Source organism: Agelaius phoeniceus, chromosome 13, assembly GCF_051311805.1.
Source record: "Agelaius phoeniceus isolate bAgePho1 chromosome 13, bAgePho1.hap1, whole genome shotgun sequence".
NCBI lineage: Eukaryota > Metazoa > Chordata > Aves > Passeriformes > Icteridae > Agelaius > Agelaius phoeniceus.
In genome coordinates this window covers 17,581,298-17,705,369 of record NC_135277.1, presented here as the reverse complement: position 1 = coordinate 17,705,369, position 124,072 = coordinate 17,581,298, and the positions used below count along the sequence as shown (strand labels likewise).

General features: G+C 53.1%; 1 protein-coding gene across 1 annotated transcript; it reads right to left on the bottom strand.

Moving 5' to 3' along the window:
- Positions 1–7,077: 7,077 nt before the first annotated feature.
- HCN4 (hyperpolarization activated cyclic nucleotide gated potassium channel 4) lies at positions 7,078–117,295 on the bottom strand. The gene is made up of 8 exons (XM_054642008.2): positions 115,702–117,295; positions 86,020–86,443; positions 51,680–51,841; positions 41,899–42,117; positions 26,738–26,884; positions 25,361–25,601; positions 23,600–23,764; positions 7,078–11,235 (listed from the first exon to the last, which is right to left on the bottom strand). The coding sequence occupies exons 1-8, from the start codon at positions 116,403–116,405 to the stop codon at positions 9,692–9,694; spliced, it is 3,606 nt and encodes a 1,201-aa protein (XP_054497983.2). The 5' UTR covers positions 116,406–117,295; the 3' UTR covers positions 7,078–9,691.
- Between the last annotated feature and the right edge of the window lie 6,777 nt (positions 117,296–124,072).

The window sequence follows — 124,072 nt, the reverse complement described above, 5'->3', positions numbered from 1 at the left end:
CCCTGTCACTCAGATCCTTCTGGTCACTCCTTCCTTCCCCCTCCCGGCGGGCAGGGAGCCTGGAATTCCCCCGGAGGGATGGCCAGGGGCAGCTGAGCTTTGCCAGCCCTGCCCAGGCTGGGACTGGCATCACTGAGCTGGGAAAAGCTCCCAGATCACTGAGCCCACCCTGTGCCCAAACCCCACCTTGTCCCCAGCCCAGAGCACTGAGTGCCACCTCCAGGCATTCCTTGGACACCGCCAGGGATGGGGACTCCAAACCCCCCTGGGCAGCCCCTTCCAATGTCTGACAACCTTTCCATGGAGAAATTCCTCCTGTGTCCAACCCTTCCTTGGGAAGGAACAATCCCCTCCCAATCTCCCATCCATCCCTGCCCTCTGGCAGTGGCAGCCATTCCCTATGTCCTGTCCCTCCATCCCTTGTCCCCAGTCCCTCTCCAGCTCTCCTGGAGCCCCTTCAAGCCTGGCAGAGGCTCTGAGAGGTTCTCTGGTCCAGGTGAGCAGCCCCAGCTCCCCCAGGCAGTTTCTGTCAGAGCAGGGGAGGTTTCCAGCAGGTCACACATCTGCCCCATGAGCCTCCCTGGCCCAGCCTGGGGCCGTTCCCTCTGCTCCTGTCCCTGTCCCCTGGGAGCACAGCCCGACCCCCCGGCTGTCCCCTCCTGGCAGGAGTTGTGCAGAGCCACAAGGTCCCCCCTGAGCCTCCTTTGCTCCAGCTGAGCCGGCCCAGCCCCACGCCCCAGGTTCCCTGGGCAGCCCCGGCTGTGTGGCTGTGCCCGGGGCGGTGCCAGGGCGGTGCCAGGGCAGCCCTGCAGGCCCAGGGTGCCAGCAGATGGCAGCGGTGCCTCGCTGCTGAGCTCGCACGGCCCGAGCCCAGCTCCGGGAGGGAGCAGGGACCCCAGGGCTGCTGCTGCTGCTGCTGCTCAGGGGGAATCACGCTGGAAATCCCAGATTTTCCAAGGGAGCTTTGGCTTCCGACCCACCAGAGGGGTTGCCTCAAAGAGCTGCACTAAATTGGGCAACACTTGCAGGTTTTACCCAGTGAGGGCAGCCACCCATCTCCTCCTGAATGGGTTTGATCCAAAAGCCTCTGCAGTAAAAGCATTTCTGCAGCAGCTCAGGGCCAGTCAACTCCACAGCTTTCACCAAAACCACTGAAGCAGTCAGTGCAGCTTTTCTTAGGATGCCAGAATGGTTTGGATGGAAGGGACCTCAAAGCCCAACTCCAATCCCACCCCTGCCATGGGCAGGGACCCCTTCCACTGTCCCAGGCTGCTCCAAGCCCTGTCCAGCCTGGCCTTGGGCACTGCCAGGGATCCAGGGACAGCCCCAGCTCTGCCAGGTCCTCCTCACCCTCACAGGGAAGAATTTCTCCCCAATATCCCATCCATCCCTGCCCTCTGGCAGTGGCAGCCATTCCCTGTGTCCTGTCCCTCCATCCCTTGTCCCCAGTCCCTCTCCAGTCCCCAGAGCCCCTGGCAGGGGCTCTGAGCTCTCCCTGGAGCCTCCTCTTGTCCAGGTGAGCACCCCCAGGCTGTTTCTGTGAGACCAGGGGAGGTTTCCAGCACACCTGCCCCAGGAAACTCTTAAAAGCCAAACTTGGAGCTGCCCTGTGGCCCTCCAGAACCTTCCAGAACCTGATCAAATCCCTGCCCCCAGAGCAGCTGTGCCAGCTCTGCAGGGTGGTGGCACCCTGGAAGTGCAGGGGACAGCAGGACTGACAGGGCACAGCAAGTTTGGAAAGGGAAAAGCCAACACTTGGCAGCCACAGGATCATGAGCACAAAGGTGGAAGAGTGGAGAACACCCCCACCCCCAGCCTGCACACCTGCCTGGGGAAGGGACAGGGACAAACAAATCCAGTGAGGACCCCACAGCACCCCCAAAAGGTGGGGTTCAGGTGGAGAATCACCCCCAAACCCCCCCACTCCTACCTAGGCAGGCACAGGAGAAGCTGCTGGTCCTTCCTTCTGTTTGCTGTAAGGGAACTGGACTGGGAGAGACCAAACTGGAACCTGCTTGTGCCCCACACTCCCCAGGTGCTTCCAATCCCATCACCTCCATCCCAGGTGTTTCCAATCCCATCACCTCCATCCCAGGTGTTTCCAATCCCATCACCTCCATCCCAGGTGCTTCCCATCACCTCAATCCCAGGTCTTTGTGTCCCATCTCCAGCTCAGGTGTTTCCCATCTCCAGCCTCAGCTCCAGGACATTTCCCGGAGTCCCAGCCCAGCTGCTCCAGGCTGGGGCTGTCTCTGCCCACCCAGCTGGGCCTGGAGAGGGGGCAGGGAGCAGGGGGGTGTCAATGGGATGGCAGTGGAGTGGGGACAGCCCTTCCCTGCTCTGTGAGAACCACTGGGATCTAATAAAACCCATCAAGCAAAGAACAGCATCAGGATAAATTAGAAATGGATGCTAAGTCCCCACAGTGCTGTGACTCAGGGCTCCCAGAGGATATTCCAGAGTGCCCAAGGCTGGTGTCTGCCTGGTTTTGTACCACTTGATCCAAACCCTGTGATTTAGGAGACCACTTTGCTGGAGACAGGGAAGAAAAAAAGGTGTGGGATGTGTCACGAGTGCCTCCAGGGTGGCTCTGTGGGGTGGAGCTTTCATGGCAGCGCTGATTAAAGCCACACCTTCGGCATCCTTGTAGGGCTGAGTGTGCCTGTCCCCATTGCCACAGGCTGCCCAGGAGCACCGGGACATGAGACACGAGCTGTGCTGGCGCTCCAATCTGTCACTAGAGGGGTGTGAGGCAGCAGGGGGAGGTGAACAATCCCTCGGGACTCGTTCCTGCCTGGCACTGCAGCGCTGGGCAGATGTGTTCGGGCAGCAATGTGCCCTCAGCCCCGTGCCCTCCTTCCCTCCTGTGCTCCAGGGAATCCACCACGGCTGCCCTGAGGGAAGCAGGGATGCTGGCAGAGGGGCAGCATCCTTCCTCCCCAGAGGGAGAAACCACCCAGCCCTGGGCCCTGCTGGGTTTGCTCCAGCAGCGCTGGGATGCGCTGTGTGACACCCACGGAGCTCCCCAGCTCCAGGGGCTGCTCCAGGGATGCAGCGGCTGCTGGGGCCACGGCAGCTCCGGCCCGGAGAGCCTCCGGCCACGGCAGCTCCGGCCCCGGGAGCCCCCGGCCACGGCAGCTCCGGCCCGGAGAGCCTCCGGCCACGGCAGCTCCGGCCCTGGGAGCCCCCGGCCACGGCAGCTCCGACCACGGCAGCTCCGGCCCTGGGAGCCTCCGGCCCCGGGAGCCTCCGGCCACGGCAGCCACGGCCCCGGGAGCCTCCGGCCACGGCAGATCCCGGGGGTTGGGAACCTCCAGCCACGGCAGCTCTGCCCTGGGGCTGGGGTGGCCTTGCAGAGGGGCTGAAGGGATGGGCAAGGTCCTGGCCGGAGCTGACCACATCCTGCGGACATGGGAGCCCTGGGGGGAGGCACCTGGCCCCGGGACAGGCCGGGGGGGGACAGGCAGCACGCGGCTCCTGCGCTGGCACGGCGTGAGCGCCGCTGGCCGCCCGGCAGCGCGGCCGTGTAAAAGCAGCGGGAGGGAGAAGGGCGGCAGGAGGTGACCGGGCAGAGCTCTGGGATTTGCAGCCAGGCCGGGAGCGGCTCCCGGGGAGGGAAGGCGATCACACACGTGGCACCGGGACAGGCTGTGAACGCCTTCATGCACGGCTCCGCTCCGGGCTCTGCCGGTGCCACCCTGGGCACGGCCGGTCCTGCAGCGCCCGTGCCAGCCGGGCAGTGCCCGCACAGGGCCTGGCATCGGCCGGGCTGTGTCTCCCCATGAGAGCACTCTCGGTCTCCTGAGGGGCTCCAGGCGAGGTCTGTCCCATCAGGAGGGGGAGCAGCGGTGGTTGGGGTCGCTGGTGGGAGCTGCTGCAAGGGGCAGCAATCGCCTCTCCTGCCTCTGCAGATGGCAGAACCAAGGCACGGCTTTGTTCCCTTAATCTGCCTTACTGGCACCACATTCAGCTCCATTAAAATCAGAGCCCAAAGCCGGAGCGGGGCTTAGGCAAAGGGAGCCTGAATTAGTGAGGCAGAATGGCTGGGGGCTCTGCAAGTGATGTGACAGAACCAATGTGCGTGAACCCAGCTAAAATCCAGCCTCTTCCCATCCAGGGGAGAGAGCAGGCAGCGAGGGGATGGCTTTGGAGAGCCCCTGCCCATCCAGGAGCGGTGCCCAGGCACCCCTGGGTGCGGGGACAGGCTGGGGACAGCGGGCACTGCTCCCCCGAGGTCGCTGGGGGGCTGCAGGGAGGGCAGGGTGTCCTTGCAGCCATCACTGCACAGGGAGCACACCTGGAGCTCCAGCACGGAAAGTCTGTGATGGAAAGCAGGGGAAGCTCAGCTCTGAGCCGGGGAGCTTGGGCTGACCCAGCTCCTCCCCTGGGAAAGGCAGTGTCCAGCCAAGGAGCTGATAGTGCTGCTCACAACGTGCCTGAGCAGCCTCATTTCATTCCTGCAGGCTTCTGAGTGTAGATTTGGGCTGAAAACCGGGGCAGAGGGGCCAGAGGCACACACCAAACCTGGGGCCACAGTGGGACCATTTCTCCGTGAGCAGGGAAGTGCAGGATGATGAAAAGCTGCTGTAGGATCACCTCCAAGCCCAGCTGCAGCCTGGCCTGCCCTGCTTCTGCTCCCCCCTGCAGAGGGAGAGACCCCCCCATCTCTCACACAGGTCACCCCAGCCTGGGCTGGGGCTGGGCATGGCCTGCAAGGGGCACAGGGCACAGGGAGGGAGTGTCTGGCATCCAGCAAAGAGGGACAGCTGGTGTGTGTGTGTGCCACTTCTGGGGCTCATCCCTGCAGCTCCAGCTCCCCTGGGGCTGGCACAGGGCTCCTGGCATCCTGGCACGGGCTGGCCTCTGCCCTGCCCTCCCCACAGTGCCCATGTCTGACCCCTCTGGGCTTGGGCTGGGCAGGGGAATCCCTGCCAAGGGAGGGTCCTGCCTCAGCAGGTGCCAGCTCTGTCTCCAGCTCCTGGCCAGCCTTTATTCCAGTGTGACCCCAGCACTCCCTGCCAGGCTGCTGAGAAGCCAACCCTGGGCCCTGCTGTCCCTCCCTGACCCCAGGGTGTTCCCCTCTATGTGCCTGTGCCAGGGCAGGGCTGGCAGGGAGGGGATGTGCCCTCAGTGCCTCTCCAGTCCCACCCTGCTCTGGGGCCCTCAGTGCCAGCAGAGCAGCCCCAGTTTGTGCCCCACTCCAGCTCTGGCATTCCAAGGAGCTGGAAGTGTCCCCTGCCACCTCGCAGGGGTGTGAGCAGTGAGGTGTCCCCTCTGCCCAGGGTGTGGAGCCTTGGAGGAGCTGCCCCATCTGCTGTTTGCTCTCTGTGCTTTGGCCATTTGCTCTCATTGCTTTGTGCCCATCTCCCCTTCCCAAAGGGATCCTGTCCCACAGAGGAGCAGGGCTCAGAGTGTGGCTCACGGCTCCTGTCACTGTCACAGCAGTGCCAGGGGGACAGGGATGAGCTCAGCCCTGAGGCTGGGGCTGAAAGCTGCCTGCTGTTCCTTATTTTAGGGAAAATACACACTCTGCTCTAGTGATGGCTTTCAAGGGTCATTCCCAACTTACTCATGCCTCTCCTAGCAGGGAGGGAAAAGATGCAACTCCCTTTTCCTTCTGGGCATCCCCAGAGCACCTTGCAGGGTACCTGAGCTTGCTGGTCCCGTGCTGGGAGATCCCTGGAACTGCAGAGGAGATGAAACAGGACTCAGTCAGGGCATGCCCAACCTCAGCCCCAGCCTGGGGCTCCCTGGGGACACCCCAGAGGGGTGGCAGGGTGTCCCTGATGGTGGCTGTGACTGGGGGGGCTCTGGCACCACTTTCCTTCTGCCCAGGGCTGGCTGGTGCAGATCCCAGTGCCAATCCCAGTGCCCTGGGAAAGCACTGCTGGGAATTGCTGGGTCCTGTGGGCTCCCACACCCCAAAATCTCCCCCAGGGTGCAAGAGCCATGAGTGTGGGAGCTGCTGCCCCTCCCAGTGCCAGACACTGCTGGGTGGGCAGCCAGGCCAGGCTGAAATTCCCATGAATTCCTGCCCAGACTGGGGCTGGGCAAAGGGAGAGACCAGCAGAGCTGCTGCTGCTGCTTTGCCCACCCTGGGGAGGGCTCCTGAGGCTCTGTGGGGCAGGCAGTGGTGATGAGGGGCTGACCCACCACACTGAGGGCAGTGACCTGGCTCTGGGATGGTTTCCCCACAGCTGGATCATCCCTGAAGTCCTTGCAGTGAGGCAAGGAGGCAGCACCATGTGCTGAACCAGCCAGGCCTTCCAAGTGTGCTTTGAGAGCTCTAAACTTGGATTCTGTTCCAATCCAACCTTGCAAATTTACAAATCTTCTGAGAAATCTCAATTTTAAAAGAAATGTTGGCTTGGGCAGGACTGTTCCCTCTCTTACAGGAATGGCACGGAAAACAGCCTGGCCTAAAAACCCATTCCAAAAGGCAACCCCAACATTTCAGTGCCTCAACTTCCTTGTGGGAACTCCAGGACAAGGTGACCCACCAGGAGTCACCCACAGACCTGAGGGGGCCTTGCAGGAGCAATGGAAGCTCAGAGCTCAGGCCAGTTTTACCTTCCTACAACTCTTCAGCTCCTGGCCTTGGCATCCTCCCTGTGTGGCTCCTGTCCTGCTGCCAGGGGCTGTGTCCTGTGCAGGGTTCCTCCTCCAGGGATCCCACAGGCAGCCACAGCTTCCATGTCTGCATTAAAGTGAAGGATTTTCCTGCAAAACATCTGCAAAACAACTGCCAGATTTCTCCCTTGGCCTGGTGAAAATTCAGGTGTAGGTGGAAGTTTTAAACTTTTTGTCAGCAGCTCAATACAGAGAACGTGTGAGGTGGTGAACACCCTGCCAAAGCTCCAGAGGCTGCAGGAAAACAGAGACAGGACAAAGCAAAGGGCTGAAATGGGATTTTTCTCTTTTAAAGCTCATCTCGTGTTGCCTGGAGCTCACCACGTGAAGCACACAGCAAGTCAGAGGGGTGGGTTTTTCACATTTTTATTTACTAAGGTTTTTATTGTGTGTTTTATATTGCAAACCCCACCCCTAGAACTCTTCCCCTCCCTTCCCCCCCCAAAGAAACCAAATAATAATAATAATAATAATAATAATAATAATAATAATAATAATAATAATAATAATAGTAGTAGTAATAAATATAGTTCCACCTACTGAGACAAGCCTAGTGTTGACTGGGGTCCAGTCAGAATAACTCAAAGTTGGCTACTGCAGTGCTGAGAGCTGGAAACCCAAAGAGATCCCCGAGGGAAGCAAAGCCAAGGAGGATGTCCTGCAGTGAGGAGGGGGCATGGCCGGGCAGTGCCAGCCCTGGCTGTGCCCTGAGGGTCCCCAGGGTGCCCAGGACTCAGGAGCAGTGCAGCAGCCTCAGGACAGGAGCCCAGGAGGGCTGGAGCCCCTTCCCCCCTGCCTGCCCAGCCCACCCCAAACCCTCCAGGTGCTCGGCCAGGAGCCCTCTGGCACACAGGGGAAAGGTTGGCTAAAAACCCAAAAAACTGCAAAGGATATTGTGAGTCTTCCTTCTACCTCTGAAAACATGAGAGGGTCTGTGAGTCTGCTTCAACTCCTGTTTCAAGATGAACCTGTACATATTTGGAAAAGCAGGATCTAGAGGTTATAATTGTCACCTGCCAATCAGCCCTGCAGGAGGGTCAGAACTGACACGTATTTTAATTTAAAACTAGGATATACATATATATATATAAATATGTGTGTGTGTGTGTGCTGACACATGTGCATAAATAGACTACAGATGTGTGTGACTACCCTACAGATAGAAAAGCAGGTGTGTAGATATAGATACATCTATAAAATCTATACAAACACACACACACACACACACACACACACACACACTCACCCTTCCACCACACTCACACAGACAGAGCTGTATGGAGCCAGTAGAAAAAGCATTTCCAGAGTTCCCCTGACCCTTTTTAAGGAAGACCAAAGCTGATCACATCTGAATTCAGAGCCACCAAAGCAGGGTGAAGCAGGAGTGCCCAGGAATGCAACATTCAAGGTGCAGGCACGTGGCAGAGAGTTCTGCAGACGAGTCGGTATAAAAACAACCATCAGCCAGGGCTGGGGCAGGGCACAGGGAGCTCCAGGGGCTGGGCACTGGGGGGAGGGAAGTTTTTGGCACTGCTGCATGGAGTCTCTGTCCCCTTGAGGGCTGGGGACAGAGGGAGGCTGGATGTGTCTCTAAGGAGTGGTAGAAAAGTTGAGCACCTGACTCGGACAGTGAGGTGGCCACAGACACCCCTCGGCCTAAGAAAACCCCAAACAGAGAGAGAGGAAGGACGAAGTGACACAAAAGGAGATGTCTGCCCTGGAGGTAAAGGCTGTGGCTTCTCAGTGCTGCTGGCCCCGCTCTGTCCCCGCCCCACTGGGAGTGTCCCCAAGCGGGGACCCAAAGCCCAGCCCCAGGTGCCCCAGGTGTGCCCGGGGCTGCTGCAGGGTGGCAGGGGAAGCCCACCAGGTGCAGGCTCTTATTGCTGGTGAAATCAAACAAAGGATTTCGGTTCCCCCAGCAGGGGACAAGCACAGACAGTGGCTGGCCAAATTTCTGGGCTGATCTGGTTTTAATGGTAAAAACAGAATTGTAAATCTTGGAACTGTCCTGGTGCCTCCCACTGCCCTGGGCTAAGGAGGAGGAGGAGGAGGGCTTGGGACTGCACTCCACTGCTCAGTCCTTTCTAGTTCTCCTCAGAGCAGTCACCCAGGGACACTGAGACACTGAAGTGACAGAGGGGACATTAAAGCACTGCCTCTTCCTTCATCCCTCCTGTGTTTGCATACACCATGGAGAGGCTGAAACTTGGGGCCGTCTGCCTGCTCTGCTCCCACTGCCCACATGCCAAAGTACAGAGGGATCATCCCTGCCCTCCCTGTGCCTTACAGGGGATTGCTCCTTGTTCCCACTGCAGCATCAGTGGAGTGAGAAAGGGACAATCTGCAGCGAGGCCCGTCCATCTCCTGGTCACCTTCATCTTCCTCAGCTGGAGTCCAACCCAAACCTCAGCCCATGGGAAATCCCTCGAGGGCTCTGCAAGAGTGAACTCACCCCTTCCCAGCTCCTCTGTGACCTGCTGAGGGCAGGGAGGGAGGGACACCTGGCAGGGAGAGAGGGACGCTTGTGGTATGTGCTGGGCCACCCACATCCCCAGCCCCAGGGTCACAGCTGGGGCAAAGCTGAGGCCACCAGGGCTGCTCTACAAACACCAGCTCCAGGCCTGACCCCACAGCCCCTTCTGTGGCCCACATCAACCTCGGGTCTTTGTCTCAAAAGGAAAACCTTTTTGGTGGCTTCTATGGCTGCTCATTCACGTGTTCCAGCTCAGGCACATGCCCCGGCTGTGCGTTACCTCGTTGGATTAAATTTGCTCGTATCCTTTTTTTTTCCTGTGTATTAAAATATTCTATAAAATCAAGTGACCAAAAATCTATAGCTCTAAGAATACCTGGTTATCTTCTTTTTTTTTTTCCCGTTGTTTTTCATGTGGGTTTTTTTTCTTTGTTTCTAAGCACAGTTAAACCTAAACAAAAGAAATGGAGGAAAAAAAGAAAAACAAAGCAGGAGTGGCGCAGAAGGGGAAGGAAAGGAAAAAATCGCTCGGTGAACTCATCAGGAACTGAAGGGCAGAGCTGGCACGAGCAGCTCCTGCAGGAGTCCTCACAAATTGGAGGGCAGTTTGGACCTGACGGGCTCCAGATCCCCCGTGAGCACTATGGACTCTTTGCGCCCGCCGGCGGCCAAGGCCAGCGGGCGTGGCAGAGAACCTGAGGACATCTGGCGTGGCAGCGTCACCCGCCCGGGGACCGAGCTGCAAGGCTTGCCCAGGAGTCCGCTCCCGCCACCGCCGGGGAAAGGGGAGAAGCTGGAAACAGATTCTCTAGAGGAATGAGGAGAGCTGTGGCGGCCCAGCGTCTGAGCCAGCTCCTGGGGCAGAGAGGGCTGGGATGCCGAGATCAGCTTGATGTCCTGGTTGAGGCGCGGCGGCAGCGCCTGGGCCGGGGGGCTGGCGGGCTGCGGCAGCAGCAGGGAGCCGTGCGAGCCCGAGGGCCCCGCGGCGCCGCTCTGGAAAGTTCTGGTGGCCACCGGGCTCTGGCTGGGAGGACTAAGGCCAGAAGGGGTGTAACAGGGAGAGGCGATGCCGGGCTGCTGGAGCGGGGCCGCGGGGGCGAAGGGAGGCCGCTCCTGGTGGAGCTGGGCTATCGTTCCAGTCAGAGATCCTAAAGCACTTGGATGTGTTTGGCACAGGCCCGCGGACGGCCCGCCCGAGGCCTGCGCCAGCTGGCTTAGGCTGGAGGATGGAGAGTTGGAAGAAGGAGGGGCTGGGAAGTGGTTCAATCCCCCCAGGGTCCCACTGCCCGAGAGCTGCTGCTGCTGCTGCTGCTGCGGCTGCTGCGACTGTCCCCCCTGCAGTGGTCTCGTGGTGGGCTGGAACTGGTTCAGGAGACTGGGGGGGGAGTTTGATGAGAGCTGGGTGAGCGATGTCGATGGGGAGCTGGCTGTGGCTTGCTGGAAGTGCCCAAATCCACTGCTGGACAGGGCCGGCTGCTGCTGCTGCTGCTGCTGCTGTTGCTGCTGCTGCGGGGGCTGAGCCGCGCCTAAGGGTGACCCAGAGGGTGCACTCTGGAACTGGCTCAGCCCCACCGAGGAGGCGCTGCTGAGCCCCGGCTGGCCGGAGCCCCCGGGAGGGGACCCCACCTGGAACTGGCCCAGGCCAGCGGCGGCCGAGAAGCCGGCGAGCTGCTGGATGTGGAAGGAGGAGGACGAGGGCGTCTCCGCGCCCGGCGTGTGCAGCTGGGACGGGGTGCTGGACGGGGAGCCCACGGCCGAGGGGCCGGCGGACGGGACGAGCGACTGGAATCTCTTGAGCTGCCTGGGCGTCTGGTTGGGCTGCTGGCCCAGCGAGCCCAGCACGGACACGGGCGGGCGGAAGATGGCCGTGGGCAGGCGCGGGTGGTGCGTCAGGGCGATGGCCACCGAGGTGGTGGCGGCGGCCGCCTGCAGCGGGGCCTGGATCAGCGGCGTCCAGATCACCGGCGTGGGCGTGGAGGCGGCGGCCGCGGCCGCCTGCACGTTGTGGGCACAGTGAGCCATCTCCCGGTCGTGCTGCACGATCTGCTGGATGATCTCGTTCTCCTGGTAGTTGAACACCCCCGAGTTGAGGTCGTGCTGCACTTTGTGCAGAAGGATGGAGTTCTTCTTGCCTGTGGAGGAAGGGAGGAGAGAAAGGGTTGTGGTGGTGTTCACAGGGGTCCCAGCAAGAGGGAAGAGACGAGGATCCGACTCATGTTTCAGAAGGCTGCTTTATTATTTTATGATACATATTATATTAAAACTATACTAAAAGAATAGAAGAAATATAAAATATATATATAATATATAATATATAATAATATTAGAAATATTATATTATATTTACTATATTATTTACTATATCATATTATTTAAATAATATATAATATACATTATTATGTATAATATATAAATATATATTATACATATTATATATTAAATATACAATATAATATATTGTATGTATTATATAGTATTATATATTATATTTAATATATATTATAATTATTATATATATTATATATATAATATATTTATTATATTAAAACTATACTAAAAGAACAGAAGAAAGGATTTCATCAGAAGGCTAGCAAGCAAGAAAAAAGAAAGGAATTATAACAAAATCCTGTGGCTGACCATCGAGTCTGAAACAGTCGGACTGTGATTGGTCGTTAATTAGAAACAACCACACGAGACCAATCAAAGATGCACCTGTTGCATTCCACAGCAGCAGATAACCATTGGTTACATTTTTTCTCCTGAGAAGCCGAGAGGCCTCAGGAACAAAATCCTAAGGAAAGGATTTTTCATACAACACGTCTGTGACAAAGGGTCCCTGTGGGTGGCAGGGCACAGGTGGAGCTTCCTGCTCCACTTCCCTGAATGCCTCCCCTTGGTGCCCTGCACGGCCCTCGGGGTCTGTGCCCAGCCTCTGGCCCAGCAGTGAGATGGCAAACACCACATCTGCTCCTTCTGTGCAGCCTCAGGTCCCTCAGAGCTGGGAGCTGGAGCACAGAGCTGCATGTCCAACAGGACTCACATCCTTGGGCAGTAACAGCACTGCTGGGAAACGTGGCAGACTGGCAGCAAAAAGCTGATGGATTTGGAAGATTCCTATTTTGCACCTGAGCCTCCATTAGAAAAAGAGAATAAAACCTCAAAAATATAAAATCAGTGAAGTCTTCAGCCAGTCTCCTTCCTTCACCTTTTCCTCACCTGTCTCTGGTGCCTTGGTCACTCTGGAGTCAAATATAGAGGAGAAGGAGATGTGAAAAAGAGATTTCCCTGTGAGTCAGGACTTGATGGTCGAAATCTTTTCCAACCTGAATGATTCTGTGATTCTATTCATGAGCTGGAAAAGCTCAGCTGGGCCAGGTAGAACCCTCAGGCATCCTGCAGCTCCTGTGCCCTTGCAGCCCCAGCTTTAGGGAATGTTCCAGCTGGATTCCCAGCCTGCAGCCAGAGTTTAACTCAGCTCTTTGCCCTTGCAATGGGCTGGAAAATGCCTTGGAATGATTTGTCCAGCCTGGGAGTGCAGCTGGCACTGCAGGGATGACTCCTGGGCTGAGGGACAGAGCCAGCCAGAGCTGGCACCAGAGGCATTTCCTTTTGATCCCACCCAGCCAGCTCTCAGATCTTTATGATCTGAGGCACATCTAGATGACATCCAGATGGTTGGTTGGTTTTTTTACTTCATGACGTAGCTTTTTAAGTGTGCAGCAGATAAAAGAGTTAAGAGTTTAAGGACATGCTTCTTACTCCAGCCAAATGGAAAATCAAACATCTGGCAGGAGAGAGCTGGAATGGCACTGAAGAGGGAAGGTGGCACCCTGGTCTCCTAAAGAGCCACTCTGCAACAGCAGAGTCGTGGATATAACTCACTGAGCTCCAAATCCAGCACCAGAAAAAGGTGAAACAACTCCTGCACCAATAAAGAGGAAATTGTACAATAGGAGGGAGATCCCAGTCACTCCCACCGTGATGCTGGGAAGGTAAAATGTGTTTAGTTCTTGCTGCAAAGCATGGAGTGTACAGAAACCACCCCCATGAAAAACATCAGGGAGGAAGCACAGCACATTCAGAATAGAGGTGATTTCACAGCTGAGGAGGGAGCTCAGGGACAAAGGAAGCTGTTCCCAAACCTTCCCCTCCCTTGCAGGAGGAACCAGCAGACAGGATTTGAGCCAAGCCCATAAAAAAGGAAGGAGCAATCTGTAATTGCAGATACTGCCAGAACATGCTGAAGGTTTTCTCTTCCCTTTTTCAAATCAAGCCTTTGTCACCCCACAAAGGACAGGGGGTGGCTCTGAGGGCTCTGTGGGTAAAGCTGCACTGAAAGTGGGCTGAGCTGCACTGAAATGCTGCCAGGGTTCTGATCCTGGATGTGCACCCAGGACCTGGTTGCTGTGGGGAGTGGGATGGGATGATAAATGCTCTGCTGTTTCACTGTTTTACCTACTGCCAATCACTCCCTGCAAAAAAAAAAAAAAAAAAAAAGGCAGAAAAGCTTTTGTTTCCCACTCAGCAAAATCCTAGCCCAGGAAGGACATGCTAGAAGTACATGTGTAGGAATTCTCTAATGGCTGGACTGGAACAGCTCGGGATACCCCCAAGAGACAGAGCCCAGTCCTTCCCACAGCCAGGCACAGCAGAGGCAGCACCAGGGCCACCTTTAAATGTGGTCTGCACAGAAAGTCACTGAACACACACACACACAGAGTGATTCCCACCCAGATCTGCTAAAATCACAGCAAATGAGCTCCACAGAGCTGCTTAAACACACTCAGAGACACAGAATGTGCGTGGAGAGAGCAGAACCTGCCTGACTGCAGCTGCAGGTGAGGGAGGAGGTGGCCAGACTGCAGCACTCCAGAGTCACAGAGGCACTGGGACTGCAGCTTTGCAATCCTGCCCTTCCCAGAGCTGAAGGGACAGATCCCAGCATGGGCCATGTGCAGCCCCTGCAGCACTGCAAGGTCAGGCTGTGCCTGGGACACACGCTGAGCTCAAAGCAGCCGGGCACAAAGCTGCTGTCCTGAGATAAAACCAGCCTGAGGGGAAGGGCCAGAGCAGGGGCACAAGGAACAGCTTCCCAAAGCTCCACAGCAGCCACGGCTCCGTGCTGCTGTCACCACACCTCATCCCACTCTGCCACTGCCCTTCCTCATCCCAGTCATCTCCCAGTGCCCTAACCTCATCCCACTCCACTCCCAGTGCCCTAACCCCATCCCACTCCTGTCCCAGTGCTCTAACCCCATCCTACTCTCCCAGTGCCCCATTTCATCCCACTCTTCCACTGCCCTTCCTCATCCCACTCTCCCAGCACCCTAACCCCATCCCACTCCTCTCCCAGCACCCTAACCCCATCCCACTCCTGTCCCAGCACCCTAACCCCATCCCACTCCACTCCCAGCACCCTAACCCCATCCCACTCCACTCCCAATTCCCTAACCCCATCCCACTCCTCTCCCAGTGCTCTAACCCCATCCTGCTCTCCCAGTGCCCCACTTCATCCCACTCTTCCACTGCCCTTCCTCATCCCACTCCTGTCCCAGCACCCTAACCCCATCCCACTCCTCTCCCAGCACCCTAATCCCATCCAACTCCTCTCCCAGCATCCTAACCCCATCCTACTCCTGTCCCAGCACCCTAATCCCATCCCACTCTCGCAGCACCCTAAATCCCATCCCACTCCTGTCCCAGCACCCTAATCCCATCCCACTCCTGTCCCATCACCCTAACCCCATCCCACTCCTCTCCCAGCACCCTAACCCACCCCACTCCTGTCCCAGCACCCTAACCCCACCCCACTCCTGTCCCAGCACCCTAACCCCATCCCACTCCTGTCCCAGCACCCTAACCCACCCCACTCCTGTCCCAGCACCCTAACCCCATCCCACTCCTGTCCCAGTGCCCTGGCTGTGTCCCTCAAGCCCTGCACTGTCTCCCTCCCTCTCAGGCCATCTCAGCTGGCTGGAAAGCCCCACTGAGGTCTGGCCCCTGCAGTCTGGGTGAAGAGTGAAGGATGAAGGCAAGGACTGTGAACCTGGGCTACTGAGGTGGGAGAAACTGCTCCAAGTAATGGGGGGCATGAGATGGGATCCAGCTTTGAGGGTCTCCTGCTCAGTGCCCTAGAGGTCTGTGTTTGCATGTGGATTCATCACTAGGGAGAGAATAATGCTGTGCCTCAAACCTGCCCTTGTAGAACATTTCTGTGGGTGCATTTCTGTGAATCCCAGGGAAATCACCCTGGGTGTCTCCCAGCTGCACTCCAGGGGCTCCACAGCCCAGCTGAACACAGCCCATGCTGATGCTTTCCAAACGTGCCTGATATTTACTGGAAGTGGTTTGATCAAAGCTCCTTAGCTTTGTGTCAAGTTGATGAAGTAATAGCAGTAAAAACCTTGGAATGATTATTTCTGTTGTTTTTAAAACCAGAACACTCCATTTTCCCTTTGAAATCACATTACACTTCACTGTTTTCCTGAGCCCAGCTTGCCTCTATTAGCTGTTCCATTAGATCACATTTTTCTCTTCTGATTTGCCAAGAAAATATCAAATTTCTCCTCCAGAACACTGCAGAAGATAACTGAAAACGTTCTTCCAGCCATGGAAGGGGAGAGGGACTTTTCAAAACCATTTTTTAAAACCGTAACTGGTTGGCAAACTGAGAAATTAATTGACTTCCCCACTCTAATGAATTGCCTCATTTACACAGTGTTTCCACATGCCAATATAAGCCCTGTGGGTTGCTTCTGGAGAAAATCCTGCTTGCCAGCAGCCCCAGAGCAGAGTCTTGCTGGGACAAACATTCCTGAGGTCCTGCATGAGACAGAAACCAGCAGTGGGACAGAAAAGAGGAGTGGGACTGACTTTGCTTGGGCTGAGATTGGTGCTGAGATTATTCCTCCTCCTCATGGGATTGAGGAAATGGTTCCAACCCCTTTTCCTGGCCTGGGTTCCTTGTCCCAGCCACTGGGCAGAAGGAGAGCAGGGCAGTTGGCAGGGAGGGGGATGCAGCTGATGAGTTTGGGGACCCCCCTGAGATGAGGTTCTGTCCCCAGCCCTGCTCAGTGACCCCAGGGAGTCACTCCTGTGCTCCTGCTCAGCCATGGGGAAGCTTCATCAGGAGAAGCCAAAGGGCTCCTGGTCCCCTGCAATCCAACCAGGGAGGATTGCAATTTGTCCTTCTGAGACGTTCATCCCACAGAAATCAAAGTGCTGGGCACAGTGAGGTGCTGAGATAAAAAAATCCACCCCAAAATCACTGCTAAAGGCTGCACACAAACTCACTGAGACACCCCAGAACAGAGGAAGCATCTGCAGCCACCCCAGCCCCAGCCCCAGCTCCAGCTCCCCTCCCTCCCCTCTGGGATCTGAGAACTCCCTGTTTGCCTCACTGCAACAATGGGCTAAATTTAAGAGGAAAAGGAAGATATTCAGAGCCTTGGAGATGTTCAGAGCAAAGCTCCTGGTGCTTTGAAGTGGAGGGGGGTATGTAAAATTATGGAAACGAAGCAAACAGATGTTGCTCCCCTAATTAAGAACTGCAAAGTCAGATTTTCCTCAACTGTAGATAGCACACAAAAGAACAGGGAGAAAGGCTCATGTGATTTCATAAAAGGAGCCAGCACTCAACAATAATTCTTCTATCAAACAATCAAAATTAGCTTTCTGTTGTTAAAATTCTGCCCAGACACAGGGGAAATTAGCTGTGACTTTCTGTTCCTTTCTCCTTTCAGTTCTCTCTGAGCCCACTGGCTGCACTTTAAGAATTCAGGTCATTAAATTGCTTTCTGAATTTGCATGTATTTGAAATAATCTCATTTTATTAGGCTGCCTTCTGCCCTGGCTTGCTGTCAGTGTGGCTGCTCCCACCACAGGGGTTTCTCTCAGGTCTTCACTGATTATTCCTGGCACCAAGGGCTGGCTTTGGAGCCTGGCTGCACCTCCCAGCTCTGCCCTGGAGCTGGCCTTTCCTTGCCAGGGGTTCTCCTGAGCTGTCTCCTGCAGAAGTTCAGCCCCAGAGGGGGTACCCAGCCCACTCTCAGGGCTGGCTTTGCCCTGCCTCAGGAGTTTCCTGGTTGGGAGGAGCTGCTCCAGCTCTGCTGTAGTTTCAGAGTCTGTGTGCACAGGGAAATGAGCTGGAACAGAGAATTCAAAATGATTCTTAACCCCCAGGCTATGGGTTCTTTCCCTGTTGGAAAGATGCAGGTGAAGCCCCACTGAGCTGCACTCGCTCTGTGGGGAGGTTTCTGCTCAGAATTCAGGAGCCCTTGGGGGAGAGCCCAGCAAAGCCAGCTGGATCAGCCCTAAGAGCATCCCCAGAACACTGCTCTGGAAACTGAGTGACTTCCCAAGAGCCTGGCTGTGTAAATCCATGGATGTGTGAGCTCTGACACCTGCCAGGGCAGCTCTCCCTGCATCCTGCCCCTCCCTTTCTCCCTGGCTGGATCCTCTCCACTCTGGGGGTACCTTTGAAATGAACAATTCTCTCTTTTCCCTCCCTGTACAGCTCAGGCCTGCCTCTGATTGCTTCCCCTTTTCCATAAACTCAATTATCCCCCAAAAAATGTGGTGTCCCTGTGCACAGCCAGAGCACAGCCACACTGCTGCAGGTCCAACACACCCTGAATGATGTCACCTGCTGAGTCTCAGCACAGCTACACTCCAGATAAATGAAGCTCTTCCCTCCCACTCTTGACACAGAGCTTGGCAGGATGAAGAAAAAATGGAATATCTAGAGCTGGGTAGGTTGTGACTGTCCAGGGAGGGGTGAGGAGCTGTGGCATTCCCAAGGCTGGGACACCCTCAGGGCTCTCACTCATCACTGCAGACTGGAGCCAAGAGGTGCCTTCTTGAGTGGCACAGTGCCAAGGTGCCTGCACACCCTCCCCAGAGCCCTGCTGGAGGTGGCAGCTGTGACAGGACAGGCTCTGGGACACTCTGGACACGCTGGCACTGTCATTGCTGCTCTCAAGTGTGGGCTGGCTGCAGACAGCTCCTGGAGTGCCTTCAAGGCAGGGAGAGGCCCCCAGGAGGAGAGGTGTCACTGTGAGCAGCTCCTGCTTCATGTGATTAAAAAGAGGGCTGAAAATTATTTATAAAGGTGCTGGAATTGTAAAATGTTCCCTGAGCAGGTGGTTTATCTCCATGCAGACAGCAAAGAGCAAGGGCAAGGTCAGGGATGGGGCTCCTGAGATGGAGCAGGGTGCTGAGGACTTCTCCTGGGGTGCTGGGGCTGTGCTCTCCCCTGAGTCACAGGAGAATGGCACCTCATATTCAGGTGAGCAGGGCTGCCAGGTGCCCTTCACTGAGCTGGAGTGATTTACATTCCCCATGGCTGGTGAGTTACTGACCCCTTTCCTTAGGCTAAACACAAAGTACTCCCAGGCTGGGCCTTGGCTTCCAGAGAAAAGGAAATTCAGATATTCAGTTCCTGCTCAAGTCCAAGCTCCCACCTGTGCTAGGGAGCACTTCCAGGTGTGATTCACCTGAGCCACCTCAGGAGAGACAAAGCACACTCTGAGTGCCTTTTCCTCTGTGCTGAGCACACCCAGATCCCCACAGGGAGACAGAGAAATGCACAATTGCACCTGAACTTTGTTTCCTCATGGACAGTAACATTTGTGGTTATTCAGCTGATGGGAGAGGACACCACACAGGAGCAGCTCTAAGGGCTTGGATAAGAAACCTCAGCTGTGCCAAGGGCTGGGAATTTAAAGGAAGCTTTGTGCCACCCTCTACCACTGCACACCTGGGCCACAGACACTTCTCTCCTTGCACCACTGGGTCCAGATCAGAACTGAGAACCACAGCCTCAAATCAGAGCTGTTTCTGTATCTCCAGCTGTATTTATCTCCTGATGGCCAGAGCATCCTGCTCCTCTCACCTGTGGGGGTTACTCCCCTGCCCATTGAACAAACCTGGGACTTTATTTGGTTAAAGTGAAAGCTGGTGTTGAGCTGGAGTTATCTGCATTCAGTTGGAATCCAAAATGCAGAAAACTCTCAGAACTTTGGGCCTGTAAGCCAAAGCTTGGAATTAAACCCAAGATTTGATCTGAGACTTTGGGAAAGCCTTCCAAACTTAGGTGATAGAAGTGAGAATGTGGATTTATAGTTTAAAGCAGAGACATGTTAAGCTAGGTGAAGTTTAGAGTTTTAGAGTACAGTACTGTAGGTTTGTGTGTCACAACATGATTGGCTAAGAAAGCTCACACTGTAGCATGAGTCCTTAAGATGAAATATTTCAAGGGTTGGGTCAAAAACATAAATATCCTTGTTGGCAGTGTTTTATTGGTTAATAAATCCTTAAAAGGTTTGAAACTAGAGGTCTTGTGACCTTCTGAGCCATGCAGTGAAGATGAGAGCCAAACTCACCCTTTCTGCCTATGCAGAAGGAAAATAAATCACATCATTAAAGCAACTCAGAGGTCCTGTCTCTTAACTCATCCAAAATTCCTTCACAAATCCTCACAAGTGCCAAAGGGAGGAGCCCCAACACATCCCAGCTCCCCCTTTGTGAGCATCCCTGTCCCTGCAGAAGGGATGAGGAGCTGAGGCTGGCAGCAAAGGCAGCACAAGGACAAGCAGGGAATGTGAGGCAGAGCTTGGCACTGCTCCCAGCTGCTCTCCCTGGCTCACCTGGCCCAGGCCAGCCCTGCCTGGAGGCAGCACAGCCCAGGGGATTAGTCAGGACTAGACAAGCAGGGCTGCAGAGCCAACAGCATCTCAGCTGCACAACTGTGGTCACGAGCTGGCAGGCCAAGAGTTTGGGAACAGCTATTTTTGTGGTTTGTTTATAGACAAAGCTTTTAACATTTCTACCACTGTAGTATGTTGTTGACATTCTCATACTGTGATAATATCATAAATTATATTTAGAGGCTGGAATTGTGTTGTCTTGGCTTTTCTTTGGTTTTTTGGCATCTGCAATGCCTGAAGGAAACTCAAGGCATCTTTAATCCTGACTTCACTGGGATCCTTGTATCAAAACATACACAAGTGGCATTCAAAGTATGTGCATTTCAAACCATGTGGCAAAAACTTCCTGGGGAAATGAAAACAAGAACTTCCCCTGGCTCCCAGGAGGCTTTCAGCTCTCCCCAGTGCCCTTGCAGTAGGTGGGAGCATTTCTGGGTGTCCCACAGCACATGGAGCAGGGGCAGAGCACTGTCCCTGCTATTCCCTGGGTTTGACAGCGTTCACCACCCCTGCTGGGCTTCCTCTCAATGAGCATTTAAGTGCTGGTGTTTTACAAGTGCAAATACTTGTGGAAATCTCATTTTAAGCTTCAGTGGTCACTGCAAACCAGTTTCAAAGCAGGCAGGAACAGAAGGGTGTGATTTATGTAATGGGGCACAGCAAACTGGGGCACTTCACCAACACTGCCAGACAGAGAATTACTCACTGCAGAGAGCACAGCATCCCTGCAACACAGACACTACACACAACCTTAGAGCCTGCCCAGGAACAAGGGCACACAGCCTGAGAGGAAGGCCAGGAACAAGGAAGAGGGGCTGATTTCATCAGGAAGAAAATGATTAATCAGTGATTTCTGATTTCAGACCAATTTTTTTTCTGATTTCTGGATTTCAGACCAGCTTCTTTGAGTGTCCAACTTCCAGCCCTGAGTTTCACATGTGTGTGACATTCTGCAGGTAGAGGAGCTCTCAGAGCCTGAAGTTACTCAGACTTAAGCAGTGCCACCAATCTCTGCAGCCTCCCAGCCTCTGTCAAGCCATGGAGATGAATCCCTTCCTGCCCAATCCAGGCAGGACACCAGGATCAGTTCCCAGTAGGAGCAGAGCTTCAAGGCTACACCTCAGCTCTTTGCCCAGGGCTCTGTGTGTCTGCCAGCTCCATGCACAGCCCCTGTTCCTGCAGGAGGCCATGGCAGCACAGGCTGGGGGGCTCTGGCCCCTCTCCTCTGCCCACCCACTGCTTCCAAACTGCTCAGCCCTGCTGTGGGACTGCCTCATCCCACCTCAATCAACCAATCCTGCTCCTCTTGCTGCGTGGGCTGAGCCCCTGCCTGCTCCTTCTGCTACCCACAAAGCTGAGACCATGTCCCAGTTGAGATAGCCACAATATGCAGATTATCCCCACACAATTCCAGAAAGCTTCACCCCAGAGTAACACCAGACCTCATCAGAAGGCTTCAGGTGTCTGCCCATACAGAGTAACACCATACTACTTCAGGAAGCTGCAAACATCTGCTCTTCTTGTTCTTCAGCCCAACCTTTTATACCCCTTGTATTTATGCACTGCCCCTGGGTGCCCTCTGCTCCCTTTGGTGGTTGCTCAGTGCCCCTGGGCACTCCATGGCTCATTGCTGGCAGTGCTGCTCACCTGCTGCTCACAGCTGCCCCATTGGGGATGAGGCTCCACTCCCAATCACCACAAACTCTGTACCTACAAGCCCACCCTTTCCAAACCCCCCCGTGGCCAGAAATCCCATAAACATCTCCCAGCGGGACTGGATGGGCTGAGATTTTCCTCCCTACTCCCTTGATGCACAGGGGCAATAGTGGATGGATCTTATTCTGGTACCTGAACAGTGACAGGGCCCTCTGAATCATCTCCTGTACTCACTGTGGCCTGAGCTTCCCAAGGACATTGTCACCCTGAGCTTCCCAAGGACATTGTCACCTGGGCAGAAGGGAGCCAGTGAATGCACCACTGACTTGGAAAGAGGCTTCCATTTGCTTCCTCCTTGTGCACAGATCCTGAACTGGATGGGACAGGACCAAAACTGCTCCTGCTTCTGTTCATCCCTGCTTTTCAAGAACTGCTTGCTGTTCCTCAACTTCAGTCCTCCAGAATGATTCCTGCACTTCCAGAGAGCCTCAGCAGAATGCAGTAACCTTGAATTCCTTCCAAAGTCACAGGCTGGTACAGAACTACTGCACTGCTCCTTCTGGATGGTGCACATTCCAGAGGAAGGGAAGAAATGCCTTATTTACAAAGCCAGGGAATTCCATGGGATCTGCCAGCTCCAGTGGGGTGCCCAGAGCTTCCCTGGGCTCTGTGGGGCAGTTACAGCTGAGCAGACCTGGGCACCACCAAGGGCTATGGAGGAGCCATTTCACAACAGTTCAGATGTAGAGTTAAGGGAGCAGGCAGCTCTTGAGGGTGAGTGCCAGGGAAAGCAGGGCACAGCAGGACTTTGAGTGGCACAGGGAGCAGCAGGAGGAAGGGGGGGCAGTGGCAGAGCCCTGCAGCAAAGGGCCTGTTGTTCCACTTGCTGTGTGTCACCTTCTGACCTTATGCTGACATTTGCAGCTGTCTGTGGAAGGGGAGCTCTCTCAGGGGAAGAAGCACGTGAGGTTCTTTGTGCTGGGTCAGAATTTTCCACGGATTTCAGTTACGTGTGCAGGGGCACAGAGCACAGGACAGGAAGCACAGGATGTTCTGCCCACCTGATCCCACAGTCCCAGAGAGCACCAGGCTGGAAAGCTGAGCAGCACTGAGCACCCAGACCTGCAGAACTTGAGGTAAAGCCAAGCTGGCCCATCCCTGCATCGATTTTACATTTTCTCTTTCATTTGTACAGCCTCACTGAAATAACCCAAGTGTTGGGCCTACTGCCACTTCCACCAGGGCCTCATTAGCCTGACCTTTGCCAAAGCTGGTGTTCAGCTCAGAGCCTTTTCCTCAGGGGTCCCACAGCAGGTAATGAGATGCAGAGAATCCCATGTCCCTGGCAGGAGAAGCCCCAGAGGCACTGCACCCCTTGCTGGGATGCCAGCTTAGCCCCTATCCCCCTCCCCTCACCACCCTCCTGGCCCTCTGCATTGTGCTCAGAGCTCCACTGAGCTTTCCATGAGGAAAGCACTGGGAATGCAGGCACTGTCACTGTGAGGGGATGGACAAGGAGCTGCAGGAGTTAGACTGGGACTCCAAAATGCTCCTCAGCTCTGCAGCCTTCCTGCATGACCTTGCATGAGTCACTTCATCTCTGTTACACACCTCTGGCTGTGACCAAAGAATGTTATACTGGTCTTTAGCTGGGGAAGAGACACCTGGGAAGGATATTTGCAGCACAGGTTGTGTCTCCCACAGGACAGGGAGCATGCTGGGATGGGTCACTGTGAGTTGTGACCGTCACAGAATCCCGGAATAGTCTGGGTTGGAATGGACCTTAAAGGTGATCTAGTCCAGGCCCCCTGCCATGGCAGGGACACCTTCCACTGTCCCAATGTGCTCCAAGCCCTGTCCAACCCAGCCTTGGACACTTCAGGGATCCAGGAGCAGCCACAGCTGCTCTGGGCACCCTGTGCCAGGGCCTGCCCACCCTCACAGGGAAGGATTTTTCCCTAAAATCCAACCTAAACTTACCCCTAGTAGGTTTAGATTGAAGTCCTTGAGGGAGCTGAAGCTGGACAAGGAGAGCCAGGCTGGGATCTCCATCGCTTCCAGAACTGAGCACCAAGCCTGGAGAAGGGCTGCCAAGGCAGCAGATAAGGAAGGAGACTCTCTCCCCTGTACTCACCAATCCTGTCCAGCCTGTCCAGAGCCACAGTCTCAAAGGCTCTCCTCATCATGGGGTACTCCTCCAGAACCTCGTTGAAGTTGTCCACGGACAGCGAGTACAGGCGGCAGTAGGTGTCGGCGCGCACGCTGGCCGTGCGCCGGCCACGGGTCAGCAGGCAGATCTCTGCAGGCAGAGAGAGGCTCAGACAGGGCATGGGCACCACCACAGCACCCCTGCCACCCTCCCTGCAGTGCCCTCCCAGCCTTCCCTCCCTCAGCAAAGCCAGCCACGGTTCACATTCTGTGTGCACACCGACGTTGCTCGCTTGGGGCAGCTGCCACACACAGCTGCCCTCAGGGGTTCTGCTGGCCCAGTCAGGCACACAAGGTTTGTTCTGGGGGATTATCAAAGGCAGCATTGTGTGTTCACACTGGAGGAGCTGTGTTTCTCCAGCTCCTTGTGGGCACTGGGAGCAGAAGGTCAAGCTGTGCTCTCATTGAAGCCAATTGTCTCTAGATTTGTAGAGAGGCTCTGTGCTGATCTGTGCCTTTGGTGCCTGGCTGTATTTTGATCTCTGTACCTGGAATATTTGTCTTTCCAGAGTTTTCAAGGATTTTCATGTCTATGCCACGAGCACTGTCAGGGCAAGCCACATCAGTGGCACTCCCAGCTCAGGGTGTATTTACACTGCTGTCACACACTCCTCACTGCTCAGCTGGTAACTGAACACAAAGCCCTGCATTCAAGCACAGCTCCTTGAACACCCAACAGAGAGCTCCCAAAGCTCCTGCTTTCCCACTGCTTGCACAGAGCCTGGGCAGCAGAGACAGGCACCTCAGGACAGATGGTGTGGGCTGCAGAGTGACAGCACTGTGCTCCCTGTGGGTGCTGGGTGCCAATCCTCCTGCACCTTTCCTTGGATTCATGTTCAGCCTCCCCAAAGCCCTGCTCCAGCAGCACCACAAGGTTCTGAGTGTCCTCCCAGGCTGCTTTCCCAAGGAAATGATGATTAGGAGACAGTGTGTGAGGAGTTGTGATGGATGTCACAGACAAGTTCAATCCCATCTGGCAGTCAGGGGATCCTGACTCCAACCCTCCAGCTCCAAATGCCAGGCTGCAAAACCCTTGTACCCAAGTGAGGTGCAGACAGGTTGTTCCACATGAACCACGAGTGTGGGAAATGCATAATAGGAATTTTTTAGAGGAAAGGCCTGGCAGGTTTTGCTCTGTCTCCCCATAGCAGATCATCAGAGGTGGTGCACTCAGAGCTTGTCCTGCGACCTGCCTGTCTGCTGCCTGGGATGTGAGCTGCCAGCATCTTCCCATTGTCATAACCATGTAATGAGGCTGATGCTGGAAAATAAAACAGCTCAAAGCACCTTCCTAGCAGTCCCATCCTGTCTGTGATTTGTACAGAGACCCCGGCCAGTGATACCCAACATCAACAAGACAAAGGCAGGTTCTAGAGAAGAACCCAATCTCCATGACTGTGCAGAACTGCCAGGCCAAAACCATGCCTGGGATGTGAGCTGCTGGCATCTTCCCATTGTCATAACCATATAATGAGGCTGATGCTGGAAAATAAAACAGCTCAAGGCATGTTCCTAGCAGTCCTGTCCCATTTGTGATTTGTACACAGCCCCCAGCCAGTGACACATCCCCTGTCTGGGAAGCTGCCCAGAGATGGAGAAGGAGGTGCTGGGCTCAGTCCCACGTGGACCCAGGAATGGCTGAGCACAGCAGCCCTGTGCCTGTGGAGGCTCAGTGAGCAGCACACACCTCCAAAGTAGGAGCCATCAGCCAGCTTGGTCTCCTTGTTGCCCTTGGTGAGCACGCTGACCACGCCGTGCTGGATGAAGTACATCTTCTTGCCGATGGTGCCCTCCCGGATGATGTAGTCCCCGGGCTGGAACACCTCAAATTTCAGCTTGGTCAGCATGGACGTCACAAAGTTGGGGTCTGCGTTGGCAAACAGGGGCATGGAGGCCACCAGCTTGCGGCAGTTGAAGTTGATGATTTCCTGAGCAGGTGGGGTGTAGAGGAGAGAGAGGAAGAGGAGAGGATGCACATATGTTAGTCAACACATAATGACCTGTGAAGATCCCCACCTGACCTGTGCATTTAAAGTGGGATAAAGTGGCCGTGCCTTGGTCTGGCTGGATGGGCTCTGGATGCTCAGAGCAGTGCTGGAGCCAGCACCACACTCACTGCCTTCATCCCTCTGCCTCCCCTGAGAAGGGACAACGCTCAAACTTCCCAAACACACACAGCATTCCTGTTTCTGCAGGAAACCTTGGGCTGTGAGGGAGCACAGCAGCAGTGAAATGCTGTCTGACAAAGCCCAGGGCTCCTCTCTGGGCAGGTGTCATAACTCACCTTGGCAGCCCCTGGTTCTCTGCAGCCCTTGCTTGTCAATGAGCTGTAAAACAGCACAAATGTGCCCAGGAGGAGAATGATCCCAGGCAGATGGGGACAGTGTCAGGAGAGGAGAGAGAGGTGCTCACCAGGCACTGGGCAGAGGCTGGATCACCAACCCTGGCTGCAGAAAGCCCAGCTCAGCTGCTCAGCTGTCACCACAGCCAGGCTGTGCCTCCCCTGGGGCTCTGTCTCACTTGCAGGGGTGACAGCTCAGGAGCTGCTCTGTGCCCCAGCAGCTCCCACTCAGAATGTGGTACTGAGCCCATCACCCAGCACAGCACTCCATGGGAACAGGGATAACTGGAGCGGGAAGAGAGAAAGCTGGGGAAGCATCTGTGTCCCCCCATGGGGGTTTTCAGAGGGGTGTCCTTTGAGACTTGAGCAAAACTAGTTTTAAATCCTGGCTGGCACTTGCTCAGCTCTTCTCTCTCCCATGGAGGGACATTGCTGGGGGACAAAGACAGAAAGCAGGCCCCTTCTAGAGCTGGTGGGTGACACACTGGTGACATGCCAGGGACAATCTGCATTGCCAGGCTTCAGCTGGGAAGGAAAGGGAGCTTCTCTGAAGGCTCCTTCTTCCTGTGACCCCCCGGTTGGGTAGGGCATGGATGGTGCCAGCACTCCATGCCAAGTTTTAATCAAACACAAGAGGTGGGAGCTTCCTGAGCCCCTGGCCCAGGAGCTCCAGAGCTGCCAGAGGTGCTGGGGACGTGCCCTGCCCATTGGCTGCCCTCTTACCTCCCGCAGGGGCTCGCTCAGCTCCCCCAGGATGCTCTCCTCATCGAACATCTTGCCCTGGTAGCGGTGCTCGTAGTAGTCGTGGATGCGCTGCCGCATGTCGGCGGGCAGCTTGTGGAAGGACATGTACTGCTCCACCTGTTTGTACTGAGCAGGGACACACAGTGTCAATGACATGTCACAAACTCGTGGGCAGCCTGGGCTGGCCCTGCTCCCTGCCCCTGCAGCAGTGGAAGGACATGTACTGCTCCTCCTGTTTGTACTGAGCAGGTACACACAGTGTCAATGAGCTGGTACCAGGACATGTCACAAACTCAGGGGCAGCCTGTGCTGGCCCTGCTCCCTTCCTATGTACTGCTCCACCTGTTTGTACTGAGCAGGGACACACAGTGTCAATGACATGTCACAAACTCGTGGGCAGCACATACTGGCCCTGCTCCCTGCCCCTGCAGCAGTGGAAGGACATGTACTGCTCCACCTGTTTGTACTGAGCAGGGACACACAGTGTCAACGAGCTGGTACCAGGACATGTCACAAACTCAGGGGCAGCCTGGGCTGGCCCTGCTCCCTGCCCCTGTAGCAGAGGAAGGACATGTACTGCTCCACCTGTTTGTACTGAGCAGGGACACACAAGGCCACCAGTTACCAGGACATGTCACAAACTCATGGGCAGCCTGTGCTGGCTTCCCCTGCAGCAGAGGAAGGATATGTACTGCTCCATTTGTTTGTACTGAGCAGGGACACACAGTGTCAATGACATGTCACAAACTCATGGGCAGCACATACTGGCTCTGCTCCCTGCCCCTGCAGAAGTGGAAGGACAGGTACTGCTCCATTTGTTTGTACTGAGCAGGGACACACAGTGTCAATGACATGTCACAAACTCATGGGCAGCACATACTGGCTCTGCTCCCTGCCCCTGCAGCAGAGGAAGGACAGGTACTGCTCCTCCTGTTTGTACTGAGCAGGGACACACAAGGCCACCAGTTACCAGGACATGTCACGAACTCATGGGCAGCCTATGCTGGTCCTGCTCCCTTCCTATGTACTGCTCCTCCTGTTAGTACTGAGCAGGGACACACAGTGTCAATGAGCTGGTACCAGGACATGTCACAAACTCAGGGGCAGCCTGGGCTGGCCCTGCTCCCTGCCCCTGCAGCAGTGGAAGGACATGTACTGCTCCTCCTGTTTGTACTGAGCAAGGAGACATGAGGCCACCAGGACATGTCACAAACTCATGGGCAGCCTGTGCTGGCCCTGCCCCCTGCCCCTGCAGCAGCAGGGAGGCCCTGTTCCATCCATGGGGAGTGTTCCCCAAATGGCTGCCCCATGGTTTAACCTTAAACTCATCCTCAGCTGGGTGCCCTGTGCTCACTGCCTGGGTGCTGAGCAGCCTGTGCTCCCCTCCACACAGCCCTGTGGCACCAACTCTCTGGCCAGAGAGAGAAACACATCTTCCCCAGGCACTGTCCTGGGAAAGGCTGTGAGAAGATCAGAGAAAAGTATGAGAAACAATTCTTATCTTCACTTGCTGCACCTCTTGTTGTGAACATGTGGAATATGTTATGGAGATTTGTTTATCAATTGTGGTTTCTTAATTAGCCAATGGTGATGGTGTTTGGACTAGAGGACCAATTAGGTCAACTTGTATCTGTCTATAAAAGAGCAATGAGTGTCTTAATAAAGATTATTATTAATCAGCCTTCTGTAACACATGGAGTCAATGCTAATTATCACCTGGCTGGGGGCTAATTACCATGACACAGCCCCCGTGGGAGCAGGGCTGAGGAAGGAGTGCCTGGCTGGGAGTGCCCTCCCAGCAAACAGGACTGTGCATGGTGGGAGCAGGAGAGCCCAAGTGCCCCCAAGTGTTGGGGTGCAAGGCCCTCAGGGCACAGGCCCAGAAATCCAGGCCCAGGGACTGAACTGAAACCCCAGAGAAACTGAAATATGAAGGTATCTTAATATATGAGATATGAAGATATGAAGAAACTGAGATATATGAAGCCACAAAGTGGAATAGAAATATAGATTTTAGCTTTTAGTAGAAACTTACACTGAGTGCCTTGAGTATCTAAAAAGCTGCAGCAGAGAGCAGAGGCCTTTTTGTCCTTAGGCACAATTCTACCATAGCAGTGGTATTGCCATAAAGTTACCCTACCCAGACCCAATGTAAACTTAACCTGTTGTTCACATTTTTTAGCTATAGTGTTCCCATAAACAACAAAAACTGACAGAAATACATGCATAGTTCTGAGTAATATTCCAGTAATGTTGTGTGAAATCTTAGACCACTAGAATTAGGGCATGATTGGATAAAAAAGCAAAACTAAAACCTTCTATTAAACTCATTAGTTTAGAATCATACCTAACCTATACTATATATGCTGGAGACCCTTCCTGCTCACTTACTACCTTCTTGCCTACTCAAGATCCCACTCAGTAGCTGTTCCACTACTGCTACCACAGCAGAGATAACACTGCATCCCCTTGGAACTCTCACAAGATCTTAGAAGAATCCAGAATAAAAACTGGAGTGTGGCACAGCAGCAGCCTGTTCCTTTTACTCTCACCTAGTGTGAATCACAAACCCACACCCCAGGAAGGTTTTTCCATGGCACATGGCAGGACAGGGGCCAGGGGCTGTGGCAGGGCAAGCACAGGACCTGCCCTGGCTGTGGGCTCACAGCAGAGGAGCACACCTGGATCAACACCCTGGTTTTTGGGCTGGAGCTGCAGTCCCCAGCCTCTGCTTCTCCCCTCTGTGCTCCTGCCCACCCTGCCATGATGGAACCTTTGCTTTCCCATCACTTTCTTCCCCTTTTCTTCACTCCTGTGCCCCAAGGACTTGCCCTAATCCCTCCACATTTTCACATTTCTATGATGCCAGTTCCAGTGGAGTACAGGGCACACTCTGATGGCAGAGCCTTGGGGATGGATGGTGCTTTCTGTGAGTTAAGGACACTCCCCCAAGGGCCAGGGCTGTACCAGGGTCCTGCTGCCCTGCAGGTGCTGCAGGACAAGGTGTGTGCAGGGAATGGTCACGCTCCTCTCAGTACAGGACACACAATACTCAGTGTGTACTGCACTAACTGCTGACAAAAGGACTGTGCTGCTCCTTTCCCAGCCCTATTTCCCTTCTTCTCCCTCATAAATGTGTCCCTGAATGTCCCTTTAGAGCAGGAGAGCCTGATTAGTGAAGTTGTGCTCGTTACAGCCCCAGGCCCTGCTCCAGGGACAGCCTGTGCTGGCACTGCCACCATGCACGAGAGGGCATCTCTCCAAGGAGCCAAGGTGGCAGAGGGGACACTCAAGGCTTCCTGGCATTCCCAAAGCACAGCAACTGCCTGGAAATGCTCCTGATCCCTCCAGCCTGGCCAAAGGCAAAGGAGTCCCCACGTCCCACTGGGCCTTTGTCACCTGTGTGGCTCAGGCTCTGCAGGGATGGCTGTGGCAGGACAGGATGTGCTGGGTGCCCCAAGGAAATGAGGCAGGAAAGGAAGTGGGAAGCAGCAGCAGAGTGGAGGACAGCAGCTCCCTTGTGGGTAACTCACCCAGAGGGAGTTTTGGAGGTTATGGTGCTCCAAGCAGAAGGTTTCAGGGGTTTTGATGTCTCCTGCCACTGGAGAGGCACTGCAGCCTGAGACAGCCATGGGACCTGGCAAACCAGGCACAGGATGTGTGGGACTCTCACCCGGGAAAGGGAAATCATGAGGCATAAGCTTCTGCTGACTCAGGTTTATTAAATTCATCTAAAATCCACCAAGGGCTCTGCTTGCTTTAATGCTGCATTTTTGTTGAATAAATGATTTGCCAAAAATATCCCCTTAGGCTGTCAGCTTCAGTGCAGTGATTGAGCTGGAGCAGTGACCAGTGTCACCAGGAGCCTCTCCTCACCTGCTGCAGCCACCTGCCCCTGTCCCTGTCCTCTGCTCCACTGGCACTTGCTGTCCATCTTAACTGCCCTTTGCTCCTTGGGAAAAACATCCCCACGCTCCAAAAATGCACCAGCACGGGCTGGATGGGGTGACTGGGACTCTGCTTATTCACCACTGAACATGGATTTATGGCTTTGCAACAAAGAGCAATAAATTACTGCTCTGCAGTGTCCCCTGGGCTTGCCAGAGTCCCCTGTCACCGCTGTCCCCAGATAAGGCTCCCAGGGAAACCAGGACAAATTTACTCCCCCACAAATAAAGGTGCTGCTTCCCATTGCAAATGGAAATCAAGGTTATAAAAGCAAGCTGTGAAATAAGGAACCATCATTCTCTGTCATGGTTAAGGAGAGGGAGATCTTGTCTCTCCTGCCTCTGCTGGTGCTCCCTCCTCTCAGCCAGGAGGGTTTTGGGGCCCTCAGCTCTCCCTTGTACAGAGATGGGGTCAGAATTGAAAGCATCAACCCCTTCTTTCCATGCCTGAGAAACTGAGGGTTCATTGGGGTTTTCCCCCTTCCCTTGGAGCTGCTGAAGGCCCCTCTCTTGTGGGGTCAGGCAGGTGATGGCACGCTCAGCTGGCCCTCTCTAGAGCCACTTGGTGTCCCTTTGCTGCCTTCCAGCCATGGCCAGGCCCCCCTGACAGTGCCTTCCCTTCCTCCCTCCTCCTCCTCTCTGCTCAGCCTCCCACTTGTCTCCCTGTCCCCAGCCTGACCTGTGCTCAGAGCTTAGTGGCCTCTCTGAGTTCAACTAAAAACACTCATTTAGGAATTATTTCAATCTCTCTGAAGGCAATCGAGCCCATTTAAATCCCAGCTCATTTTCTTAAGTCTGTTTTTCCTCAAATAGCCCTTGAAGGAGGTATTAATATATCAAAAGGAAACCATTCAGCTGAGGATTTTTGCTCCTCTAGCTGGTCACTTTCCCTCCTTTCTACCAAAGCTCTGACACTCACAGCCCAAAGAGAACTGAGTATTTTTAACTCCTTCCATGCCCTCAATATCCATCAGGGATAAATCACTGAACAGGCTCAACCCTGCCCCAGTTCTGAAGGTGAAAACCACCAAGCACAAGGTGGATTATTGGGGTGTCCTGTGCAGGGCACCATGATCCCTTCCAAGCCTGCCCATTCCATGATTCTGGCACTGCTTGGATCCTTCCAGGATTAGCCTGAGATCACTGTGGCACTGGGTTTAATCCCACTCACAAATATCTCCACATCTGGAGCCCACAGAAGTCACCAGAGCTGCACCTGTGGAAGGAGCAGGAGGCTCCAGAGGAGCATTTCAGCTCAGGGAAGGACCCCTAGGAGCCACCCTGAGCAGTGCTGGGCTCTCCAAGGGGAGCAGTGCTCCACAGGGGGAAGATCAGCTCATGGGATCCCCACATGGAGCCTGCTGACAGCACACAGTGCAATCTTTGGTTTATTTTCCCTGGTCTCTGATTAGGAGTCAAAGAGTGCAGCTCCCCAGCACTCAGGAATCATCAAACCCAAGGAAATGCTGACTTCTGGAGTTTTTTCTCTCTTAAGCCATTCATATCCCTACCCTCAGGATCTATTCTATGCTACAGCTTACTCATGGTGATTCTCATGGAGTCACAGGAGGGGTTTAAGGAACAACAGAAGTTCTGTGACAAAAAACCTGGCAGCTCCCTCCATTCTGCAAGAGCTTTGTGTGATGTCCTGCTTGTGAGCCTTTCCAAAGGCTGCATTCATTGATTCCTGTACCATGGCCCTGGCTCATTGTGCTCATTTTGTCAGATTTCCACCAGAAAATGACTTTTAAGTGTCACCTCCTGGGAAACCTGCAACACTTTCCCTTACTGCACAGTACCTTGGGGAATTATCTCACCCAGGCTCAGGCTCCTGATCTCCTGCTGTGGTACAGACAATTCCTGGAGCTTTTCTCCCACTTCCTGTCCACACTCCTTGCACTGGGGATGGCTGTGAGTTGCCTCCCCTCAGTCCCATCAGCTCCTGTTCGGGCAGGGATTTTGGGCAACCCCATTCCTGGGCTGGGAGATGGCACTGGGCTGAGCAGGACCAAGAATGAGCTCCTGTTCAGGCAGGGATTCTGGAGAATCCCATTCCTGTTCAGGCAGGGATTTTGGACAGTCCCATTCCTGTTCAGGCAGGGATTTTGGACAGTCCCATTCCTGTTCAGACAGGGATTTTGGACAGTCCCATTCCTGTTCAGGCAGGGATTTTGGACAGTCCCATTCCTGGGCAGGCAGGGATTTTGGAGAACCCCATTCCTGTTCAAGCAGGGATTTTGGGCAATCCCATTCCTGTCCAGGCAGGGATTTTGGACAGTCCCATTCCTGTTCAGGCAGAGATTTTGGACAGTCCCATTCCTGTTCAGGCAGGGATTTTGGACAGTCCCATTCCTGTTCAGGCAGAGATTTTGGACAGTCCCATTCCTGTTCAGGCAGGGATTTTGGACAATCCCATTCCTGTTCAGGCAGGGATTTTGGACAGTCCCATTCCTGTTCAGGCAGGGATTTTGGACAATCCCATTCCTGTTCAGGCAGGGATTTTGGAGAACCCCATTCCTGTTCAGGCAGGGATTTTGGAGAACCCCATTCCTCTTCAGGCAGAGATTGTGGACAGTCCCATTCCTCTTCAGGCAGGGATTTTGGACAGTCCCATTCCTCTTCAGGCAGAGATTTTGCAGAACCCCATTCCTGTTCAAGCAGGGATTTTGGACAGTCCCATTCCTGGGCAGGGATTTTGGACAGTCCCATTCCTGGGCAGGGATTTTGGACAGTCCCATTCCTGTTCAGGCAGGGATTTTGGACAGTCCCATTCCTGTTCAGGCAGGGATTTTGGAGAACCCCATTCCTGTTCAGGCAGGGATTTTGGACAGTCCCATTCCTGTTCAGGCAGGGATTTTGGACAGTCCCATTCCTGGGCTGGGAGGTGGCAATGGCTGAGCAGGATCAATAATGAGCCTGAGGAAACCCCTGTTTGCCTCTGACCATCTCTGCTGCTCAGGGCTCTGAGGAAGGCAAATGCAGGAGCTGTGGGACAAATCCCTGTGCAGGAAATGTTGTGGTCTAAGGTCTAATCCTGTGCATGCCAAGGGAATGCAATATGGACAAAGCTCACATCAGGGCTATGGAACAGCCTGGTTTCCCTGGGAATGGCCCTGAAGGGAATGCCTGGCTGGGCTGGAGAGGACACCTCCTGCCAGAGGGCACCAGGCCAGCACAGGGCACTTCTGGCCATGGTCAATTCATCTGTAGAAGTATCCCAGAACATTGTGGAGATGTCAGGTCACTGGAGCCAAACATCCAGAATGGGACAGGGCAAAGGGACCAGCAATACTCTGTGCAGAAGAGCACAAGGGGGGGAATGGAATGAGGTGAGATGTGCCCCCAAAGGCTGGAGATGGGGACAGGGGAGCAGGGGCTGTGTGCAGTGAGGGACCAGCACTGCTGGGAGCAGCAGGACAGATGGCCCTGGGGGAGGCTCTGTGCTGCAGCTTCAGCTCTTCAGTTATTCATTTATTTATCTATCTATTTATCTATTTATTTATGTACAGCTCCAGTGCCAACATTCATTCCCAAACTGATACTGAAGCCTGAAACCCCTCCCTGGGGTGGAAGAGCTGCCAAGGCAGGGATGTTCCCTTGCCATGACAACACAGGCAGGTGCCACATGGTGGTCACAGGGCAGAAGGACCTGTCTGCCTCCCAGGCCCAGGGTGGAGATGTCACAATCTGAGCTGGTACCCCACTGTTTCTGCCATGTTTTACAGCCTCAGAGTGGGCCTGCTCTCAGGAATGGGTCAACCATTAAACTAAGTTGAAGTCCACCAGTTTAAGACATATCCTCCTGCAAGAGCAGGAACTGCTCAACCCTGCTCTGGTTAAGGCACTTTGCACCTCAAGACATTCTGAAACATTTCTGTTTTATAACCAAGCCAGGATTCTTTCAGGGAAAGGATTAAACAAACCTAAACCAACTGACACAATTTCCGAGTTTCTGGCTGACATGAACACCCCATTACCTGTTTCTTGCATTCTTTTGGCTCTGCAAAGCAGGCAGAACCCCCTGACTGCAGAAAAGCCCTGACACAATCACTGGAGCCATCATTTATCAGCCTTGTTATCAGCCCAGGCTGCTTTGATTGACAGTAGTGTGGGACACAGCAGTGCTCAGGCCATCTCTGCACAGAGGGAACAAAAACCCAGTGCTGGCATGACAGGATAAAGGCAGGCTCTCCAAACTTTTTCCAATTAGGAAATTTGATTACATTTTGCATTTGATTAAGTGCTGCAAACACCTTTAATTTCTGGAGTGCTGCACTCCCTGCCCTCTCCTTCACACGCATTACCCAAGGAGTGAATGAGCTCTGCAGCTCCCCTGACCTTCCACCCTGGGTGCTGGCTCAGGAGGAGACTCCTCCAGAATGCCTGTGAGCTCAGGGAATGTGGGGACAATCCCTGGGAACTTCCTGCTGACCAGTCCTCTCAGGAGTGTCCCTTCCAACCCTGCCCAGAGTGGCAGAGCATGTGAAGCTCCCCCTGGCAGCTCAGTGGCAGGGAGCTGTGGCAGTGTGTGCCCACTGCAGGCTCCCAGAGCAGCTGCCAGAGCCACCACAGTGTGTCTGTGCCCACCACAGCTCCAGCAAAGGGTTAATGAGCTCTGGGGGCCGGTGCCAAGCTTGTGGGATTATCCAGGAAGGATCTGTGCCCCCAGTTCCCTGCACAGGGAGGGACTCCAGCTCCTGCCCACTGACAAAGCAGATCTGGGATTCCCATGCCAGGGGCTGGATCTGCATCTGGGCACTCAGCAACACCTGAAAGGTTTTCCTCCAGTCAATTTGTCTAAATATTCTGAGGTTAAAGGGATTCTGGAACTCTGCAGCACCCTGGAGCTGTGAGTTCCACTGTTTCCTCATGGACCATAAAAAAGCCCAAATCACACTTTAAACTTGTTGCTAATAAAACTATTATTTTACTATTAAACTAAAACTCTTCTTTTCCTATTATTAGACTGGTGTCCAAGAAGGAGCAAGGACTGCCTGAGCCCCAGGACAGGTCCCCAGCTCTCAGAGCAGTGGGCAGGCCAAGGGCACTGTCTGGATTTTCCCCCAGCAAATCCTGGTCCAGCATCCCCAATGGGGATAGAACATTCCAGTTGTTTTATTTCATCCTTTGCCATGACTAAACCTTCCCCAGTTTCTCTCTGCTGAGTTCAGGGTGCTGAGAGAAGGGCTGAAATGTTCCAGCTGCACAATGAAGTGCTTGGACAGGCAGAGCAGGGATCAGCTGTGGGCTGTGCAGAGGTGTGAGGAGCTGAGGGGCGCTGGCAGTGCTCTGCAGGGTTTCTGAAGTGATTCCCTCTTCAGTGTCCCCCTGCAATCCTGCTGCAGAGGCACTGCTGGGTAACACTTCTGATCTAAATATGGTAAAGACCTTGGCCGTGCTTGAAAGTTCTGCTTTAAAAACAAAAGGAACCCTTGAACATGAGGATTTCCATAGGAGCATTATTGGGGTGCCACTGTGAAGCTGCCCTGGGCTGGGGGAGCCCAGGCAAAGAGGCTGTGAAGAGCCCAGTGACAAGGGAAAGTGCAAGGCCCTACCCAGAGCCAAGAGGTATTTTAAGAACAAGAGGAACTGCATGGACTGCTCAGGGAGGAGGAGGAGTGGGGAGAGCAGATCCTGAGGGGAGAGGAGGCTCTGGAAGGAGAGACTGGGGCTTCAGTGGGCTCTGCAGTGCTGACAGCAGCAAGCCCTGCCTCTCAGTGATGCCTCAGGCTTTGGGGTTTATATTTTTTAGATCCTGTGCTGCTTTAGTGGGTGGGGCTGGGCTTCCCGTTAGGGGATGGTGAGCTCTGCACAGAGCAGGGAGACAAAACAATTCCTGCTCCAGCTGGGGACCAAGGACAAAGGATCCAAATCTCAGGCCCAAGGGCATAAACAACATGGGCTGGAGAGAGAAAACAAGAAGGATGGGACTGCATGGGCTGGAGCTGTAATTGGACAATTAACTCCAATATGCAAATAGACCAAAACTTATAAAAGTCTGAGACCCTATGACCTGTAGTCCATTTTGTGGCCATTTTGGGTTGTGCTGCCCAAGGTGGATCCATTGAGGATATCCTTTTAATAAATCCCTCCTTTATTCTTTAGCTCAGTCCAGTCTCTGTTCTAGGTCAGCCTGCACAAGGCATCAGCAGCAGTCCCTGCTCTGGGTGTTCTGGGGAGCTGAGCCTCCCTGCACCCACTGGGATGGGAGAGTGACCCTGATTGGGATAGATGAGTGATGCCATGGCTGACTCTCACAATTAAAAGGTAAATATCATGTACACGTGTTAAGAGAAGTTTTACAGATTTATAGTTAAATTTCACTCCCCTTGTGTTGTTATCAGGGGTGGCCTGGGTTGGGACATTTGGGAGGGTCAGCTCCTTACTGTGGCAGCACCTGAGCTCCAATCAAGATGTCAGGAAGGGATCTCCACCACTGGGCAGATGGACAGAACTCTGGGGGAACTAAAGGGTTAAAAGGCAAAACCTCCATTGTGTGGATGAGCACATGGTGGGAAAAATCCTCTGCTCCTGGTACTGTAATATTTTCTCTATTCAGTCTTCTGCTGTATTTTTGATCAGGTTTTAATAAACCTTTTCAATTTTTGGAAGTGAGCATCATTTCTCACAATGGGGGCTGAGCATCCCTGCCCTGCTCCAAGGAGCTGCAGAGAGCAGCACCATCACCCTCCCCACCCTCAAGGTTACAGAGCCCTGGGGAGGAGGAGAGGGTGACTTGACAGAAATACTAATCCAGCTGAGCTGCAGGATTAGGGAAAGAAATTATTAGGAGAACCTGCAAAAAGCATGAAAATAACAGGCATATCTGGCTAGCTTATTCCTCTCCTGGGCAGGGAACAGTCTCCCTCTGATGTGAGTCTGGGGGGGGGGGGGGAATTCTGCAGCCAGTGATGAATAAAGGCTGGAGCTGATCCATGAACAGCTGCAGAGGGTCCTGTACCCCTGCTCCTGTCCTTGACCCCCTTCACCTGCACCTGCACCAGCTCTGGCACTCATGGGCTCAAAAATAATCTCTTTCAACCCACTGATGTGACAGAAAATGAATGTGGGAGAAGAGATGAGGCTCTGGGGAGCCAGGAAGGTGTGCCCAGCTGAGCACAGGGCCAGGGAGCCCTGGGTGAGAACAGGCTCAGCTCTTGGTCAGAGCTGTCACATCCATTCAGGTACAACACCACAGTGCTCAACAGCACCTGGGGACATTGTTCTGGCAGAATCCCTCAGGAAGGAGCTGTGGTGGTGGTGTCTCACGTGCAGGAAACATGCAGGATACTGTGGAGTTAAACTCCAGGTGAGGTTAAGAGGGAAGATCAGCTCCTGACCCTGCTGCTGACTCTGTGACCATGGGAAACTCTGATGGGACAGACAGGTCCCTCCTCCCTTTGCCTCTGGGGCTGGAGGTCAAACAGTCCCTTCAGAGAGCCCCATCCAAAGAGCTGCTCCCATCTGGAGGGCCAGGGCTGGCCCTGCACCATGGCTGTGCCCCCTGCATGGGCTGGGAGGGCTCTGTGCCACAGGGGACAGGTACCCAGGAACCTCAGCACCTCCCTGGCCAATTCCCCATGGATCCACCCAGCCCTGCCTTGCACAACCAGCACAGCATGAAGTGAGAGGTCCAGGAGGAGATTCTGACAGGAGAGGGATTGAATATCCCAGTGTTCAGAGAATCCAAGGCAGAGTGAGACAAGCCTGCTCCTGAAGCCAACAGACAGCACAGCTTGGCTTTTATTCCTCTTTTCCAAAGCCCTGCTTGTCCAAGGGAAGAAGCAGTGGGTTGGCAGAAGTCTGGACAATCTGAAACCTCCCCAAAACCCCACTCCTGAACCTTGTCCTGAGAGTCCTGCACAGCAGAGCCTCCCAGGGCAGTTCCAGCTGTAACCTCCTCTCCTGTTTGTGTTTGTGCTGTTCCCCTCCCTCTCCACGGTGTCCCTTTCCTTGGCCACTCCCAGCACAGCTCCCCAGGCCCCTGCAGGCTGAGCTGTGCTGAGGGACAGGCAGAGCCCACAGGGTTCTCAGCAGAGGTCTCTCAATTGCTGCTGGCTTCTACCAATCAACCTCCAAACTTGTTGAGATTCTCTGTCTAATCTGCTTCAGCAGACACTTTGTCCCAGGAGGACTGAACTAAATTGAGTTGCAGGGCTGCAAATCACACAGCAGCCTCATTTTAATCATGGCTATTCAAGTGCTAAGGAATGCACAAAGTAAATACATATTTGTTTTTAGGCCATCACTTGTCCCATTTGCAAGAGGAAAATGAATGCACTCAATCCCTGAGGCTTTGATCCTCACAGGATAACTTGGGAGATGAACCTGCCACAGGAAATACACCCTTGGTTCAACCCTCTCCCCTTTGTCAGAGCTCCTCTCCTGGGTCTGTTAACCCTCTCACTCACATCCCCACGTTCTAATGAGGCTTTCACACTCCTCACTGTCCCTGCCACCCTCTCTGCAGTCCCTGCTGCCTTCCTGGGCACTGATTTTCCTGAGCTCTGCCTGGGATCCAAGTGCCAGGCTCAAGCTGTGCCCTTGTGTGAGCACAGGCTGGAGGCAGAGCCTGGAGTGCCCAGTGCTGCAGGTGCAGGGCTGGCTGTGCCAGGCTGCCCAGGTGGTTGGCTTTGCAGATCAGTCCTTGACTTCTGTGCTACTTCAAACACATTTGAATAAATACTCTGCATCCTGAGATTTGATCAGCCTGCACTCCCAGTGCTGCAGTGTCCTTCTCTTTGGCGTGCCCTGCTCTCTGTGGGGATCAGCCTGGCTCAGCTGTGACACAGAGCTAAAACTCTGGATGCTCTGGATGCATGCCAGGCCTCCACACTCTTCTCCTGGGCATTCCCCCTCCTTTAGCTCTAGCTCTGGTTTGGGATCTTCCCTATGCTCCAAGCATGAGTCAACCTCTGGTCTCCTTTGCTCTCCCTCTCTGCCCTGCTCTTCCCCCTTTGGAATTCCTGTGTCCCAAACCTGTTCCAAGGTCATCCCACCTCCTCCCTGAACTTAAAATTCACCTGAGCAGGGCCTGCTGGTCACATTTTCCCCATTTGAGTCACAGCTCCCCTCTCACTAAACTGCACCTGGCAGGGTCAGGATAGGAACAATTCCTCTTCCTAATCTCCAGCTCAAAGACCCACAAGACCCTGGCCATAAAACCTCCCCAGCCCCATAACTGAGGGCAGCTGCATTTTTTGGATGCCCTGCCCAGCTCCCAGATTCAGTGACTGTGGCAGTCTGATCAGATGTGACATTTCTGGCTGTGCCCTCCATTCTGCAGTCCAACAATGGTGCCATTAATTCCACAGCTACCTGGGGAACCTGCTCTGAGCTCTGAGCCTTGATCTGGGCTTTGGGGGCTGTTCTGCAGCTTCACTCAGAGCACTGGAGTGAATAATCTGGATACTTTCAAAGAGAGCACTTGCTAAACAAAAGCTGCACATTCTGGAACATTCACTTGGGGTTTGAAACAAGATGTGGGAAAGGAAGAAGTGACTTAAAATTTTAGGTACTGGTGACATTGATAACGTTGGTGTACAATGACAGGCAGAGACAACAACAACCATCTCCCTGCCCTGCTGTAAACTGATCCTGCTGCTGTTTCCTCCTGAGGGGTGTGGGAGTGGATGGATGGGGATGAGGGGGAATGGAACAGCGCCCTGGCCTCTCACACTGACAGTGCTGGCTCCCTCCTCACAGCAAGGAAACCACTCTGGGCTGCCTGTGGATATCACAGAGACCACCCTGGGCAGCACAGAGACCACCCCAGGCTCCCTCTGGGCAGCACAGAGACCATCCCAGGCTCCCTCTGGGCAGCACAGAGACCACCCCGGGCAGCACAGAGATCATCCCAGGCTCCCTCTGGGCAGCACAGAGAACATCCTGGCCTCCTTCCAGATATCACAGAGACCACCCTGGGCTCCCTCTGGCTATCACAGAGACCACCCTGGACTCCCTCTGGATATCACAGAGACCACCCTGGGCTCTCCCCAGACAGCACAGAGACCAGCCCATCCTCCCTCTGGATAGCACAGAGACCACCCTGGGCTCCCTCTGGATAGCACAGAGACCATCCCGGGATCCTCTCAGACAGCACAAAGACCAGCCCAGGCTCCCCCCAAACAGCACAGAGACCACCCTGGGCTCCCCCCAGAGAGCACAGAGACCACCCTGGGCTCCCCCCAGAGAGCACAGAGACCAGCCCAGGCTCCCCCCAGATATCACAGAGACCACCCTGTGCTCCCCCCAGATATCACAGAGACCACCCTGGGCTCCCCCCAGATATCACAGAGACCACCCTGGGCTCCCCCCAGATATAACAGAGACCACCCTGTGCTCCCCCCAGAGAGCACAGAGACCACCCTGGGCTCCCCCCAGAGAGCACAGCGAGCACCCTGGGCTCCCCCCAGACATCACAGAGACCACCCTGGGCTCCCCCCCGAGAGCACAGAGACCACCCTGGGCTCCCCCCAAACAGCACAGAGACCACCCTGGGCTCTCCCCAGACAGCACAGAGACCACCCTGGGCTCCCCCCAGAGAGCACAGAGACCACCCTGGGCTCCCCCCAGAGAGCACAGAGACCACCCTGGGCTCCCCCCAGACATCACAGAGACCACCCTGGGCTCCCCCCAGATATCACAGAGACCACCCTGTGCTCCCCCCAGACATCACAGAGACCACCCTGGGCTCCCCCCAGACATCACAGAGACCACCCTGGGCTCCCCCCAGAGAGCACAGAGACCACCCTGGGCTCCCCCCAGACATCACAGAGACCACCCTGGGCTCCCCCCCGAGAGCACAGCGAGCACCCTGGGCTCTCCCCAGACAGCATAGAGACCACCCTGGGCTCCCCCCAAACAGCACAGAGACCACCCTGGGCTTCCCCCCAGACATCACAGAGACCACCCTGGGCTCCCCCCAAACAGCACAGAGACCACCCTGGGCTCCCCCCAGAGAGCACAGAGAGCACCCTGGGCTCCCCCCAGAGAGCACAGAGACCACCCTGGGCTCCCCCCAGACAGCACAGAGACCACCCTGGGCTCCCCCCAGAGAGCACAGAGACCACCCTGGGCTCCCCCCAGAGAGCACAGAGACCACCCTGGGTTCCCCCCAGACATCACAGAGACCACCCTGTGCTCCCCCCAGAGCGCACAGCGAGCAGCCCACCCCAGCAGGGCTGTCCTTACCTTCTCCTGGTACTGGCGGCGCGAGGAGTCCAGGGACTGGATGAGGGCGGTGGCGTGGCCGATGAACATGGCGTAGCAGGTGGCCCCCACGATCATGCTGAGCATGGTGAGCCACACGTCCGACATCCCCACCGGCGCCTGCTGCCCGTAGCCGATGCACAGCATGTGGCTCATGGCCTTGAACAGGGCGTACGAGTACTGCTTGCCCCAGGAGTCGTTCTGCAGGGACAGGGCACAGCTTCAGCACACTGACAGGGCTAGGGGGCAGGAAAGCACCCCTGGCACTGCACCCCAAAATCCCTGTTGGAGGCACTTGGATGTGTTACACAGGATATATAATTCTTAGGTAGCTTGGAGGGATGGGGGGTCTTTGAAAGCAAGGAGGGATATGGAGTCTCAAGCCCCAAATCTCTCAGGGCCCCCATAACCCCCATATCCCTCACTGAGCCCCTACATCTCAATGCCCCCATAGCCCCATAACTCCCAGATCTCTGAGACCCTACACCTCAATGTCCTCAGAGCCCCCATAACTCCTGTATCCCTCACTGAGCCTCAACATCTCAATGCCCCCATAGCCCCATAACTCCCAGATCTCTGAGACCCTACACCTCAAACCCCTCAATGCCCCCATAACTCCCATATCCCTCACTGAGCCCCTACACCTCAATGCCCTCAGAGCCCCCATAACTCCTCTATCCCTCACTGAGCCCCTACACCTCAATGCCCCCATAACTCCTGTATCCCTCACTGAGCCCCTACACCTCAATGCCCTCAGAGCCCCCATAACTCCTGTATCCCTCACTAATACCCTACACCTCAATGCCCTCAACTGCACCCAAAAATCCCTGTTGGAGGCACCTCAACACAAGAAATTTACTCTTTGTTACACAAGAAATTTAATTTCAGAGCCCTCACGGCCCAACAAGCCCAGCTCAGTCCATTTGGAAAAATAAGCCCAGATCCCAGATCTGAGATCACCACTTTGGCCCTGGTTTTTAGAGACTCCATGTGCTTTTCCCAGCAGGGAAGGCAGCCAGTGTACCCTGCTGGTAACCTGGGATAAACCCAGATGATGCACTGGGAGATTTTCACAATGACCCACAAGTGGGAGAGGGAACTGAAGCAAATCATTTCCACCCCTGGGAAATGGACTTGAACTGAGAACTGAAACAGAGAGCCTGAGCAAGGCTGCCAGCAGCAGGACCAGAGTGAGGAAAATCACTGCCCAGCAATTTAGGAAATGGCCAGGGGCTCTGGTCATTACCTGGAGAGATGAGAAGGGCAGAAAATGAAGTTGGTAATGTCTGGACAGCAAGTTCTTCTCAGTGCAAAACTGGGCTTTTTCAGAGAGCTGAGGAACTACAAATGGTTTCATTTGAGAGCAGCAACATCCTGCCAGGAGAGAGTGCTGAGACACCTTGTGCTCTCCACTGCAGCTCACACAGGCACACCTCAGCATGGCACAGAGAGAAAAACCAGCACAAGTTTCCTGGTGGGACAGCACTCAGGCTTAGCCTGAGCTCATGGAACAGCTCGAGGTGCATTTGCCATCCTGTGGGTATTATCTGCCAGCAAGTTCTTGCTGTGAAACCTCGACAAGTAACTGCTCTGGCATCACACATGGCTCCTACAAGGATGTGAAAATGCCTCTGCTGGGTTGACAGCACTGGGCATTGCTCAGCTGATCCCTGCTCCTGGGAGGGCCAAGGTTATGGATGGAGCTCTGCAGACACATCTGCTGTGGCAGCCTGGAAGGTCACTGCACAGGCCTGCTGCTGCCTTGCCAATAAACAAGGAGTTCTCCTGTGACCTCCATCCAGAGCACCAGTGGCCAGCAGTGCTGGGAGCTCTGGAGCTCACTGGGCACCTCCTGGAGGTGGCTCATCACAGTCATGGGCATGGCTGATGACCTCCCTGCAGGCAGCTCTCAGTGCCACTGATGCCCATGGAAACTTCTCATGGGCCTTACAGGGATCAAACAGTGACAGAGCTGGCTGGGAGCTGGGCACAGGGCTAGAACCTCTGCCCAGGGCTGATGCTGGGTTAGGAGATAAGCACATGGACAAAGGCAGCTGATAGCATTACCTGGCCAGATTCAGTTTCATTATGCAAGCCAGGCCTGATTCCCACTGCAGCAAGAAGGGCAAAGCCACACAAGTGACAGCAGAGCTGACAAGGGAGCAGTGGCACAGCCACAGCCCAGCAGGGACTGCTCCTGCTGCTGGTGCCAGCCTGTCTGGGCTCACCTCCCAACAGAGCAGGAACCTGGAAAAACCACCCTGCAGCCAAGAGAGAGAGGGGCCAGAGACAAAGTGGTGAGTGCTGCTGGCTGTGCCCTAGGCTCGTGTGTGAGGAGCCCAAAGAGCTGCACACAGGACAGGACAGGGCACAGGGAGTTTGTCCCCTGGCCAGGGCACAGGAAGGGTCTGGCCACAGGAGCTGCCAGAGGAGTGAGGCCAAAGGAGTGACCCCTCCTGCTCCTGTGCCTCAAGGCTGGGCTCTGAGCCTGGCCAAGAAGTGCTGGGTGACCCCAGGTTTTGTGGCATTTTTGGTTTCCAATCCCAGCTTTTGTGGCATTTTTGGTTTCCAATCCCAGGTTTTGTGGCATTTTTGGTTTCCACCCCCAGGTTTTGTGGCATTTTTGGTTTCCACCCCCAGGTTTTGTGGCATTTTTGGTTCCACCCCCAGGTTTTGTGGCATTTTTGGTTTCCACCCCCAGGTTTTGTGGCATTTTTGGTTTCCACCCCCAGGTTTTGTGGCAATTTTTAGTTTCCACCCCCAGGTTTTGTGGCATTTTTGGTTTCCAATCCCAGGTTTTGTGGCATTTTTGGTTTCTACCCCCAGGTTTTGTGGCATTTTCCAGAGCCACTTGTGCTCTGTGTGGGCACCAGGCCTTCCACAGAGCTGCCACAGGCATCCTGCCCTTCCAGGAGCCCCCTTCCCTCAGCCCTGCACTCCTGGCACTCTGAGGCCATGGTCCTGCACTCAGGGCATGGCAGCTGCTGTGACTTCCCTGGCTTTAGCCCATCCATTGTCCCTCATGCTGAGGCAGCAGCAGGCAGCTGTCACACTTGGCCACTCTGCTTAAAATGCTGCATCCCTGCAAAGGTGGGAGCTCATTGCCAGTGCTGTGGAGTCTCACAGTCCATGGTGTGGGGCACAGGGACAGTGCAGCTGCCCTGTCCCATCCCTTGCTGAAGGAATTCCTTCCCCATTCCTCTCTGGCTGCTACAGGGATGCTGCTGCCCTCTGAGTTCAGTGTGGCAGTAGTTTAACAGGGCAGCACAGACCTGAGAGCAGGGACAAAGGAAGCTGAGGGAATTCCAGAGGGAATCTGGGCAGACAGAGCAGTAATAGCTGAGCTGGAAAACAGGCTGCCAGGCTCTTTAGTGGCTGTGAACATCTGGGTACCAGGCAGGCTGGAGGTTTAAAAGCCATTCTTCCAGCAACTGAGGAGCGCTGTTTACAAGGAAGCTTGCCAGTGTTTTGTAGGAATTAGTCATCCAAAACTCTGACATCCAGCATGCAGAGCCCCTGCAGCCTGCACAGAACTCCCTGGGAATTGCACAGCTCTGAGCCCCAGCAGCAGCAGGGCTCCTGTGAGGACAGGCTGAGGGTGCCAGACTGAGGGATGGCTGAGGGATGACAGATTTGGGGGGGTGGGAGCTGCAGGAAAACACAGAGCTTTCCAAACAAACCCTGAGCTCTGCTGGGAGAGCACATCAAGGACTGCTCAGAGAGAGGCACTCCTGTGAAGGGGAAGCCTTTCAGAGCAATTATCTTCAGGGTACCAAGTGTGAAGAGCACTGGATGCTCTGTGATGATTCTTCACTTACAGGTCCTGGTACCTCTTTAGCTTTCAGGTTTTTTGTTTTCCCCAGGATGAGCAGACAGGTCAAGCCCTCAGTACTTTAGGCCAGGCTAGAAGAGGTTCCAGATGCAGTGTGGCCACGGGTTTATCAGCACCAGGTGTCTCACACTGCCACAGCTCATTGCTGTAAGAGCCATACCCTATCTAACACCCACCTACACCAGCCCCCACTGCAGCACCACTCCACAGACACTGGAGTGGCTAAAATGGCCCATTAGGGCAGGGAAATGAGGCCTTAAACTGCAGGGGGAAAATGACTCCTCGTTAAGCAAATCCCAAAGCATGCACAAGCACAGCTACAGCTCTGTGCCTGCTCACAGTCAAGAGGGGGTTATCTCAGAGGCACCAAGAGACTCTGCAAAAGGCAGTGAAATGACTTTGAAGCCGTTCCTGACTGGGTTGTTTTTAACATCCACACTGGCAGTGCTGGAAGGGCTTCTCTGGCATTAGAGTCTGGCCTGCTCAGATCCACCTTTGAATACTTGGAGGCACTTCCCTGGAACACTTCAAAGGCACTGCTGGGTTCTGTAGTACCTTACAGAAGCACCTGGAGGCAAACTGTGGTGTCTGACAGAGTATTTTGGTTCTGATGTACATGTGAGTGTGTGTGCTTGAATCCTCCCTGGACAGGAGGAGTGGGATGAGTAAAGACATGGAGAAGTACTGGAAGTTCTTGGGATAGGGGTGTAATCCTATCATGGAGGTGATGAATCTTCTTGCCCTGCAGCATGGAAATGAGGGCTGGTTTTATGGAGTGCCAAGTGGGAAACGCCAGAGCAGAGGAAGAGCAGCACCAGCTTTGTCACAGACAAAGTCCCCAAAGAAAAATGTTATGCCTGACTTACACCATTAACACTTGGAGAACCCAGGAGCTGTCTCAGACCATCCCTGCTCACCTCTGGAACTGCTGGGCTGGGAAAACACCCCTCCAGATCCAGCTGAAAGGGTGGGAGTAGTGGGGAACACATGGAGATGACAGGTTAAACTTCACTTTGGACAGAACCTGCCTGTTCTGGGCTTGTCCCCAAGGGAAGCTCACATGGGCTCCACCTGACAGCAGGGATCTTCTCTGAGTGCCCCAGTCCCAGTGGTCCCAGGCAGCCTTTCCTGGAGCCCTCCCAAGCACCCTGTGCTCCTGGAGATCCAGATCCAGGCACCCACACCTTGCCTGGGCATGGTACCTGTACCCAGGGCTGTGCACAGAGTGCTTCTGCCTCCTTTCCATCCCTGCTGCTGCTCCCAGCTGGCCTCCCTGGGCAGTCCTGGAGTGCCTGGCACCCTGCCTTCCCTGGAAAGGTCAATATTCCCAGTTATGGGCTGCTCTGCCCTGCCCATCCTGCTTTGGACTGGTTCTGGCCCCAGATGAGGAGGGCACTCCCAGTGCCTGTCACCCTGGGCTCCATGTTCCCACCCCATGGAGCAGCCCTGCTCCTGACAGCTCTGCTAGAACATGGAATCTCCTTTAGGTTCCTGTGCCTGTCACCCTCAGCTCCAGGATCCCACCCCATGGAGCAGCCCTGCTCCTGACAGCTGTTCTAGAACATGGAATCTCCCTCAGATTCCTGTGCCTGTCACTCTGGGCTCCATGTTCCCACCCCATGGGAGCAGCCCTGCTCCTGCTGGCCCTGACAGCTGTTCTAGAACATGGAATCTCCTATAGGTTTCTGTACCTGTCACCCTCAGCTCCATGTTCCCACCCCATGGGAGCAGCCCTGCTCCTGACAGCTGTTCTAGAACATGGAATCTCCCTCAGATTCCTGTGCCTGTCACCCTCAGCTCCATGTTCCCACCCCATGGGAGCAGCCCTGCTCCTGCTGGCCCTGACAGCTGTGCTAGAACATGGAATCTCCTATAGGTTCCTGTGCCTGCTGAGGGAGAGCAGGAGGGCTGGGCTGGCCCAGAGGCTCGGGGGGAGCTGGGACTCACAGCAGATCCATGCAGGATTGCTCTCTCCCACACTCTGCAGCCCCTTTCCATCAGCAGCCCCCAGCAGGGAGCAGGGAGGAGCAGAGCCCCACGGGGATGTGTTCTGGTGGAGGGGAGGCTGAGCAGGGCTTGCTGCCCTGCCCTCAGGGATCTCTGCCCTCCCTGCAGGGTGTGTGGGGTCAGCACAGCACCCAGGGGAGGAGGCCACGTGTTCCCAGCAGCTTTCAGGGCTCAGCAGAGTTCAGATCTCTGGGAGAGGAGCTGCCAGGTCAGCTCTGGGGGAGCAGCACGCACTCTGCAGCTGACTCACCAGTGTTTGCAGTTTTTAATAAAATGCACGGCAGGAAAGCTAATGCTGAAGCCCCTGGGACTGGGACTCAGCAATTAATACTGCAAACATCCTGCCCTGCAGCTCCAGGAGCAGCCAGACACCCACTGCTTCCATGGCTGCTGAAATGGAACATGAGGCATGTGGAAAACACCCAGAGGAACCAGACTCGGCGATTTATCGAGGCCCTGAGATGATTTTGGCAACACCAGACCCTTCACAAATCCCCTGGATGAGGATCAAACCTTTAGGAAGCAGATGGGAGGTGATCAATCTTCTTTCCCTGCAGCATGGAAATGAGGGCTGGTTTTACAGAATGCCAAGTGGTGGGAAACCCCAGAGCAGAGGAGGAGCAGCACCAACACACTCACAGACAGAGCCTCCAAAGCATCTGGACCTCACTCCCAGCTCCCCTTGGCTGCAGCAGTTTCAGAAGATTCCCCTTTTCCCCAAATGTCTGGCTCCTGTGTGCAATCAGGGCAGCCATGCTGCACACAAGGATATTTATTTATCTCCTCAGAGCTCCCACCAGGCTGGTACAGAACGTCCCAAAATCCCTGGCACAGAGGCCACCCTGGCCTCTCCCCTCCCAGCTGTGTCCATCACACAGAGCCATGCTGGAACCTTCCATCCACATCCTGCCACCAAAGCCTGAGAAGAGCCCAGAGCTCCAGTTCCTTGTTTCCTGCCTCCTTGGCCTCTCTCAGTACTCCCCTCCAGATTAGATGTAAATTGTTTCACTGATATTGCCATCCACATCCACTGCTGGTCCCAGTGACATGCCTGCAAATCTTCTCAGGAGAATAAAGGACATTACTGGGAGAAAAACACCTTTTTTTTTTCCCAAAGAACTACTGCACTCTTTGTTAAATATTCTAATCCCAGGCTATTTTGGAGTTGGCATATTCCTGAACAGCTTCTGGAAGCCCCCTGAACTCTAGGTGGGGCATCTCTCCAGCTCTTCACCCACTTTCCTGAAGCTCCATTTTCAGAGATAATGATTTTTTTTTTTCACTTCTTTTAAGTGGAACAAAAAAAAAAGAAAAAAAAAAAGGTGATTTAGCTGCAGGGAAGAAGCAGAAAAAAAATCTCCCAAGGCAAGTTTAATTCCCAGCTTCAGAGGCTCTCAAGGCTGGGAAGACAAGGCTGCAGCATGAGGAAAGCTCTGCTCTGGAGAGGAGCTCCCTCCCCTGCCCTCCTGGAGCCTGCTGAGCATTCCTGCCTCTGCAATGCATCCTCCACCCTCTCCCCAGCCTTGCTGCTGGGATTTGCCTCTTTTCTTCCTCTGTCCCATGTCCTGCCACTTTTGCAGAGCCTTCCCTTTGACTACAGCTGGCAGCTTCAAGCCCAGCCTGCACCTCTGCCCTGAGGGATGGATGGGGAGAGCCAGGAGCTGCTGCTGCCATCACAGCCAAACGTTGGGGTGAGGGAATTGTGCTCCAAATCTGCTGCTCTCAAGCCATCCTGCCATGGCCAAGGCACCCCCAGGAGGGGGATGAGGCCACCTGCACCTCTGAGCTCCCTGGCATGAGGAGCTGAGTGTCCTCCTGGCCCCGAGCAGCACAATGGGGCCCCAATCTCTGACTGCTCCTGCCACATAAATAAAGAAAAGGCAGCATGGGGAAGCCCAGGCAGCTGCTGCACAGTTATTGTTCTGCTGGAGATAAGCAGAGGGTTCCAGGCTACAGAAGTGGCAGTCTGGCAGCAGCAGGAAGAGAACCATTATTGCAGAGAGGAGAAATGAATAAATAAACAGCAAACAGATGACTTTTCCATGGATGCTCACTCCTCCAGGCACAGGCAGCCTGTGCCCACAGCCGTGCATGTGGGAGGCACGGCAGGCTGGCACATCTTTGATACATTTTACATTTGTTCTGTTCTTCCCCAGTGCTTGATTATTTCCTTTATTCAAGAAGAAATTGGCTGGGGGAATCTGGAGGTTAAGAACTGTAGTAACAGGCAATTTTTTAAGCTTTGTCAGTTTTTGCTGCTTAATCAACTGGACATTGTCCCTTTGAATAAAAGCTCCTGGATTCTCAGCAAGATGGTTGAAAGGTACCATGAATTCGCCCTGCCTTTGCCATATGGTGTCCAAGTCCCTCCCAGCAACAGCAGGGCACAGCTTGGGATGGCACTGGGCAGCCTGGCTCCTCATCCCGTGACCCTGGCTCACTCCAGGGTGCTGGGTCACACCGACCCTTCCAGGGGGCATGGGGCAAAGGGACCAGCAATGGCAATTATGGATCAGCCCCGGCCCTGTCTCTGGGACTCCACATACTCAGATTCCAGCGGGAAGCAGCTTCCATGCCTGCTCCTTGCTGCTACGTGCCAGGAGAGGGAGCCTGGCTCCTGCCATCTGCGGCTCTGCCGGGGCCGGTCCTGCTCCGAGCCTCGGGACTGTCCCTGCAGGATCTGCCCCCAAACCCGGCACTGTCCCTGCAGGACCTGCCCCCAAACCCGGCACTGTGTCCCTGCAGGACCTGCCCCCAAACCCGGCACTGTCCCTGCAGGACCTGCCCCCAAACCCCGGCACTGTGTCCCTGCAGGACCTGTCCCCAAACCCCGGCACTGTGTCCCTGCAGGACCTGCCTCCCTGTCCCGCACTGTGTCCCTGCAGGACCTGTCCCCAACCCCCGGCACTGTGTCCCTGCAGGACCTGCCTCCCTGTCCCGCACTGTGTCCCTGCAGGACCTGTCCCCAACCCCCGGCACTGTGTCCCTGCAGGACCTGCCTCCCTGTCCGGCACTGTGTCCCTGCAGGACCTGCCTCCATGCCCACAGCCCCGGGAAGCGGCGGGACGGCCCCGGGGGATGAAAGGAGGAACGGGAAGCTGGGGGATGGCAGTGGGTGCTGCAGGGGGGCCACCCAGGGGCTGCGTTTAGGGCTGAGAGGTGCGATGGGGAGCATCCTCCAGAGGGGAGACCCTGCCCACCATCTCTGAGTAGGTTATTTGTATTTAATTCTTTATATATAAATCTATATGTGTATATGTGTATATATATATGTGTATATGTGTGTATATATATGTATATGTGTATATATATGTATATCTATATATATGTATATAACCTATAATATATAATATACAATAGAAATATATATTTTATATATGTTATCTATATATGTATAGATATGTGTAGATATATGTATACATATACATATATACATATACACATATATATAAAATATATAAATAACATATATAAAATATATATTTCTATTGTATATTATATATTATAGGTTATATACTAAATACTAGATATTATATATTAATTATATATTATATACGATGTACTACATACTATATATTATTTATTTATATTTCTATATTATATATTATTTATTATATTCTTATAATATTATATATTATATTTTAATTTTATTATATATTATATTTTATATTATATATAATATGTTGTATATTTAAGATATACTATATTATATATATATATATATTGTATTTTATATATGTTTTGTTATTTATATATATTTATTTTTAATTCTTTATTACGAGCTGATCAAGGGAATGAAATACACAACACCTGGCATCGGCCTCACTCTTTGGGAAGATGAAGAGTGGAAACAGGGGGAAAAGATAAAACAGGGAAGAAAGGAGGAAACACATCAGGTCCAAGAGCTCCCTGACCAGCACTCACCACCATGCGGTTGAGGGACACCCAGCAGTCGTCGGGGAAGTCCTGCAGCATGGGCACCAGGAACTGCAGGCAGCCGTCCCAGTGGCACAGCAGCAGCATCATCCCGATGAGATTGACGATCCTCACCACGGCGCTGGCCAGGTCGTAGGTCATGTGGAAGATCTGCGGGCACAAAGGGCCAGGTGAGACAGCAGCTCCCCCAAACAGTCCCCAGCGTCATTGCACACAGTGTCAGGCTCCAGAACCCTGCTGAAGGGACAGACAACTGCAGCAGCTCAGCTCAGGCACAGTGTGCAAGCAGAACCTGCTGAAAAACAGCTGGAAAACCAAAATACAGAGCTAGGCAAACAGAACCAGCTGAAAAACCAAAATACAAACTCCTCATCAGTCACCCCTCCTATAGGAATGTGCCTCTTGTTGACAGTGACAAAACTATCCCCTGTCCCCTTAAAAAGAAAAGAAGCTCAGAAGTTTCTGTCCTCGATTAGGTGAAAAATGCATCTCATAGGCCTGGGGGACTTCACCTCACACTTAAGGATAGTCAATGGGAAAGGAGCCAAAAAGTCCCACCTAAGCAACTTACTAGAAAAAGAAGAGAATAAAGAAACAAATGGTTTTTGTGAGGTGTTTCACCAGGGGCAAGAACCTCTTGCACCTAGATCAGCTTTTCTCTGTAAAGAGTTTATTATTTTGCCTTTTATTAAACATTTTTGTTTCCAACACTGCAACAGAAGCCATCCTGCTCATTTTATGCCTCCAAAGGTAGCTGAGCTATCTTGGGTGAGAAATAAACCTCTAAGAGCTTATGAGATCTGGCTCATGGAGGCTCCTATTACTCCTGCCCTGCACCTTTGCCTTCTAATTTGCCATTAAAAGCTCCATAACTCCTTCTATAAAACAAGCTGGTTGCAAATATTTCTGGACCATCAGCCACTCCTCAGGAATCAACTCTACAATTCCATTTTTTAGCTGCAATGCCCTTCTTTGCTTTCTGTTCTTGCTGGATACGTGTTCCACAGTGACCCATGGTGGCAGCTGCCTTTGTGCTGGGTGTCAGCTGCAGTCTCTGCATGAATCAAATGCAACAAGGAACGGCCTCCAACTCAGCAGAGGCTTCTGGAAGAGGATCTGATTCATCTTTTTTCTTGTACTCCTTGTGTTCTGCTGCTACACTCCTGCCCAGGTGAGCAAGGAAAAGAGAACCATGGTTTTCCTCATCTGTCAGTTCTTCACGTGGAAAATAAAGCTGCAAACACAACTTTCTTACAGGTCAGAAGTGACACAGCCCCTGATCCAGGGGGGTTCAGGTGGCATCACCCTCCAAGGGGCATGAGTGAGTGTCAGGGTGGTTTGTGACACAGGGGACAGGCTGTGTGATGTGTGCCCAAATCCATACACCTCCTGGCTTCTCCAACAGGAACAATCCTGCTCCTCCCCTCACCATGGCACCGTGTGCCTGCCACCTTTGCCCACACCACACATCAGCCTCTCATCCCACAGGAAGGCAGCTCAACAGCTAAAACAGCAGGAAACCTTTGTTATCAGCAAAGCAATCACACTTTCTCAGCTGGAATTGCTGCTCCAAATGGAGCTGGCTGTCCAGCTGGAATGTCTGGGTCACACGCCCACAGCGATGCCCATGTGCCCAAGCCTTGCCAGGAGGGAGCACAAGGATGCTGGAATCCAGAAGGATGAATGATTTGGATAACTGCTGCTAACTCCATTATTTCCCTGCATCCAGGCTGGAGGCCACACTGCCAGTGTGAGAAAGGCCATTTGAGTGATCTTTCAGGGCTGAAAAGAAGAATATCTCCAAAATCCAGCATGAAAGGCTGTTCTAGGAAATCCAGCTCTCACTGCTGACTCAATAGGTCAGTATGAAAGCTGAGCACATAATTCATACAGAATAATTCCTCCTGGTTTGCTCTGTTTTCCTCCCCCTGCAGAAATGATCATTCTCATTTAGATAACCCAGAGCGAATCCATCCTGTTGGAATGAGAGCCCAGAGCTGTGCTTTTAATGAAGCTGGAGCAGCAGTTTGCAGAAGGATCTTTTGTGCCACCAGGGTTTTTCTGTGCTAATGACTTTTCCTCTCACACCTCCGGGTGTTTTTCAAAGAGCTCCAGCCCTGCTGTAACCCAGGGAGCTCCAGCCAGGGGCAGGGAGAAGCCCTGTCAGACTGACAAAGGATGTGCCTTCCTTCCTTTGATAGATGAAAAGCAGACAGTGAAGAGCCCGAGGGCATGGATGGCTCAGGGACCAGGTGATGGACACGGAGCTTCTGAGAGGAGGGTTGGGATCCATCCTAGTCAGGCTTCATTTGCTGCATGCAGAGAGAGGAGAGGGTGGATTCAGCTCCTATTCTGTACCTTGGGATCTAGACTGGAGCACCAGAGCCACTGGATGGGAACAGATCCCTGAGGGTGACACATCTGGGCTGTGGCACCTGAGAAGGAGCTCAGGGATTCCCAGAAGTAATTATGATTATGAACTGCAAATGTCTGAGCTGCAGGTGAGACAACTCTAATTCCAAATGTCTCAGGAGTTCCCAGCTCCTGCCCACTCCTTGGAATACATTCTCCCATGCAGGAGAAAAGCAGGAGCAGTCCTGCTGCAGGAATAACTGTGAAGGGCTGGGAACAAACTCCTGCCACTGAGAAGCTCCCACTGCAAAGAGGAGCTGGTGTCACAGGGAATTCTGTCCCAGCTGTTGCAGTGCCCTCCAGCACTTCCTTGGCTCACCAGGGAGAGGAGGGCCAGGAACATTCCAGAAGAGCTCGGAGGAACACGAGGTGTGACTGCAACTTCTCTGGTTTCTATCAGGAACACTCAGGACTTTGTGTCCTGCTGTAACACAACCCAGGCTGGGTCCCAGAGCATCACAGCTCTTTCCACCCCAGCACTGCCTGTGCTTCCTGACTTTCTGCTGCTTGCACTGGGAAAAAGGGAGCCAGGAGAAGAGCAGAGCATGGATTCCCATTTAAAGGATATTCCTGGATAGAGAATATCCCTGGTTTTTTGACAGACCAAAACAAGCTCTGGCTTCAGCATCCCTGCTACAAAATCAGCTCTGTCCTTCCAGCCAAAGTTCACCTTGCAATTCTTGTGGAAAGGACAGCTTGGGAAAGTGGGAGGACCAAAACTTCCCTCCAAAAGTTGTTTCTGGTTATGTAAGAGCTCAGTCTCAGAAACTCCACTGGTACAGCACAAGCTATCAGGAGCAGACTGAAATCCTGTCAGCCCCAAGTGCCTGTGCAGCCCTCCTCCATCTGGGCTGCAGCAGCATTCCTCCAAACTCAGCACCTGAGCTGGAAGGAACCAAGGCCACCTTGGAGAAGTGGGGCCTGCCTCTGGCAATGGCTCCAGTCAAGGCTGGGAGGTTAATTAGGCCTGCTGGTCTGTGCTGGCACAAGGCTCAGGTGCTGTCCAAACCACAGCCCCCACCATCCCTCTGCTCCAGCTGGGGCCACCACAGTCCCTCTGCTCCAGCTGGGGCCACCACAGTCCCTTTGCTCCAGCTGGGGCCCTGGGGTTGCCCTGTCCATGGGGACATCCTGGGGCAGTGCTGGGCAGGGCAGCAGCTGCTCCAGGCACACCCTGCCAGGGCCAGCCCTTGGCACAGCTGGGCTGGGATCTGACTGCACATCTGGGCTTGGGTCTGCACATCCGGGCTGGGATCTGACTGCACATCCCTGCTGGGATCTGACTGCACATCTGGGCTTGGGTCTGACTGCACATCCAGGCTGGGATCTGACTGCACATCCCTGCTGGGATCTGACTGCACATCCCTGCTGGGATTTGACTGCACATCCCTGCTGGCTTCTCACCCTCTGGAGATGCTGTGCCTGGAGCCAAGGGGCTTTCCCAGGCCTTTGGGGGCCCTGATGCAGAGGCACCCCAGTGATCCTGGCTGAGGCAGGGTGAGCCAGCAGATCTGAGTGCTGGCTCTGGCTCACTGCCATCCATGGGGCCCCTGAACAGATTCTGCTCCACAGGAAAGCATTGAAACTGCTTGTTGCCCTTCACTACTGCACTGCCAACGTGGCAGGAATTCTGTAGCTCCACATCCTGCCTGGTCCCGAGCCAGTGCTGGTGTCTGTGCCCACACCATGGTTAATATACAACTGTGATAAATCCCCTGGGGATAATCAAGGAGCTGTGACACTGCTCCAGCTTAAAAGAAGCAAAGATTTTACTCTTCATTTATGGCTTAAAAAACCCACAGACCTGAGAAGGAAATACAAATCTCAAAAGAGAATCAAAACAGTCTCATATGCTGTTGTGAGTGCTCCAGGGTCAGAGTTAAGGTTGTTCTGCTGTGAGGAAAACGTGTTTACTCACATTTAAGAAGAGTATTTGTGGGCTGTGGGGAAGAAAGTTGACATGTCTTTCAGTCTGCCTTTCTCTCCTTGGCTTTTGAAGATAACAGAGGTAAAGATCCATTTTCTTCACAGAGGCATTAGCTGCCTTTTCAAACCTCAGTGTTAATCTCCCATAGACTGGGGATAGGTGGGTGCTGCAAAGAGCTTTTCTGAGCCTAAAATCCAGTTTAGCCAGATTACTGAGGGTGGCTGTGCTGAGTGAGGCCCTGCAGCAGCAGCTGCTGTGGCTCTGGATCACCCAAAACCACTCATCCTGTTTAGTCCCAAGACCAGCCTGGACAACGAGCTCATTCCAGCCAATGTGCAAACTGAAGGCAGCTCACTGATAAAACCGTGGGTTGGGGATCAGTGCCAGTGCTTGTGGCAAATGTCACCTTCTGCACAGCCAGGGTGAGCCCTGACTGACACAACTCACTGAGGAGGGGAAGGCTTTGGCAGCCCTCATGAGCAGACCCAAATCCTGGGAAGCTGCAGCGAGGGAGAGACAAAGAACACAGAACTGGCAGGGTGGGCTTCCCCAGGAGGACAAAGAGCCTGGGCACACCCAGGGCACTGAGGCACAGGAGCCCTGGGGAATGCAGCCAGGGCACACAGAGCCAGCTCTGAGTGTGGCCAGGGCACACAGAGCTGCTCTGAGCCTGAGCACAGCCAGGACACACAGAGCCTGGGCACACAGATCAAACCCTGAGCACACCTGGAGCACACAGATCCAACCCTGAGCACAGACTGGGCACACAGAGCTGCCCTGAGCACACCTGGGGCACACAGAGCCTGGGCACACAGAGCAACCCTGAGACACTTGGGGTACACAGAGCCAGGGCACACAGATCCAACCCTGAGACATCTGGGGAACACAGAGCAACCCTGAGAAACCTGGGACACACAGAGCCAGGGCACACAGAGCAACCCTGAGCACACCTGGGGCACACAGATTCAGCCCTGAGCACAACTGGGGCACACAGAGCCAGACATGGGCACACCTGGGGCACACAGATTCAGCCCTGAGCACAACTGGGGCACACAGAGCCAGACCTGGGCACACCTGGGCACACAGAGCAGCCCTGAGGCACTCTGAGCACACACAGCAGTCAGGGCTGGCAGGGAAGGGGCACCTCCCCCAGGAATTGCACTGTGGAATGAACCCACCCTGCTGGCACACACAGGGTTTCAGCAAGGCAAAGCAACATCTCAGCTGCTCCTTTCCCTCTCCTGATGTTGCTGTGGGAAATGCATCATCCCCTGCTCCTTGCTCCTTCCTCACCCTCCCCAGCTTCCTATTTCTTCTCCCAGTGATGTCGTTCTTAAGCTGCATCAAAATATAGTCAAATTTGACTCCAGGAGGTTTCCTGTCCTGAGCAAGTCCTCAGGTTTTGGTCTTTAGGAAGAATGGACACACTTTTACACAGTTTTTTTCTTTGGAAGAGCAGACAAAATGCTGTTCTAGCCACTAAATTATACAAACATAGAAACTCCAAATTTCCAAGGCAATTGTTGCTGCCAACAGGCTGAGCTGGGGAAGAAGAAGAATTCCCTAAAGAAACACAGTTGGGTTTACTGACACCTCAGGAAGCAGGATCCCTTTAGAAGGAGCAGCACTGAGTCAGACATCTTATAGATACACATATAATATTGGCTTTTTGTAAATATTAAAATGAATTTTAGATGTGTGGTGTTCAAGTGACTTTGTTATAAAGATATGGATTTCATTTCTGTTCATGAAGCTCAGTGCAGCAGCTGCTATCAGTGTGCAGTGTTACAGTGGCTGCTGGGATGGGATAACACCCACTGAACACAGGGTGAGCACACCTGGACAGCTGTGACACACAGGGTGAGCACACCTGCACAGCTGTGACACACAGGGTGAGCACACCTGGACACATCTGCCACACAGGGTGAGCACACCTGCACAGCTGTGACACACAGGGTGAGCACACCTGGGCACATCTGCCACACAGAGTGAGCACACCTGGGCACATCTGCCACACAGGGTGAGCACACCTGCACAGATGTGACACACGGGGTGAGCACACCTGGGCACATCTGCCACACAGAGTGAGCACACCTGGACAGCTGTGACACACAGGGTGAGCACACCTGGACACATCTGCCACACAGGGTGAGCACACCTGCACAGATGTGCCACACAGGGTGAGCACACCTGCACAGCTGTGCCAGCCAGCAGCACTCACCCTCTGAGGGCAGTGTGGGCCAGGGCCCAGAACTGGAGGGGATAAGAAGGGACTGAAACCACAATCCAGGAATCCACGTGCTCTAACAAAGCAGATCCAAAGAAGAGATGTGCTAAACAATTCCTGGAACACGTAAACCACTTTGGGGAAAAGTTTACTGTGCACAAGGGTCTGTGAATATGCAAAGGGCTGATGTAATTAAAAGGTATTTAAGGGGTTAGGGTTAAATTTGCCCTAAACCAGGACATATCCCCAAAGATTACAGGGGCCTTTTGGCTGATGCCATAATCACCTTTCCTCTATGGTCCTTGTCTCCTATTGTCCTTTATTAAACTTTTTACACTTTCACAGGAGAGTGAACATGTTTTTTAACAATAACAACCTTTCCTCTATGGTCCTTGTCTCCTACTGTCCTTTATTTAACTTTTTACATTTTCACAGGAGAATGAACGTGTTTTTCTTAGTAATAACCTTTGCTCTATGGTCCTTGTCTCCTACTGTCCTTTATTAAACTTCTTACACTTTCACAGGAGAGTGAACGTGTTTCTCCCAGACAGCTCTGGGCTGTGCCCATCACTGAGTGCCTGGGACAAGGAGGGAGCTGGGATTCAGCTTGTTTGGGCCAGGCTTGGCAGCAGCAGGCAGCAGATGGGCTGAGCAGGGCCGGGCTGTGGAGCACAGCTACATCTGCAGGCTGTGTGCACACTCCAGCACGGGCTGGGGCTGTACTCACCCTCTTTCTGCTGTGCCAGCAGCCAGCCAGCAGCCAGAAGATCAAGTTTTAGATGAAGGCAAGAGTTTGGGGTTGATTCTGTTTTTGTGCTTGCTTTGCAGCGAGTGACACGAGCAATGTCAGCAGAGCTGCTGATGCTGCTGCGGGAGCCCGGCCGTGACTCACCGGGGCAGGGCCGGGCCGGGCTGTGCCGCGGGAGGGGAGCGCTCCCGGGCCCAGGTGCTAGCAGAGATAGCCAAGCACATTTTACACTCCAAATCCAAGAATCCTTTGTGCTGCCCTGGCAGTTTTTCCTCTGCAGGTCTCGGGGGCTGTGCTGACACTCAGCTGCTGTGTTCTCAATCTCCCTGAGCTCGGCTATCCCGGAGGGGCCAGCAGGGCACGGAACAGGGAAAAACCTCCTGCGCTGGAAGCTGAGGGCAGAGTGTTCAGCCCAACCTCGATCTGCTGCTCATGGGCTGTGGGATGGCCCAAGGAGGTGCCTCAGTGTGTGTGGAAGCAGGGCAGCACAGCCAGTGCTCCTGCCCCAGCCCTGGGTGCAAAGCTCTGTAAGGGATCACCAAGCCTCCTCCTCCTCCTCCTCAGATGATTGAACTCTTCCCAGGGAACTTGCTCCTGGCCACTGGAAGTTCTTCCCCAGGTAGGAGTTCAGAGAACAGAGACAGAGAACATCAGAAAGCAAAAGGAAAAAGAGAAAAATGGCATTTTCTTGCCTTCTCCCTCTGAGACTTGTGTCTACTGGAAAATATTTACAGCAGAGAAAGGTGAAATAGCAGGACTAATTAGCACTGAGAAGGCTGGCGTAGCTGGCAGATGTTTATGGATATATATAAACCCCAAAGATCCTGCCACCACCGTGTGTTTTGCCTCTTGCACTCTCAGAGTTGAGGTTGTCATGACAGCAGCCCCCCTTCCTCTCCCCATGCCACCATTCCCAGCCTAGACTTTAATCTTCATCATTTTAAGAACTTTTGTCACCACGGCAACGTGACACAGACTTTTAAAAATATTTTCTAGCACAACTCAAACGACTGTCGTTCCTGCACAGTTCCCTTTCAACCTCCAGGAAAAAAAAACATTTGGGGTTGGGTTGAGTGTGAGACTGCCCTGGGTGTGAGACAGCAGCAGCAGCAGCTCCAGGGAGGAAGGATGGTGACACTGTCACCTCCAGGAACAGCAACACAAGGACTGGGGCCAGGGCTTGTTCCAGCAGCTCTGTGACTTTGGAGGAAGCTCTGCTTTGCTTTTCCATGGGGTTTATGTTCCCACACGCCCCCAGCTCAGGTTTTCCACAGGATCTCTTGGTGCCTTTGGAAAAGGGAAGGAAAACAAGCCCCCAGAGCTGTAAATAGGTTGGGTGTCTGGTTCTCAAGGGGAATTAGATCCCTTACCTGCTGAGGCTGGCTCTAATCTCTCAGGGCTCTTATCTGCATCTTTGGGAATTGTAGTCCCTCTGAGAGGCTTGCAATGAATCACTGCTGGAAATAGGTCATGGGCTTTTTTGGACGTTTAAGAATGACCACAGTCACCAGACAAAAGGTCTGCCTTGCTCAGGAGCTATACATAGATGTGCCCAGGGAAAGGAATATCTGGGATGCTGAGGGGAAAGGAGGCTGAAATCCCTGAGAAAGGCACACAAAATTGGGAAAACAGGAAACTGGGGCCTGCAGGCCTGGAAATGGCTCCAGAGGGGCACTGAGAGGTGCAGGCTGGTGCCAGGGACTCCCCCTGGAATAGCAGCATGGGGGTGATGGATGCCTGAGCCAGGAGCTGCAGGTGAGGCTGCAGCCTCTGCCAGGAGGGCTCATTTGTGCTCTGAGCCAACCTGCCTGGGCTAAGTGGGAAATCAGCCTGGAATGCTCTGAGCTGCCAGGCCCACAGTCTGCAGGCAGCTGGCACGAGCAGCACAGAGCAAACACTGCTGCCAGCCCTGCTCAGCCTGTGCCAGGTCACTGCCAGCCTTGTCCCTGCTCAGCCTGTGCCAGGTCACTGCCAGCCTTGTCCCTGCTCAGGCTGTGGCAGTGCCCAGGGCAGTGCCAGCCTTGTCCCTGCTCAGCCTGTGCCAGGTCACTGCCAGCCTTGTCCCCTGCTCAGGCTGTGCCAGGTCACTGCCAGCCTTGTCCCTGCTCAGCCTGTGCCAGGTCAGTGCCAGCCTTGTCCCCTGCTCAGCCTGTGCCAGGTCACTGCCAGCCTTGTCCCTGCTCAGCCTGTGCCAGGTCACTGCCAGCCTTGTCCCCTGCTCAGCCTGTGCCAGGTCACTGCCAGCCTTGTCCCTGCTCAGCCTGTGCCAGGCCACTGCCAGCCTTGTCCCTGCTCAGGCTGTGGCAGTGCCCAGGGCAGTGCCAGCCTTGTCCCTGCTCAGCCTGTGCCAGGTCACTGCCAGCCTTGTCCCCTGCTCAGCCTGTGCCAGGTCACTGCCAGCCTTGTCCCTGCTCAGCCTGTGCCAGGCCACTGCCAGCCTTGTCCCTGCTCAGCCCGTGCCAGGTCACTGCCAGCCTTGTCCCTGCTCAGCCTGTGCCAGGTCACTGCCAGCCTTGTCCCTGCTCAGCCTGTGCCAGCCTTGTCCCTGCTCAGCCTGTGCCAGGTCAGTGCCAGCCTTGTCCCTGCTCAGCCTGTGCCAGGTCACTGCCAGCCTTGTCCCTGCTCAGCCTGTGCCAGGTCACTGCCAGCCTTGTCCCCTGCTCAGGCTGTGCCAGGCCACTGCCAGCCTTGTCCCTGCTCAGCCAGTGCCAGGTCAGTGCCAGCCTTGTTCCTGCTCAGCCTGTGCCAGGTCACTGCCAGCCTTGTTCCCTGCTCAGCCTGTGCCAGGTCAGTGCCAGCCTTGTCCCCTGCTCAGCCTGTGCCAGGTCACTGCCAGCCTTGTCCCTGCTCAGGCTGTGGCAGTGCCCAGGTCACTGCCAGCCTTGTCCCCTGCTCAGGCTGTGGCAGTGCCCAGGGCAGTGCCAGCCTTGTCCCTGCTCAGGCTGTGGCAGTGCCCAGGGCAGTGCCAGCCTTGCCCCTGGACCTGTTCCCAGAGGACATTGGGAAGCTGTGCTAAGGAAGGGATCCCAAGCCTTTTCCCTCTGTGCCATGGCTCTTTGGAAGCTGTTTGACTTCCACAGGGACAGCTCCAGCACAGCCTGAAGGGCCCTGATCAGGAGCTGGAAGTTAAACACCAGTCAATGAAATCATTTCTTGTTTTAGAGCTGTTTTCCTGGAGCTCAGCTGATGCTCCCTCTGCAGCATCTGAGAGCGGATTCAAGGAGCGTCTGGTGTGCCCCAGGTGCCTCCCTGTCCCCATCCCAGAGCCTGACCTGGCAGCCAGGGACTGTTTGTATCCATAAACACAGCACCAGGACACGGCAGCAACACAGTCACAGCAAGAGAACAGACTCCTCAATGAGGAAGAGAATTGTCTTCTCAAAATTCTGACTGCTTGTAGAACAGCTCTCATTCCCTATTTCATCAAGAAATCACCAGCAACCTTTGTTTTCTTATTCCTTTCAGTCCCACCTGAATTTTTTCTTTAAAATTCAGAACAGATTTTTTTAAATCCAAGCTTGATCCCTAGGGATCCATATGATTAACAGCTGAGATTGAATATGAACTCACTAGGTCCCACCCTGGAACTGCAAACTTGCTGAAGAACCACAGAACTCCTGCAGTTTCCTCTTGATCAATTAACATTATTTCTTTGATGTTACCTGAATTTCAATCAAGACAGCACAGCACACACTTGTTACCCCTCTGCTAACCCAGTTTGGGGGTCTGTAGGAGCACAGGGGAAGAAGAGAGCCAAAAATGCACTCCCCAAAAGGAGCATTTTTGTCTGTGAAAGGCTCTCTGTGCTGGGCACAGCAGGGGCAGCGTGGGCAGGTGAGGCCCTGCCACAGCCCTTGGGTTACATTTGAGTTTTTGCTGTCCTAAGACAGGACCTGGGGCTGCTCCAGCCTGGCCCAGCCCTTGGGTTACATTTGAGTTTTTGCTGTCCCAAAGCAGCACCTGGGGTTGCTCCAGCCTGGCCCAGCCCTTGGGTTACATTTGAGTTTTTGCTGTCCTAAGACAGCACCTGGGGCTGCTCCAGCCTGGCCCAGCCCTTGGGTTACATTTGATTTTTTGCTGTCCCAAAGCAGCACCTGGGGCTGCTCCAGCCTGGCCCAGCCCTTGGGTTACATTTGAGTTTTTGCTGTCCCAAAGCAGCACCTGGGGCTGCTCCAGCCTGGCCCAGCCCTTGGGTTATATTTGAATTTTTTGCTGTCCCAAAGCAGCACCTGGGGTTGCTCCAGCCTGGCCCAGCCCTTGGGTTATATTTGATTATTTGCTGTCCCAAAGCAGGACCTGGGGTTGCTCCAGCCTGGCCCAGCCCTTGGGTTACATTTGAGTTTTTGCTGTCCCAAAGCAGCACCTGGGGCTGCTCCAGCCTGGCCCAGCCCTTGGGTTATATTTGAATTTTTTGCTGTCCCAAAGCAGCACCTGGGGTTGCTCCAGCCTGGCCCAGCCTGCCAGGATGCTCCGTGCTCCGCAGGGACGCTGAGTGCTCCCACCTAACTCAATCCTGAGCTTTAATTAGAGCCATTAGAGCCACAGCAACCAGGCACAACTTCCAGCCTGGGCTCCTGGGGGCTGCCAGGGGCTGTAATGTCCAGGGAGGAAGCTCCTGGCAGGCCTGGAGCTGGGAATGTTTCCTGTGGATTGGGGCAGAGTGTGGGCACAGCTCAGGGTATCATTATCCCCACTAATAATGAAGGGATGGGACTATTATTGGGCTAAGAACAATTTTTTGCTCAGATAATCATCAGTCTCAGAGGCTGTGAGGTTTTAGAGGAGCAAGCAGCTGGCCACAGCTCAAAGTAGTCCCAAGCAAAGTCAGAGGAGGCTGGCCTGGAGCAGGAATGGAGTGGGCAGCAGGAGCAGGGCTCACCCTTCCCCTGTGCTCAGCACTGCTGGGGTCACACCTCAAGTGCTGTGCCCAGTCTGGCCCCTCAGTTTGGGAAGGACTTTGGGACACTGAGCACATCCAGAGGGGGCAGAGAGGCTGGAGAGGGGCTGGGAACACAAACCCTGTGAGTGAGGAACCCCTGAGGGAGCTGGGGGTGCTCAGCCTGGAGAAAAGGAGACTCAGGGCTGCCCTCATCACTCTCACAGCTCCTGAAAGGGGCCTGTGCTCAGCTGGGGCTGGGCTCTGTCTCCAGCAGCACTGACACAACCAGAGCACACAGCCTCGAGCTGCACCAAGGGAAATTGAGGTTGGATAGCAGGAAAAAGGTTTTTACAGAAAGAGTGATGAAGTTCTGGAATGGCTGCCCAGGGAGGTGGTGGATGGAGTCCCCATCCCTGGGTGTGTTTAACAAAGCCTGGGTGTGGCACTGGGGCCAGGGTCTGGGGCTGGGCTGGATCTGATGATCTTTAAGGTCTCTTCCAACCTGGTGATTGTGTGAATTCTGTGAAAGTTTGTTACAAGGCAATACAGACCTTTCTAACCCAATGAATAGATGCCACAAGGTTTCTTTTGCTTTTCTAACCTATCACCTTTAGCTGCTGCACTGTGGGTACTTTTACCCAATAGGTTTCTGTCTCACTTGCACACAAATGCTTCTGTTACAACTTCTAAACTCTCAGCCTATTCCATACAACCCCACCCCTACATTAGAAACCCTCACCATTTATCAATGCAGTTTCTCACTTATTTAAAGCACATTCTTACTTACAGCTATAGAAACATAAGTTTATGATTTTTCTGTTTAATATCTGTGTATTATATATTTACATCAACTCAAGCTTCTCCCAAGGCTGCAAATCAACCCCTTCAGTGTCTGTGGAAGTTTCTGCTTCTCTGATTCCCACACAGGGAGCAGAGGATGCTCAGCCCCAGGGCCTGGCTGGCACAGGGCTGAGCCCTCCTCTGCATGGGATCCACTCTGGACACTCTTTGCTCTTCCTGCATTTCAGAGAGGGCAGAAGAAGGGACTGGGGCACCTGTCTGTCACCTGACAGGAAGGACTGGGCCACCTCCCACCCCAGGGACAGAATCCTTGGCTGGAGCCCTGGGGGAACTGGAAGAGCTGTGCCAGGCTGTGGGCACAGGGAGCACAAACCCCAGGGGCTTTGTTTGTCAGTGCTGGGTTTTTCCTGAGACCAGAGTGAGAACCCCCAGCAAGAGATGGATCATCTCTGGGGGACCTCAGCAGTGACAATGTCCCTGCCCAGACTGACACAAATGTATCTTAATGCAGTGTCACAGTGTCACATGTCACAGGCAGCCCAGACAAGTGACAGGGACACAAATGTCCTCCCACTCTGCTGGGACAACAACAGCAATGTCACCTTTTCCTGCTGCACCTGAGAGGGGACAAATCCCACGGGAACAGCACTGGGGAGTGAATCCTGAGGAGCTGCAGCTCCCATAACCTTGGGATGCACACCCAAGGCTGCTCCAATGCCAGCAGAAAAGAAAAGGGGGAAGTGCTGGGTGAATTCTTGATTTCCTTGAAGAATCTAGGGCAGGGAAAACTGGTTTTAACAAAGAAGCAGCCTAGATGATATTTGTGAAAGTATGAGGGATTAATTCCTGCTGTGGTTGTATGTAGATTTCATAGATTATATAAAAATGTACTCAGGCAGAACAAAGACATTGAAAAGCAGTATTTAAACTCTACCTAAAACATTCTAACATGCATTAATACATGCTGGGCAGGAAGAGAGTCCCCAAAGGCTGCCATTTTAATTAGAAATCCAACAGGAAATTCTGCCTGATGACAGCTATCAGGGCAGGAATCCCAGGAGCCCCAGCAGGGAGAAGGAGGAGATGTGCACAGCTCCCTGAGGGGTGTAAGACACCAGGATCCCAGCAACCCCAGAAACAGCAACAACAGCTGGCCAGGGGCTTGGAGGTGCAGGAAAATTCAGGGGTTATAAACCATCCCTGTGTCTATGGGAGGAGCTGCCAGGAACCCCCAAAGTGCCCTTGGAAGGGGTTCCCCATGAGATGAGGTCCCAGGAACCCCCAAAGTGCCCTTGGAAGGGGTTCCCTGTGAGAGAAGCTCCCAGGAACCCCAAAGAGGAGCCCTTGGAAGGGGCTCCCCAAAGGAGGAGCTCAGGAACCCCCAAAGTGCCCTTGGAAGGAGCTCCCAGGAACCCTCAAAATGGAGCCCTTGGAAGGGGTTCCCTGTAGGAGGAGCTCCCAGGAACCCCAAAGTGCCCTTGGAAGGGGTTCCCTGTGAGAGAAGCTCCCAGGAACCCCCAAAGTGGAGCCCTTGGAAGGGGTTCCCTTTGGGAGGAGCTCCCAGGAACCCCAAAATTGAGCCCCTTGGAAGGGGTTCCTCTAGAAGGGGCTCCCATGGCTCAGTAGCTGCTGTTTCAAGGAGCATTTCCTGGACTGCTTTTGGAATTTGCTGCCTTTTCAATTTCATTGGCTGAAATTGATCTTTGCTGAATATATCTTTGCTGAATATATCAGGAAAAATTAATACAGAACTCATCTTTTTCTAGCTGACTTATTACTTTGCAGGGTTTTCTTTTTCATCTCTTCCCTTTAAAGGAAAGAATGCCAAGCTTTTCTTTTCTTCCAGGTTGTTCTCATCAGATTTCTCTGAATTCACTTTACTCTCAAGTGTAGAAGTAGCCCAAGTAACTAAAATTGGAATATTTTTAGACTCAGGTAACCTACAATGGCCATTTATATTATTTTTAGTGCCTGTCTCCACCCTGTGCTCCCTCAATCCCTGTTCTCTTTTCATCCCCTCCAGCAGAGGAGCAGAAGGGAAGAAGTTCTGGAGAAGCATCTTCTATGGAAAAGCTTCACTACAAAACACAAATGGAGCTGCTTTGTGTACTCACTCATGTTTACTCTGCTTGGTTCTTGTTCAGTTAAAGGAAACTCAGTCCTGGGGGAATTCAAAACCTGCTCAGTGCACCTGCCTTGCCCTCCATGGTCTGGATCATTCTCCAATCCAAGCTGATTTAATGACACCTCATTGCTGTGAACCCCCAGGCCAGCAGCAGGGAAATTTGCCCCCATCAGAAAAAGCAAAGATGATGGCAGCAGTACTGAGAAATGTCCAGGGGGATGAGGTGCCCAAGGATGGCAGCACGGAGCACTCCTTACAGCCCCCAGCAGCTGCCACGGCCCAGCCTCCCCCTCAGCACCTCTGGGGGTCATTCACAGACATTCTGGGGGGTTCCAGCCCTGAGCCTTGCAGAGCCACCCTGGCTGTGCCTCCAGGGGCTCCAGGCTGTGCCCACGGGGCTGCACCTGCCCTGAACACAGGGGAGGGCTGCACTGAGCCCTGGGGATGTGGAGAACTCCCTGCTCCACCCTGGCACTGCCTGCATCTGCCCTGAACACAGAGGAGAGCTGCTCTGAGCCCTGGGGATGTGGAGAACTCCCTGCTCCTGCCTGCACCTGCCCTGAACACAGGGGAGGGCTGCTCTGAGCCCTGGGGATGTGGAGAACTCCCTGCTCCACCCTGGCACTGCCTGCACCTGCCCTGAACACAGGGAAGGGCTGCACTGAGCCCTGGGGATGTGGAGAACTCCCTGCTCCACCCTGGCACTGCCTGCACCTGCCCTGAACACAGGGACGGGCTGCACTGAGCCCTGGGGATGTGGAGAACTCCCCGCTCCACCCTGGCACTGCCTGCACCTGCCCTGAACACAGGGAAGGGCTGCACTGAGCCCTGGGGATGTGGAGAACTCCCTGCTCCACCCTGGCACTGCCTGCACCTGCCCTGAACACAGGGACGGGCTGCACTGAGCCCTGGGGATGTGGAGAACTCCCCGCTCCACCCTGGCACTGCCTGCACCTGCCCTGAACACAGGGAAGGGCTGCACTGAGCCCTGGGGATGTGGAGAACTCCCTGCTCCACCCTGGCACTGCCTGCAGCACTGGCTGAAACCAGCAGCAGATTTGGGAGGGCTCAGGGTCCCAGGGAATCACTGCTGGCTGCAGCACTGGCTCACAGGAGCAGCAGCAGCAGCAGCAGTGGATGTGGGAGGGCTCAGGGTCCCAGGGCTGCAGCATTGGTTCACAGCAGCAGCAGCAGCAGTGGATTTGGGAGGGCTCAGGGTCTCAGGGAATCACCCCTGGCTGCAGCACTGGCTCACAGCAGCAGCAGCAGCAGCAGCAGCAGTGGATTTTGGAGGTCTCAGGGAATCACTGCTGGCTGCAGCACTGGCTCACAGCAGCAGTGCATTTGGGAGGGCTCAGGCAATCACTCCTGGCTCACAGCAGTGAATTTGGGAGGGCTCAGGGTCCCAGGGTTGCAGCACTGGCTCACAGCAGTGCATTTGGAGGGCTCAAGGAATCACTCCTGGCTCACAGCAGTGCATTTGGGAGGGCTCAGGGAATCACTCCTGGCTCACAGCAGTGCATTTGGAGGGCTCAGGGAATCACTCCTGCCTGCAGCACTGGCTCACAGCAGTGGATTTGGAGGGCTCAGGGTCTCAGGAAATCACTGCTGCTGACCCCAGTGCTGAGCTCTCCAGAGCTGTGCTAAGGACAGCACCCAGCCCATTCCCTGGTGTCCTGCACGTGGCAGGGGGGTGGAACTGGAGGATCTTTAAGGCCCTGTCCAACCTAAGGGTTCTGTGATTCCATCATTCCATGAAGGCTGTGGGCTGCTCCATGTCTGGGTTTGTACTGACACCCTGCAGATCTCACACAAGCTGGGACTCCAGGAGAGGTTCAGACCCACAGCAGGAATTGAGGAAAGCTGACATTGCCTTTTCTCCCCCCAAAAAATCCTACTGGAGTGGTCAAACTGCAGCAGGGCTGGATCTGTGCCCTTGAGAGCAAATCCTGCTGGCAGAGGGATGCAGAAGGCAGCAGTGCAGGGCTCCAGTGCTTTGCATTCCCCTAATATGGGTGTCTTCTCCAAGAGCCCTTCCAGCCCAAGGTGGGTTATAATTCAGTGTCACATGGTTACGAATGAAGGTGGATCCCTGACCCCAGAAAGCTTTGGCAGGGCAGGAAATGGGAGCAGCTGCACCCTATGGGACCAGGCAAGGGAAGCAGGGACACCTCCTAAGCAGCACTAAGGGAAAGCTTTGGCACTCAGTGATTTCCTGTTTCAAATAACACCACAAGTTCTTTCTTTGCACTTAAGGTGCTCTCCCCTCCACAAATGGAACCAGGATTAAGCTGCACGTGAGGAGTTCTGCCAAAGCAACACACAGGGTGAGCAAGTTGGGCTCTTCCAAAAGCCAGAACTTCGGGGTTTCTCAGCAGCCTGTGAAGGCTCTGAACATCAAAAAACCAAGGGTAAACTGAGCATGGGATGAGGCAAATGCAGGGCACTGAACTTGACCTCTTCAGATTTCCAAGCCTGGATGGGAGACCCCAGGTGTGAGTCTGCCCTGACAGTTTAGGGCTCAGAACCCTGAGATCCCAGCTCTGTGTCCCATAGCCTTGAAACTCCAAAGAATGTAAAAGTTTGTGTCCTTCCACTAAACCTGGATTCACAGCACCATCATCTCCCAGAGTTTAGTGTCCATGGTAGTGAGACCTGGGAATTCAGTGAAGATTCTCTCCTTGACCACCTAGACCTGGAGACTTCCTGCAGGGAATTTGCTTGGAAGCACATGGATGGGTGTGGGCACTCCCAAGGGCAGCACACAAAATAATCTGAGGGATGAAATTGCACAGCCCCAGTGGGAAGACTGAAAATGGAGTCAGGAACAGATGTCTGATATCCCAGTTATTAGTCTGGATCTCCCTAAACCACCAGGAACCTCAGGCTCTGGAAGGACTGGAGTGGTGTTCAGATGTTTAATGAGTGATTGGTGTTTGAGGCTGAGCTCTGTAGCTCCCTAGCACAGAGACAAGAGATGATCTGAACATCAGGATTTCATTATGGACTCCAGCTGTGCTCCAGATATCATGGAGGATATCATGGAGTTAGACAAGACAAAGAAATCTGTGATTTTCTCTTCTTCAGATCTGCTGGATGATGAAAGGGAGGTGAGGAAGGAAGTTGAGGAACATGAGGGATGAGGTGAAGGGGCTGGAGCAGAATGTATTAGGATGCAATCAGAGAAAACCCTAAACTGAACCTCAAGGAAAAAAAAAAAACTGACTGGAAAGGTCTTTATCCCATCTCTGGCAGTGCCCAAGGCCAGGCTGGACAGGGCTTGGAGCAGCTGGATAATGGAGGATGTCCCTGGCCATGGCAGGAGGTGCAATGAGATGAGCCTTAAGGTCCCAAACCAGCCTGGAATTCCATGATTCCATGACCCTGCTAAAGGAAAGGCAGGAGCCCACACATTTGGGGCACTGGGGAGCACAGGAGGCTCCTGTGGGCAGCTGTGGCTGCAGCTGGATCTGCCCAAGCCAGCACGTCCTGGCTGTGACTCAGTGCAGCCAAGGTGACCTGGCAAGCCTGGCAAAGTCCCCAGGGAAGGCCAGCAGGGCTGTGCTGGGGGCCAGCCCCACACCCCCCCACGGGCAGGATGTCCTGCTCTCAGAGGATCTCCAGGAAGCAGCAGGATCTCTCCTGCCATCCCAGGGAGTGTGGCCATGTCCTTGCTGTGGGAGCTGAACCTGGCACAGCTCCCAGTGCAGCCAGCAGGGCCCAGGGGAGGGCACAGCTTTGCTGTCCCACTCCCAGGAGGCTCCAAGGACTGGGACACTGCTGTCCTGGCAGGGTCACCTCGCAGGTGGGGACCCCACCTGGTGACTCCACCTGAGCCAGGCACCACCCACCCTCATGGGGCTGTCCCAGGCTCTTCCCCACTCCTCCCTGGCCCCGTGTCCTGTCACTTCTCTGCTGCCAGGGCTGGCATCTGAAGCTGGCAGCTGCCTCCCATCCATCAGCACATCCCCTGCTCCGTGCCAGCTGTCAATGAAGCTGGCACAGGGGTGCAGCCTTCCCACCTTCCTGGCTCCACAGAGCATGGAAGCAGCAGCCTTGGGCAAGGGGCTGTTGGCTGGGAGGCACAGGGAGCTCTGCAGCAGCTGCAGACCAGAGCTGATGGCAGCAGGGAGAAGCCCCTGTGTGGGGTGCTGATGTCCAGCTCTCCTGCTGAGGAAATGCCTTGCCTGGGGTAAAATATTCCCCAGCCCTTTGGGCTTTCTCCTTCAGTCACTGTGGAAACAGCTTCTCCCCAGTTCCCAACCAGCAGAGGGAGTTCTGGGGTGGCACCCAACAGCTCACATCTCCCCCAGTAGGGAGGGAGCACAAGGGAGCACAGGCAGGCAAATTTTGTTCTCCAAATGACCAGAAAAATTGCTGGCTAATCAAAACAGGCACTGCCTCACTGATTGTAGCTCCAGCTCCTCTCCCCTCCCAATCCCCCATTAGCTGATCAGGGTCAACTGCTGGGCTCTGCAGCTCTGCCCCTGTGCCTGCAGAGGTGGGGAGGGAAGGCTGGAGCTGCAGCACATCCTGGGGACCCGTTCCTCAGGCAAGAAGGGGCAGAGCCCTCCAGCACTGCCACCCTGGGGAGCTCCTGGAGCCCAGGCTGTGCTGGCACCAGGAGCAGGAGCTGTGCAGGGGCTGTGACCTGTGTGAGGTCCCTGCTCTGTGATGTCACTGACACCCAGAGGGACAGAGATCAGCCCGGTTTCCTGCAGTGCTGGGGAAGCTCCAGGAGCAGCAGGGATCCCTGGGCTGGCTGTGCAGCTGCACAGGGGCTGGGAGCAGGGTCCAGCCAGCTCCCAGTGCCAGCAGCTGCAGGTGCCCAGCCAGCACTCCGTGCAGCAGGCCAGGCTGAAGGCTGCAGATAAGGGGGCAGTGCTCTGAGATAAGGCTCCTTCCAAAGGCTCCTGCAGGAGTTTGCTGCGTGCTGTGGCTCAGGGAGGGGAGGAGGGAGAGCCTAAAGGCCAGAGGAACATGTACCAGCCTGGCTCCACACCTCACTGCCTGCATTCCCAGCACTCCCAGCCAGCCAGGATGGAACTGAAGGGTTTTTTCCATCTTCCCAAAGTGGGCTGTGTTCTTCCTTCCCTGCCAGCTGCTCAAATGACCTTGAAGATGAAAAGGAGAGGGGTAAAAAATCTGTATATGAGAAGCATCATCCCTGTGTGCTTGTACCTCATGTCCAGCAATGTTCCTGCCATGCATGGGACATGAGAGGAGATCCAGGGAGGACCCCTCAGATTCCCTGCAGTGGAGCTGCACTCTTCCCACCACATCATGGGCTGAACTGCTGCATGGACAGCCCAAAAAACGTGACAAATATTGCTGCTTGGAATATCTGACAGCAGCCCCTGAAGATCAAACATTCCCTGCCAGGACAGACAGGGGGATGCCTCAGGCCTTGCCCAGCTCTCCCTCCTCCTGCCTCCTTTCACAGGAGCCCCTCCATCCTGCTGCCCTCCCCTGCTGCTTCCCTTTCCCATTCCAGAGCTGCACTGGGGCTGCTTTATGCTCAACACAAAATACCAACGTGTCTTTCAAGTCTGGAGGGAAGAGAGCTGAAGTGGAAATTCTTATCTGTCTTTCCCACCAGCCTGAGGTGATTTATCAGCTGAAGAGGCTCCTGGTGGGATGTCTGTGACTGCTGGCAGGGAACAGACCTGGGCAGGGAGCTTGGAGTGCAGAGGGACAAGGCTCATCCCCATTCCTGTGGGAAGGAACACTGGAGAAGCAATGATGAACCACCCTGGATCAGGGATTTTGCACTTGAATAATGAATTTTTCTCCTCTTTCCAAAGGACAGCCCTTGTCATCCTTCCTGTGCATTCAAGAGTAGATGGGAAGGAGAGGAAGGTGCTTGCTCCACTTTGGACCTCCCTTGGATGCTCCAGCACAGGGCAGGGACACAGGGAGATCCAGGGAGAGGCTCACAACACCCAGAGCTCAGCAGTGCCTTAATTTACTCCAAACCACCAGAGGAACATCCCCTCCAGCTGGGCACAGGGCCTGACAGAAGCCTCTGGACTTTGGCTACCCCAAGTTTGTGTCATGAACTGCACAATTCCAGCCTAATTCCCTGCAGCCTCAGCAAGAGGCACACAGTTGGGATAAAGTGTGATTAGTGGCTGTTTGGGTGATGCACACTGGAGAGGAGGAGGCTAATCAGCCCTATTCCAGGGACAGCCTCTCCAAACTGGGCTGCATGGAGCAAATCAAGAGGAATTAACACCCGGCACTTTGCTGGGTGAAAAAAATATATAAATGAAGAAAAAACAAACACAGCTGCTGCGTCTTAACTGCTCTCCACCCTCTCCAGGGAGTTGAGGAAAAGCAGGCCTGTCAGCTCCTTTAAGGGACATTATCCTCACAGTTTCTCTCCTGTGTTTACAAGGAAGCAGGGCTGCTGCTTGTTGGAGTGCTTGTCAGGGCCAGCACAGAGAGAGGCTCTCCCTAAGTTCAGCCTCTGGAGCTCCTCCATGCTGGGGCAGAGCTCAGGTGGTGCCAGGGGAGGGATCCCTGCTCCCAGGCTCTGCTCTCTTCAGCCATCCTCAGCTCCTGACTCACCCCTTGCCTCAAGATCTGCCCTCAGACCAGCCTCCTTCTGCTCCAACACACACAGGCTCTGATTGCTTCTTGATGACCCATCCTGGCTGGACCCAAAGCTCAGAAACACCCTCCCCCAGTTCCTGCCTCTCTCCAAAGCCCCAGGAGCTGGACACCCAGAGAAACCACCACCCCACCCTCCCTCTGCTCGTGTCCCCTCATGACCCCAAGCCCACTGGATACATCCCAGACTGATGGGGCTGAGATAAAGATTGGAATGTCCCAGCCAGGGCTGGGCTCTGTTCCCATTGAGGAGTGAACAGTGTCCCCAGCCCTGGGGACAGGGCACCCTGCAGAGAGGTGTGTTGGTGTCACAGAGTGCCTGGTGGCTCCCTGGGAGGTGAATGAGCTGCAGCTGATACCTGTGAGGTGCCTGCATTCCATGGCAGGGGACATGGTGGCACTCCAGAAGTGTGGCTCAGCCCACAGAAGGGAGCCAGCAGAATTCTGCTGTTGCTGTTTTCAGATCACATCTCTCTCTTTCCAGCTGTCACAAAGGCAGAATGCTCCCCCTGATGAGGCCTTCCCTCATTCCTGGCTTCTCCCTCATAAATACTGGATGAGCAAATGGCAGAGACACCACGAGCAGCAGCAGCTCAGCAGGGACAGGACCCTGCACTGTCACTGACACTCCCTGTGTGTGCTGCCACCATGCCAGCAGTGCCAGGGCTTGGACAGGGGGCATGCCCATGAGAAGCAGGGCAGTTACCATGGCCATGAGAAGCAGGGCAGTGACCATGGCCATGAGAAGCAGGGCAGTGACCATGGCCATGGCCATGAGGAGCAGGGCAGTGACCATGGACATGAGAAGCAGGGCAGTGACCATGGCCATGAGAAGCAGGGCAGTGACCATGGACATGAGGAGCAGGGCAGTGACCATGACCATGGCCATGAGAAGCAGGGCAGTGACCATGGCCATGAGAAGCAGGGCAGTGACCATGGCCATGAGAAGCAGGGCAGTGACCATGGACATGAGGAGCAGGGCAGTGACCATGACCATGGCCATGAGGAGCAGGGCAGTGACCATGGCCATGAGAAGCAGGGCAGTGACCATGGCCATGAGAAGCAGGGCAGTGACCATGGGCATGAGAGGCAGGGCAGTTACCATGGCCATGAGAAGCAGGGCAGTGACCATGCCCATGGCCATGAGGAGCAGGGCAGTGACCATGGCCATGAGAAGCAGGGCAGTGACCATGGCCATGGCCATGAGAAGCAGGGCAGTGACCATGGCCATGAGAAGCAGGGCAGTGACCATGGCCATGGCCATGAGAAGCAGGGCAGTGGCCATGGCCATGAGGAGCAGGGCAGTGACCATGGCCATGAGGAGCAGGGCAGTGACCATGGCCATGAGAAGCAGGGCAGTGCCCATGGCCATGGCCATGAGGAGCAGGGCAGTGACCATGGCCATGAGGAGCAGGGCAGTGACCATGACCATGGCCATGAGAAGCAGGGCAGTGCCCATGGCCATGGCCATGAGAAGCAGGGCAGTGACCATGACCATGGCCATGAGAAGCAGGGCAGTGACCATGGCCATGAGAAGCAGGGCAGTGCCCATGGCCATGGCCATGAGAAGAAGGCAGTTACCATGGCCATGGCCATGAGAAGCAGGGCAGTGACCATGGCCATGGCCATGAGGAGCAGGGCAATTACCAGGGCCATGAGAAGCAGGGCAGTGACCATGGCCATGAGAAGCAGGGCAGTGACCATGGCCATGAGGAGCAGGGCAGTGACCATGGCCATGAGAGGCAGGGCAGTGACCATGGCCATGAGGAGCAGGGCAGTGACCATGGCCATGAGAAGCAGGGCAGTGACCATGGCCATGAGAAGCAGGGCAGTGACCATGGCCATGCCCATGAGGAGCAGGGCAGTGACCATGGCCATGAGAAGCAGGGCAGTGACCATGGCCATGCCCATGAGGAGCAGGGCAGTGACCATGGCCATGGCCATGAGGAGCAGGGCAGTGACCATGGCCATGAGGGAGCAGGGCAGGGACCATGGCCATGAGGGAGCAGGGCAGGGACCTGCTCTCTCCAATTCTATGGCACGTTCTTGTTGGGGAGCTTCTGCACAAGCTCTGGCAGCTGCTGCTCTGCAGGAATTCTGGCTTGGGAAGGGAAGGAGACGCAGGGGAGGAACAGGTACCAAAATGTCAGGACCCAGGACATTGCTCTGGCTGCCCTGGGTGATTCCAGACCCTGGCAGGGGGCTCAGAGACCTTGGCACAGAGTCAAAACCACCTGTGCCTTGGATTTTAGCCCATGGAAACAATTCCCAACTTTGTGTGAGATTTACAAGCCACAAGAGTTGGAGTAGAATGATGGTGAATTTGTCACAGGGTGAAAAAGTAGAATTTTGGGTGTTTTAGAATGGGGGTTCAAGAGGCAAGATGAAGGAATCTGGGCATGTCCTGTCCTTCTTCTTCTTGTCCTCCATCTTCTGCTGTGATGGTTTAGATTGGTTTAGATTTTGGATTGGTTTAGAGTAAAGACAGAGTGTCCAACATAGGTGATAGGGATTGGAAAATCATTGTAAATAAAGTACAGGTAGTTCTTAGTATAAAAAGCCAACACCACCCCAAGGGCAGGGACTGTGCCACAACCCAACCTGCTGGACAGATCTCAGCAGGTCAGAGAAAGAATGGAACAGATAAGAGAAAATAAACAAGAGAAGCAGAACCTACAAATCTTGACTTCTTCAGTCATGGGGCTGGGAAAAAAAACTTTCTAATACCTTGGGGGTCATCTCAACCACAGAACCCTGAGACTAAAATACTCCTGCCCAGGTGGGAGCAGAGAGGGTGAGAGGCACTGGCACAACAGAGAACAGGGCCATGCACTCCTTGGAGTGGAAAAACTGGGGGGAAGATCAGCACTGTCAGAATCCTTCCCAGGTGAAGTGGTGCTTGGATGGAATTCATGAAAATGTGCTTGTATTGAAGTTCTAAATGCATTTCCAAGTCCTTTTCCAAGAAGGAAAATGATTCCATGCATTGCAAAGAGATTTCAGAAATATTTTCCATTCTAATGTGACTCTGGGAATGTGGAAATTGCCTCACTCTTTCCTCTAGTCCTTGGAGTATTCCTGCCTAAGCAAAAGTGGGAGAGGGAGGAGTTACAGCAGAAAATGAAGCTGAAAAATATGCCTCCTTATGAGAGAAGCAAGAATAAAATGTCATCTCTTAGCCCTGAAAAAGTTACCACATTGATTTCTGCTTCATAAAAATGAGGTTAAGTTGAATGCATTAAGCTGGCAAACTGGATAATTGCATGTCCTGAAACTGTCTCCCAAACAGCTCTTTTCACAGCAGGGCTCAGAAAATAACTTCATCAATGAGGCTGCTGCCCATTAAACCCTCACAACACCTCTCTGGGCCTGGCTCTTGTCCTTCCCAAGAAAGATTTCTCCTTCCTTCACCTCACACTGCTGTTTTCTTCCATTGCCACATTTCTGGCAAGGAGAAAAGTGGGTCAAAACCAAAGCTGAGCTCAGGGCTGGGGGTTTCTAAGTTTGGCCTCTGAGGGGTTTGGTGCCCTGTGGAAGAGCAGCCCTTCCCTTCCAGTGGAAGGGCAGGAGGAGCCCAGACCCTTCTGTGGGGCTGGCACTGAGCTCTGGTTGTTGAGACAGTCGTACCAAACAGAAGAACACCCTGTATTTAACAAGGCTTCTCTCTTTTTTGTCTTTTTATACCCTCTCACAAAGTTTATACCTATTCATTGACCACAATAAATCAACATCATTGGTTCATTGATGCAGGGTGGTCTCCACCACTGTTTTCCTCCAAAATCTAACTGCAGCCCCCTTGTTTATCTCTTCTTCTCCATTTCCATACCAATGGCTCTTGGTACAACTCCTTTCAGGGGCAAAGGCAACTCTTATCAGCTTCTCTTCTTCAACTCTGACTCACAGAGCAGCTGTGAGCCCCTTCCACACTGCTCACAGCACAGGAGATGTTCTGAGGGGACAGGAAGGAACTGACTTCAATGTCTCCTGGCAGAAAGCAGCTCCCCACTGCCCTGCTGCTCAAAATCCCCTTCTCCTCCACCAACCAATTTGGTTTTTGGCCATGGTGCTATGTGGGCCAAGCTCCTTCCTCATTGACACAACTCTCAGATCTGGCACGTTCCTCTCCAGCCCTGCCTTGCTGAACCCAGCCAGGGAGGCAGGGAAATGCTGCTCTCTTGGCTGTCTCATTAAAGTTCCCACTTGCTTTGAATGCAATCAATAATGCCTTCCTGGAAGAGGCTTTGAAGAGGAGCCATTCATCTGCACCCACTTGCCAGGGCTGATGTGCCTTAGACAAACTGGCCTCCAAGTCTGGGCTGAGCCTGGCAGAACACGACTCTGAGGGACAAAACAGAGCTGGCATTGGATCAGGAGCCCAAGTGGTGACAGGAATCTCTCTGTGGAAGGTTCAAAAGCTGCCTCAGCTGTCCCCAGCTGTCTTTGTGACTATCACAGATGATGTGAGGGCTGGGGGCACAGACACGCCCTGGGGTGCTCAGTTCCTGCTCCAGGGAGGGTGCAGCCCTTCCAGAGCTCTTCACAGTGCTCCTTCTGAGGGGGAAATCTGTGCTCCCACACACTTCAGGGAATGGGCACTGCCCTTGCTGCTTCCTGAGCTCACAGCATGGGCTGTGATTTAGAAGCTCCCTTTAACTGGAATGCAGCCCCCTGTCCCTGTTACAAACACAGCTCACAAAAGCTGCTGCCCTCTGCTCACCCTGGAGGGCTGTGTCCAGCTCTGGGCTCCTCAGGACAACAGGGACACAGAGCTCCAGAGCCTGCAGAGATGAGGAAGGGCCTGGAGCATCTCCCTGCCAAGGAGAGGCTGAGGGGGCTGGGGCTGCTCAGCCTGGAGAGGAGCCCCAGCTGAGAGGGGCCCTCAGCCCTGGGTGTCCCTGGGTGTCTCTGGGTGTCCCTCAGTGTCCCTGGGTGTCCCTGCCTGTCCATGGGTGTCCCTGGGTATCCCTGGGTGTCCCTGGATGGTCCTGCCTGTCCCTGGGTGTCCCTGGGTATCCCTCAGTGTCCCTGGGTGTCCCTGTCTGTCCCTGGGTGCAGGAAGGGGCAGAGCAGCCCCAGGCTCTGCTCCAGGCCCAGCAATGGCCCCAGAGCCGCAGGCAGGGACTGAGCCCAGGAGCTGCCCCTGCCCAGGAGGCAGAGCTGCTGCCCTGGGCAGTGCCCAGCCCTGAGCAGAGCCCAGAGAGGCTCTGGGGTTTCCTCCCTGGGGATATTCCAGAGCCCTCCCAACACAATCCTGTGCCCACTGTGTGACTCAGGGTAGGTGACAGCTCCTCAGCTGTGCCCTGTGTGCCAGCCCCAGGGCAGGCTGGGCCCGGGCTCCTGCAGGGCTGCAGCTGGAACAAACCCCATCAGTAAATCTCCATCAAACCTTGGGAAGTGACAGTGGCAGGAGGAGCCCTGGTGCCAGGCTGCAGCACATCCCTCTGTTATTGTAGCACAGCAGTGATAATGAAGGCTCCAAACACAATGGCCCGAGGCAAATGCCAGGCAGCTGGCACGGTGTGGGCACAGCACGATGTGGGCACGGAGCTGAGGCAGCTGGTGCTGGCAGGGCACAGGGGATGAGAGCTCCCCTGTGGCTCTAGGAACCCTGCACAGCCCCAGGCAGCAGGAAAGGGCAGACTGAGGGACCCTGGCACCCCTGACAGAGCTGGGCACAGCAGCAGCCTGTCATTGCCCTGCTCACCCCTGTCACTGGGCACTGCCCTGCAGGAGGGAGGCTTCAACCAACCCCACTGCTCTGCCCAGGGCAGTGCCCAGCTGGCTCTGCCACACGGGCACCCCTGTGCTGAGAACACACCAGGGCAAAGCATCCCTGAGACAGCAAATGGCTCCCACTGCCACAGCCTGGCTCTGAGCTCCTGCCCCACAGATGGCTCTGTGCCCTAATGCCAGAGCAGGTATCCTACAGACACACAGCTCTGGGCCCTAATATCAAACCCCACAGCAGGTATCCTACAGACACACAGCTCTGGGCCCTAATGCCAGAGCAGGTATCCTATAGACACACAGCTCTGTGCCCTAATGCCAGAGCAGGTATCCTACAGACACACAGCTCTGTGCCCTAATGCCAGAGCAGGTATCCTACAGACACACAGCTCTGGGCCCTAATGCCAGAGCAGGTATCCTACAGACACACAGCTCTGTGCCCTAATATCAAACCAGGTATCCTATAGACACACAGCTCTGTGCCCTAATGCCAGAGCAGGTATCCTATAGACACACAGCTCTGTGCCCTAATATCAAACCCCACAGCAGATACTCCTACAGACAGACAGACACTGTGCCCTAATCCCAAACCACACAGCAGGTATTCCTACAGACACTGTGTGCCTTAATCCCAAACCCCACAGCAGGTATCTTACAGACAGACAGACAGACAGACAGACACTGTGCCCCAATCCCAAAGCCCAGAGCAGGTATCCTACAGACAGACAGACAGACAGACACTGTGCCCTAATCCCAAAGCCCAGAGCAGGTATCCTACAGACAGACAGACACCGTGCCCCAATCCCAAAGCCCAGAGCAGGCATTCCCTGCTCACACCCTGCTGTTGACACAGGACCCATGAAGCCCTGCCAGGAGGTGAGTGTAAAAAAAAGAAAAGCTTTTTCCTTTTCATGGCAAGCCCCGTGGCTGCACAGCTATTCAAATATTTGCCTGGCTCCTTATAATTCATTAGAAGCCATTTTTGATGATATTCTCTTTGAAACTGTATTCCCAGGGCCCAGGTGAGGAGCTGAATTTCCATTAGAGCAGTAGAACTTCCTGCCAAAGAACAACTCCTCCAAAAAAACTTTTCTGGGTGTGTTTCTCCCCTCCCCAGGGCAGGGGATGGAGCAGGGGATGCCCATGGGCAGGAGAGGGAAAATTCAATGTACAGAATAAAGAACATCCATGTCCTTGTGCTGTCTGCTCTCTCTCCACTTGGGCTGCACAAGTGACAACAGTTCCATGTGAGAGGCTGTGGTACAATAATGAAAAACCTCTGACTGATATTCCAACAAGAGGGTTTGGCCATTTGTTTCAGTGCAGCCAGGATTTTCTCTGAGAGGCAAAGATGGCTCAAGTTTGGGGTCACTTTGTGCAGTGAGAATGGAAATTCCTGTATCTTGCAGTATGGTTTTCATAAGTTCCTGCAAGCACATTAAAGAAAGTGCTTAATAAGGCTTCAGAAATGAGGTAATGCAAATTAGGAAGAAGCCCAGCCCCCAGTCCCCCTCCTGGCCACACTGCTGGTGTTTGTTGAGTCTGATTTTACCCAAGCCTGGCCACAGGTTTTGATGAGTTGCTCTCCTGGGCCTGCCTTGCTGTTTAATGGGACAGAACTGCAAATCCTATTAAGAAAGGATCTGCTCAGCCCCTTGGAGCTGCCTGTGGCACAGGACCCTGCTGTGCTGGGAACAGTCACTGCCCAGCTCCTCCCCTCCCAGGATCCACTTACAGATCTGGCCAAAGATCCCATCCCACTCCCCTGTGTGGCAATCAGAGAAGCAGAAACTTCCACAGACACTGAAGGGTTTGATTTGCAGCCTTGAGAGAAGCTTGGATTGATGTAAAAATACAATACACAGACATTAAACAGAAAAATCATAAACTTATGTTTCTATAGCTGTAAGAATATGCTTTAAATAAGTGAGAAACTGCATTGATAAATGGTGAAGGGTTTCTAATGTAGGGGTGTGGTTGTATGGAATAAACTGATGTGGGAAATGGATTTGTAGAGAATTCTCAGGGCCTGACAGAAGTCTCACATATCTGTATGCACACCCTGAGATAAGAAATGCTGACTGAGAAATGCCATGGAATAGGACAGACATTGTGGAGAGAGAAATGGAACCAGAAACAAGTTTCAAAGGATGGCCTTGCAAGTAAAAGCAGATACTTTGGAGAAACAGAAAGATGAAAGATGCATTTTAGATTATTGGCTTTAAAGCATTTCCAGCATGGTGTGACAAAAGCTGATAGGCCAAGAAATGCTTATAATGTGATTAGGAAATAGTTGGCTTCTGATTGTGGTGGTGTGAATTACAGCATCTGTATTGTGCCACCCTTCACATGAGACTGAAAATGGAATAAAAGTTTATAAAACACCTCTCAGCTGCCCCATCTCTGGGTCAGAAAAGGGCTTAATCCAACAAATTAGTGCCCTGTGTGAGGATTGAGCTCACAACCTTGAGAGTTTAGAAGTTATAACAGAAACATTTGTGTGCAAGTGAGACAGAAGCCTATTGGGTAAAAGTACCCACAGTGCAGCAGGTGATAGTTTAGAAAAGCAAAATAAACCTTGTGGCATCTATTCATTGGCTTAGAAAGTTCTGTATTGCCTTGTAACAAAGAACTTGTGACTACTTTGAGCTGTGGCCAGCTGCTTGCTCCTCTAAAATCTCACAGCCCCTGAGACTGATGTTTATCTGAGCCATAAATAGTTCTTAACCCCAAAATAGTCCCATCTCTTCATTATTAGGGGTGACAATGATACCCCAGGCCTCCAGCCACATTATTGTAATTGCATTTAGGAAAGGCTACAGATGGGTCAGAGAAACAAAGGGAATTAGCAAATCAAGGAGAATCACTTGGGAGCCATATTCTCCTGGCCTCTGGAAGCCCTTTCCTGGTCCTTCCACACAGCCCATCCAGCTTTGGGTCCTTTCTCTAAACAGCTGAAGCTTCTGAAAAGTGACATCATCTTTCAGAGGGTCTGATCTATGCCCAGTTGTTACTGGGAGTTGTCACTGGGACCTGAGAGGATGTATTCCCTCCCTCCTAAAGCTTCTCTGTAATATAGAAACTCAAGGGAAGAAAAGGACAGCACTCAGGCAAGTTTGCAAGGTTTCAATAACATAATAGCCTGAAAATCATCAAATTGTCCTTTGCTTCAGGTTTCAGCTGCAGAAACCAAAAGATGTATTTTTCTTCCTGAAAAAAATCTGAAAAATCCTCACTTATGATAGTATTGCCATTTTGATATATATCAAACCCAGATAGTTCCTTTCCTTCCCATCACAGTCCCTCCCACAGAGTCTGCAATCAAAACATTTTGGTTATCTTGCCCTATGTACTATTTGGAAACAGATTTATAGGAGCAGGATTGTGCTGTTGTTCCAATGAATGTTCCTAAGTCAAAATAGTTTGATATTGAATACAGATTACTGCACCCCAGCACCAACCACAGGGTAGATGCTGTGCATACAACAGGGAAAGCTCAGAAAATTGAGGGGGTTTTGACTCCCAGTCTGACCTGGATGGTTGATCCTGATTGAATCCATGGGTTCCATGGTGTTTCTGCTGTTTTTCTGTCTGTAGGATGAGGTCTGTAGGATGTTCATGTTTGGATCTCCTTTCCCTGGACACTCTCAGCTCAGCAGTGGGGAGACCCAACTCCCTAACCCTGGGACAGTGGGACAGTGGGACAGTGGGACAGTGGGACAGTGGGACAATGGGACAGTGGGACAATGGGACACCTGGCCCTGGGACTGTGTGCTGCAGGTGCAGGAACCCTGACCAAGCTGGTACCCCAAAGAAAGGCTGAGATAACAAGAGTTTCTCTGGGGGAGGACAAGGCCTGGCTGGAGCAGCCCTGTTTGCTCTGACCTGTGCTCCTGGCCTGGGGAACTCCAGGGAACACCACTGGGGCTGGTGATAGAGATTTGAGGCAAGGCAGAGCCCAGCCAGTGGGAGTGCAGCTGCCTACACTGCAATCAAGCTCCCAACTGCAGGGGAGACACGGCAGACACTTCAGAAAGATTCTATTTATACTCTGCCCTTCTGGTAAATTCATTCGTGGGACCACTCATGCAAAATGCATCATGCAAATGAAACTGCTACATTTGGAATTAAGCTTATTTTCATACTCCAGTGAACACGAGTGCCTTAGATTGTTTTTCTTGCCTTTTGCCTTCTTTTCCTCTTCAGGTTGTTTGCCCAGCTGTATCCCCAGAGCACCTCTCTGGGATCTGGGGAGGATGGCAGAGGCTGCAGGGACTTGCAGCCCCAGCTCTGGAGCCCAGAGAGTCCTGAGCAGCGCTGATGTGGAACTGATGAGAGCCTGGCTGCTTTACAGCACTGCAGCCCTGGAGAAGGCTGCTCCTGCTCACTGCAGCCTCGGAGATAAATTCATGCAGGGCATGGACAATTGCAGGGGAGTGAAGGGAGAGGCTGCTGGCAGCTTGGGAAGTGCCCCCTGATCCCTGCCCTCGCCCCAGCATCACAAGGAGCTGAGTGAGGAGGGCGCTGTGTGTGCTGCCCCTGCCTCCACGGGCAGGGACTGCCCCAGCTCAGTGCAGTGAGGGGTGCCCTGCCCTCACACAGTGCCATGGGATCCCTCTGGCCGTGCAGCTCTGCCCTGCACACACTCCCCTAGGGCACACACTCCTCTGCAGAGGCCCTGCACACCCTGCTCACATCTCCTTCCAGCTGATCTGCTCAGAAGCAAAGAGCTACAGAGACACTGCCAGCTGGTGAGGCATGGATAGGAGGGGGGGACCACAGGGACCAGACCTGCAGCACCCCCTCTCCCAGGTCCTCCTCCCTCTTGCACACCAGAGTAAGTCTGTCCAGCACTGTCTGTCCTGGCACTCCCAGATCAGCACTGATGGGTGCAGGGAGGAAAGATGAACGTGGCCTTTCAGACAGGCATCATCTGTAGGCACTTCAGAGGAAGAGAGCTGCCAGCGTGGCTGCAGGAGCACAACTCCCCTGCAAGGATGAAGCAGCACTCCCCCTCCCTGTCGCCCCTCTGCTTTGTGGCAGGCACTGCACCAATGACAGGGGATCACCCCTTCCCCCTGCCTCCCTCCCTGCTGTGAAGCTGGAGAAGCTCCCAGTGTCAAACTCTCTCCAGGAACTGCAGCCTGGGCCGAGCCCAGTCTGACACAGCCCGTGGTGTTCGCTGCTTGGGCTCTGCAGTGCACACAGAGTCTGCATTGCAGTCCCAAAGTGCAACCAGCACCAGCCCTGCCCTGCCCTGACAGCCCTGCCCCACCCTGGGGAGCCTGTGCCCCAGAGGGCACCCAGCTGTGCTGTGCCAGGGCCCAGGACAGCAGCACAGGAACAGCATCCCTGGAATGGCATCGGAGACAGAAGCTGGGAATGGATGCTCGGTCAAGCTACAAGAAGTGAGAGAGGGAAAAACACTGATCTGCTCCTGTCTTGTCATTTTCAAAACAAGTTCAGTAAAAAACAGCAAATACACTTCAGTTCTCTTCAAGCACCTCCTGGAAGGGAAGTCAAGGAGCAGGGGGAAGCAAGCAGGGAGCTGTGCACTGCTGTGGGTGCCTGTGAGTCTGTGGAGTGCCTGAGCCACCACCTCACCTCTGCTGAGCTGCTCGGATTAGAGGAGAGGGGACCAAAGCAACCACGGGACAGGCCAGCACACCTGGAGATGTCAGTGCCTGCTCAGCCCCTGACTCACTGACTCACCCCAGAAGGACACTTGTGCTTTGTTCATCTCTCTGTGCACTCCTGCCTGCACCACAGAGTGAATGAATATGAATTATAAACCTGAGGGCTGGGGCTGCCTCTCCTCAGCACCTGTCCAGTGTCATCCCAGAGCTCAATGAGGCTCTGCTCTGCTCTAAGTGAAGCCCTCACAAATGGTAACACCACAAGGATGAAGCCTGAGATTTGTGAAGCATGCCCCAGTGCTCCCTCTCCCTGTGAGTGTGGGCTGCTTGGAGGAGGGAAGGGCTCAGCTCTGTCATGAATTAGTGTTGTGACAGCTCGCTGCAATCGAGCCATGACTTGCATGGCTGCTTCCCCTTCACATTCCCAGGAGCATGCCCTGCATTAGATCATGCTCTGCAGCAGGCTCTGCTCCAAAGCACAACACAAAGTATGGGGACGAAGATGAAATTGCCCTGACCAGCTTTCCTTGGCCTGAAAATATGCTCCTGACATGTGGAGAGAGATGCAGGGAGCTTTCTCTCTGCTTTGGAGAGCACGGAGACAGGAGAAAAACAGCTGATTTTCAAGCTACTTGCAAGGTTGTGGCTTCACCCACATTATTCCTGACAACTCACCCTGCACCCTGGAATTCCCCCTGGGAGCAGCACAGGGTCCTGGGCTTGGGGGGATCTTGCTTTTCATCAGACCTTTGTCTGCAGATTGCCCTTCCTTCCTTTTTCCCTTAGCATAGTGTCAGAGAATATAGAAAGCAAGAGGGCTCTAACACATGCCCATGCTTATCTCTTCATTCAAGAGATAAGCACAGAGAAGCAGCAGATGGCAAACAGATGCCACAGGTTCTGCAAATCAGCTGTCTCCAGCCCTTTCCTCAGAGCTGCTCCTGGACCTTTGGGGGCACTGAGAGGGCAAGCCCTTGCTGTCTGGCTGATTGCTCTGCTCACCAGCTCCACAGTTCCTGCAAGGGGCCCACCTGTGCCCACCCTCCTGCCAGCCCACCCAGCATCATCCATGTGGATGCCGATCCCAGAGCCCACAGCACCAACAAGCTGCAGAATTCCCTCGGGAATTCGCTCCAACAGAGCATCGAGCCCTGACACGAGGGGCAGGAAGGAGAAGGGGCATTCAAGGAAAGCAGCTGTGGGAGGGCAGAGCTGGCAGGCAGGGCTGTCTCACCTCCTCCCACTGGTGGATGTAGCGGATGAGGCGGGAGAGGCGCAGCAGGCGCAGCAGGCTCAGGATCTTGGTGAAGCGCACGATGCGCAGCGCCCGCGCCGTCTTGTACACCTCGGAGTCGATGCGCGTCTCCACGATCAGGAAGATGTAGTCCACGGGGATGGAGGAGATAAAATCCACCACAAACCAGCTCTTCAGGTACTTCATCTTGATCCTCTGCGGGTCCAGGATGATCTCGGTGTTGTCCTCCACCACGATGCCTGTCCGGAAGTTGAGGACAAGGTCGATGAGGAAGAACGTGTCCGAAACCACGTTGAAGACAATCCATGGGGTGGTGTTTTCATCCTTGAAGAAAGTGATGCCCACGGGGATGATGATCAGGTTCCCTACCATCAGCAGCAGCATGGTGAGATCCCAGTAAAACCTGGACAGCAAGACAGAGACATGTGAGATCAGGCCCAGAGCAGGAGGTGGGGGAGCCCGGGTCAGCTCACTGATGAACTCATCCATCTCTGCTGTCAGACATCCCCCGGGCTCTGCTGCTGCGCCTGAGCACACTGCACAAGCTGCTAATTGACTAATTAATATCAGAGGAACTCTCCTGCTCTGCCTTCCAGGGCTCACAAAGGAGCTGAGCCAGGGCTGGGCATGCCTGCTTGAACACCTTCCTGGGACCTGGGAGCTGCCTGGGGAGAGACTGAGAAACTTGTGGTTACTACAGGGACTGCTGGGTAAGGAGAGGAGGACTGGGGAGGCCTCAGAGTCTGTGTGTCAATAAAGCCATGTGGGGTTAAACCACCAGGCTGTGCTCCTGCTGGCTGATCCTGCTCTAGAAGCAGCCAGCACTGACAGCTCTGGGATCAGGATGGAACTGGAGCCTGTGCTCAGCCTTCAGTTCAGATTCCTGCCAAGCTGGACTCCAGGAGTTCAGCCCACGTTCTACAGGCTCCCATGTTGTACACAAACAATCAATAAAGCCTGGAGTCACATGCCTGGAGATGCCTATTCCATTTCTAAGGACAGTAACACCAGCATTTAACTCCTGTTCCATGAGGCACAATCTCCAGGAAGCTCATCTTCACTCCAGTGGTAGCTCAGTGCTATCCAGTGACCCTTACTGTAACACTCAGTTTTGTTTTGAAGGCACACACAGGCTGAGTAGAACCCCTAATTTATACCATTGGGATTTGTTAAATGCACAGTCAGACAATGTGGTGCCAGCTCCCCCAGAGTGAGGACTAAAACCCTTCCCAGTGTCAGAGCTTGCTGAGGAGCCTCAGTGCCCAGCACAATGGTGCTCCAGTGCTCTCCTCATGTGTCACATGCAGATGCTGATGCACTGTGGGCTCACACTGCCGAGATTCCAGCACCCCACACTGTGCACTATGGGTCAGCTACTCTAATATCATTAGTTATTAATACAATATTAGTTACAGCTACTCTAATATCATTAGTTATTAATACAATCATCACCCCTTTGTCACAGGAGATGAGCAATCACCTCAAGAGCAGTGAGAGCATCAGTGTGACCCTGCACTGATTTATCAGAGGGAAGTGTTGGGCTGCTGAAGGATGTGCACATGCTGCTCCTCTGTCTAACTCTCTACAGCCAAAATCCCTGAGATGTTTCAGGAGAGCTGGACTTGCTTTAAAAGCCATCAAGCTCTACCTTGGTTAGTGGCTGTTTGGCTGGAATCTGGACCAGGCTGAGCAGCTGCAGAACAGGATTTTCAGAGCAAGGCAACTACATGGTTTGTTAAACTCTCAGCAGGGAAACCAAAAGGGCAGAATCTACCTTAAAAGCCTTCTCTGTCTAGAGCCTCTCTCCCTGGTAAGAACACTTTAAAGCACCTAAAAGCATCTTTAAGATTCCAGCCCTTGCCCATGTACAGGCAGGGTCAGCAGCCAGCAGCACCCCAGCAATTCTCACAATCATTCAGCAGAGGCTGATGGGAACTGATTTTAGAATAAGCAAAGGTATTCACTAACGAGCTTTCTAAAAACGACCTCAGCTCTCTCCTCCTGGCTCTCAAGGTGCCAGCAATCCCCCCTCAGCCTGCAGGTCCAGGGCTGCTGGCAGCACTCAGCAGTGGGATTTGTCCATCTGCCTCCAAGAGCAAGGCTGTGGCACCCAGCAATATGCATTAATATAAATCCGTGCTGTGAGCTTCCTTAATAAGGGCCTGAGATGATGCTGCAGCTTTCCCAGGCAATTAATCTGGATAATCACACAATAGCAGGAAGTCTGGAAGCAGTGTGTGCATTATTACTGAAAATAAATAACCTCCCAGCCATCCTTCATTTCCCTTAGGGAATACACAAGGAGATAGGCCCAAAGAAAATGAGTTTTCCCAAGTTTCAAATTAATGGCATGAGCCTGGCACAGCCAGGTTTGCAGTGCTGGGAAGGTAAGTGCCTTTCTTCTGAGATCTTTGCATTTTTGTGCCTCTTTTTTTTAGGCTGGATGGTGATTTCTACACTTGGGGACATGGCCAGCAGTGGCAGGATGGCTCCCAGCCCAAGGAAGATGTTTTGCACACACACAAGGCCAGTGAAATGTTTGAAATGTTTTCCCCTGAGTGCAGCAGCCCCTGCCAGCCCAGCCTCTCCCTGTCCAGTGTGCTCAGCTGCCCTGCATCCTCACTTGCAGCAGTTCCTGAGCTCCCAGCCTGCTGTCCCTGGGCTGCCCTGGAGCAGCAGGGTGTGCACAGGAGTCAGTGCTGAGCCCCAGTGCCACGTGTGCCTTACAGCACAGCTCTCCTCAGGGCTGCACTGCTGACTCCATTATTGGCATGGCCCCTCAGCTCTGACCTTTAAAGCCAGCACTTAAAACCAGGGAAGGGAAACTTCTGTATGCAGTGATCCCTCTAATAAAGGTGTCAGACAGGAGACAACCTTGGGGCTCTGTGAAGGAGGCAGAAAAAGCTGGAACACACCAAGAATTTGTCCTGCACACCAAGTCCAGCACCTGCCTTTCCAACGTGAACTGCCTGGCAGTTAAAATTCCCCTGTTAAGATTTGCAGAGCTCCTGCACATTTTCATTTCACCCACATAGGAAGCAGGATCTGCTCAGGGTGGCATCAGTGCATTTAGACTTAATTAGACTCTCTGGGCCTGCAACACCTCAGAGGTCTGATACCATCCAAGTGTCATTTTGCATTTGCTCCCAGGAACATCTTTCCCCTCCCTGTAAATTACTGGCCACAATGACTAACAGTGCATGTGATGTATGTAAGGGCAAGCACCAGCTATTAATAACCCATGTTTTCTGGATTTCTGTTGTTCCTTTCACCCAGGGAATTCCAGGGAGCTGACAGTGATGAAATTGGCTCTGCTGCACCCAGGAGAGGCAGAGTTATTATCCCTGCCTTGCACACAGAGGAGCCACATGGCAAAGTGAGGAGAGTGGGGTTTGTCCATGGAAGGCTGAAGCTAAGCAAGGCTTAGGACCTGAATCTGATTTTTGAGCCTAAGCAGATGTGAAGCCATTGGTATGGCTTGCAAAAGAGCCTAACAGAGATGCATCTCTGGGATGTCTGATATCCTGTCTTCTCACTTCTTTTCCTGTTTCCAAAAGCCTACATAAAAAATTAATAAATATGAATGTATTGTTTTATTACAGTTGACTCAGTGCAACTGAGAGTTCAGAGCACAGGGAACAGGCAGCACTATATAAACCAGATGTCTTGTTCAAACACCCTTGGTTTTTATACTCCATCCTACTCTCTGCACACTCCTTGGATCTGAAAATCACATTTTAACATGCACCACTACCTCAGATCTCTTAATTCCCAATACATTATTTAAACAGAATGTATCTAAGAATTGTTGTGGCACAGACACTTCAGGAATATGTGCTCCTTAAGCACTGCTGTGTCACTCAGCTGATGTGACAGCCTGTACCCTCTGTAGGGATGGGTTTGTGGGTTTGGAATGCTGGACCATCTTTCTGCTCTGCCCAGAGCACACTGTGACAGCAGGCTGGGAATAATGCTTTTGGAAGTCATTCTTTACAATTAAATGAAAGTTCCTTTTTCATTCCATGGTGCAGCGTGGGCAATTCTAGAGCATGAGCTCAGGAAGTGAGGAATTGGAGAGAAAGCAGTGAATCCCAGAGGTGAGAGACTCAGCAGCATCACTGGGTCACAACAGCACTGAAACTCTGTGCATTTGTGGCTTCTGAACTTCTGTTCTGGCTCCACAGTGCTTGCACAGTCCAGAGAAAATGGGCTTGAGTGGCCTCATCTCTAAATTAACAAAGCTTTTTGGGGTTTTCAGCTCCTGCTGAAGGGCAGCCAGCTCTGGGCTGAAGCACAAATAACAATGCACCTGCCTGGCAGTGCCAGGGGCCAGGAGATTGTCCCCAGCACTGGCACTGAGCTCCCAGGCCGTGGCCAGCCCTGCTGACCCCCCAAGAACAGCTCTTTAATGAGCACAGCTTGCTCACAGCAAGCCCAAAGCCAAGGCCAGCTGTGTCCCAAGGCTCGGTGCTGACTCCGGAAGGAGAGTGCCACCTACTGAGTCCCACCCGGAACCTCCATCCCTGCCTGGTGGGGGAGCAAGTGCTCCTAAATCCCTTCTGAGCTGCGGGAAACCTGCGCTTCTCTCCAGAGTGGCAGCTGCCTCTCGTGGCTCTGGAATGCACGCTGGATCAGGTGGCCTGGCTGGAAAGAGGGCGCGCTGCAGCTCCCAGGAGGGCTCTGGGGATGGAAACAGAAATCGCCTTTGGAAAGAGCTTTAGGGTGTGGTCATTAATTGTTGTGGTGGTGTTGGTTTTAGGACGAGGTGAGAGATGAGAATTGATTCTAAGTTCTCAGAAGGTTGATTTATTATATTAAAAGAAAACGATATACTAAAACTATACTAAAGAAAGAGAAAGGATAAATTAGAAGGCCAGACAAAAATGATAATAAAAAACCTGTGACTGACCAAGGTCCTGACACAGCTGGACTGGGATTGGTCATTGATCAAAAACAATTCACATGCTAGGTAAACAATTCTCCAAATCACATTCCAGAGGAGCAAAACATGGAGAAACTGAAGCTTCCCAGCTTCCCAGGAGAAGAAATCCTGGCAAAGGGATTTTTCAGAAAAGATGTCAGTGCCATTAGGGGAGGTCAGGGTGCCTGGAGCCACAGTGGGAGCAAAGTTTACTCCAGGAACAGCCATTCACAGAGACAGCTGAACAGAGAGAGCAAGAGAAAAAGCACGAGGAGATCCCTCCCTGCCTCTGGGAGCATCACTTCTACCAGATAGGAGCAGGCTGCTTCTACTGGAGAGTCACAGACTTTGCCCTGCCCCAGAGATAAAGGGAGGAACAGGGTGATTCACTGCTCCTGAACACACTAAAGGACATTTAACCAGCTCTGAGTCCAGCAATTCCCTTGTGGGAGGAATTAATTTATTTGTAGAGAGTTTACTCAAATACCTGTGCACTTGGAAACTTCTTTGCCATGAATACTCACCAGAAAAAGTCAAATGAGTTACAAAAATATTCTGAGTGCTGTGTAATGGGAAAGGACCCAGCTCAAGGAAAAGACAAACAGTTTTAATTCCTTCTGACCGCTCTATGCAAATACTCTGCCATCCTGACTAAAGCCCCTGGGAGCACTGCTAATTAACCATGCATTGTGACAGCACAGGACAGCCTGCTGGGTCCCTGCCTCCTCCAGAGTTCCCTGGATGCCTCCTTCTCCTGGATGCCTCCTTCTCCTGGATGCCTGCATCTCCTGGATCTCTGCTTCTCCTGGATGCCTGCATCTCCTGGATCTCTGCATCTCCTGGATCTCTGCTTCTCCTGGATGCCTGCATCTCCTGGATCTCTGCATTTCCTGCATGCATACATCTCCTGGATCTCTGCATCTCCTGGATCTCTGTATCTCCTGGATCTCTGCTTCTCCTGGATGCCTGCATCTCCTAGATCTCTGCATCTCCTGGATCTCTCCATCTCCTGGATCTCTGCATCTCCTGGATCTCTGCATCCCCTGGATCTCTGCTTCTCCTGGATGCCTCCATCTCCTGGATCTCTGCATCTCCTGGATCTCTCCATCTCCTGGATCTCTGCTTCTCCTGGATCTCTCCATCTCCTGGATCTCTCCATCTCCCGGATCTCTCCATCTCCAGGATCTCTGCATCTCCTGGATCTCTGCATCCCCTGGATCTCTCCATCTCCTGAATGCCTGCATCTCCTGCATGCCTCCATCTCCTGGATCTCTGCATCCCCTGGATGCCTCCATCTCCTGGATCTCTGCATCTCCTGGATCTCTCCATCTCCTGAATGCCTGCATCTCCTGCATGCCTCCATCTCCTGGATCTCTGCTTCTCCTGGATCTCTCCATCTCCTGGATCTCTCCATCTCCCGGATCTCTCCATCTCCTGGATCTCTCCATCTCCTGGATCTCTCCTTCTCCTGGGTCTCTGCATCTCCTGGATGCCTGTTTCCCCTGCAGCCCTGCTGTCTCCCAGCTGCTCCAGGACTCAGGGGCACCAAACCCAGGCATGGAAAAGCTGGCTGGGAAAGGGCTGCACCCACAGCACCTCCCAGGTGGCAGCAGGAGCTGGCAGGGAATGTCCCTTCCCTGGGTCACCACGGGGCTCAGCTGGCTGCACGGGATGGGACAGGAGTCCCATGGAGCTCAGTCCCTGCCAGGAGCACAAGGCCTGTGACAGTGATGGGTGGCAATGGTGACACCAGCACATGGCTGATGGGGAGGGATCCCAGCACAAACCAGGTGTGGGCCTGGCAGAACTTTGCATCTGGATTCCTTAAAGCTGCTGTGCTTGTGAATTGCCATCGAATTCAGCTGGCATTTCACCCCAGGCAAGACATTCTCCAAGGTCTGCACTTAGCCTTTGACTTAGATTATCTTCAATCTACATAACTGCTCACCTAATCTCCTCTGAGCAGTGCCCAATTCCAAACCATGTTTCAAGTTTAGAACATATGCTCATATTATTACCTTAAAATATAATTACATGGATTTTGGTAAGTGGAAAATTAAGGAAGCTATTGCTTATGTAATACTTGGAGATGGCATTTGCAGTCCAAGCAAGGAAGTATTTTCATTGCTTCTCTATGATTAATTTTTAAATCTAACTCTACATTATTAAACAATAATCAACATCCTACATTTTTCAAAGTAATGTCCAAACATTAATTAAATCCCAGCAGATATAATTAGGAAGGTATTATCATCCTATATTACAGATAGACCATGAGATACCAAAGATTAAAGAAACTCATTCAGAGGTAGAAGCACCACCCAGCAAATGTGGTTGTCTAGACTCAGGAGAGGTTTCCAGCCATGCTATAATCTATAATTTGATCAGTAGCAGCAAAGGGGAAATTTCTTCTCTTTTCTACTGTAAAAGTATAAATATACACATCACTTAGAGGTATTTTTATTCCAGCAGTAATAGCTGACAATTTGCAAACACCACGTTTGAGGCACTGATGGATTTAAGCAATTATCAGTGGGTACATTGTGAGTGCTGCCCTTTCTTTAACTCACAAAACACAGGGCACTCTGTCAGCCTGAGCTGCTGCCTCTGCTCTGCACCCACTGCTGCCTGGCTGCCTGCAGGGATGGAGAGCTGCTGACATCTGGGGGACCTGGACAGGCTGCAGAGGTGGCTCTGGGTGAGCCTCAGCAAACCCTGGCAGGCCAAGGGCTGGTGCTGGGCAAGCCCTGGGATCAGTCCAGGCTGGGGATGAAGGGATTGAGAGCAGCCCTGGGCCAAAGGGATCTGGGGGTGCTGGGGGTGAGAGCTGGGAATGACCCAGCCCTGAATCCCCCCCTGGCCTGGGCTGATCCCCCCCTGCCCCCTGAGGTGAGACCCCACCTGCAGAGCTGCCCCAGCCCTGCAGTTCCCAACAGCAGGAGGATGTGGAGCTGCTGGAGAGAGCCCACAGGGGGGCATGGAGATGCTCTGAGGGCTGGGAGAGCTGGGGGTGCTCACCTGGACAAGAGAAGCTCCAGGAGAGCTCAGAGCCCCTGCCAGGGCCTGAAGGGGCTCCAGGAGAGCTGGAGAGGGACTGGGGATAAGGGATGGAGGGACAGGACACAGGGAGTGGCTTCCACTGCCAGAGGGCAGGAATTCCTCCCTGTGAAGGTGCTGAGGCCCTGGCACAGGGTGCCCAGAGCAGCTGGGGCTGCCCCTGCATCCCTGGAGTGTCCAGTGCCAGGTTGGACACTGGGGCTTGGAGCAGCCTGGGACAGTGGAAGGGGTCCCTGCCCATGGCAGGGGGTGGCACTGGATGACCTTTAAGGTCCCTTCCAGCCCAAGCTGTCCTATGGATCCACATGACAGCAAATTTTGCTGGAGAATTCTGAAGAGCTGAGGGGCAGGAAAGCAGAGCTGATGTCAAAGGCAATCCACCAAGCAGTGGGTTTGCCTGAACAAGGGAACAGCTCAGTGCTCAGTGCTCAGGATGCTTTCATCAACTGTTTCCTCAGGAGAGATGGCAACACCTTCCCCCTGTGGGAGCTCTGCAGGGAGGGAGAACAGCACATGGGGGACACTCAGCACTGCCCAGGGAGCTGCCAGAGGAGCCCCCAGAAGCTGCTGCTGACTGTCCTTGACAGAAACTCCAATCACTGAGACACAAACACTTCCCTGGCCTCCATCTCACTTTGAAAGAGGCTTTATGAATCAGCCAAGACAGACAGTCCTGACCTTCAGCGACTTTGCTGGAACAACTTCCTTGTGTTTGCTGCTTTCCTGCCTCAGAAAACCCCTCACTTTGCATTATCTTTGGCTCAAGTGCACCAGTCACCAACCACACCCACATGCAGTGGTGCTCAGGCATGTGAAAAGCCAGGGGAAGGGATGCTGCCAGCCCTGCTCAGAAGTGTGCTCACCTTCAGCCAAGTGGGAAGTGAGGATGGGACTGAAGTGCCATGGCCAGGACAGCAGCACCCCAGCTGTGAGGGGGATCCTCTGAGGGTGATGAGCTCACATCCTAAGCTCAGTTTCAAGGATTCAGCACATCACATTTGCAGAAAGGCTCCTGGAGGCTGGAGTGCTGTTGCCTGCCTTGCATCTATCCTGGGATAATGAGGCTCCATCCAATCTGTGAGGTCCTAGCCCTGCAAGGGGCTCCACAGCACCTGGATAAGCATTTCCCAGGATTTATCTTCAATTTGATGAACACCTGCTCCCAGTCCTGGCTCTGCACAGAAACTGGAGCACCCAGAGCCAAGGTGCTCCTGCACTTTCATTCCCAGTCACTCTGAACCACACCCATGGCACAAAGTCCCTGTGGATTTGACCCCACAGAGCCAATGCCCACTGTCCTCAGCTCCTGCTACCTTCCTGCCTGCAGCTACCAGCTAACAAATTAAAGCCTATCTTAAATCTATACTTAGAAGCCAATCTTCCCAGAAAAGTAAAAATAAACAAGATTTCATTTCTCTCCCAGAACCAGAGATAGCCACAAGAGACTCGGTTTGTTCCGGCTCTAAATTTGGAGCACTGAGGCCAATAGAGCACACATCCCATTTCTGACTAAAGCAGCATTATTAATATTTTCTCACTTGCCTGGACACAGCTATTAATATCTCATGGAGAATTCCCCTGCAACAAGCTGCAGAAGCAGTGAAATTTTTATGGTACTACTCCTAGGAAAGCTCATCCCCTCTCTGTGTGAAGGCCCAAAGGAGCAGCATTTACACACTGAACCCAGACAATTTATTGTTGTTCTCACAGCACCACCAAGGTGAGCACGGATATAAATTGTCCTGCAGTGGGAATTCACTGCAGCAGGGGCTGGAGACACCATGTGAGAATGGAATGGTGCAGATTCCCTGGGAGGTTTACAGGATTCCTCGGGAAGGGAAGCAGGGCAGTGCAGCCACCCTCAGCCCCATAGGACTCCTGTCCCCACAGAAGCTCAGACAGTTTTGGGTCACACCACTGGACAAAGCAGGTTTCACTCCATGGCTGGCTCACTGTCAGATCCCAGCACATCCCTCTGGCTGTCCTGGATGGCTCAAGCCCCTGCCAGGGGGCTCAGAGACCTTGGCACAGAGCCCAAGATGCCTGTGACTTTGATTATGACCCATGCAGCAAATTACCACCTATATGTGAAGAATTACAAGTCAAGAGAGTTTAAGTAGAATAATAGTTTGTCACTGGGTGAGAAGTAAATTTTTGGGGGTTTAGAATGGGGGCTTGGGGTCCCAAGATGGAGGAATTTGGGCATGCCCTGTCCTTCTTCTTTCTTCTTCCTAGCCTCCATGTTCTGGGTGATGCTGGCACTTTTGGATTGGTTTAAGGTAGAAGCTCACTGTCTAACATAGGTGATAGGTATTGGGAAGTTATGGTAAATAATGTACAAGTAGTTTTTAGTATAAAAGACAACAGTGCCTCTGAGAGTGGTCAGTGTGTCTGTCTGCCCTGCTGAATGCACCTTGGCAGGCCAGAAAAAGAATTTTATAGATAAGAAACAATAAACAACCTGGAGAACTACAGCTGAGGAATCCTGACTGCCAGGCTGGGAAAAGAGACTTGTGCATATCTTGAAGTCACTCTGAGCAGCAGGAATCCCAAGAGCTCACCAAACCCCACCAGAAGGAAGGAGCCTCCCACCCCACACCCTCCACAGGTAGAGAATCCAGCACCATTGTGGTTGCAGCACTGAGCCACAGCTGCAGGGCCAGCACAGAGCAGAGTTGAGCTCTCTTCGTGCCCCACCCCACTGCACTCACAAACATTTGTGGATTCCCCTGTCCCTGCCCACCTGCAGCTGAATCCCAGGGGTCTCCAAGGTGTTGGATGTGCATTGATTGCAGAATTCCCAGAATAAATTATGCATCAGCTGCCACCTCAGGGCCTGGTGATTCTGCCTTGTTTGATCTCCTGAAATCTCCTGCTTGTATGAATATGGAAAAGTTCCTCTTTGTTTGCTGCCCATTGATCCACACATTGACCCTTCTCCTGTGTGCATTTCTCTCTGATGATTTAATAAGGAAAAAGACCAATAAAGTGAGGGAGGGAAGGAAGCCCCTTCAGGGGGACCCATTGCCATGGAAACGTGCCATATGTTGCTGTTGTAGAGAAGGGATGGATCAATAAGGGCTGCAGCCTCCAAGCCATCAGAACATGTTGTGGAATGTGAAGGATTAAAGCCTAAAGCCATGCATAAGTTGGGACAGGATGAAGTTCAGGCCCTGGCCCATGTCCAGCATCCATGGGTGAAAGCCCAGGCAGGGAGGATCTGCACCAGGGAGCTCTGAGCTGTCTCAAAGAGCAGCAGGGTTGGGGAAGGGTTGGTTTGTACCCAGGGACAGGAAGGAAGATGATTGTCTGCAGATGCTGCAGATGTGTATGATTTATATGATATCTATCATATCATCACAGAATCAGAGTGCTTTGGCTGAAGGCTCCTTACAGCCCAGCCAGTGCCACCCCCTGCCATGGGCAGGGACATTCCCACCATCCCAGGGTCCTGCAATCCAGCCTTGGGCACTGCCAGGGATCCAGGGGCAGCCCCAGCTGCTCTGGGCACCCTGTGCCAGGGCCTGCCCACCCTCCCAGGAAGGAATTCCCGCCCAATATCCCATCTAACCCTGTCCTGTCCCTCCATCCCTTGTCCAAAGTCTCTCTCCACCTCTCTTGTCAGCTCCTTCAGGCCCTGCAAGGCCACAGTGAGGTCACCCAAAGCTCCTCCTCTCCAGGTGAACAATCCCAGCTCTCCCAGCAGAGCTGCTCCATCTCTCTGCTCATCCTGGAGCCTCCTCTGGGCTCCTCCAGCAGCTCCAGGTCCCCCCTGTGCTGGCCCCAGAGCTGGGGTCTCAGCTGGGAGGGGCAGAGGGGCACAATCCCCCCTGCCCTGCTGGGGCTCAGGCCAGGGCAGGGGGCTCTGGGGATGTCTCAGCTCAGAGCTGCTCCAAGAGTGGCACAGGACACATGTCACCAACACCAGGGACCTTCCACACTCATCTCCTTGGGAAGTCACAGGGATGGCAGGCTGGCTTCTAAACTATTTTGTGTTGACATGTCTGTCTTGACATAATTTGGGTTTATGTGAGCTGAGGATGTCACTCTCACCACTAGGAAGCCAAATTTACTAAAATTAAACACCAAAATAAGGCAGAGAAATGACATGAGTCACACAACTAGGTAAGCATCACAGTTTGGGGAGTGGGGGGTGTGGAGGGGACACTGCAGTGCTTTCTGCCTTGCACTGACATATTTATGCCCTCATACTCTGCAGTTGTCCCCAAGGAAGTGACAAACCCTGCTAAGTCATCTGCCAGCTGAGAACAAGACTTCCCACCACCCCAGATGCTAAAGCTGCTCCCCCTGGGCATTGCTGTGCTCCTGAGGGCTGGGACTCACAGGGCCCCCACAGGAAACTGGGGTCCCTTAATGGCTTCCCACTGCAGGGATGGATGGGATACTGGGAATTAGGAATTGTTCCCTGGCAGGGTGGGCAGGCCCTGGCACAGGTGCCCAGAGCAGCTGGGGCTGCCCCTGCATCCCTGGCAGTGCCCAAGGCCAGGCTGGACAGGGCTTGGAGCAGCCTGGGACAATGAAAGGTGTCCCTGTTCATGGCAGGGGTGGGATGGGATGAGCTTTAAGGCTCTTTCTAAGCCAAACCATTCTGGGATTCTGTGCTCATTCCAACATCCAGGCTCTCCTCAAGGCTCCAGAGCCCAGGTTTGGGATACCTGCCATAACATTTGAATCATGCAGCACCAGGAAATTCACCCAGCCAGGTGCCACATCTCTGTGTGTGCCCAGCTCAGCCTGGGCCAGTCACATCAGCCACAGCACAAGGAAAGCCCAGAAAGCACCAGGAGAGCTCCCAGTGCCTGAGGATGGATCAAACCTGAAGCTGCTGTTCAGCTGCATGATTTACTCAGCTCTGCTCCAGGCACACGTGCTCTCTCAGCCTCTCTCCAACTTGCACAGCTCCCAGGATTTATGTCTGAGACAGGCAACAGCATCTGCCAGACCTCAGCACCGTGCACACATTCCTGCTGGGTGAGCTCTGGGCATGCCAGATGGGGCAGGGACAACACTCAGACCTCTGTCCTGGCTAATGGCAGCACAGGAATGCTCAAAGCTGCCAGAAAAGGTGACAGAAAGCACTTTGGGGCTTCCAATGGTCTGCTGGAATGATCATATTCAAAGCTGCCTCCCTGTAAAGGCTCCAAACTTGCTAAAGCACATGTTCAGTGAGGACAGGGAAGGTAGAGTGACAGAAGTGCTGGCTGCATGTGGCAAGGACAGCTCCCCACAGCCCTGAGGGCTGCACAGCACAGCTGAAGCACCCCTGCAGGAGAGAGGTCACTCCTGGAAAAATCCCTTCCTTCCCAGTGTGGCTTTGGGGTTAAACACACTCTGGCCAACAGGGATAGCCAGGTTTTAATGAGGATTTTCTGCACCCAGTGAATATGGCTGAAGTCCTGGAGGCAGAGCCAAAGGTGCAATGTTTGAGGAGCATGGATTGGGGTGGATGGAGCACACACTAGGCTGTGTTTCAGACCTTCAGCTCCTCATCATCCACATCACTTTCTGGGAATCCTCCCTGGTTTAGGATTTCCCATCCTTTAGCCCTGGTGGGAAATGTCCCTGCTGGCACCACTGCTCCAGACAAGGTTCACACCCAGTGGTGCCAGAGCCTCTTGCCATGGGGAAGGAGTGGGGTGGAAGGAGTAAGGCACCTGGAAAGGTAACAAGGCACTGCCTGTGTGTACTTCAGCTTCCAAAGCACAAAATGCTTCTCCTGCCCAGCTCTCCTGCTGCTCACATCAAACTCTTGTTTGTAATGAGTTATTCAGGCTGCAATGGAGCACAATGAATCCTCAAAAAGACTAATGCTGCTGGGATCTTGGGGCTGTTCAGGTAGCCCAGACCCCAGACAAGAGATGAATCACCTTCTAAAAATGCAGCAGTTAAGAAAAAAAAAAAAAAAAGTCCAATTGCTTCTGATTATTTTCAGTCTCAGAAGAAACATACTGTACTGAGGCTGTGCTTACCTAAGGCATCCACGTGAATCCACTATCCCTCCCCCTGGAATGGCTGCTGAATTAATTACTGCCTTACTGAAGCACTGAGGAGCTCCCCAGGGACTGGCTCCCTTTTGACCTCAGAGCTTTTTAGGGCAGGTGCCCGAGTCTCCCCACCAGCATCTGCCAGCAGGGAAACTGAGGCACAGAGGGGTGGAGATTGCAGAGGGCCTCCCTCACTCCCTCAACAGAAGGGAGAGGAGAGGGCAGGAATTCAGAGTGTGAAGGGCACTGAGCTCTGAGCTTCACATCCCCCAAAGCCCCTTCAGGTCCTGAGGAACTGGGACTGTCCCTCCTAATGCTCCTGTGCTGGGCTGCCTGCAATGAGGAAACCCAGCAGGAGCTGAGGGGGCAGAGCAGGGCTTGGTGCACACCCTGGGACAGCAGAATGAAAAACTCAGGCAGTGGATGTGTGAAATGCATCCTGCCCAGAAAGGACATCACACACCTGCCCACAGAGGATGCTCTGAATCACAATAGAAAGAATTCAGTGGCCACATTCAGGATATTTAAGGCCTTTCCTCTCCTGTCAGACTGGTAGGTGGAAATTGGGCATTTCCCTGCCTGTGTGGCATGGAATGTGCTTCACACACTCCTGGGAATGGGAGGGTGTGTGGGGATCCAGGCACTTCCACCCAGCACTCCCTGCCCTCTGCCAGCACCTGGGATGCTGCTGCATCTCTCCTGCTCTTTCAGGACCCTGCAAACTTTCTGACTGGTGGTGTGCTGGGGATCCCCAGGGGGCTCTCCTCTATCACAACTGGCAGGGTCTGTGACCCACAGAGTCCTCTCCAGCCATGTGTTCCCATCAAGAGACCTTCCAGAGCAAGCTGGAGCTGCAGGGGTTCTGTCAACTTGCTGTGACCCTGCTGTGCAGTGCTGCTCCTCCAACACAGAGTGCCAGGGACAGGCAGACAAACAGTGATGGGCACCATGAAAAATGCTCAGATAAATCTTTTCCACTATGGGCTGGACTTACCCTGCTCTACTGGAACAAAGCCATTGAGCCCTGGGGGAGCAAGTGCCAACCCTAAATCATTTCTTTGATTAATTGTTCTTGGGAAGGAAGAATTCATTAAGCATTCTGCTCAGCAATTAGAAATAAATATATTTTTAGAATGAACAACCTGCCAGAAACAAGTTGTTTCAGAAATATATTCAGCTTGATGCATTTTCCATCAATACAAGAGGAGAAGGCTCCAGCCTGCCAGAGGGACAGGCTGGGAAAGGGACACTGCAGGGACAGGCAGGACAGCTCCTTGTGATGTCTGCACCACTCAGGCTCAGTCTGCATGAGAGGAAATAAAGGAGTTTTTTCTCTTTATTGCTATTCCAGCCATAAGGTGGGAATAGATGTCCCTGCTATTTCACAGGAATATGACAAAGCTATTCCTACACACAGCTGGGGCACAGCATATATGAGAGCCATGAACACCCAATAAATAACAACACCCCCCTTGTATTTCCCCTTTGGCATCAGACTCAGACAAACTACAAGGGCAATGTGAAATAACAACCTCTGTAAGGAGTTTGGGACACAAAAGTGCCCCAGCCCTTAGATGTGAGACATGCTGACCCAGTGAATGGTTACCACAGGGACAGCAGGACAGGAGCTGCTCCCAGGCAGTGACAGCCAAACCCTTCCCTGGCCACTGAAGGTACCACTAAATGTGGTGTAAGGGTTTATTCTCAATTTTAAATCCATACTTCAAGGCAGGAGCTCAGCACAGGCTCTGTTCATGCCTGAGCCCAGAGAACCACATGGAAATGTGAGATGGGCACTTTGCCCTCCCCACCAGCCTAGAAAAATCTACTTCTGGTCCTGAGTGCAGAAAAGGGAACCCTAAAAGAACCTAAACATGCCCTGGGATCTGAGAGTCACAGGCACAAAAGACTATTCCAGGCTTTTAAGTTTTGTGCCTTAAAAGAAAAGACAAGTCTCATCCTTTGGTTGTGGTGCCTAGAGGCAAGTCTGTTCCCTGGCCTGGCTTGGCAATGGAGGATGGCAGCAGTGTCTCAATGAATTCCAGCTTTCCCAAGAAGAACACACTCTCAGAGGGCCCTCTTCCCTAAAACACAAAACATCCTTGTGGTTTTTCCTTCTGCACACACAGGACCCAATTTCCAGGCCATTGCAGCAGGCTCAGCCTTTGATTTCAGCAGGGATGTGCTGGGACATCACATCAATTGCCTGGGAACTCGTGCATTTCCACCATGATTACATGATTTCTGTGGTTTGCTTCCTTTTAGATAATCCAGTCCTGCTTAAGCTCAGAGTAAGGCAAGAGCCAGGGTTTTGCTCTTGTTCTTTCATGCCAGCAGAAATGTCTGTGCTGTGCCTCAGCCCAGCTGGGAGCCCTGGCACTGGGAGGCCACAGGGAGGCTGAGGAAGAGGAGGAGGAAGATGGGTCAGTGGTGAGGGTTCCTGGGAAAGCTCTCAAGTGACTGCAGTGGGGAACAGCAGAGGGTCTTGCACTGGAGGCCAGGCAAAGCAGGGAGCACATCAGCTCTGCTCTCAAGTGCATCCAACCCCACATTAGCTCATTAGCTATTCAGACAGTAAATTAGGGATCTCCTTCAGGAAAGGCATCCTTGAATCAGAAATTGCTGTTTTGTGGGCAAAGAGCAGAAAATTCAGGGCTCTGAACCACTTCCACTGTAGCAAGAGAGCCCCAGGCTGGCTGAATCCTGCCTTGAAGAGCCACTGCACAAGCACCAAGCTGGGAGTGGAATCTGGGACCAGTGACAGCAGCGCAGCACCAGCAGGTCCCTGGATGGAATTTGGGGTTCACACAGCCTGAGGTGCCTCCAAGGGGGGAAACTCATCCCCAGGGCCATTCTCAGCTGGGAATTTGGTTAATAATGACCCTCATTTCACAGGAATGGTGATTGACCCTCCTGCAGCCACAAGAATGTGTGCAGGGATGATCTCACCCAGCCCTGCAGCCAGGCTGAGCTGAGGGAAATGCAGCAGAACCACTGCAGCTCCAGGGCAGGGGCTGAGCAAAGCTGGAGTATCTGAACTGCACTGCCCTTACTCACAGAGTCACCTGCCTGCCTGCAAAGGTCACCAGGGGCTCTGCCAAAGCCTTGGCCTTTTATCATCTGGGTAGTTTATATTACTACAAAACTCCTTTATTGGAATACCCTCCCTTCCTCTCCCTGAGCCAGCCAGGGCCACACTTTGCCTAGGAAAAGCAAGTTTTCCAAGAGCTTGTGGTGAATTCTCAGCCCTCCTCTTGTACCCAGCTGTAGGAAAGCCCTGCTCCTTTCTGAACCACACCACCAGAGGAATAACCAACCCTGTTCCTTTTCCCTAACTGGGCTGCAGATGTCAGGATCCCAGTTTGGGGCAGGTACTGAGTTTCCACTGACCTGTCCTAACTTCAAAGAGGTGAAGAAAAAATCTTGGGCACGGGAGTGTGGAGAGAAAGCAGGGCTGAGGAAATGGGAGGGCCCAATTCCTGGCACCTTGTTGAGCTCTTTGACAGCCTGTCTCTGCACCTCTTATCTGGGAGAGTGGGTAGAAATGCTGCCACTCCTGAGGGAGTGTGTGATGATTGCACTGGAAGTGCTTGGGAACAGCTCAGCCCTGTGAGAGCAACACCCCAGAACAGCTGCCAAGCCCCACAGGGGTTTCATCCCTGACTTCAGCCAGCAGTGTCCCCACAGCCACACTCATGGATGGCATTGTCTCCCATCCCAATGGACACACCCGCACCTCTGGCATTTCCTCTTCACCTGCAAAGAGGCTTGTGCTGATGGGGGCACTGAGCTTTGGAGGAATTACACCACGTTTTGTCCTGCTTTTACATCCCAGCTATGGGAAACACAGGCTGGAAACACTCCTGAGGGGGTTTAGTGTGGGAGGAAGAGCAAAGAAGAGGTGGTGGTGGTCTGAAGTGGGAATGGCCATGCTGTGGCAGCAGGCAGAGGGATCTCTGTGCAGGTGTCTGAGGGCTCAGCTCTGCCTCACACTGCTCCCAGCCCCAGCATTCCCAAGGCACTTTATTATCAGCTGCACCCCCGATGTTACGCATTCATTTCCACAGCAGACTCATTCACACACACACAACACACCCACCCACATGCAGCAATGGCTAGACAGACACAAAGCATGCAGCAGCCAATTATTTGGGGTGGGAACAGCTTGCATGAGCTCATGATGAAGCTTAGCCTTAATTCTGCTGAGCTGGAGAGGCTGGAGCTGTGCTCTGCTCTCCTGACTGACTGCGGAGCGCAGAGCAGGGCAGATGATGTCAAGGCAAATCTTTTTTTGTCTGCAGTGCAGATTTGGCTGTGTGAATTTACTTGCAAATGAGGCTTCCAGATCCCCTGTTGGAAAGCAGGAGTCCTAGGCCATAGCCACAGCTGCCAGTGTTAGCCCAAACTGCTGCTCATGCTGCAGAAGGGTTTGCCTTGCTCTGCAAGGCTTGGGCCCAAGTTCCCAGCAGGATGTGCAGGCAAGGAGAAGCCAGTGGGACTGGCAGAGGGATGAGGGAGCAGTGCCTGTGCTGCAGCCACAGCCACAGCAGAGGAGCCCATCACAGGGGCAATAAAGGAGGGGAGACCCCAATAGTGCAGCTTTCCCTGTGGTTGCACACACTGAGCCCCAAAAGCTGTCCAGAAGCACTCAGGGTTTAGCAGGAGCCACGGACACAGCTGGAGTTTGGCTGAAGCACATCTGTGAGCCAGGTTTTTGTCTCATTCCCAGCCACAGCACACACAGGGAACTGCCCTGAGCCAGGCTGGCCTGGAGCACACTGGTGTTTGCAATAAAAGCCAAGGGCCACAGCACATCACCTCCAGATCCAATGTGGGACATGGATTTATAGAAAATTCTCAAAGCTTGACAGAAGGCTCACATAGTGTACTTCTGTATGCAAACTTTGAAATAAGAAATGCTTTTAGAAATGCCATAGAATAGGACAGACATTGTTGAGAAAGAAACAGAACTAGGGCTCTATTCTGGTTCAAGCCACCAGCCACCCAGCCTAAGGGATGTTTGCTAGAGCTTCCACACCACAGCAGGGACTGACACCTCACAGCTCCTGTGCCAGACCAGGTATTTGGGAGTGTTTCTGAAGTCAAGAGTTGCATATTCCCAAAGCAAAGGGAAGCACACTTGCACTACACATGACTGGTGAGGCAAAGATGGAACATTTTCTTCTTAGAGCATCTCCAAACCCCATGCAGGGGCTTCACAATTCTCATTTATGGACATAAAAGGTAAAATCCATCTTGCCTGCCTCTCCATGCAGGCTTTTTCCCATCTTTTTCCAGCCTAGCTCTAAACCTGTCAGACAATAGAGCACCATACATGGAACTGGAGAGTACTGGTAATCTCTTCCCTTATCAAGACACAGGATGTGATGATTCAGAAATCCCCTATTGGTACACAGCTCCACTGCTTTTTGGGGTCCTGATAAAAGATGGACAATAGGTGAGACCAAATCTACAGCACTACACAGAAAAGGAGAATCCCAAAGAAATCCTCATGAAACTGCCTGGTAAAGACCAAGCCCACCCTTGCTGGTATCTCCTCTGGCATCTGCTGTTACATTAAAATATTCCAGAGTCCCCCAACATCTTCCATCTCCCCTGGCAGCACCTTCAGCCCTTTTCTTAAAGCTGGAGCAATCAAGGCATGGAGAATTCAGCTCAGGGTGGCTCACAGGTCCAACCTGTATGCCTGACATGCCTTCCAGCTTGTCCTTCTGTCTGCCAGGCACTGCTTGTCATTCCAGGAGCATGCACAGCTAAATGAGCACCATACGAGTGCTTTGTATGGGCATCAAGGAGAACAGACCATCATCTGCAGTCTAGACTGGTCCCTCCTCCTGCCCTCCCCACCATTCACAGGAAAATAGGGATGGAAAAATATATTCCTCTTGTTATTAATAGAAGTGTAACTTGTGCATGCATTAGTACTTTGAAGTGAAGGGGGAAAGGTGAAGTATTAAGAATTTGTGCTTAATGAAAGTGGGTTTGCTATTGTTAAAAAAGCTCCATGGAGCCAGGCATCATTATCTTTTCTCTTATCTCCTGGGCTGCTGGGAGAGCTGGCCCAGGACACGGCAGGAGCGAGGCTGGCACTGGCCAGCTGTGCCCAATGCAGAGCCAGGGTGTCCCTGAGCTGGCTCTGCACCTGGGCACAACGGGGCACAGGGAGGGGCTCCCCTGCCCCCAGTGCCCCCACCACTGCCCTGCTGAGAGGTGTCAGCAGAGCTGGGTGAGCCCCTTGCCCTGACACCCCTGGGAAGGCCAGGATTTGTGGAGTGGAGTCCCCCAGTCTCTGGAATGCAGCTGTTATCTCCTCCCAAGAGCTGATAACTGCCAGACGCTGCTTTCCCACACCCAGCACATCCACTTGGATTGGATCTCCCCGGGTTTTCCATGCCCTCCCCGTGCCCAGGTGGGGTGAGGATCCCACTGTAACAGTGGCCAGGTTCTGAGCAGGAGCAGAAGTGACTCCCAGCAGAGCTCCTGTGCTCCCAGCTCACAGTGGGATGAGGGAGCAGTGCCTGTGCTGCAGCCACAGCAGAGGAGCCCATCACAATGGCGATAAAGGAGGGGAGACCCCAAAAGTGCAGCTTTCCCCGTGGTTCCCAGCACAGCTCCTGATTGCCTGGCACTCACAAACACCCCAAAAAAACAGGAGTTAGAGCTCCTGCCCCGAGTCAGCTGGCACCCTGCAGCTCCTCTCCTGCCTCTGAGCTCTGGAACAATGGATGCACACACACAGACAACCTCTCCATCCAAAGAGGCCGCGAGTTAAATCCTTAATTAGCACATTTGGACGAGTCACCACAAATGAGATTAGCACCCTGCATCGCTGGGGAAGCTGCTGTGCCCCTGGAACATGGAAGTGGTGGGCCCTCAGGCTGACCTTGGAATTCCCCCTTGGCTGCTCATCTGCTTTGCTCTCACGGCGCTGTGTTCCCCTGCTGCCTGCAGCATCTCCTCGGGAGATAAGAGCCTGCTTTTCCTCCAGCCTGCTGCTCACACCAGGCACGCGGTGACCACATTGATACTGCACACAATGAATAACTCCACTTGGGAAAGGGACTTCCCAGCTAGCAAAGCATTCAGCATGGAAAAGGGGCAGGAAAAGGTCTCTCTAAGAGCACCTTGCTAGCCCAGGACACATCTGCTCCCTCTGCTGTGTTTCTGGAGTCCTGAGTGCTGTGTCTGCTGACAAACCCGGGCTCGGTGCTGTCAGCACTGCAGAGCTGCACGGAGCCAAGCTGCATCCTGCTCTGCCCTGAACCTCAGCAAACCCCAGCCTGCTCCAGGGGGCCTGAGCACTCCTCATGCTCATCCAGGACAGCAGCTTGGACTTTGAACTGGCAGGGATGCCTGGGCAGGAGCCCTTGTCCTGCCCTGCAGGCTCAGGAGTGACAGGTTTACAGCCAAGGAGGGCTCAGCTCCATGGGGATGAGCTCTGCAGTGCTGCTGGGGGGAGAGCTCAACCCAACGTTCCTCCAGAAAGGAACTTAAACCAACCCTGCTCACCATAATGACTCTGACTCTTGAGGAAATCTGCTGAATCTCCAGACATTCAAAAGGCAATGATGTCACCAGCTGGGGGTGACACTGCCCCTGCATGCACAGCCACAGGAAAGCACGTGGGACACACAGCTGGGAAGGAGCAGGACAGCACCTGCATCTTTCCACATGGAAATAAGCCCCTGCTTTGTTACACACCCAGCAAGGGATGCAAGAGATCTGCCAGAGCTGCTGATGTTCTCAATTCTTCCTCCTGGCCTGGAGTTGTGGGAATGCTCTTATCCCTCCTCACAGCCTGGCCTGTGCTCAGTGGCACAAACACTTCGGGGGCAAATCTCAAGTAGCCACTTCCCTGCAGCCTGACCTTTCCCTCACACTCAGCAGTGGCAATGGGCTTTTTGAAGTTCTCAAAAGGAGCTGGCACCTTGCTTTTTGAGTGACATTCATCTGTAGGTAAATTGATTTAATAGCTTGTTAGAGTGCCAATTAGAACCAACAATAACTCAATTGACCTATAACTGCCTTGGCACCAACACAGCTTTCAAAAATAAGAGAAAGGAGGAAATCTCTGCTCTGGCAGAGATGAGAGCTCAGATAGTTGGTTTTGAGAGCAAACTGAGGGATTCATGGGCTTGCTAATGAGATGCTCATAACACATCAGAAACAAAGACAAATTTCAATGGTTTCAAGCTAAAATGACACTATGTTATCTCCAGACAAAGATCACTCTTTTATCTGTATAATAAATGGATTTCAGTGCAGCAGCAGCGACTCTAGAGCAGAAAAAACCTCAGTGCCACAGAAAGCACTAGCACAGTTACCTAACCAGAATAACACTGGATTAAAACCCCAAATTTGCCTCCTTAAAATAGTGCTGCAAAGTCCTACACTGACTCTGTGGGTTTTACCCTCAGAAACCACATTTTTCCTTCCAATAAAATCTGTTTCATTCTCCTGCAGTGGAGATTGTGCTTCCAGACAAATTCATCATGTTAAATGCTTAGGTCTGAGGATTGAGATCTTTTAAGTTTAAAAACTAGAAAAAGGGTAGCTTTTGTCTAAACATTGGCAGTGTCCAAGGATAAGGAGAAGGATAATGTGGAAGGGTTTAAAATTACTGGGAAAAATGATCCATTCTTAAGGAAGGGGATGGAGAAAACTGAGATTGTTGGAAGAGCTGGAAGGACAATAGCAACTAAGAATATGTAGGAGGAGAATGAATTGATTTGGAGAGACCCACCTGGAGAAAAAGCTGAAGGATAAGGATGGAGACTGGAAGTGGACAGAGTAAATGCCAACCCAACACACTGGAACATGACAAGGGTTGAGGGGCAGAGGTATTACTGCAAACAAGGTGGAAATCAGTGATCAGATGAGAAAGAAGCTGGATGTTGGCATCTAGGACTTGTTGGACAAGACACCTGCCACAAAGAGTCTAGAAAATGGAGTTGGCACTGGTGGGATGAGAAACACAAACTTCAAGTTTGATGGGCAAGACAACAGGTTGGAGAGAGAGGGGCTGAGGGTGAGAAGGAGAAACCAAGCAGGAGTTATAACAGGCAGAGTGTGTTTCCTTTGGAGCCTGGAGTAGCCCTGGAATGTGGTGCAGCCTCTTCCCTTTGCTGTAGCTCCTGCTACAGGCACTGCTTCATTCAGAGCAGAGGGCAGTGCAGCACAGCCTGGAAGAGCTGCACACCTGCTAATGAACCCAGAGATATGCCAAAGGGAGAGACTGAGTTGTTGTGAAAATCCTAACAACTGTACAAAGCACTGCATTAAAAATCAGACTGCAAAGTCAAAAGCTCAGGGTAGGAACAGCAGCCAGGAGCTTGGTTGTGCTGTTACACTCAGGACATGGATCAAAGCAGGGCTTCCCAGAGAATTCCTGCCTCCTCCAGGGTGGGAGGGTGGCCTTGGGGCAGGCATGTGCAGGAGGGGATTTTCTGTAGGAGCCCATTTCTTGGCCAGCCTGGTTTGCAGTGGAAGAGAGGAGGAACTGCAGGTGGGGTGTGATGGCCAGGGCAGGTGAGCAGAGCCCCAGGGCCTCCCCCTCTGGAAGAAAGCTCCTGCAGAAGTGTCAGGCAAGGAGCCCAGTCCCAAACTGGAGCTGCAATAACGCTCTGAGACGAGGATGGAGAGAACACCATGTCATTGTTTACAGCACTGATTATTTTTTGCTATAACAACAGACAAACCAACAAGTAGCAGAGGCTTGGGAAGAGGGTGGGAGGGATGGGCCCATTTCCCAGTCTGGCTGCTCACAGAGCCAGCCTCAGAAATGGTCCAAAGCAGAATGTGCCCAGCCTCTGGAGGCACCCACAGCTCCTCACACACTCCTCATCAGCCCTTCTGAGCGCCAGGGGTGACCCATTCACTCCCTGCAGAGCCCCAGGGCACAGCTCTCACCCAGGGGATGCTCCTGCTCTGCACAACTGGGCCTCAGTTCCACCACACCCAGGCCAGGGATGGGTTTACCTCAATCCCCACCAGGCTGAGCCACCTCACTGTAACCTGGGATGATATTTCCAATTTCCTTGCTGCCAGGAAGTGAATTGAACATTCATTGTTAGCATAGTCAATATTTTGTAACGCCATGAGAAAATTAATCTTTTTTTTTCACATCAGGATCTGAATAAGATATAATAAATAAGATATGTTATCTTACAAGAAGAGATGGAAAAAAACCATTAAATTGTTTTTCCCAAAGGAGCAATCCCTGAGTGTACTGAGGGAGGAGCTTCTCTAGGAGAGATAATGTCTTCATCTGTTGGCAGAGACTGGTATGAAGGGCCTGGCTTAAATTTATGCAAAAATCTCAACCATTCTTTGTTAAATCTCAATGCTTGCTTTACTATTTATTTATGTTATTTTATCTCATTTTCTCCACGTGAAAAAACCATAATATTAGTCCTAAAATATTTTACCATGGTGACCCACTGAGGTGCTGCCTTTACTGAGGCCTTTCTGTTTTCCAGCTCAGGCATGTGAAGGTGTTTCCTACAAAAGCTGGACTCCTGCATGGACTGTCTGGTGTGGGATTCTTTATCCTCTGCCTCCTGACAAGTTTGGGGCACAAAGCCTGCCTTGCCTGTGGGCATGGGAAGTATGGATGCAGGAGTTTCACTCCCTTAGCTCTTGGTCACATGTGGAAGAGGTTTTACAGTGACTTCTGTGAGCCACTGAGAAGTTTGGTAAGAGGATCCATGTTTACCCCTGAAAGAGTCTCCTACCAAGGTCGTTGACACAGAAACCAAGAAAGAAAGGAGGATAAATAAGAGAAACCTGCAACTGCCTATTCCAATGAGGACTTTGTCTCTTGCAACCAATGAATAAAGTGTAAACTTATGAGTTTTGTAAGAATGTATAAAAAGCATGCATGCTATAGTAAAATATGATTTGAAGCCTTCTGAAAATGGAGTGTGTTGCTTTTTACTGTGACTGTCTCAACTACAACAGCCACAGAGCCATGGCTCTTCTGCAGCCTGACTGCAAGTCCACTGAAGACAACAGGGACCCAATCCATGTGTTCAGCAGAATGTGGATTATCCTCTGTATGATTCCTGTTGGGGTGCCCTTGTTCTGCTCCAGCACAGTGCCTTGGGAGTTGGCTGGGAAGTTCTCTGCAGCAAAGGCAGAGGGATCTGTGTCCAATGTGTGGAGTTCTGCCACCCCAGGGACACACCATCACCACAAAGAGGAGGAGAAGGGAGCCAAGCCTGGGAGCTGCCCCACTCCTGTTGGAGTCCAATGGCAGGCACAGGTCCTGCCACCAAAGCCACTGCTCCCTGCCCCTTCCCTGAGCCACAGCTCCCAAGTGCTGCCCATCCTGCTCCGTGCTGGGCGCTTGGAGCAAAGGGAAAGGCACGGACTCAGCGTTTGGGTGTGGGCAGCAGTGGAGGGAGGGCAGCACAAGGAGCAGCACTTTGGGCAGGAGATGGACAAAAGGGCATTATTGCCTCAGAGCTGGGAGCAACCCCCACCCAAGGGGGCTGCCAAAGTCAGTCAGCACTGCTGGACTCTCCACCAATTGTTTACCCTTCTAAAGTACGGGGAAAAGCTTCCCAGTGAGAACAGTGTGCACAGCCAGAGCAGTGCTCAGAGAGGCACTGGAAATCAGGGCTGCTCAGGAGAGTGGGAAAGGTAAACACAACCCTCCATTTCTGCTCCATCCCACAGTGCTAGAGGGTTCAGTTCTTAGGACCATAATTAGTAAATCCCACTGATTCCCCCTGAGAAGGGAGGCTGAGGGACACTGCAGCACGAGGGGAAGCAGTGATTTTGTTCTTTCCCCTTATACCTCCCACCTGAGCACCTGGTTTTTGCTGCCACAGAAACCTCCCCAGGGTCCCAGCAGCCAGGGAGTGCTGGCAGAGGAAGCAAACCAAAGAAAGGATCTGTTTGCACACAAGTATTACAAGTAATGGAGAGCAGTGAAAAGAAGAATTCTAAAATCTGTAGTTGGGTCTGCTATCGAGCGGAATGTTTGCCATTGTTTTCAGAGAGACAGCAGCTTCTCTTCACTGTGAGGAAGTTAATAGATTACTGGGCAGTGAATAATGTGCAGTTCTATTTACATCCACTGCTGGGACTATTTTGGGCCCTCAGATAGTGTATCTGTTCTCAGGTCTTTCTAAAAGCAGCATGCTACACTTTTTTTGCAAGCAATTCTGGGCAGCAGCTCCAACCATATGCTTCAGTCAGCTACGAACGAGACAGATCATTGTTTGTTTGGAATTTTTTTATTAAACCAATTGTACTGGATCAATGCTTCCTCTAAGCAATAAAATACAATTCTGTCTACGCAGTGGAAGAGCTTTCAAAGTCACAGATAAATCTTGATCTAGGAAATACGGTGTGGCTCTGCACTGATGTGCAATCAACCACAGATGCAAATGAACTCCAGCTGCAAGCACACACATCTGCACCTCAGAACGGGAGCCAGGATTCTTAATTTTCATTAGAAACTGCTAAGACACCTTTTAAGTGCTTCTAGAACCAGCCCACTGCATTAGTCAGGAGTACTCAGGGGCACTGAGCTTGATTTTTATAAAGGTCATTTGATGTCTTTTCCCCTCACAATGGACTAAAAGCAGAGATCAACAGAGCCTGAATCTATATTAATTTGTTTTACTCTTGGAGGGTCATAGATTTGCCACTGGAATTAGCCCTGTTAGATGCTAAAATGGTAATTTAATGAGACAATGATGAAAGCCTCTGTTCTATTCCAAATCAGGAACTCCTCTGGAAGCAGAAGGAGCAGCGACTCCGAGGAGTCGGGGAACTGCACCAATGTCATTGCACAGCAGTGCCTCGGCCTGGAGTGTTCCATGCAAACTTCCCAGCTCCAGCTGCCCAGCGCCGGCAGTCACGAGGGCTGGAGCCCTGGAGATGCACCTCGCTCACAGAGGGAAGGCAGCTTCTCCAAAGGCACAGAAAGCCAGCTCGGGGTCTGAACCTTTCCTCACTTGAAACTTGACCAGCAAACGCTGCTGCACAGCCTTGGTGCCAGCCAAGGGCAGGATAATGGAGCCTCCAGGATGCCGAGGCTCCGGGATCCGCAGCCGGCTGGAACACGGAGCAGGCAGGAATTGCACTGCGTAATTCCCCAAGCACACAACACCCTCCTTTGGGGCACAGAAACAGCTCTTGCAAATATTTTGATAAGATCTGCTCTTTGGTGCAATCTGCTGCATTTCAGAGGTCAAAAAATGTTAGCCATATTCATAGGAGCTGTTTCCAAGAGATATGCTTTAGCAGAGGGCAAGAGGGAACACAAAGCCAAACAGAAGGTGGGAAGGCTCCCACACTTCCCCTTCGAGGCAGCCATTGTCCACAGGTCACTCTCCATGGAAGCCCATGCTCTAAGCAGCATTCCTATCCAAACAGACCTGCTGCAGGTGACCTACAAACAGGGGTGAACAAAGCCTCCCTGGAAATATCCCCCCTGAGCAGGCAGTGGTGCATCCAGCTCCTCCTGGCCTTGGCACATGGCTATCAACACTCACCCCACTGCCCCGGCCCAGGGGGACAGCAGGGACACAGCCCATGCTGCTGGGCTGGGCTGGGCTGGGCTGGGCTGGGCTGGGCTGCTACACCAGCTCAGAAGGAAACCAGCCCACCTGGAATGTGCCCACAGGCACAGACAGCAGCTCCCTGTGCCTTCCCAGCTCCATCAGGGCAGGGGCTGTTATTAACACCAGGAGTCACCCATGTCCCCACAGAGCTCTGCACGCACAAACAGCTCAGTGCCAGCAGCTCTGTGCCATCATCTGGCTCAGGGAGCCTGGGCTCGCCAGTACACTCCATTCCTTTGGGCAAGGCCCCACAGCCAAGTGCCTGAGGAAGGAAAAGTTACCTCATCATCTTACAGAATAAGCACTGGTTCTGTAGGAAGCTTAAAATCCCAAACTCTTGGGTACATCTCACCTTGGGCAAGGTGGTTACCTCATCTCCTGCTGCTGAAGTTTGCCAGGCTGTTCTGTGCTGAAAACAGGCACAGATATGGAAGGGAACAAACCCACTAGAGAGGCAGAAGGACATGGAAGCTGAACACTGCTTTTGCCTAACTCCAGATCCAACGCAGACACTAACCCCCAAATTTCCTGCGGGTGCGACACGCAGAGCACGCCCTGCTAGAATAACCCCAGAAAACACAGCAGTTGCACTCCAGCCTCATGGCAAATACTGCAAATATAGCTGAGAGTACCAAACTGGATTTGTTCTTTTGAAAGCTGCTCATTCTCACATTTCAGTGTTTGGGAGCTATTACTTGGTCAGTCTCACTGGGAGGCAATTTTCTCCTGGATCCAGCGTGGGATTGGGTAAGGCTGTGCTTGCAAGGACTCTGCATCATGCTGTAGCTGCTGGAAACCCTCCTAAGCTCAGTCAGCTGTGTGCCTGGGACACTTGAATGCACTGAATTTAAATGACAGTGCAGTCTTCCAACTCACAGAGCCTTCTAATAACATTTGTTAATCCAAGCAAATATCAAGGAATCTGGTCAGTGCCAGTGCTGAATCTGCTAAGCATGTGGGCTGCTTGCTAAATCCCTAATAGGTGGTGTCAGGAGGTTTCTGTCATTCCTGCCTTTGGGAGGCCAAATCCACCCTGAAACTCCTTCCTGCAATTATCTCACTAAGTGTATTTGTGGGAATCATGCATGGTTCCTTGCAGAGTGCACACATTCAATAAAGCCCCATAGTGTGACAAAGGTATGTTTGAATAATATTTTTCTCCTGTGTGCTTTTAAATGTGAGATGTAAGCCCGTTGTAATTAAAGTTGAGGCAATAAACCTTAGCCATTGATTGCACTCAGTAATTAATTATTGATTGCAGTGCTTTACATACATATTGCAGAGGACAGTTCACCTGTGCAGCAGACAGGACTTTGCTCAGAAATACCCAAACACAGCCCCTCTATGCAGGACTATACAGGACTTTACCAAAACTGGCTCTAGGGTTTCCAAGTTCATTTCCTTACTAACCTGCATGGAAATGTTGGTGTGGAGTGAGAGCAAGCATTACTTTGGCAAAGTCAGTGTTAACTTTTCCCAATCCAAACTCATTTTGCAAATGAGGATGCACAGATGCAAAAGGGGCTCTTTCTCAGTTAAGGACCTTGTTAATGAACCTGCCATCCCCTGCACATCCCAAATCCCAAAAAGCCATGCTGCAGTAAGACACCTACACAACAGCAACAGTATCAACATTCCTGCCTAACTCTTAGGAAGGAGCAGGGAGAGGACTTGGAGGTGTGAAAATGGGAAGCATCAATCAGGCAGAGCATCCATGGAGATGCAGGACTAGTTAGGATCAGAGATGTAAAGTTGTGCATCAGGTGGGAACAGTTTTTCCCATTTACAACGAACTTAAAGAGAGCCTTTCCATCATAAAAACCCAAAGACAATTGGTTTAAAAACAATTTAAAATTACTAATAATGTGAGGACACTAAAATTAAGGTGAAATGTAAAGGAAATCTGCAGCTGGTTTGAGTGGAGCAGATCTTGGCCGTGTCCTCCAGCTGCTGTGGCTAGAAAATGACCCAGGAAAGTTCTGTTTGGGGTGGGTGCCCTGTGCAGGAGGTGCCATGGCAAGGGCTGCCCAGCTGTTTTGGAGTGGGCCGGGAAAGGGGGGTTGGAAAGGGGGGGATGTACCTGAAGTCGCTGTAGGGATGGATGATCCAGAACCCGGCAGATTTAACTCTTTCCTGCTCCCTCTCCACGGCCTTCTGGCTGCCAAACATCCTCAAGGAGAATTTGTTGACCCCCGGCTGGAGCATGGCCCCGAACTGCCTCTGCATGAAACCGGCCTGGCCGAGCCTCTGCTCCTCATCTGGGGTGATCTGGTCGCACCCTCCACCTCCCTCCACTTTGATGGAGGTCGAGGAGCAGGCCCGGGGGGGCGGCTGCTGGGGCTCCGGGGGGGAGGCGGGCGGTGGGGGCCCAGGCAGCCCCTGCTCCAGCTCCCCGCTGCCGGGGGGGCTCTTGTCCTCCCCGGGAGAGGCCGGCTCCCCCTCGCCGCCGATGAGCCGCTTCTCCTCGGCCGCGTCGTGGAGGTGCCTGCTGGTGAGCGAGGACAGGCTCCCTTTGAAGCGGCGGCAGTCCCCGTTGGTGCTGGTCTTGGCGCCCTTGCCGCCGGCCTCCGTCTCCAGCAGGCCGGGGTCTCCCCCGCGGCCGGGGTCCCCCCCGAGGGCCCGGGTGCTCCCAGCAGAGGGCGAAGGCAGTGGCTTGAGCCTGATGCTTTTCCTGCGGGTGTCCTTGTCGCTGTCATCCTCCTCGTCCATGATCGACGCCTTGGGTCCGATCTGCTGGGGCAGGCTGTAGAGCCTCTTGCGCATGGAGGGGGGCAGCTTGTCCATGGCCGCTGCTGCTGCTGCTGCTGCTCGGGGACAGGGAGAGACCCCCCCGCTCTGCCCGGCGAGGGGAACCGGCACTGCCCCCAGGCCCCTGCCCCCGGCTCACGGGGCACGGGGGACCAGGGACTGGCGTGGCATCTCCTTACCAGGCTGTGGCATCCACAGGCTCTGCATCAAAACACAGGCTCTGCATCCAGAAGGGAAGGGAATGAGAGAAAAAAAAAATCGAAAAAAAAAAAAGAGGGAAGGCAAAAAGCTCCCCCTTCTCCTCCGTTGTCCCGATTTGGCTACTTGCTGCTTGTCTCCCCTTGGTGAGTGTTACTGCAATCCCTGTCTGCTCAGATGCTGAGCACTGGGCAAGTAGTCTAGAGGAGAGCCACACACTTCTGGCTGGAAGGCGAGGGAGGGCGGCAGCGGCGGCAGCAGCCGCCTTGCCATGTTGGCTTCGAGATGCAAATGTGCCGTGGCTCCCGGCGGGCAGACATCATCCGGAAAGCGAAGCTCAAGCCTCAAACTCCTCAACCTGCCGGCCAATAACACAATGAACTGCAACCTGCAGCGGCCACTGCTTGCTTACATCACTGTCATCACTTATTCCTCATGCAGCCCCTGCTCCTGGGAATATTCATGAAGCGATCCCATTCTATTGGGTTGCCATAGGAGCGACTACAGCGCACAGGCTCTGCCTACCTGAGACAGCACCCGGGCTTCTTAAAGGGGCAACGCCCGGCAACCGCGGGGCTCCGCCGCTGCCGCCGCGGGCACCGCGCCCCGGGCGCTGCGGGCACCGGGCAGCGCCGGGCCCCGGGCCCGCCCCGCCTTAGCGGCCACGGCCGCCGAGCTGCCGCCAGCTCATCCACAGCAGCATCGTAAACATGACAAAGTAAATAAATAGGAGCGAGAATATTCCTTTTTCTCTCGGATGCGGGCGCTCCCTGCTCCGCCCGGAGGTGTGGCTGCTGGGGGCAGGTTTGCTTGTGAAGGCACGGGGGGTTTTGTGGGAAGGGGCGAACCCAAATCTAAAGGAAAACCAGCGGTTCACCTTGAAAATCTCACTTGCATGCAAAGCAGGGGCTCGGGAGTGCCTGTGTTCCCTAGCAGAAGTTTGCCTGCCGGGAACACGCTGCCTTAGCCCCCGTCCGCAGCGTGCCGGAGCCTTGGAAGGACCCTTCTTCCCTGGCTGTCGGTACTATCGCTCTCCTGCGGGGTTGGATGTGCAGAAATCATCCAAAGCCCAGTCAGTAAAAAGCAGCTGCATCTGGGCGAGCTCTGCCGCCGGCCTGCGGGAGGCTGGGCTGGCGCTGCGGGGGCTCTCCCGCGCCGGGGGATCCCCACGGCCCAGGGGGCTCCTGAGTCAGCACTGCCCGCCCAGGCTGCTCGGGGACGCGGCTCCGCCTGGGAACGCTGCTCCCCCTCACCACAGGGCACCTCCTGCAACCGAGGCAAAAGCAGCGGGGAAAACGGCTACAATTTGGCATTTCCCTGCCTTTTGATATTGGAGAGGGTTTTTCTGGGGAAAAAGAGGGAAAGAGGTGGCAATCAGCCCTGCCTGTGCTTCTTTGGGAATGGCTGCTTATTCTGTTTAAAAAGCTTCTAGATTGATAAAGTGGTTCAAATAGTTCCTAGTGCCCAGACTGTGAAACCACTGGAGTAAAATTAAGAATCTGTTTGGCCATATGAGAGATTTTGGTGTATATTTTTTGCAGAAATTCAGCATCTGAGGCTTTCTAGAACGTTTGTTGTTTCAGACATTGCAAATCCTACCTGCTAGGAGAAGGAAACCACGTGAACTGCGCAGGCAGGGAGGCTGAGCACAGCAAGGAATGCCCACGGCAGGCAGGGAGGAAATCCCCACCTCACCTCTGTGCTTCTGCTTTGGGAGCAAATATTCCCCTTTTCCCTTGCAGGAGCCACTGGCCAGAGGTGACCGTGGTGAGTTATCCCTCACAGACTGTGCCGTTCCTGCAGCTCCAGGGTATGGAAACGCTGCTCAGCAGTGACTCCACCAAGCACACACACAGCACATGCTTCCTCATCTTTGTTTGCCTCTCCCCAATCCTCTCTCCCATGTGTGCTACCTGCTCCTCTTCTACTCCCACCTTCTGGCACAGCCAGACTGCCTGTGACTCATTCCAAATACTCCACAGTGCAAATATCATTTCATATTATTATTTTCATCACAATTTCTAATAGAATGAGCTTTTATGGGGAAATAAATTTTATTTTTCCAATGCTCCTGTAGATTAGATAATGTGAACTAAGCCAGGGAGAGCATTAAAGGTCTTTTCCCTGTTTTTCTTCCCTCCTGCAGGCACTAGGGATGCTGAGGTGTAAGCACTTCTGTGCCTCAGCTGCAATCAACTGCCTTCCAAAAGGATGTGTTTTGATTAATGAGGTGCACCAACATCTGAAACTGATGCAGCTTCTTAAGCGTAGTCCCTCGTGTTCCAGGGAATGACAGAGCAGGAAAGGACGTGCCCAAGGAACCAAGCTGTTTGTCCTCTCTGTGCTAGAGCTGCTCTGCCTGCCACCTGAAAATGCCACTGTCCCCTGGCCTGGCTGGCATTGCTGTGCCTGGTTTGGTGATGGGGTCAGGCTGGGCCTGGTTTGGTGACAGGATCAGCTTCTGCCTGGTTTGGTGACGGGGTCAGGCTGTGCCTGGTTCAGTGACAGGGTCAGGCTGTGCCTGGTTTGGTGCCAGGGTCAGGCTGTGCCTGGTTTGGTGACAGGGTCAGGCTGTGCCTGGTTCAGTGACAGGGTCAGGCTGTGCCTGGTTCAGTGACAGGGTCAGGCTGTGCCTGGTTTGGTGACAGGGTCAGGCTGTGCCTGGTTCAGTGACAGGGTCAGGCTGTGCCTGGTTTGCTGTCAGGGTCAGGCTGTGCCTGGTTTGGTGACAGGCTCAGGCTGTGCCTGGTTTGGTGACAGGCTCAGGCTGCGCCTGGTTTGGTGACAGGGTCAGGTTGTGCCTGGTGACAGGGTCAGGCTGTGCCTGGTTCAGTGATGGGGTCAGGCTGTGCCTGGTTCAGTGACAGGGTCAGGCTGTGCCTGGTTTGGTGACAGGCTCAGGCTGTGCCTGGTTTGGTGACAGGGTCAGGCTGTGCCTGGTTCGGTGACAGGGTCAGGCTGTGCCTGGTTCGGTGACAGGGTCAGGCTGTGCCTGGTTTGGTGACAGGGTCAGGTTCTGCCTGGTTCAGTGACAGGGTCAGGCTGTGCCTGGTTTGGTGACAGGGTCAGGCTGTGCCCGGTTCAGTGACAGGGTCAGGCTGTCTCCAGCCCTGGGGCAGGGGTAGAACAGCACAGGCAGCCAGCACAGAACTGTGCTCCATGCCCTGCGCAGGAGGACAGAAGTGATGGGGAGCAGAGGCTGAGCCAGGCTGTGGCACACTCTGCACCATTCCAGAGGGATGCAGAGATCCCTGAGCCTGGCATGCCCCAGTCCCACTGGCCAGGCTGGACATTACAGGTGGAATTCCTCACCTACAGACCACAGCTACCTTTACACCTCTGTGTAATAAAGATGAATCCAAGGAAGCTCTGTGAGTTCATGGAATCATCCAAAGTGCTAAATCCAGAAGGTGCCTCCTTGTGCACCTCTGTCTCCAAGTGTGGGTTCCTAAAAACTTCTAAAAGCTTGGCTCCAGCAGTGCCAGGTAGCCAAACTCAGAGGAATTTCTCGACTCTTTAAAATGTAGTGACAATTTTGTGTTGAGAGAACTTCAAAGTAATGGTATTTTACTTGAGAGCCTTCCAAGAACTAAGTGTAGAGGATGGGAATTATCCTTGTCTAATGGTATGAAACCACTATCAGAGATGGAATTTATTGCCAGCATTGTGGCAGTGCTTTCCAGGGCAGCAAATGCACCTTTAGAAGCAGATTTTTGGAATATTTCACTGTCTTGAGTATCACTGGCTGCACAGTACATTCAAAGGGGGGATGGAGAAGTCACCTGTCATGAAAAGGCAGAACTAGTTTTGAGGGAAATTATCTCCTTTTTAACAATATTTGTCAATACTATTCCAAGGGACTTGGCATAGATACAAAGGGAATGGATTGAGTGGGGAGAATGCAGGTGAAGCAGCCCATGATTCATTTGTTTCTTAAGGAATTTTGCCAGCTCATATTTATATATATATATATATATGTATATATATACATATATATGGTATATTTTGATAAAAATCCAGTGCTACACTGCAAATGTGAAAAATCCCATTCCAAATGAGCTCAGGACTACAGAAGAATGGACTGAGAGCCATAAGAGCTGATATCCTGTGGCTCAGGGTACAGAAACAGCAGTGCAAGCTGGTCTTTTAGGCCCACCTTGGCTTGGCTGAGAGTTCCCATCATCACCCTTGAGCCTCTGGATTCTCAGGTAAAAAAGGAGTCACTAAACATGTGGCAGGGCTTGGAAGAATGGAGGAAGTCTTTTCAAAGCTGCCTATTGTTCCTAGCAGGCAGCAGGTAACTCATAATTGGCATTTGAAACTCATGAAATATTCAACACTACAAAGCAGGGAAATTCTGCCTTGGAGTTTTGGTGGGAGAGGCTGCACTCTACAGCTCCCTGATAGCTCAGAGATAATGAAGAAATAATCGTGATAAATACACAAATCCTCACTCACCCTTGGCACTATTCATTACCCAGGTGTGCTGTCACACTGCACTCATTGAAATTCAGCCTGGGCTTTGCTCCTGCTCTCTGTTCCTTAGAGGAGCTGCAGAGTGGGGACTGTAACATACAACCCAGGCTGATTTAAGGGGCACCAGGCTGGATAAAAGAACCAGGTCCTTTGGTTAAGGAGAAAGCATATCTGGATATCCTTTAGACATGGTTAGATATCCCTTGGATATCCCTAAGGGTAGCCTGGATAGAGGCCCCACTGTCAAGGAGCAATGGGAAGGGAGATCCATCCATGCCTGGGTGCTGGGATCTGGGCAGGGGGACAGACAGGGAGAGCCCCAGAGCTGCTGGCAGGGTGGAAGGAAGGGCTGCAGTGGGTTTGGAGGCAGAACTGCTCAAAGTCCATCAGTGGGAGCACAGAGACACTGACCAGATCCCAGCAAGCAGCCTGCCATGGGAGCTGACACACAGCAGGATGGAAAAGCTGCTCCCAGGAAGTGCTTGGAAAGCAATATTGACTGCAGCTCCCAGGGGGAAATAAATCCACAGCAGCCTCCTAAGCAAGATCAAAATGTGAATATTTGTCACGGGTGTGAGGGGGTTGCTGGGAATGTGCTGACAACCAACAAACAGCTTTGCAAGCACGCTGCAAAAAGGACATTATCCAAAAATTCAGCCACGTTGGTGGCTATGGAAAGAATTCCCAGACTCTGCAGCAAATAAGCCCCTGAAATTTCCAGGATTTTCTGCAGAAGATGGTAATCCTCACTGGAGCAAGCAGCTGAAAATCCCAGCTAGGAACAGAGTGATTAGCATGAGCATCTTGCCACCTGACCTTTAATACTCCCCTTGGAGAATAGGAACCTTCCACAATAGGAAGAAATAGGAAAACAGACACAGGTAACCATGGATGGAGCTGTAAGGAAGAGAAATGACAGAGCTCAGAGGAGCTGCTGAGATGAGAGCAGCTGCAGGATTTAGTCACAATTAACTCACAAAGTTTCTGTCTAAACTCCACCAAATGAATTCTCCAATATTCAGAGTGCTTATATTGAGCACATATCTTGGACTTCAACAAAATTTGCCTTCCAGATATATGTTCCATCAAATTTCTATTTTAAAACCAAGCACTAGCTTCTTTTCCTCCCCTGATCTGGAGTTATTCAGGAGAGGTTTGCTCCAACTGGATCAGCTCAGTGCTTATGAGAGTCCTTCTCAAAATAGAGCCTTTCAGGAGTGTTCAATGAGCTGCAGCCTCCCAGACAAGAATGGGTCCCTCTGTGGAGCCTGTCCTGCTGCTGGATCTCCTCTTACAGGCACTGCATGGCCAGGCAGTGCTGGATTGGATGGCAAATGTGCCACTGCTCCCACACAGCCATGGCAGCTCCAGCTTTGGCAAGTCCAGACTCTGCTCTTGGTGAGCTGCATTCGGTCTGGGCTCACTTTAAACCTCTCTTTTTCTCAGAAGAGGTTAATCAAACTCAACAGCACATTTCCAACCCAAAGTTTTACAGCCTGTCAGGCATTTGTACAGCTGTATTTTAGGAACTCATAATCCTCAGGGATGTACCTTAGCATTGCCTCCCTCCCTCCATTGGCTGAAGACAGGCAGAAGATTGAAAAATTGGAAATAAGAGACTAATTAGAAACAAGATGCTCTGCAAGCAAAATGGCCATAAAAGAAATTCTTTGTGAGTGGAGTCTCCCATGCCCAGTGTGCAGAATTCAACACAAACATTCTGTCCATAATTCACAGCACATGGATCCTCCAGTGTCTGCTCAGTTATTGATGCTGGTGCCATGAGCAGCAGCTTGGAGCAGAAGATTCTCAGAGATCCCTTCCAACTTCAATTACTCTCTAATTCTATAATGCTATGACTCAGGAGGAATTCTCTCTTTACTCCAGCCACCTACTTCCAGAACCATCTAAGAAGATACTCACTTTGAGGCAAAATCCCTCTGTCAAATTAGTTTTAAATGATCAAACAGGTTGAAATATTAGTAGGAGGGAACTGACACAATGATGGATACAGGGCATGACTCTGCAAAGGTTCACTTCTTCAGGTAGGCAGCAAGAAGTCAGGATTTGGGAGACCAAACTCAAGGTATTTCCATTCTGACTCAATATCCCTGGACTTGTGAAAACAGCCAAACTGCAAAGCCAACCTTGCTCAGCACATCTGAAGTAGAAGAGCTTCAAGCAGATGCCTGTTGATCATTGCCCATCCCAGGTACCCCTGCCATGGTGGCACAGAGGATTTTCAGGAGTTATCCCTCACACACACCCCCACCATGGAGGCACAGAGGATTTTCAGGAGTTATCCCTCACACACACCCCTGCCATGGTGGCACAGAGGATTTTCAGGAGTTATCCCTCACACACACCCCCACCATGGTGGCACAGAGGATTTTCAGGAGTTATCCCATGCACACACACCCCTGCCATGGTGGCACAGAGGATTTTCAGGAGTTATCCCTCACACACACCCCTGCCATGGTGGCACAGAGGATTTTCAGGAGTTATCCCATGCACACACACCCCTGCCATGGTGGCACAGAGGATTTTCAGGAGTTATCCCTCACACACTTCAATGCAGTAGAGCTTCACTGCCATTAAAACACAGCCAAGGAACACAGAGTATTTTTTCTGCCTGCCTTTTGTTCTCACTGGCACAAGCACATCCTCTACAAACAAGCAAACAGGTTAGGGCAGCCTGAGTCCCCCAGCCATCCCCATTCTCCTGCAGGGAAAGGAGGATTTGTGCCATGTGTGGCTCAGCAGCAGTGTCAGCAGAGCCCAGTTCCTCAGGAGCCAGGAGATAAGGACAGGAAAGGCAAAAGGCTTCACTTGATAAGGCTGCAAATAATACTGAGATTAAAATAAAGCTCTGTCTGGGCTTTGCTGTAGAACCCACCCTTGGGTGGCACTGCCTGTAGCCCACTCAGCACCAGAAAGGTCTTGTGGTTATCCTAAATCCAAGGTTATTCCCTGCAGTTTGCTCCTGCCTGTGTCTTCACATGCACATTTGTGCTTGTGCTGATCAAGCT

What these genes read in the sequence shown, in the direction of transcription:
- HCN4 (XM_054642008.2), bottom strand. Translation starts at nt 116,405, where the DNA reads ATGGACAAGCTGCCCCCCTCCATGCGCAAGAGGCTCTACAGCCTGCCC. An exon ending in TGTCCCTCAACCGCATGGTG is followed by an intron (nt 42,118 to 51,679) that starts GTGAGTGCTGGT and finishes CTGTCCCTGCAG; the next exon opens with AACGACTCCTGGGGCAAGCA. An exon ending in GCCGCCAGTACCAGGAGAAG is followed by an intron (nt 26,885 to 41,898) that starts GTAAGGACAGCC and finishes GTCCCTGCTCAG; the next exon opens with TACAAACAGGTGGAGCAGTA.